General features: G+C 49.5%; 3 protein-coding genes and 1 pseudogene across 8 annotated transcripts; 3 read left to right on the top strand and 1 right to left on the bottom strand.

Annotated features, from left to right (window-relative positions):
* Window positions 1-1277: 1277 nt before the first annotated feature.
* Window positions 1278-48422, bottom strand: LOC105484998 (scaffold attachment factor B). Of its 4 annotated transcripts, none has more exons than XM_071087712.1 (21): window positions 48110-48422; window positions 45043-45127; window positions 29706-29770; window positions 29418-29624; window positions 25943-26005; window positions 23058-23085; window positions 21603-22113; window positions 21128-21177; window positions 20055-20149; window positions 17878-18027; window positions 17717-17799; window positions 17245-17384; window positions 16991-17079; window positions 13160-13266; window positions 8662-8952; window positions 5645-5782; window positions 5363-5405; window positions 2630-2748; window positions 2317-2420; window positions 1877-1943; window positions 1278-1600 (listed from the first exon to the last, which is right to left on the bottom strand). In XM_071087712.1, the coding sequence occupies exons 1-21, from the start codon at window positions 48296-48298 to the stop codon at window positions 1471-1473; spliced, it is 2754 nt and encodes a 917-aa protein (XP_070943813.1). In that variant the 5' UTR covers window positions 48299-48422; the 3' UTR covers window positions 1278-1470. The 4 variants fall into 4 exon arrangements, with proteins under 4 accessions (XP_070943813.1, XP_070943815.1, XP_070943814.1 ...); XM_071087714.1 differs by having other exon boundaries at window positions 2317-2414; XM_071087713.1 differs by having other exon boundaries at window positions 8662-8949.
* On the top strand, window positions 14115-14433 carry LOC112427221 (ATP synthase membrane subunit K, mitochondrial pseudogene; annotated as a pseudogene).
* Window positions 48423-48694: 272 nt separating the features above from the next.
* On the top strand, window positions 48695-87243 carry LOC105487121 (scaffold attachment factor B2). 2 transcript variants are annotated; one of them, XM_071087710.1, is made up of 21 exons: window positions 48695-48973; window positions 50101-50188; window positions 56294-56358; window positions 56445-56648; window positions 59243-59305; window positions 60219-60246; window positions 61154-61664; window positions 62094-62143; window positions 62681-62781; window positions 68453-68602; window positions 68696-68808; window positions 73282-73412; window positions 74645-74736; window positions 78641-78777; window positions 79971-80258; window positions 81255-81395; window positions 82475-82520; window positions 83845-83975; window positions 86264-86376; window positions 86477-86543; window positions 86840-87243. In XM_071087710.1, exons 1-21 carry the CDS (start codon window positions 48788-48790, stop codon window positions 86994-86996), a joined length of 2862 nt encoding a protein of 953 aa, XP_070943811.1. In that variant the 5' UTR covers window positions 48695-48787; the 3' UTR covers window positions 86997-87243. The 2 variants fall into 2 exon arrangements, with proteins under 2 accessions (XP_070943811.1, XP_070943812.1); XM_071087711.1 differs by lacking the exons at window positions 48695-48973; window positions 56294-56358.
* A 17376-nt stretch (window positions 87244-104619) lies between these two features.
* Window positions 104620-111413, top strand: LOC105485006 (TINCR ubiquitin domain containing). 2 transcript variants are annotated; one of them, XM_071086065.1, is made up of 3 exons: window positions 104620-104907; window positions 110397-110526; window positions 111234-111413. In XM_071086065.1, the coding sequence occupies exons 1-2, from the start codon at window positions 104648-104650 to the stop codon at window positions 110398-110400; spliced, it is 264 nt and encodes an 87-aa protein (XP_070942166.1). In that variant the 5' UTR covers window positions 104620-104647; the 3' UTR covers window positions 110401-110526; window positions 111234-111413. The 2 variants fall into 2 exon arrangements, with proteins under 2 accessions (XP_070942166.1, XP_070942165.1); XM_071086064.1 differs by having other exon boundaries at window positions 109668-110526.
* Window positions 111414-121896: the final 10483 nt, after the last annotated feature.

Below are 121896 nucleotides of genomic sequence, written 5' to 3'. Positions count from 1 at the left end.
CTTCCCGTTAAGGCAGGGAAGGGCGCCCCTTTATCATCTAAGCCACCACTGGTATTGGTCGGGCCACCTGTCCTTTACAGCTGAAGGGACCCTAGAGCGTCACCAGGGCTCCGCCGTCTTCCTGTCTGCTAGACGCTGCTTCCTCCTCACTTTCCACTAGTGAGGCTTACAAAATGTGGGAGGCACCCGCTTCACAGTTTGAGGTATGTCCCAAGTCTGGTCTGGCTTCCTGGATTAGGACAGGTGCTGGATCCCAGGTGCCGTGGCTCCAGCCTGCTATTGGTACGTGGAGGGTTGGCGTTGAGCTTGTCTCTTCCGGCCGACATGGAGGCCAGCCCTGGGCTGGTCAGAGCCCCCATCCTGGCACGAGGGGGCTGCGCCCACGCACAAGCACACCGCAGGCCTGAGATGCTGCTGAGGACCTTCAGCCTTCACTGCTTCCACCCTCGACTCTGCCGTGAAAATAGTTTGTCCTCTGAGTAAAAAGGTAATGCGGAAGCATCCACATGATGATGGTGACTGGGCTCTGGCAAGTCAGCGTGGAAAGTGGCAGCTGGAAATCTTCACAGGCTTGGTATGAGTGTGATCCGTGGGGGAAGCATCTGCCAGTGTCCATCAACAGGGTGTGAGACCCCCACACCCTGACAGGGATGTCACCCAGTACCCAAGAGCAGAGCAGCCCCGTCTGTGCTAACATTAAAGGAGCGGACAGCTCGCTGACCTGAGAAGCCAGGCAAAACCTGCACCGCACAGGCCCATTACGTGAAAATCGTCGTCTTACTGGAAAGCCTCTCCCACACCCAGATGCCTTCCTGGAGGTTTTCTATCACATGCGTTTCATACACATTTAGAAATAAACAGAGTTGGCCAGGCACGGTGGCTCATGCCTGTAATCCCACCACTTTGAGAGGTCGAGGCGGGCAGGTCACGAGGGTCAGGAGTTCAAGACCAGCCTGACCAATATGACAAAACCCCACTCTACTAAAAATACAAAAATTAGCCGGGCGTGGTGGCAGGTGCCTGTAGTCCCAGCTAGTCAGGAGGCCGAGGCAGGAGAATCACTTGAACCCGGGAGGCGGAGTTTGCAGTGAGCCGAGATTGTGCCGCTGCACTCCAGGCCTGGGTGGCAAAGCGAGACTCCATCTCAAAAAAAAGAAAGAAAAAAAAAGAAAAAAATAATAAAAGGAACAGTCAATGTATATCAATACAACTAAAAGGCACTCAAGTATAATTTTGTTTCATTTAAAGAGGCGGAAATAAAGAAATGACACTTTAAATAAAGGGTATGTGAACGGAAACACATTTATTACCAAAAAAAAAAAAAAAAACCCAAAACGAAAAACAAAATTCACATTGTATTGAGCTACAATATGGCAGCAGATTAAAAAAAAATATTTTTACACAGTTTAAGATAACTCCTAACAGAACATAGCCTTGTTGCCATGTGACAGGACACAGGATTCCAAGTACTCAGTAGCGGCGAGTGAAGCGGGCGTCGCTGGGCCTGCTCCCCCGGCTCTGGCCTCCGAACCCGCCTTGCATGCCACCGTGTGGGATGGGGTGGCCCCGGGAGGCCCCGCCTGGGGCAAAGCTGCCGCGCCTAGGAACAAATTCACATTGGTTTGACTGTGAAATCATCCTGCTCCCCTGGCCCATCCCAGCCTGCACAGCTTCCCTGGACATTGCCTGCAGGCAAGGCCCCTTCCTGATGCCTTCCCCTCCTGAGTGGTGGCAGGCTCCACAGTACCCCATGCCTGGCCTCATGTCACACTTGGGGGAGGGGGCGTTAGCTGGAAGGACTGGTTGTTAAGCGTCCTCCAAGGTAGGCCAATATGCAAAGCAGGAGAAAGGGGAGCCGCCCTGGCATGCGTCTTACCCTGACATCCCTCCTCGGTTCATCATGTGGCCAGGCCCCGAGTGACCGGACATGCTTCTCTCACCACCTGGAAGACAGACGTGCTTTCACACAGGGAACCTGCACACATAGCGTGGAACCCACGGCACATTTAGCCCACTGCACTCCCTTTGGTGAGGCCCCCAGGTACCCGAAACTAGCAAGTCCCAGAAGGACACCTCGGCACAGTAACCACAGACGTCCAGTGTCCTCCCAGCAGAGAGGACTCGGGAACGCCCACTGTCCAACTCCTGGGCCAGACCACCAGAGAGTAGGTGGTGTCTGAAGTGCTTTTCACTCCTCATTCCAGCACTGAGGGCAGAGCACCTCCTGTGCTCACCTGAGGAGTGAGAGAAGGCGTGGCCTCCATCTTTCCATCACTTCCCAGCACGCCCTGGTCCCAGCCCAGAGCTGCTCCTCACCTTGCCACCTCTTGTGATCCCTGTCCATCATGCCACCGTCAGCCGTGCCCTGCCATGCCCGGTCATCCTCTCTTCGGCCATGGTCCCCCCAGTCACGTCTGCCCCTTGAAAGAGAGACATCTCTGATTTGGATTGCCCCCATCTCTGGCTCTTGTGCTAATAAATGTGGTGGCTTCTGGAGGGTGAATCCCTGTGTTTTTCCCACCCTGTGCCCACATCCCAGAGACTTGGGGGCCCCTTGGTGGGACAGACCTATCCGGTCAGCTGACTCTGTGAGGCCAGGGACAGGTACTGTGGGGTGTGGGACACAAACCTGGGGGGAGGAGGCAGCCCCCGGCCCTCACTCATCCTCTTGTCGGAGCCATAGCCCCCCCAGCCATCGCGGGAGTCCCGGCCGTGGCGCTCTGGTCCTCCATGGCGTTCTGGGTAATGCTGGAAATCACAGGGCCAGGAGGAAAAAAATCTTCAGTGTCAGCCCCCAGACCCCAAGGCTTTTCAGGCAACACGCTAACGATGACAACAGTCACTCTGGACAGAAGTGCTGGCAGGCCATACTGGTTCACATGACATAGCTGCCTCCCTGAAATCTGCAGGCCAGAGGCCCCGTGCTCTAGGCTCATAGCCTGGTACACAAAAGGTACTAGTACCAAGGAATCTCCAAGGCAGGTACCCACAGCACCACCAGAGCCGGAAGGGCCACCAGGGGTCACACTAAAAATGATGCTTGCGAGAGAGATTCCCTGGGTCCCACAGCTCAAATGGTTAGTGCCCAGAGCCAACAGTACTAAGTGTCTTCTACTAAGGGAAGGTCAGGTTTATAAACCTTTAATGTGTGCATATTCTGGAAATAATTTTTACAAATTTCTTCCTTCCACAGTGAAGAAAGTATCAAACAGAGCCCCCTCATCCAACCAATTGCTAGGCAAGCAAGCATCCTTCCTCACAGTCAAGTTTCTCAGAAGTTTTTGCTGGGTGCCTGGTCTAGGACCTTACGTCTTGCTCTGCTCAGGACATAGGACACAGGACACTAAGAGATAAATGGCTGGTCATCCACTTGGCCAGTCCCACTATTCCCTCCTCTGTGTCACTGTTTTTGTAAACCACATGGCTAACACAGACCAGGAGTTCTTGACCCTGCTATTTCAGGGAAGACCAAGACAGGGCGAGTCACACTCTATGTCTACTTTTTTGCTGGCCAAGGTTAATATTTACACCCACAGCCTGTTTCTGTGGCTGGAAGCACTTTCCAGCCTGACTTTCACAAAAGCTAATGAGGGAGTTTTGGCTCCACAGTCCTGTTCTTTCTCTTTCCACAAATACGTATGTGGCCTCTGGGGCTTTTGCCCCATGACCATATTGTAGGTGAAAGGAAACTAGAAAAAAGTCCTGGTAAGGAAACCTCCTTGATGCAGCCTGGTCATCGTACATGTCCAAGTTCACCTCCCCATTCAATGGAGAGAGAGCTCTGCCAGGGTGAAGGCAAAGATGGCAGCATGCTCCACCATATGCAAGATGTCCCACATTACCACTGCCTGCTTCCCTGGTCGATTCTTCCCAGCGTGTGCTCTGACACCTCCCCTCAACAAAGTAAAAAAAGGGCCTCCTGAAATAAGCTCTCCTTAGTATTTGAAAATTGAACCAACATTTTTCTGTCCAACCAACCCAGGTTAACAGTTCAACAAGGCCCATAAGTTCTGTGCTAGTTTTCTCTGTAGGGAGAGATCATCATTGGCCTTTGGGGTAACTGTGATGACTCATTTATGACTGTGTGAGGAGAAAGGATCAAACTGCCTTCCACTATTAGGAGAGCGTATCTGACACCTGCATGAAAGTAGCTGGTGGCCAGGCATGCTAGCTTACATGTGTAATCCTAGCACTTTGGGAGACCGAGGCAGGAGGATCACTTGAGCTCAGGAGTTCAAAACTGGCCTGGGCAACACAGTGAGATCAGTCTCTATTTAAAAAAAAAAAAAAAAAAGTAGCTGGCAATGATAAACACGTTTGTACCGACATGCGCCCACCTCATGTAAACTCCCCACCACCCCAACCTCTGTAGGAGGAATATTACCCTCATTTCACTGCTGGGGAGACAGGCTAGGCAGGAAGGGGTGACACCAAGGTGTGACCCCAGTTCTGTCTGATTCTGGAGCCTGGACATGGAACCACTGGTGTATGCTCCTCCACCAGAGAAAATCCACAGGACTAGTTCTAGGTTTTGCTGCATATAATTTGCTTCCAGGAGCAGGGAAAAAGGAACCCCATGAGGCTGATGGAATTCCTAAGGATCCCAAGACAGAGCTGAGTACTTGGCTATGCTCAGCCACATTAAGGAACCAAGGGGGACAGAAATGGGAAGCTTATGCTGGAGTCCGAAAATGCTGGCAAGAGGAGAAAGGGCTCATGAATGGATTCCTCAGAGAGGAGGCATCTTCCACACAGCAACGTGCCGCCCCCCAGTTTATAGGGAAAGTCACTAGAGGTCCAAGGCTCTCCTGGAAAGTCTCAGTCTCAACGTAAGATGGAAAGAGAAAATGAAGCTTATTGTTCTAACGTGCTAGCCCCCCAAGGAGAACGTGCACAGATCAGAGACCTAGTTGTTTTCCAAGGCTAAGCGGGGCCCTGGGGTGATGAAGGATGTCCTTAGTTTCCAAAGAGGGCAGGCACTCGAGGACAGACACAGTAACCACAGCCTTCCCAGATGCACCTGTCTGAGTCAGCTGTGCGGCTCACTAGACACTTCCCAGCAGAGCCAGGTCACACCACAAGGTTCCCTGGCACTTCTGCACGTGTGTGGTCAGTGTGGGACACAGAACCCCGGGGTCAAGGCTAATAACAGCTTCAGAGTAACTGTTCGGACTGACAGCCAAGACTAACCCCAAATAATCCCAAATTTTCATCCCACACACCTAGACTTTTCTAGTGCTATATTTTTCTCTTTCCTCATTTTGTCTCTCACTCAAGGAAAAGGCAGGAAGAAGGCACGCTGAAGGGAAAAGAATCCATTCTACGGGAAATTCTGTGGCTACCACTGTAGCTTTGGACTTACCTGTCCTTCTCGTTCTCCCATCATTGACCTTGAACCTTCTCTCCTGAAAAGGTAATTTAAATCAAACCGTAAGGGGAGGAATAGGCTTCTTCACAAAGAAAGGACCATCAGGCCCCCAGTGAAAAGCATCACTTCCCCAACTGGAGGCAGGAGACCTGCGGGCCTGACTCAGCATACACCTGATGAATGGAGTGGGCTCAGAGAGCCCAGGAGTCCTTGTTCTCAGTCAGAGAATGAGCCAGGAAAAAGAAAACCTGCACGCCCAGCAGGGGCCCAACTGACCTGTCCACCGAGTGGTCGGGGTAGCGACCGCGGTCCCTGTGGTCAAAGTCGTGGAAGCGGTCCTGGCGGTTAAAGTCAGAATGGTAGCGCTCATCCAGGGCGGCCCGCTTGGCTTCTGGCCAATAGGCATCATCTCGCCTGTGAGGGGACAAGAGACAGAGATAGAGGGATCCTCTACCCCATACGTATCTATCACCTTTGTGGGAGCTGGCCCCTATCACTTCACAGAACCAGGATGACTTTCACCAAGACTGTTCTCTGCTATAGAAGGCAAGATCTGATTTGACCCCAGTGACTGCACAGCTGTTTTGTTTTGTCCCACACACCCACCTCCCCTGATCAAAGCGGCCTTGGTTTTCTAAAGGGGGAGCCATTAGTTAACTGCCATTTAGTTAAGCAGTCAGTCCTATGGGCTGCCTGCAGATGGCTTCTGGAGCCCTACACAGCCACCTCCGCTCAGGAAGCCACGTGAGCCTCCACCCTGAGGGGCTCTGTCAAGTGCACTTGCCATCTCTTGTGCCCCACCTCCTGTCCTGCCAGCAGCCCCGGCCATGTACTGCTGCAACACACAGATGACCATAAAAAACTCTCATCAGAAGGCTTTCGTACCAAGGCATAATAGATCCGAGAAGAGTTTACAAGGCCCTTTACAGAAGTTGCACTGTATATGATCTAGGCTCCTCTTCAACCCATGCAATAGAAAGAAACAACAAACAGCGATTTTTGCCAGGTTGCAGTGCATGTGTAAAGCCTGACACAACCACTGCTGGAATTATGCACCTGACTCCTGACAGCAGCTGTGCTCAGCATTTTGTGTTCCTATCTCCTCCTCAGTACGTTTGGGAAATTAAAATTAATCTTACTGCCGGGCATGGTGGCTCATGCCTGTAATCCCAGCACTTTGGGAGGCCAAGGCGGGTGGATCACCTGAGGTCAGGAGTTGGACAGCCTGGCCAATATGGTGAAACCCTGTCTCTACTAAAAATACAACAAAATTAGCCAGGTGTGGTGGCACATGCCTGTAATCCCAGCTACTTGGGAGGCTGAAGCAGGAGAATTGCTTGAACCCAGGAGGCGGAGGTTGCAGAGAGCCAAGATCGTGCCATTGCACTCCAGCCTGGGAAACGAGCAAAACTCTGTCTCAAAAGTTTTTTTTAAAAAATTCTTTATTTCCAGAATAAGCAAAAACAAATTACAATTGATTAAAAAAGCCAGGACAAGGCCAGGCACGGTGACTTATGCCTGTAATCCCAGCACTTTGGGAGTCTGAGGTAGGTGGATCACCTGAGGTCAGGAGTTCGAGACCAGCCTGACCAACATGGTGAAACCCCATCTCTACTAAAAAAACAAAAATTAGCCGGGTGTGGTGGTAGGTGCCTGTAATCCCAACTACTAGGGTGGCTGAGGCAGGAGAATCGCTTGAACCCAGGAGATGGAGGTTGCAGTGAGCTGAGATCGTGCCATTGCACTCCAGCCTGGGCGACACAGCAAGACTCTGTCGGAAAAAAAAAAGGCGGCCGGGCACGGTGGCTCAAGCCTGTAATCCCAGCACTTTGGGAGGCCGAGACGGGCGGATCATGAGGTCAGGAGATTGAGACCATCCTGGCTAACACGGTGAAACACCGTCTCTACTAAAAAATACAAAAAACTAGCCGGGCGCGGTGTCGGGTGCCTGTAGTCCCAGCTACTCGGGAGGCTGAGGCAGGAGAATGGTGTGAACCCGGGAGGCGGAGCTTGCAGTGAGCTGAGATCTGGCCACTGCACTCCAGCCTGGGCAACAGAGCGAGACTCTTTCTCAAAAAAAAAAAAATTAAAAAAAAAAAAAAATTAAATAAATAAAAAAGCCAGGGAAGAGTCTTAAAGGAGATGCAATTGGCAGCCCCTCCTCTGGGCACTTGTGACATGATGCTCCGCCTGCCCTAGCTTCCCTCCTCAGAAGGTTTGTGCCACCCTTGAACCCGATTAGTTAACCAGCACTACTTTATCCAGTCTCCTGTCTCTAATTTCTTTTTTTTTTTTGAGACGGAGTCTTGCTCTGTCACCCAGGCTGGAGTGCAGTGGCCGGATCTCAGCTCACTGCAGCCTCCGCCTCCCGGGTTCACGCCATTCTCCTGCCTCAGCCTCCCGAGTAGCTGGGACTACAGGCACCCGCCACCTCGCCTGGCTAGTTTTTTGTATTTTTTAGTAGAGACGGGGTTTCACCATGTTAGCCAGGATGGTCTCGATCTCCTGACCTTGTGATCCGCCCGCCTCGGCCTCCCAAAGTGCTGGGATTACAGGCTTGAGCCACCACGCCCGGCCTCTAATTTCTTTTTTCGAGACGGAGTCTCACCCTGTTGCCCAGGCTGGAGTGCAGTGGCGCGATCTTGGCTTACTGCAACCTATGCCTTCTGGGTACAAGCGACTTTCCTGACTCAATCTCCCAAATAGCTGGGATTACAGGCGCCTGTCACCACAACCAATTTTTTGTGTTTTAGTAGAGATGGGGTTCTGCCATGTTGGCCAGGCTGGTCTCGAACTCCTGAGCTCAGGCAATCCGCCCACCTTGGCCTCCCAAAATGTTAGGATTACAGGCTTAGTGAGTGTGCCCGGCCTATGCTTCCTTTGAATGAAAGATCTCAAGCTGGACGGGTGCAGTGGCTCATGTCTGTAATCTCAGCACTTTGGTAGGCTGAGGCGGGTGGATCACGAGGTCAGGAGATCGAGACCATCCTGGCTCACACAGTGAATCCCCGTCTCCACTGAAAATACAAAAAAATTAGCCAGGCATGGTGGCGGGCGCCTTTAGTCCCAGCTACTTGGGAGGCTGAGGCAGGAGACTGGCGTGAACACAGGTGGCGGAACTTGGAGTGAGTTGAGATTGAGCCACTGCACTCCAGCCTGGGCGACAAACAGAGACTCCCATCTCAAAAAAAAAAAAAAAAAAAAAAAAAAAAAAAAAGTCAAGTTAACTCAACTGTGAGGTCCCTAACACGATTCTGAACGCCACGTGTTAAGGGCAGTGCAGATCTGCTTACCGGTCCAGGTCGTAGGGCCGCCGCACCGCAGGCCGCCGCTCCTGCTCGTAGCGCAGTTCCTGCTGGCGCCGCAGCTCCTCGCGCTCACGGTGGATGCGCTCCTGCTCGCGCCTGCGCTCGTGCTCCACGTGCATGCGCTCGCGCTCCAGCCGCTCTCGCTCCATGCGCTCACGCTCCAGCCGCTGGCGCTGGAAGGCCAGCCTCTCTCGGGCAATCTCCAGCCGCTCACGCTCCTCGCGCTCCCACTGTGCCTGCATGCGTTGTTCGCGTTCACTGCGCTCACGTACCCTGCTGCACAACAGTAGAGCTGCAGAAGGGGACCTAGACACCCCCAGCCAGGTCCCAGGGCTGACTTTAGGATGCTGGGTTGTGCAGACTCCAGGGCTGTGCCTCCACTACGTGGTCTGCAGAACCATACACTCCAGCGGGGAGAAGGCTTCTCCGGCCCACGGGAGGAGTCCAGGAAAATCCCAGGAATGAGGCCCAGGCTGTGTGTGTGTGTGATCAGGTATAATGTGAACTGGGCCTCATTTATCCAACATTTCCTGGAGCTTGACAAGTGATTTCAGGAAACAGTCAGTCAAAAATAAGCAACAGGCCAGGTGTGGTGGCTCACGCCTTAATGCCAGCACTTTGGGAAGCTGAGGCAGGTGGATCATGAGATCAAGAGATTGAGACCACCTTGGCCAACATGGTGAAACTCCATCTCCACTAAAAATACAAAAATTAGCTGAGCGTGGTGGCATGCACCTGTAGTCCCAGCTACTAGAGAGGCTGAGGCAGGAAGATCACTTGAGCCCATGAGGCAGAGGTTGCAGTGAGCCACTGCACTCCAGTCTGGCAACAGAGCAAGACTCCTTCTCCAAAAAAAAAAAAAAAAAAAAAAAGCAACAGAGTATCAGAGTATATGCTTCATAGTGAGTGAGTGTGAACTGGAACCTTCACTCCCTAGACCACAGGATTAAATGAGTCCTTGTGAAGTGGGGCTGGCAGGCCCCACAGGTGTGAGGACATTACCAGTTGTACCTTTTGGCAGGGATACAGATGACATTTTAGTGTGTTCCTCCAGTCTTTGTATATAAAACACAAAAGACAGGAGCCAGAAAGTCTCTCTCTTTTTTTTTTTTTGGTAGAGACGGTTGCCCAGGCTGTTCTTGAACTCCTGAGCTCAAAACAATCCACCCGCCTCCACCTCCCAAAGTGCTGGGATTACAGGTGTGAGCCACTGTGCCCAGGCTCAGATTTTCTTCTTTTGATCCTTTACCTACACAGTTATTAGATATGCAGCCTGGGCAATATAGTGAGACCCCGTCTCCACAAAAAATAGTATTAGCCAGGCGTGGTAGCTACTTGGAGGCAGAGGTGGGAGGATCAATCACTTGAAACCAGGAGGCAGAGGCTGCAGTGAACTATGATTGTACCACTTAACTGCAGCCTGGGTGAAAGAGTGAGACCCTGTCTCAAAACAAAACAAAACAAAACAAAACAAAACAAAAGGGTGTGTGCAGGGAGCTACTAAAAAAAAAAAAAAAAGCACCTCGGTGCAGTATAGCAACTACTGACAGAGCATTTTCATTGTATCAGAAGTTATCTAGAAGTGATTTAAAAGGCCGGGCGCGGTGGCTCAAGCCTGTAATCCCAGCACTTTGGGAGGCCGAGGCGGGTGGATCACGAGGTCAGGAGATCGAGACCATCCTGGCTAACATGGTGAAACCCCGTCTCTACTAAAAATACAAAAAACTAGCCAGGCGTGGTGGCGGGCGCCTGTAGTCCCAGCTACTCGGAGGCTGAGGCAGGAGAATGGCGTGAACCTGGGAGGCGGAGCTTGCAGTGAGCCGAGACCGCGCCACTGCACTCCAGCCTGGGTGACACAGCGCGAGACTCCGTCTCAAAAAAAAAAAAAAAAAAGTGATTTAAAGTGTACAGGAGGATGTACATGGGTTATATGCAGAAATATCACACCGTTTTATATCAGAAACTTGATCCTCTGCAAATTTTGGTATCCGTAGGGGTCCTGAGGTCAATTATCTCTGGGACAACTGTGTTTCTGTCCCAGCAGAAATGTATAATCTTGCCTCATTGTGTTCTGGACCCAAATGACTGCAAGTTCCTCAGTTCACCCAACATGTCTTGGATCCTCCCACGCCTGCCTCTGTGGATCTCAGCACTTTCTGGAGGAGCCCCTAGTATGAAAGGGCTGCGGTTTACCGGAACTTTTCAGTTGTGTCCAAATGCTCACAACCTGACGGGACACCCAAGCCCAACACTTCCTTGTTTATAGGTTCCTCTAGGGCAGACACGGAGAGGGGTTAAGGGTCTGGAACACTCTAGCGTTTAGCATTGCAGGCTCCTGCGGGTGCCCCCTAGGCTGTCCGTGTTCATTACTCCCCCAGCAGAAATGCCATCTGCCAATGTCTGCATTCACAGGACTATGTGAGATTTTTTTTTTTTCTTTTTAAAGGAATTTTTCTTTTTAAAGGAATAAAAGGGTGATTACTTTATAGGCAGAGCAGTGCCCTCTCCCCCTCCTTTTAAACTAATGGTCCTTATTTTTTATTTGAGATGGAGTTTTGCTCTTGTTGCCCAGGCTGGAGTGCAATGGCGGGATCTTGGCTCACTGCAACCTCCACCTCCTGGGTTCATGCGATTCTCCTGTCTCAGCCTAAGTATATGAGATTACAGACATGCACTACCACGCCCAGCGAATTTTGTATTTTTAGTAGAGATGGCGTTTCACTATGTTGGTCAGGCTGGTCTTGAACTCCTGACCTCAGGTAATCTGCCAGTCTCGGCCTCCCAAAGGGCTGGGATTACCGGTGTGAGACACTGCGCCCAGGGGTCCTTACTTTTACTTACTTTTAAAACTAAAGTTGGCCGGGCATGGTGGCTCACGCCTGTAATCCCAGCACTTTGGGAGGCCGAGGTGGGCGGATCACAAGGTCAGGAGATCGAGACCATGGTGAAACCCCGTCTCTACTAAAAATAGAAAAAATTAGCCGGGCGCAGGGGCGGGCGCCTGTAGTCCCAGCTACTCGGGAGGCTGAGGCAGGAGAATGGCGTGAACCCGGGAGGCGGAGCTTGCAGTGAGCCGAGATTGCGCCACTGCACTCCAGCCTGGGCGACAGAGCGAGACTCCGTCTCAAAAAAAAAAAAAAAAAAAAAACAAAAACTAAAGTTAACGAAGTATTTCTTCATAGAAAAGATAAATTAGCTGTAATTCGCCAATAACATTTGTGTTTAGTTCTTTCTTATTTAAGAACAAGGCCCTGTCAGGCCTGGAGCAGTGGCTCACGCCTATAATCCCAGCACTTCGGGAGGCCGAGGCAGGCAGATCACTTGAGGTCAGGAGTTCGAAACCAACCTGGCCAACATGGCCAAACCCCACCTCTACTAAAAATACAAAAATTAGCCGAGGGTGGTGGCTTGTGCCTGTAGTCCCAGCTACTTGGGAGGCTGAGGCAGGAGAACTGCTTGAACAGGGAAGGTGGAGGCTGCGGTGAGCTGAGATCATGCCACTGCACTCCACCCTGGGTGACACAGATACTCCATCTCAAAAAAAGGGAAGCCCTCTCAGTGCCCTTGCTGGATCTACCTCACTGTCTTCCCGCTTTCACATCTTCTGGAGCAAATTTGGTATTTTTTGTTGACGTGCACTATTGATGCTGGAAGGCATTCCATCTCCCTGCCTTTACTACCTTCTACAATCTTTGGGAAGAGACTTATTTGAAAAGAGCCATAGGTAGGCTGGGCACAGTGGCTCACATCTATAATCCTGGCACTCTGGGAGGTCAAGGCGGGTGGATCACCTGAGGTCAGGAGTTTCAGACCAGCCTGGACAACATGGTGAAACCCTGTCTCTACTAAAAATACAAAAATTAGCCAGGCGTGCTGGCGCATGCCTGTAGTCCCAGCTACTCGGGAGGCTGAGGCAGGAGAATTGCTTGGAGGTGGAGGCTGCAGTGAGCTGAGGTCACGCCACTGTACTCCAGCCTGGGCAACACAGCAAGACTCTGTCTCCAAAAAAAAAAAAAAAAAAAGGGCCGGGCGCGGTGGCTCAAGCCTGTAATCCCAGCACTTTGGGAGGCCGAGACGGGCGGATCACGAGGTCAGGAGATCGAGACCATCCTGGCTAACATGGTGAAACCCCGTCTCTACTAAAAAATACAAAAAACTAGCCGGGCGACATGGCGGGTGCCTATAGTCCCAGCTACTAGGGAGGCTGAGGCCGGAGAATGGCGTGAACCCGGGAGGCGGAGCTTGCAGTGAGCTGAGATCCGGCCACTGCACTCCAGCCTGGGCGACAGAGCGAGACTCCGTCTCAAAAAAAACAAAAACAAACAAACAAAAAAAAACATAGCAAGTCTATGAACTGAAAGCTGAAGGAGCAAAAAGGTTGACAGCTCTATCCCACCCCAGGGAACTCTGCAAATGTCCTTCAGGACACAGTCATGACCACATTCTAGGAAAAACACCAAACCATTTCTGGATCCCGACTCACCTATGGGACTCTGAGTCTCTCGACTTCCGAGGCTCCTTGACCTTATCAAAGGACACGACGGACCGCTTCTCTCTGCTGGCTGATTTGCGATCCTGGCTTTTGGAAGCCTAGTTCACCAAAGAACATTAAAAAGGTTAAAGCAGAGGCCGGGCACAGTGGCTCATGCCTGTAATTCCAGCACTTTCAAAGTTCAAGGCAGGTGGATCATTTGAGATTGGGAATTTGAGACCAGCCTGGCTAACATGGTGAAATCTTGACTCTACTAAAAATATAAAAATTGCTGGGCACGGTGGCTCATGCCTATAATCCCAGCACTTTGGGAGGCTAAGATGGGCGGATCACGAGGTCCAGAGATTGAGACCATCCTGGCTAACATGGTGAAACCCCATCTCTAATAAATAAAAATACCAAAAAATTAGCCGGGAGTAGTGGTGGGCGCCTGTAGTCCTAGCTACTCGGAAGGCTGAGGCAGGAGAATGGTGTGAACCTGGCAGGCAGAGCTAGGAGTAAGCCAAGATCACGCCACTGCACTCCAGCCTGGGCAACTGAGCAAGACTCTGTTTCAAAAAATAAATAAATAAATACATAAAAATAAAATAAAAAATAAAAATTAGCTGGGCATGGTGGCGCATGCTTGTAATCTCAGCTACTTTGGAGGCTGAGGTGGAAGGATCCCTTGAACCTGGGAGGCGGAGGTTGCGGTGAACCAAGGATGCGCCACTACACTCCAGTCTGGGTGACAGAGCAAGACTTCGACTAAAAAAAAAGAAACTGCTGGCGCAGTGGCTCACATGAAGTCAGGAGTTTGAGACCAACCTGGTCAACGTGGTGAAATCCCGTCTCTACTAAAAATACAAAAATTAGCCAGGCATGGTGGCAGGTGTCTGTAGTCCCAGCTACTCAGGAGGATGAGACAGGAGAATCACTTAAAAACCCCCGGGAGGATCGCTGAAGGACACCAGCTGTGGAATTTGTGGCTTTGGCAGACTGAAATCATGGCAGGTCCAGAAAGTGATGCGCAATACCAGTTCACTGGTATTAAAATATATTTCAACTCTTACACTCTCACAGAGAATGAATTGTGTACTGGCCACATATGGAAGCTTTGCTTTGTCTTATATTTCAAGTTAAGGTCCAAAAAAACTCCAGCTGTGAAAGCAACATAAATGGATTTTAAACTGTCTATGGTTCTTACCCTCATCTATTAGGTTCCCATGCCTGGAGAAGCTAATGCCAACTCATCATGTGATAATTCAATTTGTACAATAAATTATGAACCTGGAAAAAACAACAACAACAAAAAAAACCCGGGGGGTGGAGGTTGCAGTGAGCCGAGATCGTGCCACCGTACTCCAGCCTGGGCCACAGAGCGAGACCGTCTTGAAAAATAAATAAATAAATAAATAATACATAAAAAATAAATAATAAAATAAAAAAATGAAAAAAGTTCAAGCCGGGCGTGGTGGCTCAAGCCTGTAATCCCAGCACTTTGGGAGGCCGAGAAGGGCAGATCACGAGGTCAGGAAATCGAGACCATCCTGGCTAACATGGTAAAACCGTTTCTACTAAAAAATACAAAAAAAACTAGCCGGGTGAGGTGGTGGGCACCTGTAGTCCCAGCTACTCGGGAGGCTGAGGCAGGAGAATGGCGTGAACCCGGGAGGCGGACCTTGCAGTGAGCGTGAGCTGAGATCCGGCCACTGCACTCCAGCCTGGGCGACAGAGCAAGACTCCGTCTCAAAAAAAAAAAAAAAAAAAAGAAAAAGTTCAAGTAGGTGTGACAGGGGAACAGGAAGAATCAGGTATATATATATCCATGCCTAACCATCAGATATGGAAGTCCTACGTGATTAATAACTTTCAGTGAAAAGCAGATAATGAGCTGTTTAATCCAAAGAAGCCCTACATTTTGCTTATCATAATTGAAAGACACAGAATTTCATCAACATTCAATGCTAAAATGTGATCTAACAGTACATTTAATATAGAAAAACTGGAAATGAGTATTCCCCCAAAAAACTTCATATAAGATCAAAAAACCGGCCGGGCGCGGTGGCTCAAGCCTGTAATCCCAGCACTTTGGGAGGCCGAGACGGGCGGATCACGAGGTCAGAAGATCGAGACCATCCTGCTAACACAGTGAAACCCTGTCTCTACTAAAAAATACAAAAAAAAAAAAACTAGCCGGGCGAGGTGGCGGGCGCCTGTAGTCCCAGCTACTCGGGAGGCTGTGGCAGGAGAATGGCGTAAACCCAGGAGGCGGAGCTTGCAGTGAGCTGAGATCGCGCCACTGCACTCCAGCCTGGGCGACAGAGCGAGACTCCGTCTCAAAAAAAAAAAACAAAAAAAAAAAAAAAAAAAAAAAGATCAAAAAACCACTTTTTTATGTCTTTTGCTTCAAAAATAAATCTTAATTTTGCTTTTTCCTTCATAATTAAACACATAATGAGTTCCCAAATGAAGCACTTCTGATACACTTGACAAGTACCTTATTTGTGCCGACTACATTTTTAAGAGACCTACTCATTTTATCCCCAGAACCCACACTTTCCTTTCTCCATTTTCCAAAGGTGTTTTATAGAACAAGGATAAAAGGCTATGACATATTACAATACTGGCACACAGAGACTGAAAGCTCCCAAGTAATCCGCTCCATTCACCAAACTGAACTGGTTCCTCCTCCATGCAGCTGAGGGTTGACCCGGCAGGTCCAAGGTCCCTCCCCTTCCTTAAGGAGGGGCTGCTGGCAAGACTTGTCCTTGGCTGGCAACTGGGAAGTTGGCTCTCAGTGTCCCCAGTTGACAGTTAACCAGTAAGGGTGCCTTGGTGTGCACAGACCATGCAAATAATAGGTGTTTTTTTTTTGAGATGAGGTCTCACTCTCTCCCAAGTTAGGATGCAGTGGAATGAACGCGGCCTTGACCTCCCAGGTTTAAGTGGCATTCTCCCACCTCAGCCTTCTGAGTAGCTGGGACCACAGATGCATACCATCAAGCCTGCCTAATTTTTAAATTTCTTGTGAAGATGGGGTCTCACTAGGTTGCCCAAACTGGTCTTCAACTCCTGGGCTTAAGTGATCCTCCCAGCTCAGCCTACCAAATTGCTGGGATTACAGGCATGAGCCACCATGCCCAACTCACACTGCAGCCCAGCAAGAAGACAAGAGTACAGGAAGGGGTCAAGGAGGCTGGAGACAGGCCAGGTCACCATGGCATGCCCCACACTGCTGGGTGTAGGAATGCATCATGGGGAGGTGATGACACTTTCGGGGTAGACAGGGAACATGGAATGCCACACAGGGAAAAGCCAACTGCTCCCATATGTGAATTTTAAAGTTAGTTTTAGAAAATAAATAACAGTTATTAGAGCAAAAGTAAGGATAAATAAGGATAAACGAAAACTTTCTGCATTTCTTAAAATAATTTGAGGCCGGGCGCAGTGGCTCATGCCTGTAATCCCAGCACTTTGGGAGGCCAAGGCGGATGGATCACCTGAGGTGAGGAGTTCGAGGCCAGCCTGGCCAACATGTCGAAACTTTGTTTCTACTAAAAAAAAAAAAAAAAAAAAAAAAAAAAAATGGCGTGCGCTTGTAATCCCAGCTACTCGGGAGGCTGAGGCAGGAGAATCACTTGAGCCCGGGAGGTGGAGGTTGGAGTGAGCCAAGATCGCACCACTGCACTCTAGTCTGGGCAACAGAGCAAGACTCTGTCTCAAAAAAAATAGTTTGAGATCTCTACATTTTTGAAACAGCAGATAAAAGCTTTTTTCAGATGAAGCTTAGTAAGTAAACTGAAAAGAACAAAATAGCTTAGTTAGAAAATTAATACTCACTCTCTCTTTGGACCCAGATGTTTTTACACTAATCACAGGCACCCCTTTGGATTTATCCATTACTACAGTCCGCTCGGTCCCTCGACTTCCTACGGAAAAGACAGGGAAAGTGTAAGTGGAAGACCATGAACACGCAGATGAGAAAAACCCTCCGCAACATGAATCCAGTTTGGGTTGCCAGCTAATGACAGCAGAATAACATACCCCACCAGGCACAGAAACAAGACAGAATCCTGGGCTCATCAGCTGCCCACCTGACTTTGTGGCTCGAGATCGCTCTGAGGGGCCAGGTTTCTGATCATCTTGGTCCTTACTCTTTTCTCCACTTCCGTCTTCACCCTTCTTAGCATCATCTTTTCTGTCACATTTATCGTCCCTCTTAAGGTTTGCAGATCTATAAAAAACAGACGTGTTAGCTGGGCGTGGTGGCTCATGTCTGTATTCCCAGCACTTTGTGGGGATGAGGCGGGAGGATCACATGAGACCAGGAGTTCCAGACCAGCCTGGCCAACATGGCAAAACCCCGTCTCTACTAAAACTGCAAAAATTAGATGGGCGTGGCTATAATCCCATCAAATCAGGAGGCTGAGGCATGAGAATCCGTTGAGCCAGGGAGGCGGAGGTTCAGTAAGCGGAGATCTTCCCACTGCACACCAGCCTGGGCGACAGAGCGAGATTCTGTGTAAAACACCCTGCCCCTTTAATGTAGCCAGGGAGGAGAGGTACCTGTCACTGTTGCTCGACTTCTCCTTTTTCCCGTCACTGTCTCTTTTGTCAGAGGTTTTCTTTCCCACAGGTTCATTTTTGGCCTGAAAATGACAACCAAGTGCAAGTATTACCTCGTTTCCTAATGTGGGCTATATCCTGGGAAGAAAACGGCCACTCACTTTCTCCACGGAGATCATCTTTCCGTGGAGCTCCGTCTTGTGCAGGTGGTTAATGCATTTTGTGGCCTCTTCTGCTGTAGACATCGTGACAAAACCGTAACAGCGAGCTCCAGGACTCCGGGCATTTGTCACAACCTTGGCGCCCACCACCTCAAAGGAAAGCAGGCAAATACGACTCAGACACGAGGCCCACTGAGCGGGGCATGGGGATATGAACAGCCCACAGGGAAGTCTGCTCATTGGGGGTCCAAGAAGTGTTAGACTGGGGACAACAATGCTACTAATGCTTCTGTTTCGCTGTTGTTCCTCCAAGGACCTCTGGCCAGTTCTAATCGCTCGTCTAGTTCCTCAAGGGGACCAGGAGGGCAGTGTAGGGGAACAGACGAAAGGGAAATGAAACAGGGTTCTGCCAGTGTTCCTTTAATATAGTCTAAAACTTGTGAAGAAATGTTCCAAATATACAGTCACGCGACATAGGTGGTAAATTATGAAGCGATGTAATGTGGGCAAAAGAAAAAAAAAAAACAAAAAAAAAAAACACTTCGGCACAGACTGATGCAAGGAAAGGTCTGTGTGTGAGCCATGCTCTGGAACTCAGATCCGCCCTACCACTGACTGTAACAAAACTCAGTGACGTGTTTCAGATCCTGTAGACGCATCCTTTCCAGTGTACTTGGTTCTCTCAACCACAGCAGGCGGCAGTTACGGTCGCCCTTTGACGGCAGAAGACATCATGGCTCATGAAAAGCCCTGCAGGAGCCAGTGGCCATGGCTGGTAATCACGCTCATCATGCCACATGGAATCCTAGTCCCAGAGGACATTCTCAGAGGGGCCTGGTCCTTGACTTAACCCACATCAGGCCTGCTGCGCTCAACACACTGTAGTCTCCAGGGCGACACCTCCCCACTGAGCATACCCACCCGCTGGGGCCGCCATGGAGTCAGGAAAGGGGGTCTAGCAGAGGAGACTTGCCGCAGGTGTTGCCAGCCACACACCTTGTATCACGAGGCCCAGGAAGCCCTTAGTTATGTCTGTAATAATGACATATTTAGTGTTGTTTTTTTTTTTGAGATGGAGTCTTGCTCTGTCCCAGGCTAGAGTGCAGTGGTGCAATCTTGGGTCACTGCAACCTCCACCTCCAGGGTTCAAGCTATTATCCTGCCTCAGCATCCTGAGTAGCTGGGATTACAGGCATGCGCCACCACGCCCGGCTAATTTTTGTATTTTTAGTAGAGATGGGTTTCAGCATACTGGCCAGGCTGGTCTCGAACTCTTGACCTTGTGATCCACCCACCCCGGCCTCCCAAAGTGCTGGAATTACAGGTGTGAGCCACTGCGCCCAGTCTGTTTTATCCTCTTTTAAGTTCTTCGAAGCCAGTATCAGGGAAAACACTTGCTTTTCTGTATTGCAATGTGTTGAACCCTCACTGTGTAACACAAAGGATTGGACTCCTTCCTTTGGCTGTCCCCGAAACTGACTCTGAGAGAGACAAGGAGCCCTGGATGTATGAGGCTGTTTGGGAGGCGGGTCTGGGAAGCATCAGGGAGGAGGGGAGTGAGAAAGCACAGGGAGGAGGGCCAGGCGGCTGCGCTGGGCACTGTGGGTAGGGGGCTGGTGCCATCAGCCCCACCTTCATGGGCTCAGGAAAGGCAGGTGCTATAGACAAGAGGCAGCTAGAATTGCCCCCAGTGGTGAACTGAGGCAGCAACTTTGAGAGCCCCCAGCTGCTGAGGTGAGGTTCAGTCAATGGACACAACACACCCATGCTCAGGACCCCCATCATCAGACTCCAGGGTCCCTGTTCTGAGTTCCAGCATCATGAACTCTGTTCTAAGAACACTGCTGCCTCCCAGACATGCTGACCAGCACCCCTGCCGGCCAACCCTGGCAGCCCACGTGAGTGCGACGTCCTGAAGACACAGAAATGGATCCACAAGTCATTACAGGGAAGGGGACAAGCTTGGAGAGAAGGGGGGAAATACAGCAGTGATCTGGGCTTTGGAAGCTTCCACATCACTTTCACCTCTATCCATGGAGGGGAGACCCTCCCCAACCATCAGCAAGTATAAGCTCCTGGTATCTCTCAAAGAACTCACTGAGGGGAGAGGACCTGCATGTAAAGGCCACCCAACGCTGGTTTCAAAGTATCTTCTCCAGAAAAGTTCTGGCACTTACCTTCCCATATTTGCTGAAAAGATTCTTCAAATCTGTAGCTCTGGTTGTAGAAGAGAGTCCACTAACCCAGAAATTCCTACCACAACTGCTGCGACCTGTTTCAAAAGAAAGTTATAGTAAAAACCCAAATACCCACAAGATCTTGAGTCTTAGAGACAACCTTTCCAAACCAGACATGGTTTCCACTTTTCCTGAGGCAGTGGCAGCACTAAAAGTCACATGGGGCCGTGGGCCTGACCACTGTCCTCACCAAGACCCTCTAGTGCAACACCAGGCCCAGCAGCACTGCCACAGGGCCCATCACAATACTGAGTGGGGCTGTCACAGGACCACCTGAAGTTTCCTAAGAAAGTTAGCAATTGCGGGCCGGGCGTGGTGGCTCACGCCTGTAATCCCAGCACTTTGAGAGGCCAAGGTGGCGGAATCACGAGGTCAAGAGTTCGAGACCAGCCTGGCCAACATGGTGAAACCCCGTGTCTACTAAAAATACAAAAAATTATCTGGGTGTGGTGGCAAGCGCCAATAATCCCAGCTACTTGGGAGGCTGAGGTGGGAGAATCTCTTGAACCCAGGAGTCGGAGGTTGCAGTGAGCCCAGATCACACCACTGCACTCCAGCCTGGGCAACAGAACCAGACTGTCTCAACAACAACAACAACAACAAAGTGAGCAATCGCTTAATTACAGAAAGTGCAGTGTGCAGTGGCCATGTAGCAAAACAGCCAAACTTGGTGTCAACAATGCACTGTTTCTCTTTCCACCTATAGCTTTGTATCTATCCCATGTTTTCACTCCTGTAGAACACTGATTAAGAAAAAATTTGGCAGGGTAAAATTATTTCTCAGTTAATGAATTTAACAAAAGGTTACAGGATGAATGTGCTCCCATCACAAGGATCTGCACCAAATCAGCCTAACTCTTAGGACCTGGTATGCTTCCTACAACCCAGGACCTATAGAGGTAACAGCAGAGGAGGAGAAAGACTGCACAAAAGTCTCAGGAACCACAATCAAATACCCGCCACTGCCCAGGCCATACATGCTCCAAGGGACTGGTGTCGCTGAGGTGACCTACCCTTTTCCTCTTTGGAAAGCCTTTTTGTATCCGAGTCATCTTCGGGAGAACTAGAGACAAAGGATAATGTCACTCCGCAAGGAAGCAGCATGGAGGAAACAAACTCAAAACCATAAAATTCGTGCTGAGGTTGCATACCTACCCGAAATTTAGCTCTGAAAAAATGATACCCCGACAAACTTGTATTGCAAATCTGACCTAACCATAAGATTTCAGACCCACAGGAGTTAATTAATTCTGCTGGGCTAAAGGTAATTAGGAAGAATTAAAGAACACAACCACGACAGGTTGAGAAAAGAAAAAAGATTATGTAATCAGTGTAAAATACACAAAGAGAAACAAAACATTCTTTAGAAGCAAAACTACAATTTCGTCAGTCTGGCTGGCCAATTGCAGAAAAAAACAGCTTATGTGTGTCATTAAATGACCAATGAAAAGGAGATAGCGTCTGGTCTAAAACTGAGAAAAAACAAACCTCATTTTCTGATCAGCGCCCTCACTGGTTGAGGACTCTTTAGGAGCCGGAGGGACTTCATTACAAGCTTCAAAATCAAACTTCCTCCCGTCTTCTTTGCTATCTCTGGCTTCTGGGCTTGCGGCTTCCGTGGGTGCTTCCGCGAGCTCCTCGCTAGAGGCCTCCGCGAGCTCGGAGGCCGCACTACTCTGCTCAACTGCCGGCTCTAGCCCTACAGGCTCACAGTCCGTCCTCTCGCCATCGCCTGGCTGCTCCGCGGGCTCCCTTTTCACTACCGCTAACAGGCTGTCTGCCTTGCTCGACTGAGCGTGTGCTGTTGACTCGCTGGCCAAATCTAAATCACCCTCTTCCGGATGGGCGCTGTCAAATAGGTCCTCTTCCTCCGCAAGCTTTCTGTCTGGCCCCACGCTACTTGTGTCCTGTGCAAATGGCTGCTCCAGCTCGGAACTTTCTTCTTTTACTGGCTCAGATTTACAAGTTTCCCCCAAAATGTCGAGTATTTTCTCATTTTCTACGGATTTAACAGGAATAGAATGGCACAAGGTTTAATTACCAGGGAAATAAAGCAATCACAAATGTGGAACTGGCACGGCTGCCACACTAACACGAAGAGAACTGCTAGCTACACAGAGATTGGAAAACCCGCGGGTACACAAAGTTATACTGGTTACACTACCTGCGCTGCGACCGCCTCTAGGTAAGCCTCTACGCTACACGGAAGAGAAAAGCATCACAGAGATTTAACCCCCAAAACCTTCTGGCTGATTCTTGACAGTCTTCATTCTGTCGTCGTTTAGATATGACTCTTCCAAATTTAGCTTCCAAAGTCCAAGTTGCTTAACTGAATGTATCACCATTCACTGAACAGCTCAATTTCCAAATTTCTTTGAATTTCTTTTAACAGAACAGTCCAACATGAAAACCAGAATCTCTTCCATCCGTGCTCTGAGATATTTGCAGTCCAGAAAGTGAACAGTGTTTGGAATTCTCATGAAGACACTCTTTCCTCTTCTGGAATCCAGTTATGTCTCAAATTTATGTTTTAAAATGTATCTCCCTACCACTGCCTGAGCTGCCTCAATTAAAAACCACAAAATTAAGCTACTGCCCAATATCACAAGATCTGTTTTGTGGGTGCAGAGGTATTAGCTCTCAAGAGAGGCATCCGGAACTCTTTCTATGTATGCTTCAATGCTGTTGACATTCAAAAAAGCATGAGATACTTTCATCTCACCAATACATTTTGTAAAATGAGAAGTGAGCCACTTTCACAGATCTGGTGATATGGCTGGGTTTCCAATCTCTATGATCCTGGTAGGTTTTGGATTGTAAACCTTTAGAACAATGTATACTATAGAAAGGCAACTTTTAAAAAATCAAAGAATTCAAATTAGAGAAGGTGGAAAACTAGAATGGTTCCAAACCCCCGCTGGTAAGTTTTTCATTTAACAGTACCTGGCTCCAGGGATGGCTCTTCAATTTCCTGCAAGAAAAAACATAAATAAGACTGTGCCAGATGAATGACACCTACAGTTTATTCAAATGAAAACCCAGAATAACTAAAGAGGGAATTTAAAAATACACGGAGGGAAACTCACAAATGCAAGAGGTGGAGAACCTGCTTGTTCTAGGAATGGCTCCACTTCACTCAGCCCACCCTCCGTTCATTCTCCAGGGGCCTGGCACTGGTCTCACTTTGTGGTGAGGCACTCATCACAAGTGTGCCTGACACTCTAGATTGAACTCTCAAATTCAAGGAGTAGTGTTTTCATTTTTCTACTGTTAGCATCTAGAGGAATGCATGGCACATTAACAGTCACTTTTTCACTCAATGAAGCTATGATAACTTTCTGATATTCAAAAGACTGAGAGAATATGGGCCTAGGTGGTATGACTCCTGCTCTTACTTGGCATGGTGGTGCCAGCGTGAACACCTCTGTAAATACCCTTCCTCCTTCATCTCCTCTTCCAATCAATGTCCCCACCAGGCCAGCTCCAGAAGTCATTCAGACTCTTCCCAGGAAGCCCTGCCCACTCAGGCTGGTGCTATCCTTGCCTATTGTGGCATCTGGCTGTACTACCCCCATTCCATCTCTCTGCATCTTGTGTCCACAGTAAGCACATGTCCCTCTGTGGCCTTCAGCCTTCAGCCAATGAATCCCTATGCCACCTCCCTCCCTGACAGGTCCAGTCCTCCCCTGCCCCATCCAGCCAAGTCATCCACATCCCTCAGTATCCAGCTCAGTGGCATCTCCTTTCAGGAAAGCTTTCCCTATTTCCCTCTAACCCAACTCCAGCTATGCCCACTAAGCAAAGGAGTTTTTCCCACATGATGTGATCCCCCAGCCTTTATGTTTCCTGTGCACACAAGGTACACTCCTCTGGAATTCCAGTTAACACTGATGAGCACTGATTAGGTTCCAGGCACAAATATAAGCACCTTACATACACACAGACTCGTCATTGGTCACAGGAGGTCGGTCCTAATGGTAGCACCCTTCTTTTTACAGAGTAATAGACTGTGACCAGACAGACTAACTTGCCCAAGGACACACAGCAGGTGGGAAGCAGAGACAGACTCTGAGCAAAGGCCATATGAGTGTGAGTCTGCACTGTTAACCATCAGGCCAGGCCCTACGAGCATGGGGAGCATCCTTCTCATTCATCTGCGTAATGCTGGTAGTTAATGCCACACCTGACACATCACAGGGGCTTCACATATACCCAATAAATAGGTGTGACTGAATTAGAACTTCCCCTGGGAACTGCCCTGCCATTCCAGGATGCTCTATGAAACTGTACACTTTCCTCATGGTTTCACGTATTTTTAATCAGTATTTTCCCCACGTACCCTACCCCATGCTGGGAATTCAGACCATACGACTGAAGCAAATGATCAATGTTGGCAGAATAATTCTTTCTCATTTTCTCTAAAGAGAAGCAAATACATTCCTATTTGTTTAGGAGAGCTGTAGGTTTCCCATTTTAACATAGGAGACTGTGACCAAGAAAGACCCACGGGAAAAAGTGACAAGATCTGGCTCCTCCTCTCCTTTCTGAGTCGGGAATGGCTGTGTCAATTCGCAGGTGGAGAGACAGCAGCTCTAAAAGCGAACTGGGTTTCACCACGTTTTCTTTTTTTTTTTTTTTTTGAGACGGAGTCTCGCTGTGTCTCCCAGGCTGGAGTGCAGTGGCGTGATCTCGGCTCACTGCAAGCTCCGCCTCCCGGGTTCACGCCATTCTCCCGCCTCAGCCTCCCAAGTAGCTGAGACTACAGGCGCCCGCCACCACGCCCGGCTAGTTTTTTTTTTGTATTTTTAGTAGAGACGGGGTTTCACCATGTTAGCCAGGATAGTCTCGATCTTCTGACCTCGTGATCCACCCGCCTCGGCCTCCCAAAGTGCTGGGATTACAGGCTTGAGCCACCGCGCCCGGCCTCACCACGTTTTCTTGAGATTTGTGCCCTCCTCAAGGCTGGAGCTCTGGCTTTCCAATATCTCCCTTGCCCTTGCTTGGCAGAAGCAAATGGAGATCTTTTCCAAAAGGTGATTTCTAATTACAATAGCATAGATGACATTTAAAAAGAAGAGGCGGGGGAAAAAAAGGCCAGGCAAAACCTAGCTCAATCTTCATTTCTCCACAAAAAGTTCTCCTAAGAATTAGACAGCTACCTAAGTGTGTTCTAACAACTTATATCTATGTAGGCTGGGGAAAAAAAGAAACTCAAGACCCACAAATATAAAAATCATACCTAGAAATTCTCAACTCATCTGTTCTCATCTAAGATTTAATATTTACATAGATGCTATTGAAACAGGTAGGATGATACAGTCATTAAAAGAAATCTGGGCAATTTCAGAAAAAAAAAAAAACTTCCCAAAGACCAAGACCAGAACCCCTGAGACCCCACCTTCCCCAGCAGGGCTGTGTCAACCCTGAATCCCCATCTGGGCCCTATTCATCTTTCCCAGGCAGCCATTCCCTCTTGCTGTCTCATCAGATTGTCTTTCTGCAGGGGATGCCACCCAGAGTAGATGAGACAGGCTGCCTTTCACCTCCAGCAATGAAATTAACAAGAATGCCACAAAACATGTCTTTTATCACTGCTGGTAAGCCACAGCGCTTGGAGGCCACTCGTCGAAGCCTAGAGTTAAGTCCCTGGCAATGTGTACATTATATTTGGAGGAAAGCAGAAAGCAAACACCCGCTAACAATCCTGACAAAGGAAACAACCTTTGTGGTGATGATTAGCTGGAATTGGCGTATGGTGTCTGAAATGGTTTCCAGAAATTGTGGTCTGACCTTTCATTCTAAAATTACTGAGACATATAACAGTTTACCTGTAATATAGTGAAGTCAGATGATGAAGTATCTAAATTGTTTATAGTTTCTTTGTCCTCTATCTGTAAAAATAAATGGAGAAAATACAGTTCATCACACCAGCAATAACGTAACATAATGGTACATCTGTACAATGAAAAGTGAACAGCTATGAAAATAATTTACAACAAAATTTTAAACCCAGGGCAGAAATCAAAACACCATTATAGTGTAATTGTAGCTAAACTGAAAGAAATGTTGTATGTAAATGTTCACCTGCACATAGACTATGAAATCTACTAATACTAATGGTATCTGTGTAGGTTTTAAAGATGCAAACCAAAGAAAAAAGTCTAAATCAAGCAGAAAAGAGATGAAAATGAGTGCATACTCTAAGTGGATCTGAGCACAGGGTGAGGGCTGTTCTTACAGGAGCAATGGCTAGAGTCCTGCTGAAGTGGAGCCTTCAGCCACCGCTGCTCCCCCAACCTGGATGCTGATGATGTGGGGCCTGCTGCCCCTGGGGTAGGTACCTCCCTCAGTGGAACAGTATCTCTCAGCATGAGGGTGGGGATAGGAGCTCGGGACTGGCAATGTCCTATGCCCTACTTGCAGGGGAAGAATAGCTTTTACTCTAAGAAGCAGGCTCTGCCCAGTAAGGCAAAGGATTCCCCAAACAAAGAAAGGGGGTTCAGGTAATTTGTGACTGAAACCAATTTTGGCCATCTGCTCTAAAGCCATGAAGTTTGAGATATACTTAGGGGGAGATTTTTTCAGATATTTTATAATCAGCATGTTATTTTTATCACTTTTACTTCACTAGGAAAGACATACACATGATCAAAAGACACAAAAGGTACAAAAGCCCATTCACTGAAAACCACTCTCCACTACTCCTTTCTTCCTGCCATGCAGTTGTCATCACATATGCTACACATGTGTTTAAGCGCCAAAGACCATCTCCCCTCTGACATCTGCACGAGGGCCAGCACATCATTCTGAACCTTCCCCAAGTGTCACTTCTCTTTTGGAGATCTTTGAGTTCACACAGATGTGCTTAGTTCATTTTGATGGTTACACAGCAGTAAGAACTCTATTTGTGGTGGTACATTTCATAATTAACTATATGGTGCTTTTTAGACGCTGGGCATTGCACTAGGCCAGGGAAACAGTTTGTTGGAGCTGCATCGTAAATTCTTCAGGAACTACAGAACAGATGAGTCAGGACTCTCTGACACTAAAGCACAAAAGCAGCCATAGACAACAGTATCAATAGGTGTGGCTGTGTTCTCAGAAAACTTCATTTACACGATGAGACCCTGTCTTGAAAAAAAGCAAAACAAAAACAAAACCCAAAACAAAAACAAAACAAAACAAAAAAACCCCAAGTGACAGCCAACTTGATGACTTCTGCTTTAAGTGTATGATAAACATCCATCCATTGAATCCGCTGAAAACCTCTTGCAAGAGAGGAGCAGAGGTTAAGGAGTTTGTCCAGGGACACACAGAAATTGATCCATCTCCAAAAATCTATCTCATCTGAACTTTTTTTTTTTTTTTTTTAAACAGTCTCACCCTGCCACCGGGCTGGAATACAGTGGCATAATCCTGGCTCACTTCAACCTCTGCCTCCCTGGTTCAAATGATTCTCCTGCCTCAGCCTCCTGAGTAGCTGGGATTACAGGCGTGAGCCACCGTGCCCAGCCAAGCCACTGCACCTGGCCTCAACTCTTAAAACTATACTGCTTCCAGGCATTTAGAATGTTTCCAGCTTTTGTTACAAAATGTATTATTTTCTACTTAGGAGGGAAAAAAACAGCCTTAAGATGCAGCCATTTAGGAAGGGTGAGTAACTCCTGCTGCTGTGCAAGTGTTTCTGCTACTCCTTTTTAGAAGCTGGTGAATGGGACTCACCAAAAATTGCACACCCTATTTGTATCAGAATAACTGTCAGCCACTTCTCAGACTCAAATCCTCCATTTAAATATGACAATCTGCTACCTCTAAGGATACTCGGAATCAGTTCCAAGAGGAAATGTAAAAGCATTCTGAGGAAATGCAGAAGTGGACTGACTGGCATACAACAAGGCTTCCGTCCCCCAAGACTGCTTGAGAAGTGCTCACTGTGGAAGACCTGAGGACCAGGACAAGAACAGGGCCCCCCACCAGTCAACACATAAAGGGCTCCATAGAGACACTCCACGGCTTCTCATATGCATCACCTTTTCTGTCTGACAAATATTAATCATCAGGTAAATGAAATTAGTATCAATAATGGCACCAAGACAATGTCATACGTGAGTTAAGTACGTGGCCTCTGGAATTAGCCTGATCTTAGTTCTTATTCTGTTACGAGCTGTGTGTCATCTGGAGATTTTTTAGTCCTTGCCTTCCTAATTTCCTCAACTGAAAATGGGGACAACAGTACCTCACGTTGCTATTAGAAGAATTAAAGGGCACAAGCTGGGCTTGGTGGCTCACGCCTATAATCTCAGCACTTTGGGAGTCTGAGGCAGGCGGATCACCTGAGGTCAAGAGTTCAAGACCAGCCTGGCCAACATGGTGAAAACAGTCTCTACTAAAAACACAAGAAAATTAGTCGGGCTTGGTGGTCGGCGCCTATAATCCCAGCTACTCACTCGGGAGGTGAATCACTTGAACCCAGGGAGCGGAAGTTGCAGTGAGCGGAGATCGCGCCACTGTACTCCACCCGGGCAACAAGAGCAAAACTCTGTCAAAAAAAAAAGAAAGAAAGAAAGAGAAAAAGAGAAAGAGAGAGAGAGAGAAAGAGAGAAAGAAAGAGCATAATGCCAATGCCTGGCAGGTAGTATTCAGGAAATATTACCCACTATAATCTTACTATCCATCTGATATGTTTTTAACAGGAAAAAAGCTTAGGTTTAAAAACAATATGAAGGTTAATATTAGAGGTTAACTCTTAAGATAGGTATCAATTGGTGGTGGTTGTTCTTTTTTTTTTTTTTTTAAAGCAAGAAATAGGCTTCTGTCAGACTCTGCCACCCAGGCTGGAGTTCAACTGCACAATCATAGCTTAGTACAGCCTTGAACCCCTGGGCTGCTCCTTCTGCCTCAGTTTTCTGAGTCACTGAATTACAGGAGTGCATCAAGGCACCCAGCTCAACAACTGCTTCTTAACAGGAAAACACCAACTTCTAACCTCTTTCTATTTCAGTGTTTTCAAGGTACCTAGGCCATTACACCACAGATCAAGTCCTGCAACAGGAAGGGTATGAATGGTTGTCCTCAAAATGTCTCACACTGTATGCCGCAAATGGATGGCAAGTGCATGTATGTTATAAGACAGTACTTTTCAACAAAACAAATTGGTTCCGAATCATCTGAACCAACTGACCCTTATTCTACTGAACTGGCATTACAGAACAACTTACTTCCCAATATGAAATGGATCATCTCTTTTTAATTGTGGAACTGATACATTCAGGGTACATTCTAGAGACACTGCCGGTTACCTACAGCATGTTCCTGAAGCTGCTCCGGAAGCTCTTTCATTTCCCCCTCGACTAGCTCTCTACTATCCGACAGGGACTCCTGGAGGTTATCAGCATCATCGTCTTCGACACAATCTGCAACGCTTCCATTATCAATCTCTGCTTCATCCAATACACTGATATCCATGATGTCGATGTCCTGCAAGTTCTCCAGACTGGTCTCAACATCCTCCTGTGACACAACCAGACCGAACCATCATGTGACTGCCACTGGTCCATCTACCACGCTACTCACTCGCAAGGCTGCACATACCTGTCCATCCCCAGAGTTTTCCTCCAGCCCGTTATCTTCCACACCCTCTTCTTCTGGTTTGCGCCCTGAAGACAGAATCATTTACAGCATGAGATCAAATGATACGCACTTTACAGAAGCAACAATGCCCTGAGCACTACACAAGCGGTCACTTTATAAACATCTGAGACACTCTGCTACTTAGGGATACTTCCTAATCCAGGAATGAGGCCATTCTGGACAAGACAGCCCTGCCCCACCCCCAAGCAGAAGAGGTTCTGTTCTTGTCTGAGCTGTGGAAGTGCAGAAAACAGGTTCCTAGTAAGGTTGAACAGGATCAGACCTGTCCTCAGCTCTGCCCTTCTTCCCATCTCAAGTGTCCCTGTTTGAGGGAAAAAGCATTTGTTGCAAGTGTGCTGCCTTTTAGTTAAGGAACATGTTTTCCCACAGAAACCGCGCATGCCCGAGTATGCACATCTTTAATACTTAAAAAGAAAAAAGAAAGGCCAGGTGCGGTGGCTCATGCCGCTAATCCCAGCACTTTGGGAGGCCATGGCGGGCAGATCACCTGAGGTCAGGAGTTCGAGACAAGTCTGGAAAACATGGTGAAACCTCACCTCTACTAAAAATACAAAAAATTAGCTGGGCGTGGTGGCAAGCGCCTGTAATCACAGCTACTTGGGAGGCGGAGGTTGCAGTGAGCCGAGACTGTGCCATCGCACTCCAGCCTGGGGAACAAGAGCGAAACTCCGTCTTAAAAAAAAGAGAGAAAAACAAAAAACCCACATACTATCAAGATACTCCAGAGGGGCTGGGAGCAGCGGCTCATGTCTGTAATTCCAGCACTTTGGGAGGCTGAGACAGGTGGATCCCTTGAGGTCAGGAGTTTGAGACCAGCCTGGCCAACATGACGAAACCCTATCTCAACTAAAAATACAAAAAACTAGCTGGTTGTGGTGGCAGATGCCAGTAATCATAGCTACTCGGGAGGCGGAGGCAGGAGAATCACTTGAACTCTGGAGGTTTAGGCTGCAGTGAGCCGAGATCGCGCCACTGCACTCTGGCCTGGGTGACAGAGCAAGACTCTGTCTCAAACCAAACAAAACAAAAAGAAAAAAAAAAAATTGCAGAGGAAGGTTTTTTAAACTTATACATTTCCATCAACAGTGAATTAAAAAGTGCCAATCTCGTGCGCCTGTAGTCCCAGCTACTCGGGAGGCTGAGGCAGGAGAACTGCTTGAACCCCGGAGGCGGAGGCTGCAGTAAGCCGAGATCACGCCATTGCACGCCAGCCTGGGCAACAGGGCGAGACTCTGTCTCAAAAGAAAAAAAAAAAAAAGAAATGCCAATCTTCCTTGAATCTGTTAAAAATTTGCTGTTTTTCTTCATCTTTGCCAATATGCTAGGTAAGAAAAGGAATACTGTTTTAACACAAATTTATCTCCTGACTACTCAAACTGCTTTGAGTCATTTGCTTTTTGTTGATTACCTGTACTTTTCTAAAAATTTCTGATTTACACCCCCCAACCCCACTATTTAAAAACTTCAGCTCTGGCCAGGCATGGTGACTCACGCCTGTAACCCCAGAACTTTGGGAGGCCGAGGTGGGCAGATCACGAGGTCAGGAGTTCAAGACCAGTCTGACCAACATGGTGAAACCCCGTCTTTACAAAAAAATACAAAAATTAGCCAGGCCTGGTGGTGCACGCCTGTAAACCCAGCCACTCGGGAGGCTGAGGTAATCCCTTGAACTGGGAGGTGGAGGTTGCAGTGAGCTGAGATCACACCAATGCACTCCAGCAGGAATAAGAGTGAGGCTCCCTCTTAAAAAAAACTTCGGCTCTATCCCCCATCATTTGAAGTTTATATATCATATGTACAAAACATATTTTCCCAGTTCTTTACCAGTCTTTCAATTTTGTTTACAGGTTTTGAGTACACTTCACTGTTTTTTGTTTTGTTTTTTTTTGGGGGGGGGGATGGAGTCTAGCTCTGTCATCCAGGCTGGAGTGCAGTGGTGTGATTTCAGCTCACTGCAACCTCTGCCTCCTGGGTTCAAGCAATTCTCCTGCCTCAGCCTTCTGAGTAGCTGGGACTACAGGCACCTGCCACCACACCCAGTTAATTTTTATATTTTTAGTAGAGAAGGGGTTTCGCCATGTTGGCCAGGCTGGTCTCAAACTCCTGACCTCAGGTGATCCACCCGCCTCAGTCTTCCAAAGTGCTGGGATTACCCTCGTGAGCCACTGCACCTGGCCCATTTCACTCTTATGTGGCCAAAGTTTTTAAAATGTAAATGGTTTGGCTGGGCGCGGTGGCTCACGCCTGTAATCCCAGCACTTTGGGAGGCTGAGGCGGGTGGATCACCAGGGCAGGAGATAGAGACCATCCTGGCTAACATGGTGAAACCCCGTCTCTACTAAAATTCAAAAAAAAAAAAAAAAAAAAAAAGCCGGACATGGTGGTGGGCACCTGTAGTCCTACTAGGGAGGCTGAGGCAGAAGAATGGCATGTACCCGGGAGGCGGAGCTTGCAGTGAGCCGAGATTGCACCACTGCACTCCAGCCTGGGCGACAGAGCAAGACTCCGTCTAAAATGGGGGGAAAAAAATAGTAAATGGTTTATACCTTCATGCTTGGATGTCCTCTTCCACACTGAAGGCTAAATAATATACCTGTATTTAGTTCTTTTGAGGTTTTAAACATTTATTCTCTCAGTTTCATGTTGAGTGAGACTATTCTCTCAATAGTTGTCCCATTTGGAAACTGATTTCCCAGCACCACTGACTAAATAGTACTTGACCCCGACACCAATTTGAAATGTTGGCTTCCTCAATATTATATTTGTATTTATGTCTGGGATTACTTGTTTCCATTCTCTTCCACTGATGTTATTCTTGTTCTAGTTTTAGATATGTGGCATTACCATGTTTTTCTAAACAGAAGATACTTGCCGGGCGTGGTGGCTCATGCCTATAATCCCACCACTCTGGGAGGCCGAGGTGGGTGGATCACCTGAGGTCAAGAGAAGAGTTTGAGATCATCCTGGCCAACATGGCAAAACCCCGTCTCTACTAAAAATACAAAAAATTAGCCGGGCGTGGTGGCAGACACCTCTAATCCCAGCTTGAGCTGAGGCGGAGAATCGCTTGAACCTGGGAAGTGGAGATTGCAATGAGGCGAGAACACACTATTGCACTCCAGCCTGGGCGACAGAGCAAGACAGACTGTCTTTAAAAAAAAAAAAAAAAGGAATAAAGAAAAAAGAAAAAGAAAAGACTAAGTAACTATAAGAAAAAGAAACTAAAGACGATTGGAAGGTATGGCTTAACTCCAGGTTTTTCTTCAAGAGTTTAGTAATTTTAGGCCGGGTGTGGTGGCTCACACCTATAATCTCAACACTTTCAGAGGTCGAGGTGGGCGCGTCACCTGAGGTTAGGAGTTTGAGACCAGCCTGGCCAACATGGTGAAACCCCATCTCTACTAAAAATACAAAAATTAGAAGGACATGGAGGCAGGTGCCTGTAATCCCAGCTACTCGGGGGGTTGAGGCAGGAGAATCACTTGAACCCAAGAGGTGGAGGTTGCAGTGAGATGAGATTGTACCACTGCATTCTGGTGTGGGTGACAGAGAGAGACTCCATCTCAAAATAAATACAATAAAAAGAGTTTAGTAATTTAAAAAAATGTGGAAAACATCAAGAGGCTGCATACTTTCTTAGGTTCCTATTTCTCCTGTTAGCCAACAATGCTAAAAACAGGGAAGTCATTTCCCGCAACTGTCCTTGTGCAACCTCCCAATTTTTCTTACTAATCAATGACTTATAACATTTGCAACAGTTCACAAGGGCAGGCATGCTGGCACCTTCATCCAAACAGCAGTATTAATATGGTCATTTGCTTTTTCATACAAATGATAAAATGAGTAGAGAACAGAAAAATGTAAACGATGATACTAGAAATAACAGAACTGAAGCAAAAATGTAAGTCCTTAGGCATGGCAAAAATGAAATTTCTGGTGTCAAGAATAGACGAGCTCAAATCAAACTCTTTGACTATCTTCCATGTGAAGAATAAAATCACATGGATGAAATCCATGAAATAGACTCTGGAAGACCACATCTCAAAGGCAAGGCATAACGTAGCATCGTTTCGTGTTTTAGAGCTACTGCCAGCATAGCTTCCTAGCATCCTTATGGAAGGCAGTGCTCAGCTTTTTGAAGAACGTAGGAGAAAAGTCGATCAGCCACACAGCCCTGGGAAAACTACTTCCTGCCAGGCTTCCTTCCCAACGTGAAGAATAGTCTCTTTTCACTTTATTTTCTTTCTTTCTTGTTTTTTTGAGACAGGGTCTGACTCCATCACCAAGGCTGGAGTGCAGTGGTGTGTCTTGGTTCACTGCAGCCGCTGCCTGGCTACTTGGGAGACTGAGACAGGAAAATCATTTGAACCCAGGAGGCGGAGGTTGCGGTGAGCTGAGATTGTGCCACTGCACTCCAGCCTGGGTGACAGAGTCAGACCCTGTCTCAAAGGGGGAAAAAAAAAAAAAAGTGGACAAGACAATAATTTGTTTATACTAGAAACTATTCTTGTAACTGGATAAATATGTAACATACTGGGGGGAGAAAAAAAGAAAAGTCAAAGACAAAAATCCCAACCCTAATTATTTGTATTGTAATTGAGGCTTAAAATATCTAATTCCATTCATATTTGTAGAATTACTTCATTTACAAAGATAGGGGACTATCAAACTAATAACAGAATTCAATACATGATGTTTTGGTCAGCTGGCTGGGAAATCCATCCCCATTTTATACCATTATTTATTTGGCAAAACATGCCTCAAGGTATAAAAAAGTTGGAACTCAACCCAGTGGTCTCTGTAAACATGTTGGGAAGAGATACCAGAGCACTACCACAGAATGATTATATTTGATAAAGTTGATACAATTCTGTGATACATACTTTGGTTTCTGTCCAATTCTATTCCAGATACTAGGAAAAATGTACGTTAACTCATCAGACACTTGCTGCCCTTCATAAGGTGTTTCTCTCTTCCTCAGGAGGGGTACTAGATTTTCATGAAACAGAATCAGGGTTTTCTACTTCTATGACCACTTTTCTCCCAAGCAGTATGTACAGGTACACTGCAGCCAAATCCTTCTTAGAAGACTCCCCCAAAGTAAAAAGTGACTGGAAACATCTAGAGAACACGCAATCTTCAAAATGTTTAATCTTCAATGTATAAAGCACATCCCTGACTGGAATGTTTATTAATCATCACTACTTGAGGAAAGACACTATCCTCCAGAGAAGAAAAACAACATGTCTAAAAAAGTGAATGCAAATAGGAAAAGTATAACTCTCTAGCAAAAACTAAAGAGCCATTGAGCCCCTCGAATCCTTCTACCTCAGCTCTTCACCCTAGTTTGTAGTCTCAGCTATAGGCATGACCGTTGTGGCCTCTATCACCTGCTTGTAGCTCCCTGCCTGGGATTCCGTCTCTTCCGTTCTGTTAAGCTTCTGCCTCAGAGACTGTCTTACCTCATCGCTGACTCTGCTGCCCTGGACTTCTGCTGAGATGCTCCCATAGTACCCAGGGCCACATGTGGGTGGTTCATTACTTTTTGATTTGATTACACAAACACACTTCCCTAATTATGCAAATATACCCATTAAACTTTACTGCAGTAACAGAAGATTCATCCTCCTAAGTACAGGAAGTATAAAGCTATTCATACCTTCCCCTTTCCCCACTTTCCTCGTAAGGGGTTACCAACATTCCCAGGTTGGTGGTGCTTCAGGACATCGTCTTGAGTCTACATACATTATAAAATACACATGGAAATAAGCTTGTGATGAGATGAAATCTTTTTTTTTTTTTTTTTTGAGACGGAGTCTCGCTCTGTCGCCCAGGCTGGAGTGCAGTGGCCGGATCTCAGCTCACTGCAAGCTCCGCCTCCCGGGTTCACGCCATTCTCCTGCCTCAGCCTCTCGAGTAGCTGGGACTACAGGCGCCCGCCACCGCGCCCGGCTAGTTTTTTTTTTTTTTGTATTTTTTAGTAGAGACGGGGTTTCACCGTGTTAGCTAGGATGGTCTCGATCTCCTGACCTCGTGATCCGCCCGTCTCGGCCTCCCAAAGTGCTGGGATTACAGGCTTGAGCCACCGCGCCCGGCCGAGATGAAATCTTATTGTTAGTGAGCAATGACAGCAAGTTACAGAAACTACTAACAGGCCATGGACATTTTTATGTACTGCATATTGATCCACCTCCATCTTTGACTCCATGCTATGGCAATTCCCCATGTTAGCTGCCTTCTCAAAAAGGCTGTAGCAGTTTATTGTCTCCAACACCTACACCTTCCCCAATACCCTTGCCAATGTGGGAGAACAGGAACTGTGTAAAAGAAAATTTTTTTGAGACAGAGTTTTCGCTCTTGTTGCCCAGGCTGGAGTGCAGTGGTGTAATCTCGGCTCACCGGAACCTCCGCCTCCCGGGTTCAAGCGATTCTCCTGCCTCAGCCTCCCAAGTAGCTGGGAGTACAGGCACGCGCCACCATGCCCGGCTAATTTTATATTTTTTTGTAGAGATAAGGTTTCTCCATGTTGGCCAGGTTGGTCTCACTTTACCTCAAGTGACCCGCCCACCTCAGCTTCCCAAAGTGCTGGGATTACAGGTGTGAGCCACCGCACCTGGCGGAACTGTGTACATTTTTACCAGTTTGATAGGCAAAAATCTTACGTCATTACAAAATTCGCTTTTCTCCAATTACCAGCAATGGAATCTTTTGGTCTCTAGGCCACGTCTGCTTTTTCATTTATCTGTGAATTGCTTGTGTATAGTCTCTGCTCCTTGTTGACCGAGTTGCCTGTTTTCCTTACTGATTTGTCAGAATATTCAATGCTTTCTGGATTATTAGTCTCTTCTTTATTCTGTGCTATAATATTTTTTTCCCAGACTGCTGCATACCTTATGGATATCTTTTCTTGACAGAGGCTTAAAACTTTTATGTAGCGAAATTTCTCTTTCTTTGTTGTTTCTCAGTTTTATTCTTACTTCAGGTCTTCCTTATTACTATATTATAAAAAGTACTAAACTAGCTGGAATTTCTTTTTTTCTTTTTTTTGAGACGGAGTCTTGCTCTGTTGCCCAGGCTGGAGTGCAGTGGCCGGATCTCAGCTCACTGCAAGCTCCGCCTCCCGGGTTCACGCCATTCTCCTGCCTCAGCCTCCCGAGTAGTTGGGACTACAGGCGCCCGCCACCGCGCCCGGCTAGTTTTTTGTATTTTTTAGCAGAGACGGGGTTTCACCGTGTTAGCCAGGATGGTCTCGATCTCCTGACCTCGTGATCCGCCTGTCTCGGCCTCCCAAAGTGCTGGGATTACAGGCTTGAGCCACCGCGCCCGGCCGCCAGGATGGTCTTGATCTCCTGACCTCGTGATCCGCCCGTCTCGGCCTCCCAAAGTGCTGGGATTACAGGCTTCAGCCACCGCGCCCGGCACTAGCTGGAATTTCTATCTTACACAAGAAAAGATAAGATTAGAGCTTTCCCCCACCACCAAATGAACAAACCCTCAAACTTTCTATTGTTCGCAATATCCTATCATCAGAATTGAGGAAATCCCTGTATTTTCCCCCCAGAATTTTAGTTTTTCTTGTGCATTTTCTTTTTAGACTATTATAGAACACATTATAAAATTTTCTTTTAGGTTACTCTGGAGAAAATGGACAATTTTCTGATAAAAAGTCATCACATCTAGGAAAATTTTCTCAAATTAGTCATTTCGCAGGACTTGAAAATTTTCTGTTAGTTGTATTTACTATTTAAGAATGTTATGTACATTTCAATGTCAATCTGGCAACATGCTTAATTCTTTGATTCACTGATGATATAACTGTCACCTCAAAAATCCTGGAGAATCAAGTGATTAATTGTAACCAGCTAGCAAGTTTGGCAAACTGTTCATGAGGGCTTTGTCACCTTTCTTAAGTTGTCTTTGGCTTGCTTCGGATTGATTTAATGGTACTTAATTTCATGAGGTACAGTCAGCCTGGTAGATCTCACAAACCAAGCACTGGCCCAGGAGCTGACATCCTAGCAGCAAAAGTACATCCAAGTTCCAAGACCCTGATTTCTAATAGCGCTCCTTAAAAGGGCCCAGGGCACTTGGAAGAAATGGCTGATCCTGGGGATAGGGCAGGAAAAGCATAAGATGAGACTCAAGTACCCTCCCATTCCAGAAGGTAAAAAACCGTTCAAAGAATGACATAGACATGTGGAAATGACAGGGAAGCCTGCCGGACAGGGCTTCCAACGGAATGTTTTGCACATTGTAGCAAATAAACATAAAGGCTTTCAACCTATGGAATAAATAAAGTTCACACAGATAAATGAGGGAGAAGGGCAAGCTATTCCTTGTGGCAGTAAACCAAGTAATAAAAAAACAATAACAAAATTAAAAAATCACCATTTGGCAACCACCAGAATAAATGAATGGAGACGAATTGGCGGTTGCTGAAACTAATGGAGGATGAGCAGGATATTTACACAGTCTCAAAGTATCTTCCCCACAAATATAACTATGAAAAGGAAGACAGTAACTTTCCAGTGGAGAAACCTGGCCAATAGCATTTAAAGTCAGTTAACATGGCCAGTAATGGCTCAAACAAACAGCATGTGCCTCTGGATAGCACACTCTGATGACAATATAGGCTGGGCGTGGTGGCTCATGTCTGTAATCCCAACTCTTTGGTAGGCCAAGGTGGGAGGACCGCTTGAGCACAGAAATTCAGGGTTGCAGTGACCTATGACTGCACAACTGCACTCCGGCCTGGGCAACAGGGCAAGATCCGGTTTCAAAACAAAACAAAACAAAAAACAGGAATACAACATGTCTGGTGTATTTCTGACAAGCGTATAACTTGATCCTTATTATGGCGGGGAGAACCCAAAACAATTCAAATAGAAAAACAAGCTACAAAATAAGTGTAAGTGTTCAAGATTAAAAGCTACAAAATAAGTGTAAGTGTTCAAGATTAAAGAAAACTAAGGAAACATGATGACTTGATGCAATGCATGACTGGACATTTTTTGTCTGAGTTACAGAGAACACTATATCAGAACAAACTACTGAATCTAAATGAGGACTAAGACGAGATGGCAGTATTATGGCAGTATTGTATCAATGCTAATTCCTTGATCTGGACATCTACAGTTAGGTAATATCCTTGGCTTTACCGCAGTATGTAGGGCAAAGGGGCATATGCGCCTTGCAACTTGCCAAGCGGCATAGTAAAAATATACATACAGGGAGAGAAAAGGATAAGGCAAATGTAGTCAGATGGCAACATTTGGGGACTCTGGGTAAAGGGTTTATGGGAATTCCTTGCATTATTCTTGCAACTTAATTAAGTGTGAAATTGCCAGAATGAACAAAAACGAAACAAAACAAGCCAGCAGCACAGGACTGGGTAACACTTAACCAAGCAAACAGGCCAACTTTGCATCTCCAGTTACAAAACATTCTCAAACACCATAAAACATCCTATTAATTTGTACTTTGTGATAATGTCACTACAAATAAATTCAGTTTCCTGGTAATTATTTTATTTTTTCGAGACAGGGTCTTGCCCTGTTACCAAGGTTGGAGAGCAATCACAGCCCAATCATGGTTCACTGCAACCTCAAATTCCTGGACTCAAGCGATCCTCCAACCTCAGTCTCATGAGTAGCTGGGACTACAGGTGCACGCCATCACACCTGACTAATTTTTCTAATTTTCTGTAGAGATGGGGTCTCACTATGTCACCCAGGTTGCTCTCCAACTCCTGGGCTCAAGTGATCCTTCCGCTTCGGCGTCCCAAACTGTTGGGCTTACAGACGAGAGCCATCTCGCACAGCCCCTAATAATTATTTCAAGAGTCTGCTAAACACATCAGTTGTGGAGGGGTACTGAGATTACTTGAGATACGCTTTCTGTAATTTTAAAGCATTTTGAATTCATACATTACAGCGGTCACTCTATTTTCAGTTAAAATCTTGATAAAACCTACCAATAGGTTTATCATAGTTGAAAGTAGTTGAAAATAATTAAGAAAACTTATAGACCTGCCTTATTAGATATCAAAATGTACTGTAAATTTCTAGAATAAAACTGATTACAAGAAGCAAAACAAAACAACAAATGAGACACAAAAGAGCTAGTATTGCTAGTATTTTACATGAAGTTCTAGAACGGATAAAACTAATAGTGAAAGTAATCACAACAGCGACTTTTATTTTTGCAGGGGAGGGGAGATGCACTGGGAGGGGCAGAAGTGATCTTTCTGATGACAAATGTTTCTTTTCTTTTTTCTTTGAGACAGAGTCTTGCACTGTTGCCCAGGCTGGAGTAAACTGGCATAATCTCAACTCACTGCAACATCGGCCTCCCAGGCTCAAGCGATTCTCCTGCCTCAGTCTCCCAGTAACTGGGATTACAGGCACCCGCCACCATGCCCAGCTAATTTTTGTATTTTTAGTAGAAACGGGATTTCACCATGTTGGCCAGGCTGGTCTTGAACTCCTGACCTCAGGTGATCTGCCCACCTCAGCCTCCCAAAGTGCTGGGATTACAGGTGTAAGCCACTGCACCCAGGCTAAATGTTTCATATTTTGATCCCTACTACCTCACACCACATGCAAAATACATTCTAAATGAATTAAACCTCCAAATGTAAAATGTAAAAATAAAACCATAAATCTTATTCTCTCTCTATATAACATAGTATAATATATATATATTTTAGACTGAGTTTCACTCGTTGCCCAGGCTGGAGTGCAACAGCGTGATCGCGACTCACTGCAACCTCTGCCTCCTGGGTTCAGGTGATTGTCCTGCCTCAGCCTCCCAAGTAGCTAGGATTACAGGTGCCGGCCACCACACCCAGACAATTTTTTTATTTTTAGTAGAGACAGGGTTTCACCATGTTGACCAGGCTGGTGCTGAACTCCTGACCTCAGGTGACCCACCCGCCTTGGCCTCCCAAAGTGCTGGGATTACAGGCATGAGCCACCGCACCTGGCCTTAGAGTCCTATTTTTTATAATTTAAAAGCAAAGAAGTCCTTTTAAAGCACAACATAAAATCTAGAAGCCTAGTGATCAAAATACCACAAGTCGAATCAAATGACAGATTAAAACAATAGGAACATTTTATATAGAGTCCTTTTAACTCAATAAGACAAACAACCCAGCACAGAAATCGGCAAAGGGCATGAAAAGGCCATTCAGACAACACAAATGTCCAATTATCAGAAGCAGAAGCAGTATAATCTGTGAAGAAATGCAAATGAAAGTCTCACCTGCAGAAAAATGCAGATAAATACAATGAAATACTTTTCTTCTATTTAACAGGCAAACAAGGTAAGTTTGATGTTGAGTTGAGTGAAATAGGCACTCTCACCCACTGTTGGGACAGTTTTTTGGTTTGTTTGTTTTTTTTTTTTTGAGACAGCCTCACTCTGTCGCCCAGGCTCTCGGCTCAATGCAACCTCAGCCTCCCAGGTTCAAGCTATCCTCTTGCCTTAGCCACCTGAGTAGCTGGGATTATAGGCGCCCACCACCACACCTGGCGAATTTCTGTATTTTTAGTAGAGACGGGGTTTCACCATGTTGGCCAGGCTGATCTTTTGATCCGCCCACCTCAGCCTTCCAAAGTGCTGGGATTACAGGCGTGAGCCACTGAGCTTGGCTGGGACAGCTATTTGTAAACTAGCTATGTGAAAATAAAAGGCCATATCCTTGGACTCTAGAATTTTCCTTTCACTGAGTTATCAAAAATTATATTACTTTGACCACACAAAGCTATTTATCTCTGGTTTGTGCAAACGCTGAACATTGGAAGTACCAAGTGCTAACTGGAAACAAAGATCTCCAAACGTCTAGTAATAAAAAGACTGATGGGCTAAATTGCCTTATATTTACTCATACAGAAGATTATTAGCCTGTTACAGCAGGCTATTATGAGATTTTGTACAGCAAGATCGGGGTTTTTTAATGAGAAAAATATATGCATACAGGTGTGTGTATATACCCTTATCTTTACTTTTTTCCTTTCTCACTCTGTGCCCAAGCTGGAGCGTAGAAGCACACTCACAACTCACTGCAGCCTTGACTTCTTGGGCTTAAGCAATCCTCCCACCTTGGCCTCCCTAGCAGCTAGGACTACAGGTGTGTGCCACCATGCCCGGCTCACTGACTTTTAATTTTTTGTTTTTCTAGACACAGGGTCTTGCTCTGTAACCCAGACCTAAGTTTACTTTTAAACATTATACATACACACAAAGTCTGTAGAAGTATGCTTAACTTTTAGTAGTGGGCTGTTCCCTGACTGTGAAGAAACTTCTGCTTTTTACTCCCATGCATGTATTTTAAAACCTGGCGGGCACAGTGGCTCACACCTGAAATCTAAACGCTTTAGGGGACTGAGGTGAAAGCACTGCTTGAGCCCAGGAGTTAAAGGCTGCAGTGAACCATGACTGCGCCACTACACTCCATCTGAGGGACAGAGTGAAAACCCATCTCAAAAACAAAACAAAAAGAGCAACAAAAGCCTGTAGTACAAGTACTTGCGTTTATCAGAAGAAAAAGGAAAACAAAAGAGATCCACAGGCTCTATTTTTTCCTATTACGATTTCTTTCCCCATTGGTTTTCTAGGACTCTTTCCCTTGGCAGAAGTTTACTTGAGTAAAGGCAGAAACATGAAATATATCATGAGCCACAGAAGTGACTTCGTTCTGCTGTTCTCCAGCGCTTACCCCAAACACTGTGGCTGACACTGGGGCCCGCCTCTCAGATATTTAAACTCAATACTTCACCACCAAGTATTAGTTATGATCCCATTTAGTTTTGGGCCCTAAGAACCAGGCCTTCAATTACAGGTCGGGCATCCCTATCTGAAACTCTGAAATCTTCTGAGCACTGACGTATCGCCACAAATAGCAAATTCCACACCTGATGTGCGGTGGGTTGCAGTCAAAACGTTAGCGAAAGCTTTGTTTCATGCACAAAATTATAAAAAATATGGTATAAAATTATCTTCTAGTATAGAAGAAACAAATTTTTTGTTTAGATTTGGGTCCCAATCCCAAGATTATCTCATTATGCATATGAAAATACTGCACAAAATCCAAAAAACGAGGCCGGGCGCCGTGGCTCAAGCCTGTAATCCCAGCACTTTGGGAGGCCGAGGCGGGTGGATCACGAGGTCAGGAGATCGAGACCATCCTGGCTAACACGGTGAAACCCCGTCTCTACTAAAAATACAAAAAACTAGCTGGGCGAGGTGGCGGGCGCCTGTAGTCCCAGCTACTCGGAGGCTGAGGCAGGAGAATGGCGTGAACCCGGGAGGCGGAGCTTGCAGTGAGCCGAGATCGCGCCACTGCACTCCAGCCTGGGCGACACAGCGAGACTCCGTCTCAAAAAAAAAAAAAAAAAAAAAAATCCAAAAAACGAAACCCTTCTGGTCACAAGCATTTCAGATAGGGAAAACTCTACATGAACCAAGAGAACATTCGGTCCACAAGCCCAACTTCAGCTGATTCTTTTTTTTGTGGGGATGAAGTCTTGCTGTCCCCCAGGCTGGAGTGCACTGGCATGATCTGGGCTCACTGCAACCTCCGCCTCCCGGGTTCAAGCAATTCTCCTGCCTCAGCCTCCCGAGTAGCTGGGGTAAATTACAGGTGCCCGCCACCATGCCCGGCTAATTTTTATATTTTTAGTAGAGACGAGGTTTCATCATGTTGGCCAGGCTGGTCTCGAACTCCTGATCTCAGGTGATCAGCCCGCCTCAGCCTCAGTGCTGGGATTACAGGCGTGAGCCATGGCGCCCTACCTTGGCTGATTCTTAAGCCATTAGTTGAGTGTTACCAAGTTAAACCATTGCAGGGGAAAGAAACATAAACAAGATACAGCCCTAGTCCTCAACAATCTGGTCTTGACAGAAGGCAAGATGACATAGATATTAAACCAAGGTATAAGGAACTATGCCACGGGAAGACAGAGGACCCAAGGAGACGAGCTGCTATTGGTGGGATGGATCAGTTGTCTTTTGAGGAACTAGGTCTCTAAGGCAGACAGATGGGGAAGGGTGGGCACAGCGACGACGTCACAGAGAACCAGGAGAGTAAATCATTTGTTTGGGGCCTGACACACAAACAAAGCACAGTGTGGGGGATGGGCGAGAGAGATGTGGGTAAGATGGTGAGAGTCATGTCATGTGAAATGTAACTTTTACTGTATAAGCAGTTTTTAAAAGAAATGTTAAAGTGACAGTTCTGTTTGAGCCACGTGATATTTAAAAGGAATGTTATTTTCTACAAGTCCAAGCAATAGGAGGCTTGGGCAGTCCTAAATACTTCGTGGACTCCAGGTTGGAGTTCAGTGGTGCCATAACAGCTCAGTGCAGCCTTGAACTCCTGGGTTCAAATGATCCTCCCGCCTCAGCCTCCCAAGTAGCTAGGAAAACAGGCGTGTCTTGATGCCTAGTTACTTTTTTTTGGCGGTGGATAGAGGCAGGCCAGGCTAGTCTCAAACTCCTAGATTGAAACTATTCTCCTGCCTTGGGTTCCCAAAGTGTTGGGATTACAGGTGTGAGCCACTGTGCCCAGCATTTTTTTTTTTTTTAAAGAGACTGGGTCTTGCTCTGTCACCCAGGCTGGAGTGCAGTGGTGCAATCATAGGTCACTGCAGGCTTGAGCTCCTGGGCTCAAGTGATTCCCCCTCCTGAAACTCCCAAGTACCTGGGACCACAGGTGCATGCCATCATGCCTGGTTAATTTCTTTTTGGTGGAGATGGGGGTCTCCCTGTGTTGCCCAAGTTGATCTCAACCTCCTGGGGGTCAGGTAATCCTCCCGGCTCAGCCTCCCAAGCAGCTGGGACCACAGATGCATGCCACCACACCTGGCCTTTTAAAAGTTTTTTTTTTGTAGAGTTGGGTTTTGCTATGTTGCCCAGGCTGGTCTTGAACTCCCAGGCTCATGTGATCCTCCTACCACAGCCCCGAGTCGCCTGGGATTACAGGCACACGCCACTGTGACTGACTCCTGAAAGACTCCTTACTTAAGAACTGCTGACAATCTACAGAGGAAAATGAATAAAGGGCAAATACTCCTTCCATCCTGTTGGAATTCCCAGACACCAAGGAAACAAAACACAGTAGAGAGATCTTTAAAGAAAATGCAAAGCTTCGCTGAAGGCTCCCAGTTCAGAGTGGTTCACAAGGCCAATGCACAGACAAGTACATGAGGCACATTAGCAATGAATTTGTTTTGAAGAAAGCACTTAACATGAAACTTGCTTATGAAATCCTCCATACCTTTGCTGGACCTCTTCGATGTTTTCTTGTTTCCGTCGGAGGTAATTTCAATTTCGTCAGGATTACCACCTTCATCTTCAATTGCCTAAAAAGAAGGGAAAAGTAAAGTTGATCCAAAAAGCCAGCACACACACTGCTTTCAGAGAGCCTTCAGGTGACAAGGAAACTGTATTTTTAAGATCAAAAAGCTGCTGCTGCCCTCACCGCCCAGGGCCTGTGGCCCATCCACTCATCTGTTATCTTGCTCTACACTGGAGACCGACTGACGCCACCAGTTCTTAGCTGGGTGGTCCCAGGAGGGTTTACTTAGGTGCTCAGTTTCTGCTTCTTCCTCCGGAACATGCGGCTAATAATAATATAGTACTTACCCTGGAAGACTGTTGTGAGGGTTCTATTAGCCATGAAAAGGAAGCACTCAACAAACAGTAGGCTTATCTGGTTCATCTTCTTCCTAAGCCCAGAAGAACTCAAAAAGGGAAAGGCACACTCTCCAATTTCTTCTGACTTTACTCACAAAATACTCTTTAACCCTCCAGGGACTCCCTCCACGCCGTGCCTGTACTCAGTACTGTGTGGATGGAATACTAACACTCACTGGTTGGGATCCTACTGTGTGTTACACACGAGACCAGTCACGACATGCATGACCTTATCTGATCCCCGTCATGTACATTCACGACTGACTCCAATACCTCATTCTCAACCACTACGTGATTGTGCCTCATCAGATATTAACAATTTCTTGGCACACCCAGCCTCCCACCCCAGGACTCTGTCATTCACTTCAACAATGCCCATTATCAGCACAGTGACTGGCATCAACTAAGCCATCAGTACAGAACACGTCAATCATGATGACATTGCTAGAAACTTAGCTTCAGGTTAAGTTTTACTGGTAACTTTTCCAGTCTTTACTCTCCTGTCCCATGAGCACAAGTTTTGTTCACATCATTTCATGTACTGTTTTATTTGCAGAGGTTTGGAACCCTCGAAGTTTCCCAGGTGGGTAAGTCTGAATTGAGATAGGGCCTGGGGATTCCACAACTCATCTTTACCAGCAGCAACAAAAATCTCTCCTCTCAGAAGCCAGAAAAGGGACTGAAGTTCTTTCCTGGGATTAACGAAAAGTACAATCACCAAGTCCCTCATCCTTTTCCCAGGGACAGGCAATTCTGAAACACCACTAGGAAAAAAGAAGAAATGTCCTAGGCAGGTGTTTCATTTCCCCCTTTTGCTCTTTTGCCCTTCCTGGAAAAATAAACCAAGAAAGGGACAACAACAGGATGACAGAAACGGGAAGAGAACGAGATCAGAACACTCCAGACTGGCTTGGGTGAGTAGCAGACAGGGATATGGGCTGGCAGTATTCGTGTTTTGGGACTACATCTTGAAGAAAATGAAAAGGAGAAGGAAGAAGGAACAAATCTGTGCTCTCAGAGATGACAGTGAGTGATGGGAAATCTGTCACCAGCTTGACAGGAAGGTTCAATGCCATCACAACAGCTTTTCAGGCCTATGGACCGTCCGGGGAGAAAAAAAGGATAAAGCCTCTTAATTTGGCTTAGCTGATGGGAGGCCGCCAATCTCCACTGTCTGCGTTTTCTCTGGGTAAATATGTAGATCAATGAACTTCCTGCCTTGTCTGAGCAAAGAGAGAATCCACAGTGAAAAGAAACCCAAGTTTGAGCTTTTAAAAGGCCCATGTGACTCTGGCCAAGACAACTATCCACTCGAGCCCAGGGTTTCTCATCAGGAAAAAAAAAAAAAATCTCTACTTCTCATCACCAATTAATAATAAAGCCCTGCGATCTCCGTAGTTCCGGAGCCAGGATGGTGGAATGTCGTCACCAGCCCCACTGCCTGCAGGGCCTGGGAGGGTGGGCGGCCAGGCGGAGCGACTACAGGGGAGAGAGGTCCCAGAGTAGCCAGGTGGAAGAAATGCAGAGAAAGAAACCGACAGGAATAAGGAAACCGCAGGCGGCTAACCTTTACTTGACTCTCTGCTTTTCCAAGGGATCCCTTTGAATCCCCCAAGGTAGGCGTTAGAGCCCCCGATCTGCAAATGAGGACTCGTGGTGGCACAGAGAGGAGAAGGGAATCGTGATGGCAACCACACACCGGAGTGTTTACATGCGCCAGGCAGCACGCCAAGCCTGCTCCACGCAACCTTATTTAATCCCCAAACCAAAGTCCTATTGCTTTTTTTCTTCTTACAGAGAGAGAGAAAAAAATAAATAAATAAAATAAAAAGGACTCAGAAGGGGTTCAAGGTCTTCTATGCCCAAGATCAGGCCACGGAGAGCTGGCAGGGTTCCCGAGTCCAGAGAGACTGATGGACCAGGGGAAGCCCAGGCTCTGCCCGCCTCCCGGGCAGTTCTGAGGCTGGTTTTAAAGTCCACCCCGGGTCTCCCCTCATTTCACATTTCGGGTCGCTATCGTCAATCCCACTTTTCCTTCCTGCCCTGTTACCTCACCGGGCGAGTACCGGCAAAACGGGAAAACGGGGTTGTGGTCGTTTTTTCTATTTTTCCCTTTGAGTCTGTCCCCCGGGTGTCTCCTTTGAAAATCTGCCCCGATTCAGGCTGGTCGGTCCCCCGTGGGTCACAAAATCTCTTCCCAGGGGAAACCACGCAGCAGGCCCAGGAATCCCACGGCCTGGGTTCAAATCCCGACGCCGCCCGTCCTCGGCCGTGTGACCTTGGCCGAGTCCCTTCCCCTCGCCTAGGAAGTGAACGTTTCAGGGTCTCCCCTCCAGGTACGGAGGCGGGGACGAGACGAGGGGAGAACCCTCCTCTCGGGGGACGATGTCACCCGTCACCGCTTCTCCTGCACGCGCGCCGTTTTTCTGGTTCTCCCGGCCCCAATGCGGCGTTACTATTTGAACCCAGGCACAGCCGGCCAAGGGACTCTCGCCGGGGCCTGGGAAGAGCCGGGGGACGCGAGAACACCAGGTCCGGGGAGGCCGCGAACGGGGCCGGCGGCGGACGCCAGGGCCCGCGAGCCACCGTCGCGGCCAAGAGGATCCCAGACCCACCCTGTGCCCCCCCCCTCGGGGCCCCAAATCCACCTTCTTCAGCCGCTCCATCAAAACGCTCTTGTTGCCGCTCGAGTCCACATTCCGTTTCCTCAGCTCCGCCCGCAGATCGATCACTCGCAGGTCGCTGAGGCGCCGCGTTCCGGTCTCTGACGAGGCGGAGCTCAGAGCCGCCGCGCCCGCCGCTCCAGAATCTCCTAGGCCTGACAGAGTCTCCGCCATTCCAGGGACCCTGGCTCCGCCGCCCACTTTCCACAGAACCGGGCCGGTTTTATCAGGCTCCTAGCACAAAATGGCGCCGCCTGCGAGGGAACCGCTCCAGTCGCCCCGGCGCGCCTCGCTTCTGCGCAGGCGCACCAAGCGCAAGCTGGACTATCCCGGTTGCAACTGCACATGCGCAGTGAGAACAACGCGGGGATGTGCGCAGTCGCGTTGCGTCTCTCCAGCCTCCCGCCGGGAACTGCCGGGACGCATGCGAGCTGCAGATTCGGCGCCTGCGCGTGGTGCCGGTGAACGCGCGGTTGGTCGACGCGCGAGCGTCCTTGCTGCTAAGTGCGCTCGTGAGGCGGTGCGCGTGCGCGTGCGCGGCCGCAAAGCGGGGCGGGAGGAAACGAGTGCGTTTTCCTCTTAGGCGGCGCCATTTTGTGTTCAGAGCCGCTCCAGCTGCCGGCGGTGTGCGGCTGAGTCGGTGGCGGAGACGGGAACGTGACGATGGCGGAGACTCTGCCCGGGTCGGGCGACTCGGGCCCTGGCACGGCTGCTCTCGGCCCGGGCGTTGCGGAGACTGGGACGAGGCGACTCAGCGAGCTGCGGGTGATCGATCTGCGGGCGGAGCTGAAGAAGCGGAACCTAGACACGGGCGGCAACAAGAGCGTCCTGATGGAGCGGCTCAAGAAGGTGAGGCGGCGCGGGGCTCGGGGGTGGCGCAGGAGGCTTGGGCACGCCCCCGCCAGTGCCTGTCACCGCGGCTCCCGGACCCGGGGCGCCCCGGGCCCGACTCGCGTCTTGGCCGACCCCGACTCGAGGTGTCGGGCACCCAGGGGGCCGGCTGTGTGACCTTGGCCCGTTACCGCCCCTCTCTGTGCCTTCCTTCCTATTCTCCTTCCACCTTTTCTCTTTAAGCGCGCTCAGCGTCCGGTCTTCTCGGCTACCAGGGTGGCCCCGGGACCCCTCCTGGGTCTCCCTTTCGAGCCTTGGCTCTGTGACCTTGGCCAGGTGCTTTTCTCTCTGTGCCTCAGTTTCCTTCTCCGGAGAATGGGTGTCTGGCGGACTCCTGAGCTTTTACAGGAAAGGGGGCGGTGCTTGTTCTTGCCCCAGGGCCTTAGCATTTACGAAGCTGTCCACCCGTGTCCCCCAGATCTCGTGGCCGGCCCCTTGTCATTTCGGGTGTGCCTGAGACATCACCTTCCTGAGCGCCCTCCCTAATGCGCCGCCCCACCTCCTTGCCAGCTCATTCTGCGTTTATGTCGTACCTCGCTGAATGCAGGGGCTAAATGCAAGATATTAAGTGGCTGGGGATTGTCTGTCTCCGCAACTGGAACAAACTCCTTCAGCATAGGGAGGGAGCTTGTGGGTGCCCAGTCCTGGACCCGGCAGGTGGCAGGCACTGAGGGACCTGTTGAATTTCCCCAGGGTGGCTGCTGTTCCTCCTCACCAGCGGTGGCCAGCCCTTCACCGAGGCCGGGCCAAGTGCAGCCTCTCTGTTCTGATTTGTCCCATCACATAACTTTAAAGTCGAAGGTTGGGCAGTGTCGAGTTGAGTTGCCGTTTTGGAACTGGTCCTTGACCCCAGTTCTGGAGCTCCTGCTCGCAGCCTCCCTCTCCTTTGTCATTTGGACCCAGAGAGACCCAAGCTGTGCGGGATTCCTCCTCCGCCTTTTGGGCTTGCGGCCCAGATAGCTGACCCGGAGTTGCTCTCTACAAGGACGCGTTTGCCTTTGTTTCATGGGAGGTTGTTACTTGTAAGGAACAGTGTGTGCCCTGCAGCTCTTAATCATGTTGTAAAACTCATCTGTCCCTAATAGGCCGTTAAAGAAGAGGGGCAAGATCCTGATGAAATTGGCATCGAGTTAGAAGCCAGCAGCAAGAAGTCAGCCAAGAGATGTGTTAAAGGTATTTACTTGTACATATGATGCTTGGGGCTTGAGTGTTTAGAGAATTTAGAGAAATGGTGTGTCGTGCTCTTCCCGCCCTCTAGGCTGGGAGAACTTCTCTGGTCCTCGGTGTCTCCCACTAAGAGTTAGCGTTGCTCATCACCACCTAACAAGTAGCTGTGTCAAGGGCACAGGGAGGAGGAAAGAGATGTACGGGTGCCAAGTGCAGTTAAAATACACGAAAAACGTTTCAGCTTCTGCCATTGGGATTAAAAGTCAACTAGAGAAAGACAAGCTCTTAAAGCTACTTCTACGGGTCTGAGGAACCAAATGTTCCTTCCTGGTTCAAAAAAGAGGTCTTAACGCAAGGAAAAGGACACCAATCCGAGACTGAATAAACTCAGCTTTGCTAGGGTCCAGAATAGATTGTTGGGGTATTTGCACTCAGCCTATTTTTTTACTATTACGGTTTTTGAATGTGAAGATTTAATTCACAGGACCGTTAAATTTATCAGGTTAAGGTGTGCAATTCAGTGCTTCCTAGTGCATACACAAGGCTCTGCGTCCACCACCACCGTATTCTTCTGGATTTTCACCGCCCCAAAAGGAAACCCGGTCCTCATTAGAAGTTAGTTGCCTTACTTTTCTCCCTCCAGCCCCTGGCAACTACTAATCCATGTTCTGTCGGCATAGATTTGCCTATTGTGGATATTTCATGTAAATGGAATTGTATAACATACGGCCATTTGTATCAGCTTTCACTTAAGGTAATGCTTAAAGTTCATCTGTGTTGCAACATGTATTGATACTTCATTCCTGTTGTTTATGGCTGATACCAGTTATTTTTGGAAGCATTGAATTCCATAAAAGTTTGAAGCTTTGAATATCCCAATTGGTATTGTCCTCATTGTTAGGTTTTATGGTGATAAGGATAATGTAATTTATCCTTATTATATTATTATATTATAATAATATTATAATAATATAATTTAGGTTTTCTGTGCAGGGGGCCTGTTTTCTTGGAAAAGTGCTAAATTCAGGCAGTGGAGGATCGGTGCTTAGAAAATAGAAATTGTGCATTTTTAACAATTTAGTTGTTTTTTTAACAGCTTTTTCTTAATGTGTTTCATAACACATTAACTGTTTAAAACGTGTGCGTGTGGTTTGAAAGGTTAAATCTTTTAGTTAGGTTGCATAAGAGCTTGAAGTTAAAGTTTACTTTTGAAACATGGATGTGTTTTTATTGTTCTTCTGACTGTCAGTATTTCAGCTAGAAGGCCTGACTGCCTGTGCAGATTCAGAATGTGAGAAACTGGTCTACAGCAGGAAATACAGTTTATCTCTTCTCTTTAGGTGTTAACTTATGCATGATCTGAATTTTTTTTTTTAATGGTTGGGAAAACTGCTTAACAATAAAGTTTAAAAGTTTTTTTATGTAGGTGCTCATTTTAAAACTGTAAAGTTCAAGACTTACTCAAACTATCCTTGGCTTTTAGCAGGAATTTAACAGGGAATTTTTTCTTTTTTTTTTTTTTGCGATGGAGTTTCGCTCTTGTTGCCCAGGCTGGAGTGCAGTGGTGCCGTCTGGGTTCACTGCAACCTCTGCCTTCCGGGTTCAAGCGATTCTCCTGCCTCAGGCTCCCGAGTAGCTGGGATTACAGGCACCCGCTGCCATGCCTGGCTAATTTTTTGTATTTTTTTTTTTTTTTTTTGAGACTGAGTCTGGCTCTGTCGCCCAGGCTGGAGTGCAGTGGCCGGATCTCAGCTCACTGCAAGCTCCGCCTCCCGGGTTTACGCCATTCTCCTGCCTCAGCCTCCGGAGTAGCTGGGACCACAGGCGCCCGCCACCTCGCCTGGCTAGTTTTTTGTATTTTTTAGTAGAGACGGGGTTTCACCATGTTAGCCAGGATGGTCTCGATCTCCTGACCTTGTGATCCGCCCGTCTTAGCCTCCCAAAGTGCTGGGATTACAGGCTTGAGCCACCAAATTTTTTGTATTTTTAGTAGAAACGTGGTTTCACCATGTTGGCCAGGCTGGTCTCAAACTCCTGACCTCAGGTGATCCACCCGCCTGGGCCTCCCAAAGTGCTTGGATTACAGGCATGAGCCACCATGCCTGGCCTAGCAGGGATCATTTCTAATGATCTTTGCATCATTAGAAAAACTAAACTTTAGCTGAGTGCTTTGAAGACCTGCCTGAATGCCTAGATTAAAGCTTAGGTCGATTCAAAACTACTTGGAGTTAGTGTTTTGACAGGAAAGCTTGGATGATAAATTTCGTCTGTTGCTTTAAAAATGATATATGTAGGCCGGGCGCGGTGGCTCAAGCCTGTAATCCCAGCACTTTGGGAGGCCGAGACGGGTGGATCACGAGGTCAGGAGATCGAGACCATCCTGGCTAATACGGTGAAACCCCGTCTCTACTAAAAATACAAAAAACTAGCCGGGCGAGGTGGCGGGCGCCTGTGGTCCCAGCTACTCGGGAGGCTGAGGCAGGAGAATGGCGGGAACCCAGGAGGCGGAGCTTGCAGTGAGCTGAGATCCGGCCACTGTACTCCAGCCTGGGCGACAGAGCCAGACTCCGTCTCAAAAAAAAAAAAAAAAAAAAAATGATATATGTAGCCTCAGCTCTAGTGAGGATTAGAAGGGCTTCTGATAGCTTCCCATTCCTTTTTCAGAGAAGTAACCAAGCCCAGAGAGAGCCCAGGTCTTCAGGTGGAGCTCATCCCCTGCGGGCCTCATCTTCCATCCTGAGCTGCTGATGTTCTCTAGAGGTGTCAGGGCACCTGGCTAATGGATAAAGCGCAAGTGCCTTAGGACTTTGTGGTTGCAGTTGGGGCCTGTTATTACATACAGCTGTTAGATCAGGAGACACTCAATTACTTTTCTTTTCGAGCACTATGCAGCAGCGTTCAGTTGAGTCCAAAGTTGGACTCATTCTGGGAACTCACCAGTAACTGCTTTGTTGCAAGAATTGAAGCAGCCAAACTTGTTGAGAGAAAGTGTCCTCATTATAAATCAGAGTAAGAGTTTTCACCAAAATTAGGAGTCCTAGGCAACATTGTAGGTGGGTTTGGAAAAAATAAAACTTGGATTAAAAATTTAAGTTTTAGATACCATGTGGGATTAAAGTTGGATTTTCTTACATCTGTGTCCCTGACAGCGGCAGCTTTTCGTTGGCCAATGCCAGGTGCTGGGGATTGGGGCGTCGCCTGTCTACGCCACATTAGCTTTTCGGTGATGCTCCTTGGTCAGCATTTCTCCTATTTCCGTCCTATGTGGGCACTGCAGGCTACTATTTAGGGCCTAGAAATTGGGTGCAATTACCAAACAGTTTTAGACAACGTATTTCAAAAGGAAATGCTGTGTTTAGATGTCATGGGAAGTGGGACAGCTGAGTTTCAGAGTGCCAGCTTTGGAGCCCAACCAAATTCTCGTGTGTCAAACGCAGATCATAAAACCTGCTAGCGTTGTTAGGCGTCTTAAGTGATAGACTGGAAAAAGCTCACGTTGCGAGACATGCAATTAAACTGCATTTCTTGAGTGATTATTGATAACAGTGGTGAGTGAGACTCTTAAGTTGTAGACCCTGCAGGTTTTTTATGTTTAATTTTCTTTTTTGAACAATTTTTGGAAGTAATACTTTTAGATAATTTGGAAAATGTAAAAAGTATGCATGTGAAAATAAAATTATCTCTAATCTTACCCCTGAGTATTTTAACTATTGTTGGTGATTATCTTAGCCTTATCCACCCGGATTTTATAAACATATCCTCGCATATACGCTCGCATGGATACAAATAGACACCGGCTTTTAAGAAACGTGTATCTTTTTTTCTGTTTGATTTTTCTTTATGGGTGTGTGTGTGAGAGAAACACAGTCTTACTCTATTGCCCAGAGTGGAGGGCAGTGGCATGATCGTGGCAGCCTCAAGCTCCCAGGCCCAGAGCACTCACCCACCTCACCGTCGCCAGTAGTTGGGGGTACAGGTGCATAACACCATGCCTGACTAATTTTTGTATTTTTGATGGAGATGAGGTCTCACTGTGTTGCCCGAACTTGTCTCTTAATTCCTGGGCTCAAGCGATTCACCTTCATTAGCCTCCCAACGTGCTGGGATTACAGGCGTGAACCACCGTGCCCACACTGTGGGCATTTTCTCTGTTTCATTAAATATTCTTTAATACGTTCTTTAAACATTGTGAGACATTGGATGGTGTCCCACAGGGTTTCTCAGTATTGGCACTATTGACAATTTGGGCCGAATAATTCTCTGTGGTTGGGGATTATCCTTTGTATTGTAGGGTCGTGACCAGTGTCACTAGCTGCTGATGCTAATGGCATTCTCCCAAGTCATGACAACCAACAGTGTCTCCAGACATTGCCAGCCATTCCCCCCGGTTGTGAACCACATCTGAATGAAAATGTGCTGTAATCTGTTTCCCTTTTGGGTGTTTAACAGGTACAATAGGACAGATATCTATGTTTCGAACTCCTTGTCAGATACCCTAAGACTCAAATTCCTGGAATAAAGGGTATGCACATTAGTAAGGTTTTTGATAAATATGGAACCTCAAGTTTATTCTCAAGGTTTCCTCTCTTGATCCCCTCCAGCCTCCTTTTGCAATACCTAGCAGAATTCTATCAAATACTTATTTTGTGGTCACAAAACCCAGGATGATTCTCAACTTTATGGCAGCCTTTGCCTTTTGCCTTGGGGGGAAAAAGTTTTTGAGCTGAAAAATGACAAAGACCTACTTGAAATGGGTAGAATATAGGGAGAGCCAGCAAATCACTAACTCAATATTTTATGTTGCAGTTCTTTGGTTACTAGATGGGTATTGTATTTTTTTGTCGTCGTTGGTTCAAAATGCCTGTTTTTTTTTTTTTTTTTTTTTTTTGAGACGGAGTCTCGCTCTGTCGCCCAGGCTGGAGTGCAGTGGCGCGATCTCGGCTCACTGCAAGCTCCGCCTCCCGGGTTCACGCCATTCTCCTGCCTCAGCCTCCCGAGTAGCTGGGACTACAGGCGCCCACAACTGCGCCCGGCTAATTTTTTGTATTTTTAGTAGAGACGGGGTTTCACCGTGGTCTTGATCTCCTGACCTTGTGATCCGCCCGCCTCGGCCTCCCAAAGTGCTGGGATTACAGGCGTGAGCCACCGCGCCCGGCCCCCAAAATGCCTGTTTTTATCCTTTGTTCATTTTTTTGTGATTTTTTTTCTTTTTTTTTTTTTTTTTTTTGAGACGGAGTCTCGCTCTGCCGCCCAGGCTGGAGTGCAGTGGCGGCATCTCAGCTCACTGCAAGCTCCGCCTCCCGGGTTCACGCCATTCTCCTGCCTCAGCCTCCCGAGTAGCTGGGACTACAGGCGTCCGCCACCTCGCCCGGCTAGTTTTTTGTATTTTTTTTTTTTTTAGTAGAGACGGGGTTTCACCGTGTTAACCAGGATGGTCTCGATCTCCTGACCTCGTGATCCACCCGTCTCGGCCTCCCAAAGTGCTGGGATTACAGGCTTGAGCCACCGCGCCCGGCCTGTGATTTTTTTTCTTAGGTTTGGAGTGTTTTTGAAATATTTGGAAACTTTTAGATATTTTGTGGTAAATCAGACTACTCTGATAATCTAACAGGAATTCTAATTTTCATCTCCCTATTGATGTATTACTTAGAACACCAATTGAGGCCGGGCGGCGTGGCTCATGCCTGTAATCCCAGCACTTTGGGAGACGATGGCGGGTGGATCACGAGGTCAGGAGTTCGAGACCAGCCTGGCCAATATGGTGAAACCCCGTCTCTACTAAAAATAGAAAAATTAGCTGGGTATGGTGGTACACGCCTATAGTCCCAACTGCTGGGGAGGCTGAAGCAGGAGAATTGCTTGAACCCGGGAGGCAGAGGTTGCAGTGAGCTGAGATCATGCCACTTGCACTCCAGCCTGGGCGACACAGTGAGACTCCATCTCAAAAAAAAAAGGGAAAACAAATTGAGACAAAATTATGTGTGACAAGAGAAGGGAGACTTAGTTTCTCTTACAAATGTGTTCTGTTCTAACATTGAAATCTATTCTGCGTAAACTAATTATGAGTTAGAACTTGAGTGTTATCTGATTGAACAATTATTCTGTAATTAGGACTGAAGATGGAGGAGGAAGGCACAGAAGATAACGGCCTGGAAGATGATTCCAGAGACGGGCAGGTAAGTGATGTCAGGGTAGAGACGACAAGCAGCAGCTCCCTGTCCTGGTCCAGGTGGTCGTTAACGACTCTTTTTCCTCTTTACAGGAGGACATGGAAGCAAGTCTGGAGAACCTTCAGAATATGGGCATGATGGACATGAGTGTGCTAGACGAAACTGAAGTGGAGAATAGCAGTGCTCCAGATTTTGGGGAAGATGGCGCGGACAGTCTTCTCGATTCCTTTTGTGATAGTAAAGAATACGTGGCTGCACAGCTGAGACAGCTCCCGGCTCAGCTCCCAGAGCATGCTGTAGGTAACTTGGAGACACAGCGGGTTGTGCCCGTAGCCCCGAGGCACCTGGCGCTTGCGTGCTGCTCATGTGAGGGAGAACACAGCTAAACCGCCGTGAACACATAGTTCAGTGTCTAAACCCTGCTGTTAAACCATGTCCATTTAAACGCTGTGTAGGTCAGGGATTAACTAATAGATAGCTTTTCTGTAGTACTGGGGAGTGTTTTTATAATTGGCTGGGAGACACTTTGAAAGCATGTGGTAAGTCATAAAATAGAAAGCTCTGACATAAAAGATTTTCGTTTTTTGAGATGGGGTCTCACTGTTACCCAGGCCGGTCTTGAACTCTTGGGCTCCAGTGATCCTCCCGACTAGCTGGGCTTATTGGCACAGGCCACAGTGCCCAGTAAGTTTTTTCCCTGTAAAAAATAGTTTTAAGAAACAAAAAAGACGGTTTATTTATTTAGAGACAGGGTCTTGCTCGCTTGTGCAGACTGGAGTGCAGTGTTGTGATCATAACTCACGGCAGCCTCAGCCTCCCAGGTTCAAGCACTCCTGCAGAGCTGAGACTACGCTGAACCACCATGCCCAGCTAATTAAAAAAAAATTTTTTTTTTTAGAGATCATTAGGTTACCCAGGTTGATCTTGAACCTGGGTAGGTTCAAGCTCAAGCAGTCCTTCCGCCTCAGCCTCCCAGAATGCTGGCATGACAGGTGTAATGCCGCACCCAGCTCAGAAATGGTTTCTAATCTCATCATGGAGATATTCCTCTTAATGTTGTGTTTTTTTGGGTTTTGCTTGTTTGTTTGTTTTTGAGAGGAGTCTCACTCTGTCACCCAGGCTGGAGTGCAGTGGCAAGATCACGGCTCACTGCAACCTCCGCCTCCCGGGTTCAAGCAATTCTCCTGTCTCAGCCTCCTGAGTAGCTGGGACCACAGGCACGCACCACCACGCCCAGCTAATTTTTTTGTATTTTCAGTAGAGATGGAGTTTTACCATGTTGGCCATGATGGTCTCCCATCTCCTGACCTTGTGATCTGCCTGCCCTGGCCTCCCTAAGTGCTGGGATTACACAGTTGAGCCACTGCGCCCAGCCACCAGGCTAATTTTTTATATTTTTTGGTAGAGACAGGATTTCATAATGTTGGCCGGGCTGGTCTCAAACTTCTGACCTCAAGTGATCCGCCTGCCTTGGCCTCCCAAAGTGCTGGGATTATAGGTGTGATTCACCACGCCTGGCCTGTTAATGTTTTAAGCAAGGTTAAGCAGTTACATTAAAAGATGTAAAGTATAATGAAGACAAGTACCAACCATGCTCCCCAAAGGGACTGACTGAGCATCCTTGTATGTAAAGGAGGACCTTTGCTTAGGGCTTTCCCAGCTTTTCACTTCTAGTGTTTTGGCATAGAGCTCTCTGGTGGGGCTATTCAAATACCACAAGCCATCACTGTCTTCAAGCTGATCTTCATTTTAATCTGACGTCATGTGCCCAGTAGGTGGTTTTACTTCCTTAAGGCATTGCAGCTTTTAGCTTGGGGGTGGAAATGCCTCCGTAGGACTGAACCTTAAACCTTACGGTCAAAAGTCATTGCCTCCAAATTTATCCTCCTTTGATCTAGGGCAGCACTGAGGAACTGATTAGCTGCCTTTCTCAGCCTGGTGCTGCTGTGTGTTTATTATTTTCAGAGTGTGTATTTCTCAGTTAATGGAGGCATCCAGGTCATGGGTTCAAATCTAGAAAAGGAAAAAAGAAAATATTTGGGAGTGATCTTTTTGTAGTTCACTTAAGAGCTTCAAATTTAGTAAAACTTGGTGATAAGTTTTTCTTTTGTTTGGCATGTAGTAAAGAGAGAAAATGACCAAGTTAAATGTTTGTTTTTAATAAAATAGGCTAGGAGGGCCAGGCGTGGTGGTTCACGCCTGTAATCCCAGCACTCTAGTAGGCTGAGGCGGGTGAATCACCTGAGGTCAGGAGTTCAAGATTAACCTGGACATGGTGAAACCCTGTCTCTACTAAAAAATACAGAAAATTAGCTGGGCGTGGTGGCACATGCCTGTAATCCCAGCTACTCGGAAGGCTGAGGCAGGAGAATCACTTGAACCCGAGAGGCGGAGGTTGCAGTGAGCCAATCGCGCCATTGCTCCAGCCTGGGCAACAAGAGAGAAACTCCGTCTCAAACGAATGAATGAATAAAGTAGGCTAGGAGAAAGTGCCCGGTGAGTGTTACCTTAAGAGTATTGCTGCCAGGTGAAATTGGAGGAGCACAGTTTATCATTTTTGAGTTCTGCTTTAGAAATCCTGTGGTTGGAGGGTTATGTGTTAATCACCAGTACTTAGAAACTGCCTGGGAAATTGATTCGTTCATTCACCCAGTACAGACAGGGCAGCATACCCCCCTGCAGGCCACTGCCAGAGATGCTGGTGGAGCAGAGGCGTGGAGTGTGTGTTCTGGCGGAGAGGCAAGCGCTGAACTGAATGACCCAACAGTAGACTTTTAGATGGCAAAAGGTGCTGTGAGGGAAACAGACACACAGGGTGCCTAAGCGAGGTGTTGGCCTTGGTTTTCACAGCTCCAGCTTCCACAAAGTCATCTTCCATTTTGTTTTTCAGGTGGATGGGGAAGGATTCAAGAACACTTCGGAAACTTCATCGTTGAACTTCAAAGTAACTCCGGTAAGTTACCATCTGGTTCTGCATCACTGGGAATGTTAAACAAGTGGTTGATGTTCCACAGTGAAAGAGCAGTGCGTATGTATAAGGAAATGATACTGTGCTGGATACTGGGGTTAAGAGGTTAGCAGAACAGAAGTAGTTTCAGGGCTGGCCATCTAGCAGGGGCAGTGGGATCAAACCAAGTATGTAACCAGAAGGGAGAAAGAAGTGTGATGAGGGAGCAGGTGTGGTGGTTGGACTTCAGAAGTGCCTGGAACTCTTCCCAGAGGAAGTTCTGTCTGAATTGAGGTCTGACGGATAGGTTGAAGAGGGAAAGAAGAATTTGGAGCAGAAAGTGTGGGGGGTGGCTATGATGCAGAAGAGAGAGGGGAGCACACAGGGTTGAGGAGAAGCCAGAGGGTGTTGCAGAGCAGCTGGGCCCACCTCGCTGAGTCTGGGCTACCAGAAGGATTGGACCTATTGTCCTAAGTGAGCCAGATGTTGGAAGAGGTTTTCAGCAGAGTAGAGAGATCATTTTGTTTTAACAGGTTTCAGTTACAAATAAGTTTATGTTGGGAAAAGTATTTTTTTCCTAAATCCACTGTGACCTCTCCTCTGACAAAGGGGGTCTTTGCCAGCTGCAGCAGCCACTAGGTCAGCTTGGTCGTGGGGTGAGTGGCACGTCTGTGCGGGGCCCAGACTCGGGAGAATCAGACAGACTGTTATCACTAGGGACCTGCTGTTACCAGAGGAACTGGCAAAATGAACTGGTTTTCATCAAGTTATTGTAGCATGGAATACATTTTTTGGAGAGGAGAAAGTTTTGTGGAAACAGGCATTTATTCACAGATGATTGAAAGCTGTATTTGTTGGTGAAATGTATCTGCCCCGTGTTTAAAGTGACTTGTGGATTTGCTTTTTCTTTTTTAAATAGGACATTGAAGAATCTCTTTTGGAGCCAGGTACTGATAAGAGAAACACGACAGTTATGGTTTGAAAGTTTTCACGCTATTATTTTAAAGCTGTCTATATTTTAAGTTGTGTTATGATCTTGTAAATTGCTCTAATGGTGGACAATCCAGATCATACAAGGATCAGAGATTGGAAACCCATTCGTATCACCAGATCTGTGGAAGAGCCATTCTGGCTTCTTGAGGTCAAATACATTTGGTGCAATGTAGTGATTATTTTCATCTCTAACCACGTAGAGTGGCATTTAATTCCCCCTGTCCCCATGATTCCTCCATGTGTTTCTACACATGAAACAGATCTTGTGATATTTTGCTGCAGTCGTTTTGATTAACTCAGTTAAGGCAGGAAAAAGCTGTTGTCAGGGCACTTACCACCTGAGAAGTGACTGGATTCCAGAAGAGGAAACAGAGTTTCTTCGTGAAAATTTTCAACATATTATTCCCCTTCCGGACTGCGTTTATCTCCCACCGTCAGAAGAGATTCTGATTTTCATATTGGATTGTTCTGTTAAAAGAAATTCAAAGAAATTTGGAAATTGAGCTGTCGTTGAATGGTGATTGCATTCGGTTCAGCACCTTGGACATTGGAAAATCAGTCAGAAGACCCAGACTTGAACAAAAACTCGAAGAAGACTGTTGAGAAGCAGCCGCGTGGTTGTAGGTTTTTAAATCTGTGGGGGCCTTTTCTCTTCCGTGTAGCGTAGAGGCTTACCTAGAGGCGGTCGCAGCGCAGGTAGTGTAACCAGTATAACTTTGTGTACCCGCGGGTTTTCCAATCTCTGTGTAGCTAGCAGTTCTCTTCGTGTTAGTGTGGCAGCCGTGCCAGTTCCACATTTGTGATTGCTTTATTTCCCTGGTAATTAAACCTTGTGCCATTCTATTCCTGTTAAATCCGTAGAAAATGAGAAAATACTCGACATTTTGGGGGAAACTTGTAAATCTGAGCCAGTAAAAGAAGAAAGTTCCGAGCTGGAGCAGCCATTTGCACAGGACACAAGTAGCGTGGGGCCAGACAGAAAGCTTGCGGAGGAAGAGGACCTATTTGACAGCGCCCATCCGGAAGAGGGTGATTTAGATTTGGCCAGCGAGTCAACAGCACACGCTCAGTCGAGCAAGGCAGACAGCCTGTTAGCGGTAGTGAAAAGGGAGCCCGCGGAGCAGCCAGGCGATGGCGAGAGGACGGACTGTGAGCCTGTAGGGCTAGAGCCGGCAGTTGAGCAGAGTAGTGCGGCCTCCGAGCTCGCGGAGGCCTCTAGCGAGGAGCTCGCGGAAGCACCCACGGAAGCCGCAAGCCCAGAAGCCAGAGATAGCAAAGAAGACGGGAGGAAGTTTGATTTTGAAGCTTGTAATGAAGTCCCTCCGGCTCCTAAAGAGTCCTCAACCAGTGAGGGCGCTGATCAGAAAATGAGGTTTGTTTTTTCTCAGTTTTAGACCAGACGCTATCTCCTTTTCATTGGTCATTTAATGACACACATAAGCTGTTTTTTTCTGCAATTGGCCAGCCAGACTGACGAAATTGTAGTTTTGCTTCTAAAGAATGTTTTGTTTCTCTGTGTGTTTTTAATGGGTGATTCAATTCCTTTTCTTTTTCTCAACCTATCATGGTTGTGTTCTTAAATTGTTAATCGTTATCTTCAGCTAAATCGAATTGACTTTTACAAATCTGACATTGTATTTTTGGGGTCAGATTTTCCAATATAAGCTTGCAGAGGTGTCTGTTAAAATTTTATTTCAGACTAATTTTCTGGTAGGTATTCAGTTTTAGCACATAATCATATTTTTAGTTTTGTTCTCTTTCGTTTTTTTCCTGTATGAGTAACATTAACTTTTGTCTCTAGCTCTTTTAAGGAAGAAAAAGATATAAAGCCAATCATTAAAGATGAAAAAGGTATGATTTAACTTATGTGGTAGGGAGCCATGTTTGGATCCCTTATTTTGGGAGGAGGGGCGTGCAGATATCCACACTTTGGATCCAGTAATTTGTTTTATTATGGATTACTGGAATCAACCACCTAATGGTTTCTTGAGAGACTAGTTTTAGAAGTTCGCAAGCATCTGCATTTTATATTTCTGTTGTGGTTGTCATTTATGGGATAGTGAAAAGCACAAGAAAGGAATAATTCTGCTCATTGAAGACTGTTTCATGGACTTTAGAGACTGCTGTCTTGGATGAGATCTGATCATCAAAAGACATTTCAGTGCATAACTGACATGGGCATGATTATTCCTTGAGTAAGAAAACTCAGTTTTTGCTGTCCAGATTTTCTGCCTTCTGTGTGTTGGCATGTGTGTGTGCATTAAATTCTTGAGTCAACAGTTGGGATTGGGCATCGTTAGGGCTTTTAAAGAGGGCTGCGCTCTTAAGAATGGTTGTGCTTCCTGTTAGGCCTTGGGTTGATGCCTAAGAATCTCCCTCTCGTGCCAGGTCGAGTTGGCAGCAGTTCTGGTCGGAACCTGTGGGTCAGCGGGCTGTCCTCCACAACACGAGCTACGGATCTCAAGAACCTTTTCAGCAAGTATGGGAAGGTATGCCTTCCCTTGCCTCATACCATCCACTGTGATTATCAGAGTTAAAAAAGAAACTCTGCCGGGTGCAGTGGTTCACATCTATAATCCCAGCAGTTTGGGAGGCTGAGGCAGGAGGATTGCTTGAGTCCAGGAGTTCAAGACCAACCAGGGAACATAGCAAGACCTTGTGTTTACTAAAAAACGACAACAATGGCTGGGCGTGGTGGCTCAAGCCTGTAATCCCAGGACTTTGGGAGGCCGAGACGGGCAGATCACAAGGTCAGGAGATCGAGACCATCTTGGCTAACATGGTGAAACCCCGTCTCTACTAAAAAATACAAAAAAACTAGCCGGGTGAGGCGGCAGGCGCCTGTAGTCCCAGCTGCTCAGGGAGTCCCAGCTACTTCAGGGAGGCTGAGGCAGGAGAATGGCGTAAATCCAGGAGGCGGAGCTTGCAGTGAGCTGAGATCCGGCCACTGCACCCCAGCCTGCGCGACAGAATGAGACTCCGTCTGAAAAAAAAAAAAAAGGACAACAACAAAGCTCGCCCAGTCTTGTGCAGTGCACCTTATTTCCTGACTCACAGTAACTAGGGTGCCGAGCAGGGCACGTGGTTGGTCATATCACAGCAGTGCTCAGAACAGCAGTATAAACAGCTTCCATCTCAATGTTCTTGGGGTTCTTTCTAACTGGTCTCAAAGAGACTTATGGCCTTTTGTCCTAAGCAAAACTTAAAGCTGACATGATCAGTTTTTTTCCCTTAAGAATAAATTGGGAGGCTGAGACGGGCAGATCACCTAAGGTCAGGACATCAAGACCATCCTGGCCAACATGGCTAACCCTTGTCTCTACTAAAAATACAAAAAATTAGCCAGCCGTGGTGGTGTGTGCCTGTAGTCCCAGCTACTTGGGAAGCTGAGGCAGGAGAATCACTTGAACCCAGGAGGCAGAGGTTGCAGTGAGCCAAGATTGTGCCACTGCACTCCTACCTGGGTAACAGAGTGAAACTGTCTCAAAAAAAAAAAAAAAAAAAAGAATGACATGAATAATTGACTTTCATATAATTTAGCATTGTAAGTATATAGTCTGACATGATCGTGGTTCAAAAATCACTAAGATGCTGCTTATGGGGGCAGGAGAAAAATAGTACAATTCAGCAGCTTTCCAAAGGAAGTTGAGGAGGACAATTTAAAATGATTCCACTGTTTGGAATGAATTAATGTAAGAGTCTTCTTTTTTTTTTTGAGACCGCGTCTCGCTCTGTTGCCCAGGCTAAAGTGCGGTGGTGTGATCTTGGCTCACTGCGACCACCGCCTCCCAGGTTCAAGTGATTCTCGTGCCTCAGCTTCCTGAGTAGCTGGGATTACAGGCACCCACCACCATGCCTGGCTAATTTTTGTATTTTCAGTAGAGATGAGGTTTCACCATGTTGACCAGGCTGGTCTCCAACTCCTGACCTATGTGATCTGCCTGCTCGGCCTCCCAAAGTGCTGGGATTACAGACGTGAGCCACCGCACTTAACCAAGAGTCTTCTGATAAGCAGTTGGCACTCCCCTGGTCTCCTGGGTGCCTCCGGGGAGTGGCTTCCAAAGGAGAAGACTCACCATTTAGTGTCTGGACGGTGCCCTGATTCCAGGCAGAGCGGGGCCTGTCCGACACAGCCTTCTGGCTACAGAAGCTGTTCCTTTGTCTAGGTCTGTGTCACCCGATCAGGTGTTGGTTAATGTTTCATTGCTTAAGAAGCAGACAGGACCCAGAGAAAGCATTTAGTTCAGTTTTTCTCTTAACAGTCTGTTCAACAAGGGCTTAGGAAATTCTTATAACCATGAATAACCCGTTTCTTCAGTTACTTTTTTGACTTCACTCAGACACTGATGATTAAGCAGAAGTAAACATACATGGTCACTGTCATCACAGATTTTTTAGTCTGATGGGAAAAAGACAGTTTAAGAAATAAACACATATGTGTTGTGATGAGCCTATTAAGGAAGGTTAGAGTACGCTATCAGTATGTTGGGGAGACCATGTTTAGATTCGGGAGACAGCTTCAGCAGACCTCGCTGAAGAAGTGACATTCAGCCGAGGCGTGAGTGATAGAGTTGGCCTTGCCTGTGGGTCTCAGCTCTGGACAAAAACAGGAGGACGTAGGAAGGCCAGAGGGGCAGGACACCACTCGGCTACTTGACTGAAGCATGCAGAGGCTGCTGTGACAAGCTCCAGGGCGGATGGCACTGCCCAGGGCTGGGGACGTACAAGCTTAGTATGGTGCCTCCTCTCATTTGGGTTTTGTCTGTCAGAAGAAATGTCCTTGTAAGGATGATTAATTTGATGGTAAGGTAGAATGATGTCATCATTGGCTTCAGCTGTGATATGGGAAGTGGCGTCTGTGTTTCTGTGAGGAGAGTCTTTTGTCCCTTTGGCCATGACACTTCAGGCAGAGTCTCGACTCCTCCATTTGTGTGGTCTAAACCACAGGACGTCAGAGTCTGATGGGAACCTCGAGCGTGTGGGTTCCACCTTGTCATTTCATAGTTGGGGCCATGAGGTCCAGAGACGGGGAATGCCTTACTCAGGTTGACCCACTGAGTCAGAGATGGGTCAGAGAGCAGGACTCCTGTGTTTTGGGGAAACGTTCACTCTGTGCGCCAGTGCTGGTGGGGCTGGCGTTGAATCTGCTATCTTGCTGTCTGTTTTCTGTTCATGATGTTTGTTCATTTATCTCTTTTTCCCATTTATCTGCCGCCTTGTGGGTTGAGTCCTTTGATGACTGATGGCTTATTTACTCTCTTTGTCATTGTGGTTTACTGGCTGCTTGTAGGATTACAGTACACATCTTCCCTTACAGTCTGTCTGCAAGTGGTGCTCTGTTGGGTTCAGTGTAGTGCAAGAACTATCCGCGGGAATATACTTGCATTTCCCCTCCTGTCGATCTTCGTGATGTTATTGTCATACAGTTTACTTCTCTTGAAGAAGTCACCCAATATTTTGTTGGCTTTGACTTGCTGTGGTTTGGCTTTTTTGCTTTGAACAGTTTTTTTTTGTTTGTTTGTTTGAGACAGAGTCTCGCTCTGTTGCCCAGGCTGGAGTGCAGTGGCGCGATCTTGGCTCACTGCAACCTCTGCCTCCCGGGTTCACGCCATTCTCCTGCCTCAACCTCCCAAGTAGCTGGGACTACAGGTGCCCGCCACCATGCCCGGCTAATTTTTTGTATTTTTAGTAGAGACGGGGTTTCACTGTGTTAGCCAGGATGGTCTCGATCTCCTGACCTCATGATCCGCCTGCCTCGGCCTCCCAGAGTGCTAGGATTACAGGCGTGAGCCACCACGCCCAGCCGAACAGTTATCTTTTAAAGAGACCCAGAAATGACTGGAAAAAATCATGTTCACCTCGCCAGGTGCTCTTCCTTGCTTTTTGTTGTACATCCCGTCGGAGATCATCTTCTTCCCTCCTGAAGGAACTGAAAGTTTCTTGTAGTGTGGGGTTGCTGGTGATGTGTTCTTGTTTCTTTTGCATGTCAGAAAAAGTCTTTACTTTGTCTTCATTTTGAAATAAATTTTCACTGGGTATAGAATTCTAGGTTAACTTGGCCGGGCGCGGTGGCTCAAGCCTGTAATCCCAGCACTTTGGGAGGCCAAGACAGGTGGATCACAAGGTCAGGAGATCGAGACCATCCTGGCTAACACGGTGAAACCCTGTCTCTACTAAAAAATACAAAAAAAAAAAAAAACTAGCCGGGCGAGGTGGCGGGGGCCTGTAGTCCTAGCTACTCGGGAGGCTGAGGCGGGAGAATGGCGTGAACCCGGGAGGCGGAGCTTGCAGTGAGCTGAGATCCGGCCACTGCACTCCAGCCTGGGTGACAGAGCGAGACTCCGTCTCAGGAAAAAAAAAAAAAAAAAAGAATTCTAGGTTAACTTAATCCTTGTTCCTTTAGTTTCCAATTTGTCTCTTTTCCTCTGGCTGCTTTTAAGTTTCTCCTGTTTTTTGTTTTGTTTTGTTTTCCCATACAGACAGGATCTCACCGTGTCGCTCAGGTTGGAGTACAGTGGTGCTCACTGCAGCCTCAACCTCCCAGGCTCAAGCAATCTTCTCACCTCAGCCTCCTGAGTAGCTGAGACCACAGGCATCACACCACTACACCCAGCTAATTTTTAAAATTTTTGGTAGAGATGTAGTTTCTCCGTGTTGCCCAGGCTGGTTTTGAACACCTGGCCTCAAGTGATCCACCCGCCTTGGCCTCAGAAAGTGCTGGGATTACAGGCATGAGCCACTGTGCCCAGCCTGTCCCGGTAATTTTTTATGGGATGTTGTGAATTGTATTTTGTTGGGTGCTAGTTATACTTGTATCTCTACAAATACCCTTGAGCTTTTTTCTGGTGCACAGCTGAGGTACTTGACACACTTTGGTCCTTGTGGGGCTTTTATGCTAAGTCAGGGTCAAAGTAGCCTTCAGTTTGGGCTGATTTGGTCTCACTACTGGGCAATGCCCTCTGAGTAGTGGGTCTGATGCCCGTGAATTACCAGCCTTTCCACCCTGGCTATTGGGAAGAGCAAACCATTTGTGGCCCTGAGTGCCCCCAGTGATTGTTCCCTCTGCTCCTTATGAGTGGTGCTGTCCCAGCCTCTGGTTTCCTTTTCACACACATGCACTGGGCGGGAGGAGCCCTCTGTGGGTCTCTTCAGCTTGCTCTGTGTGGCTGTGTCCTCTCTGATCCTCAGTTCTGTGGTTTCTCTCTGCCTTGGTCTCAGAATCTCAGTGCTATTTTACCCATCCCCCATTGCCTGGGAACTTCAGGCAGTGAGCAGGGGCAGTCAGGAAGCTCTCAGGGATCGCTGTCTCGGGCAGCCTGATGTCCAGGATCTGAAAACCGTCATGGCCTACGTTTCATCATGTTTGTCAGTTGTTTCAGGCAGGAAGACAATGCTTAGTTCTCCCATCTCGGCCAGAAGTGGAAGTCCTTTCCCCATGGGAACATTCCCGACAGTCCGGGTCTGAGTCAAGCTGTTCTCAGGCCCAGCTGGAGTGGATGGGTGCGTTGCTTAGTAGCCCCACAGCTGTTCGTGGGCACAGTGGACATAGAGAAAACGATGTGGATGGGTAGGACTTCTGGTTATTAGTTGTGAGTAATGAAGTTTAATGGTTTTATAATCTTGCATGTTTGTGTGTTTTCATTGTGATGACTGATCTTGTATTAAAAGCAATTGTATTTAGTGGCTGGGTACGGTGGCTCACGCCTGTAATCCCAGCACTTTGGGAGGCCGACTGGGGTAGATCACTTGAGGTCAGAAGTTGGAGACCAGCCTGGCCAACATGGGGAAACTTCCATCTCTACTAAAAACACAAAAATTAGCTGGGCGTGGTAGCCAGTGCCTGTAATCCCAGCTACTTGGGAGGCTGAGGCAGGAGAATTGCTTGAACCCAGGAGACAGAGCTTGCAGTGAGTCGAGATCAGGACACTACACTCCAGCCTGGGTGACAGAGTGAGACTGTGTCTCAAAAAAAAAAAAAAAAAAGCAATTGTATTTGGATAGGTCAGGATTAATTGGAACCAATTCAGTAACTAATAGTGGAAAAGTACTAATATGGGGAGAGGTGACAAATAGTGAAAATGATTCTGATTGTCAGGTAATAACTTTAGCAAGTTGTGTGGTCATTTGTATGAGACAGTAAGAGTGCCCTTTTTCATGAAGGTTGTTGGGGCCAAAGTGGTAACGAACGCCCGCAGCCCGGGGGCTCGATGCTATGGATTCGTCACCATGTCGACATCCGACGAGGCAACCAAGTGCATCAGCCATCTCCACAGGACTGAGCTGCATGGACGAATGATTTCCGTAGAGAAGGTGAGGCAGTTCTCGTCTATGGTAACTCACAAATGGAGTTTGCAAGTGAGAAGGCCTGGGCCACACATCATTTCTGTCTGTATTATATTTTAGGCCAAAAACGAGCCTGCTGGGAAAAAGCTTTCCGACAGAAAAGAGTGCGAAGTGAAGAAGGAAAAATTATCGAGTGTCGACAGACATCATTCTGTGGAGATCAAAATTGAAAAGTAAAGTGAATTTTCAAACCTCCTCTTGGAATCCCTGGGAGGAGGGCAAGGGCAGCCACCGTGGGCCTTGAAAAACACACTCTGTCCCCACCTCTACCCACGCAGCCTTTCCAGCTTCCTGCTGGAGTCTCAGCTGATTTTTGTGTTCTGCTGCCACTTCAATATTCAGCCTTATTTATTTATTTTTTGGAGACAGGGACTCACTCTGTCACCTAGGATGGAGTGCAGTGGCACTGCAGCCTCCACCTTCCAGGCTTAAGTGAGTCTCTTACTCCAGCCTCCCAAGTAACCGGGACTACTGCAGGCATACACCACCCAGCCAGGCTACTTTTAGCATTTTTTGTAGAGACGTGGTTTCGCCATGTTACCAAGGCTGGTCTCAAATTCTTTTTTTTTTTTTTTTGAGGCGGAGTCTCGCTCTGTCGCCCAGGCTGGAGTGCAGTGGCGCGATCTCGGCTCACTGCAAGCTCCGCCTCCCGGGTTCCCGCCATTCTCCTGCCTCAGCCTCCCGAGTAGCTGGGACTACAGGCGCCACCACCACGCCCGGCTAATTTTTTTGTATCTTTAGTGGAGACGGGGTTTCATTGTGTTAGCCAGGATGGTCTCGATCTCCTGACCTCGTGATCCGCCCGCCTCGGCCTCCCAAAGTGCTGGGATTACAGGCTTGAGCCACCGCGCCCGGCCTGGTCTCAAATTCTTGAGCTCACGTGATCTGCCCGCCTTGGCCTCTCAAAGTGCTGAGATTACAGGTGTGAGCCACCACGTACTGCCAATCTTCAGCTTTCTGTTTAAAGCTATTTAACGAAGTAGCCCGTGTCTTTAAAAAGTGGATGCAGATGATCCTCAGCATGTATTTGTGTCCTGACAAGTGATTAGCCTTTTGAAAAATCAGTATACACAAAATGAAAGAAGACTATTTTGTATGTCCTTTTCCATATTCTGGTCCCTTGTACAGCCTCTCAGACCTCGGAATCATTTCCTCATCCATGTTGATTTTCATGTAGTTCTCACTTATTAATCACAGCAACTGTCATAAACCCAGTTTTTCAAAGATAAAGCATCATCCAAAGGAATGTAGCCTGGTCTAGTGTTGCAGTGAATGACTTTGAGCAAGTTGGTGCTGTGTCTGACAGATGGCAAGTATTGCTGTGTTTACTTCAAAATTAAAAATATCCCAAGGCACCCTGTGAGTTCACGGTGGCACCCTGGGGTATCTTGGCCTAGTGGTTGGGAACCATGGGTCTGAGGTTCTATTTTTATAAAGGGGTGATTTATATCGAATCAAAATGGAGGTAGGGACAGATCTTTCAAGGCAGGTGTGGCTTATTTATATTTTTAACACAATTGTAGGCTTTTGAGAAGGTAGATTTTGGTGGTGTATCTGATCAGGGCAATGTCTCAGAAGGCTGAGTGTCTGCCTTAAGTTTACATTGTCAGTACAGTTTAGAGAGTAAACATGTCTGTGGATATAGTTGAACTGGGTTTTTGAAGATGTGATTACCAATTTACATCATGGCCAAATTGGAATTATTATATTTAATTGGAATTATTATTTTTAAAAAGCATTTTACTTTTTGAGATGGGTCACCCAGGTTGGAGTGCAGTGACGCAATCATGGCTCACTACAGCCTTGACCTCCCAAGCCCAAGTGATCCTCCCACCTCAGCCACTCTAGTAGCTGGGGCTACAGGCATGGCTACCACTCCCTGGTAATTTTAAAATTTTTGATAGAGACAGGGTCTTGCTCTTTTGCTCAGGTTGATTTCCACCCTGGCCTCAAGCAATTCTCCCACCTTGGTCCTGCAAAAGACTAGGATTATAGGCGTGAGCTGCTGCACCTGGCCCCAAGTTGAAATAAGTAGGCCCCTGAGTAATGGGTGTCAGATGAACCTTCATGAACTTGGAGGGGGGCGGGGGGTTGGTGAGCACCCTAATTTAATCAGCAACTTCAAAAAGACACATCCCATCAGCATTGCTGAGAAAAAAAAAGTCTGTATTGGTGGAAGATGGGGAACTGTTGTTGCAGGTTTGCGGTATTCTTGGTATCTTGTGTTTCATTCATTGCTTTTCTGCATTTGTGGGAAAGGTGGTAATAATTAGCTAACAGTATGGCATGGTCCTGTGGCCAGCATTGGGAATGCAGCAGTTTTCTCGGTCCTTGCAGTAGCCCTGGGAGGCACGTGCTCTATGTAGGAGAGGATACAGGCCTAGATAGGGGAACATGTCCTGCCTGAGTTTTCTGGGAAACGGCAAGGCTGGGATTCAACCTATGAAGGTCGCTCGGAGCCCCATGGCTCTTAACTGGGTGATTAACTTAAGACCTTTAAGACCGAACTTCCTGCAGGTTGTTTGCCTAGGAGGTTGAGCATTTTAAAATTTGTTTTGACCTTATTTTTTTCCTTCAAATTGACACCTTCATTAGCCTTTCCTTCCGTTTGAAGGATTTCTAGATTGGTGGTCGGTCTTGTGAAATAGAGAAGCTTTCCAAAGAAGGGAAGAAGAGGGGCTCGCCTTTGCCATCTTGGATGAGTGCTGGTTTTTATACAGTTGTTATCCAGAAAGCACATGTAAGTGTCAGGTGTAATCCCAGCACCCAGGGATGATTCTTTTTGTTGGATATCCTTCCAGTCTTTTTTCCAGCACATGTATTTATCTACTAGAAGGAAAGCAGATGAATAAACACAGAATCTTGTGCTGCAGGTGAAAGCAGCCAACCCCCCACCCCCGCCCTGTCCCGTCCTGCCCCGTTGCAAGTTCATGAAGGCTCATCTGACACCCATTACTCAGGGGCCTACTTATTTCAACTTGGGGCCAGGTGCAGCAGCTCACGCCTATAATCCTAGTCTTTTGCAGGACCAAGGTGGGAGAATTGCTTGAGGCCAGGGTGGAAACCAACCTGAGCAAAAGAGCAAGACCCTGTCTCTATCAAAAATTTAAAAATTACTTGGAAGTGGTAGCCCACACCTGTATCCAGCCACCTCCTTTTTATTCCCCCTGAGTTCTGTCTCAGGATCTAAAGACCCTTCTTTTTGTTTTTTTGTTTTTTTTTCCTTTTTCTGTTTTTTGAAATGGAGTCTCTCTCTGTTGACAGGCTGGAGTGCAGTGGTGCAATCGCGGCTCACTGCAACCTTCGCCTCCTGGGTTCTAGCAGTTCTCCTGCCTCGGCCTCCCGAGTAGCTGGGATTACAGGCATGCGCCACCACACCTGGCTAAATGTTTTTGTGTTTTTAGTAGAGATGGGGTTTCACCATGTTGGCCAGGCTGGTCTCAAACTCCTGACCTTGTGATCCATCTGCCTCGGTCTCCCCAAGTGCTGGGATTACAGGCATGAGCCACCATGACCAGCCTAAAGACCCTTCTTTAAAGCATACCATGAGGTAACAAAAGTAAGCTGTAGAGCAGTATATGAAGTATGACCTCGTTCATGTCACGCCTAAGACACTCTATAAAACGTTACTGTAGATCACCGCAGTCAGGCAGACCCAGTGATTGACAGTAAGGCCGCCCTCGTGGTCGTCATAGGGATGAGGGAGAGGAGATAAGATGATTTACAATAGTCAGTTTTTCTCAAAATGAGTATTTTTTTTTTAAAAAAAGACAACATGATGTGGAGGTTGAGAAGGGCAAGGGAGATGGGGCAATCAGAGGCTTCCCTGGCATGGCTGGAGCTCTGCCAGGAACCCTGCCTGGGTCAGTTGGGGAGAGGCCAACAGGTGCTTGCTGGAGGGCCCTGCAGAGGCCTGACTTTCCTGCCTGGACCCTGGCACATTGTTGGTGTTGAGTCAGTGTGCAGTTTAATTGTCTGAGACGAATGGCATTAGGGAACGCAGCAGCTGAGTTTGAGTGGTGAAGATGATTTATTTCACTGCTTAGAAGAAAGTTGCTTTTGGTTGAAATGGCACTTAACACCTTCCCATATTCACTGGCACATAACACATCATTTAACTCCCTAAAAGTATGCAGTAGTTACTAACCGAGGGGTGTTGGCCTCACGGGTAAATGGCCTGCCACTCTGTGCAGTGGGGGCTTGGCATCCTGCCACTGGGCCTCTGTCCTATTGAGGCTATATTGGGAAGAAATGCTTTTCCCTATAAAGCTTATAAACAATGTTCCACACATACATGATGAAACATTAAACTTTTTAGAAGTGTTCTCATGTAGTTGGCATGTTTCTCGTCTCCACCTGCACGCCACTCTTGCATGCCAGCCTGTCTGGCATTTTGGAAATGCATCCCCAGGAATTTCATTGTGCATATCCCTCAGTTGAGCAAGTAATAGAAGTGGGAATACGGCCTGTATCTAAAGAGGAGTATTGTTGTTGTTATGGTTTTCAAATAATTTTTTCCCACCTGATTGCCGCCGGGGTGATTTTGTTTTGCGTGGACATCTGAGTATGTGTGAGTGAGGCTCTGGGTGAGCCGTTCCTGTTACAGAGTCTTGTGAACTCAATTTGATAACCATGTTTTTAAATAGAACTGTAATTAAGAAGGAGGAGAAGATTGAGAAGAAGGAGGAAAAAAAGCCTGAAGACATTAAAAAGGAAGAAAAAGACCAGGATGAGCTGAAACCCGGACCTACAAGTCGGTCTAGAGTCACCAAATCAGGTGATGAGAGTCTTTTAAGTGCTAGGGGAAGGGTAAGGCCCAAGGCCTGGCACGGGTGGTGAGTAGATGGGGTTCCGAGGGAAGATGAGGACAGCAAGCTCTGGTGACATGGCTGTTTCGCTGTTCATATGTCACCGTTGAAGAAACAAGAGTCTGTTGATGAAATGGCTTAAAGGAGTTTCCATACAACATCAGGAATCCAGAAGTGCTTGGGACTCAGGGCTTGACGTGTATTGCTGAACTCAGCTGCCTGAGTTCTGGCTTTCTCAGGGCCTTTGGCTTGAGAGTGAGTTGTCCAAGTTTCTTGTAACTAACCTGATGCTATTTTGCAGGTGTGCAGTCAAGTTTTTCCCACATTATGTTAAAGCTGGAGGTAGTAAAAATACAGAGAAAACTGAAACCTCCAAGCATCTGTTGAAGTGGTTGTATTTGGACGATGCCACTTCTGTTGTCATTTTGTAAAAGTTCATTGTGCTTTACACCTTTGAATCTCTATAAGACTCAGAATGTTTTGTGGCAAAAAAAATAAGCCAACTCCACCTCCCCCATCAAGGAAGAAAAAAAACAGAAACAAAACCCAGCCATCTGGAGCATTGAAATTTGGTACAGCACATTACAAGCTGGATCTTCAGCTCTCGGGCTAATTTACCCCGAGTCTCATGAGGAACGTGTTTTTAAAATGTTCCTCAAGTATTATAAATCTCCCCAAATAAGTCATTGTTCCAGTGCTTAGAGCCTGGTGGTTCTGTTGTCAGGAGAGAGAATTGGTTGGGAAGCCTTTATTGTTGGAAATGAATGGAGGGAAGCCCACCCGTCTGGCAAGGCACTCCCTCAGAGCTGCAGTGTGATTCTGAGCATGGACTGGATACTGCAGAGCTTCACAGAACGTCAGGGAGGAGTGACAGCATAGACCAGCTCCAGAGCTGTGTGGGTTTAGTGTGGAGGGTCACAGAGGGCTCTGCGGGACGGCTGTGTCTGTGTGCGTGCTGCAGGTTTAAGCTGTAGGTTGGGAACAGGTCCCTCCAGTTGTACAAAGACCCGTGAGGGTGCCCCCGTTGTGCTGCGCCCGCGTTAATTGTGTCGCTCACAATAGATGAGAAATAGAGGCTCCCAAGGCTGGTGTCAGTCACTTGACTCATGCCTTGTGTGTCCAGAGTCCATCAGAGCGCTGTTTACTACGGGAAGTTGGGGCGTCCACAGGTTTTCATAGTTTGCTGTGTTTTGTCCTGAAGGAAGCAGAGGAATGGAGCGGACGGTTGTGATGGATAAATCGAAAGGAGAGCCTGTCATTAGCGTGAAAACCACCAGCAGGTCCAAAGAGAGAGTGAGTATTGCCTCCGCCATCTCAGGGCCAGCTGTTTCTCACGATGGCTCCACGACCCGTTTGATTCGCATTATGAAAACAATGCTGTTTCGCCTTTAAAATCTTAAAGAGTTCTTTGAAGTTTGTAGGAGGCATGATAATTGTGTAGATTGTAGATACACACACGTGAATCCTGGCGCTTTCTGCAGAGCAGTGCTCCTCCGTGTTTGCTTCCCTCCATGTGCTGGCCCCGTACTGGCTCCTGACTGGGATGTGCCGCCTTCCAACAGCATCGGTTCACACAGCAGCTCCACCATAGGCTAGGATGGGCCAGACCCAGGCTTTTCAAGCTGGAAGGCAGGTCCTTCTCTTTGGTTGACTTAATAGCAGGTTACTTTCTTTCATTGATTTTCTAGTTTCTATTAAATTAACCAAAAAGGTAGAGACCAGCCTAGGACAGAGTGTTGGTCATGTTACCAGATCAAGAGCTGCCTCTCGAGTTGTGCTCACAACTAGACGAAATAGCATCTCATTTGCGTTTTTCACTCTGGAAAACAATAAAAACCTCTGCTTCCCAGCTGCAGGTTCTAGCTAAGATGTTCGTGAGGTGACTGTGCTTTTTTTTTTTTTTTGAGACGGAGTCTCGCTGTGTCACCCAGGCTGGAGTGCAGTGGCGTGATCGCGGCTCACTGCAAGCTCCGCCTCCCGGGTTTACGCCATTCTCCTGCCTCAGCCTCCGAGTAGCTGGAACTACAGGCGCCCGCCACCACGCCCGGCTAGTTTTTTGTATTTTTAGTAGAGACGGGGTTTCACCATGTTAGCCAGGATGGTCTCGATCTCCTGACTTCGTGATCCACCCGCCTCGGCCTCCCAAAGTGCTGGGATTACAGGCTTGAGCCACCGCGCCCGGCCTGACTTTGCTTTTTTAATGAACGCAGAGTTCACCGTATTCAGCCAGGACCACTTTGTGTGGTTAAGACTTAAGTTTTTTGTTTTTTTTTTTTGAGACGGAGTCTTGCTGTGTCGCTCAGGCTGGAGTGCAGTGACGTGATCTCGCTCATTGCAGCCACTGCCTTCTGGGTTCAAGCGACTCTCCTGCCTCAGCCTCTTGAGTAGCTAAGATTACAGGCGCGCACCACCACACCAGGCTAATTTTTGTACTTTTGGTAGAGACGGGATTTTGCCACATTGACCAGGCTGGTCTCCAACTCCTGACCTCAAGTGATCCACCAGCCTCAGCCTTCCAAAGTGCTGGGATTACATGGGTGAGCCACCGCGCCCAACCAAGACTTAGTTTTTAAAATGAACATTTGGATTTTATAAAGTATCAATTCCTAATGTCATTTTTCACATGAAAATCATAAGATACAGAGAAATCTAGAGTAGAACATTGAAAAAGACCCATAATCCTACCCGCATGTCACTGTGATGTTGAAAAATAAATAGTGACCACATGTGCGTGATTAAAACATCTGGTCAGCTCGGGGAGATGCAGCATGGGCATACTAAAGCCTCTGTATGTCTGGCTGGGCTCCTCGGCTTCCTCTGCACACAAGTTCCCTGTGCGTGCCGTGGGACCACAGACAGAGGATGTGCTGGAGCTTGCATTTTCTGTGTAATATGCCATGGAGGTCTCTACATACAGACATGTAGGTTTGGCCTTTTTCCTTTTTGCTTTTTTTTCTTTTTGCTTTTACATTTTTTTTTTAATTTTATGGATAATATTTACCTATTAAAAAATAAAGGGTGGGGTGTCTCACTTTGTTGCTTAGCCTGGCTTCAAGTGATTCTCTCGCCTTGACCTTCCAAACTTGCTGGATTACAGGTGTGAGCCACTAGCCCCAGCTTCTTTTAACTTTTAAATTTTGAAATGAAGTGCTGTTCAGAAAGGTTGTGAAGGGGACTCTTGCGTGTGTTGCACCTGCCAGGTCACTAGTAAGTGGCTAAGCTGGCCTGAGAACCCAGGAGTGCTGGCACTGTTGCCTGCTGTGCTGCCCACTGTGCGGTGGTACGTGGGCACCTGTCCCCTTTTTTTTTTTTTTTTGAGACGGAGTCTCGCTCTGTGCCCAGCCCAGGCTGGAGTGCAGTGGCGCGATCTCGGCACACTGCAAGCTCCGCCTCCCGGGTTCACGCCATTCTCCTGCCTCAGCCTCCCGAGTAGCTGGGACTACAGGCGCCCACAACCGCGCCCGGCTAATTTTTTATATTTTTAGTAGAGACGGCGTTTCACCGTGGTCTCGATCTCCTGACCTTGTGATCCGCCCGCCTCAGCCTCCCAAAGTGCTGGGATTACAGGCGTGAGCCACCGCGCCCGGCCACCTGTCCCCTTCTTACTCCACTGCAGTGTGTGTAAGACATCTGCTCGTCTCATAGGCAAAGCGTGCCATCAAAGTGCTGGGTGATGTCTCCCTGTGTGTGTATGCCCCTTCCTCCCCAGCCTGCATTTTATTAATAATTGGTGTAATGTCTCCGCCTTGACCTTTACCTGTCTTTCTGTTGGCTTGGTTTGTCTTTCATTGCTTGCTCTTTCTCTCCTATGGGAACTAATTAGGAAAATAAGCTGAGTAGCTTTTTAACAATGTCATTTCCCAAGCCCCTGCCCCAGAGATTCTGTGTGGATCAGCAGGAGGCCTCAGGTTCTGTGTTGTTTAAAAGCTTCCTGGGAGGGTCTGGTGTGTAGCTAGTTTGGGTGAGGCCTTGGAGAACCTTGAAATGGGAGTCAGTCGTTACAGCTCTGAGCTTTATGCCACAGATAGAAAATTATGAATGTAGGCTGGGTGCGGGTGGCTGACGCCTATAATCCTGGCACTTTGGGAGGATGAGGCAGGCGGATCACTTGAACTCAGGAGTTTGAGACCAGCCTGGACAACAGGACAAAACCCCGTCTCTACAAAAATAGAAAAATTAGGCATGGTGGTGTGCACCTGTGGTCTCAGCTACTCAGGAGGCTGAGGTGGGAGGATCACTTGAGCCTGCAGTGAGCCGTTGCACTCCAGCCTGGGCAACAGAACCAGACTGGGTCTCAAAAAAACCAAAAACCTACACAAAATAAATTACAGACATTGGCTATTAGTGTTCTGTACCTTATTAGGAGCACCGTTTTGCATTAAAGCATTTTGGCATATTCTATTTATTTATTTATTTATTTATTTATTCATTTGAGACGGAGTCCTGCTGTTTCCCAGGCTGGAGTACAGTGGTGCGATCTCAGCTCACTGCCACCTCCGCCTCCCAGGTTCAAGTGATTCTTTTGCCTCGGCCTCCTGAGTAGCTGGGATTACAGGCATGCGCCACCACGCCCGGCTGACTTTTGTTTTTTTACTTGAGATGGGGTTTCACCATGTTGGTCAGGCTGGTCTTGAACTCCTGATGTCGTGATCTGCCCACCTCGGCCTCCTGAAGTGCTGGGATTACAGGCGTGAGCCACTGTGCCTGGCCTGGCATATTCTATTTAGAGCTGTCTGCCTGAGTCCTGAGCCAGCAGTTGAGATGTGAAACATGCAGTCTGCCCTCCAGCTGTCCAAACAGCTGGCCTGACTGCTGTCCCCCTCTGAACTAATGGCCACAGTGGCCCTGTGCGGATGTGCCCCGTGGCTCTCAGAGGCCTAGGTTTGCTTTGGATTATATGAGTCCTTGGCTGTGCTATGCTAGAAAAACTGTGCCTGTAGGTTTTTTGAGGCATGGGTCAACCTCTTCTCTTCCATGAATGCCCCTTGACATTTGAAAGCAGGATTCTGGATTAGGCAGTAAAACGCAAACTTGGAGGGAAGCAGCCTATGCCTGGGCCTCTGGTCTGGAGACTACAGCCTTCCATCTACACCATGTGGGACCAAAGAATCTTAGTCTCATCCACACGTGCATAATCTCCATTGTGTGTTTGCTGCAGTCATTCTCCTGACATTAATAAACCAGTTTTGGTAAACAGAGCTCCAAGAGTCAGGATCGCAAGTCAGAAAGCAAGGAAAAGAGAGACATCTTGTCGTTCGATAAAATCAAAGAACAAAGGGAGAGAGAGCGCCAGAGGCAGCGGGAACGGGAGATCCGAGAAACGGAGAGGCGGCGGTGAGTGGAGCTGGGCGGGGTGGTGGGCTGGTGGTTTCCTCTGGGGGTGGCTGTCCTTCTCCCAGCTGTACCTGGAGTGAGGACTCTGTGTGCCCGAGAGCCAGTGCCTGGGCCGGCGGGTGTTGTGCTTCGCCTGGGTCCTTGAGGCGCAGGGGCCAGCACCTGTTCACACATGAGCCGCCAGACGTGCCAGGTGGCATGAAAGTCATCAAAGGGCCAGGTGCAGTGGCTCACACCTGTATCCGAGCACTTTGGGATGCCAGGGCCAGAGGATCACTTGAAGCCAGGAGTTCGAGACCATCCTAGGCAATGTAGCGAGACCCCCACCTCTACAAAATATTTAAAAATTAGCTGGGCATGGTAGCGTGCACTTGTAGTCCCAGCTACTCAGGAGGTTGAGGTGGGGGGATCGCCTGAGCCCAGAAGCTCAAAGCTGCAGTGAGCCGTGATCACAACACTGCACTCCAGACTGGGTGACAGAGTGAGACCCTGTCTTGAAATAAAGTCAGGGAAGCCCTTTACAGTATATGGGGTTTGTCTATGTTGCCAGGCTGATCTTGAACTCCTGGGCTCAAGCAATCCTCCTGCGTCAGTCAACCTCCCTAAGTGCTGGATTACAGGCTGAGCCTTCTGCTGGCTCAAAGTCTGTTTTTGCCCCTCCTCTGGTGTTGGACCTTGGCCGGTGCGCAAAACCCAGCCGTGTGTGGCTTTGATGGGATGGGATGGTCCCTGGGTGCTGAAGTCTCGGTCTTCCCTATTGAAACCTCTCACACAAGGTCAGAAACTGCAAGCCGAGTCCAGTTGTCATTTTGCCACGGCTCCATTCTGGGCTGTGGTCTTGAAGGTTTGTCCCTCTCTGCCTTGACATTCGGCGTTTTCATGTCGGGATACCCGGCGTTCTTTTGTCACTTTTCCTCAAATATTGCTCAGTAAAGCAAAAGCTGTGCTCATAGCATTTGGAAAATGATCTTGAGCGAACCTAGAAATGTTGCCAGCTGTGCTGCCTTTGCTTTTCTTGAGGTGACTTTCTTAAGTAAGGTAACCCCCTGCACGCGCAGCTTTAGGGAAGCCCGGTGAGCTTTTGGATCCAATTTTTTTTTCTGCTTCCAATTCACACCCAGTTTTGGGCACCGGGCTTTTTCTCCGTGGAGGCTCACACAGGGGGTTCAGGGCAGCCTCGCCTGTCCCCGCAGGGAGCGCGAGCAGCGGGAGCGGGAGCAGCGCCTGGAGGCCTTCCATGAGCGGAAGGAGAAGGCCCGGCTGCAGCGGGAACGCCTGCAGCTCGAGTGCCAGCGCCAGCGGCTGGAGCGGGAGCGCATGGAGCGGGAGCGGCTAGAGCGGGAACGCATGCGCGTGGAGCGTGAGCGCAGGAAGGAGCAGGAGCGCATCCACCGCGAGCGCGAGGAGCTGCGGCGCCAGCAGGAGCAGCTGCGCTACGAGCAGGAGCGGCGGCCGGGGCGGAGGCCCTACGACCTGGATCGGTGAGTCCTGCCCAGAGCGCGGGCAGGACGGAGGCCAGCGTGGCAGCGGTGTTCACCCTTCCAACAGAACAGCGGCTTCCCTTCCGTCCCAGGAGGGGGAGAATGAAATTTGATATGGAGCATGCGCCCTGGGGACTCCCTGTAGCTCTCACTGGCTGCTGCAGGTTTATTAGTTCACTGTCACCACTCGAGGCTGTGTAGCGTCTCCCCCAACTTGAGTTATTCTGGGAAACTTGATGGCTGCCACTTGCTGAAGGGTTTGTGATGCTTTTCCTCTCCACTTCCCCGTGGAGCATAACTGTTCTCTGTCTTGTGAGACAACCAAATGCCCATTAGGCCCAAGTTGGCCACCGCTGTCTCTGCCAATCTCGTGTCCTTGTAGACAGGCAGAGCAGGCGCTGTGGAAAAGGAAATTGCCTTTGGTTTAGAAAGTAGGTTTATTGGTCTCTAGCTACCTGGAACAGCTTAATTGACAGTCACCTGTCACCCCACTCTCCATGAGCCTAGTTTTCTGGTAAAAATCAAGAAGAAGATAATTGGATGCCATCCGGAGCTGTGTGTAGTTTACTATCACCTCATCTAATTCTCTTTGCTTTTGCAAGAAACTCAGAGGGAGATTCAGGCTCCCGTGGAAGGCAGGGAAAGTAAAAGTGTGGCAACTCGAATGCTATTCCAGAAGAATCAAATATTTCATTTCACTTGCATTTGTGCTCATGAGTGGGGATCAGGGTATTAACAGTCTCATGAGACAATGAGCTCACAGCAGTGCTCCTTTCGGGACTGTTGGATGAGAATACAAGTGTACCTCTCGGCTGTTAATGGGGGTTTTAATTTATCAAATCAAAGCAATGATGATCGAGTGTTTAGAGATTAGCCCTGCAGGGCATTTTAAACGATACTGGGTCTGGGGAGAGAGCTCCCCTCCCCACCTCCACCTCCTTCCTTTTTCTCCTCCTTTCATAAATGGAATTTGCATTCTTTTAAAATAAAAACCAGACGAGATGATGCCTATTGGCCAGAAGGAAAGCGTGTGGCGATGGAAGACAGATACCGCGCGGACTTTCCCCGGCCGGACCACCGCTTCCACGATTTCGATCATCGAGACCGGGGCCAGTACCAGGACCACGCCATCGACAGGTCAGTGGTCCCGTCTCCTCCTTTAGCCACAGTCATTGTGGGCACTGGCGCATCCAGCTGACCTCATTCTCAGCCCAGTGCAGGGGTTCCTGTGTGCTCTGAAGCCTCGTTTACTTCTGAGATGCACAATGGGTGACTCTGACCTTGCCCAGAACTTGAGCGAGTTGCTGGAATTGGCGGCCGTTTACAGAATCCCCAGCTTGCCTCATGGGAAGGCATCTCAGAGCTTGTTCCAGCGTGGCCAGGAGGGACCTGGGTGGAGGCCCCCCGACACTGAGCTTTCTTGTGAGGCAGCGATGTTTGTCAGCACAACCTTGTTCTGGGTTTCACAGCTTCCTGGGAGGTCTCTCCATAGCTGCTTCCCCCTCTCCGTTGGCGCCGCTAAGGAGAGGCGTGACCTGAGGCATGCTGGAGCTTTGGGGCTTTCGTGCCTGGACAACCAGCAGAGCTTCCTGTGCCCGAGAGCTACCAGAGATGGAGGACATGCAAAATTTCTCATGAGGCCTGTTTTGCATTTCGAGGGTCTGGGTGGGCTTTTTAGCCTTTTGAAATGAGGAGTACATCTAGTTTATTAAGAAGACAGCACTTGGTTTTCCAGTTTAAAAGTCCTGTCTTTGGGCTCCCCTCAGCTGCACATCTCTGACCCATTTCCCCGTTCATTGGCTCCTTTAGAAGGAGTGTCAGAGTGGGCAGAATGGGAAAGGGAGGCTGAGAGGCCACATTCTTCATTCTGCTGGATTTTGGGGTGGAGTTGGTGTGAATTTCGGCAAGTCCCACACGTTGGGTCAGACCAAAGATTAGGGATCATTGGAGGCCTCTGTCCCTGTTCCCCTGACTGAGAGCTCTCCGAGGAATCTTAGTTCAGTGAGATCTGTATTCCCTTCTCTTTAGGATCCGACTTTGTTCCTGCCCCCAGAGAAAAGCCTTTCGATTTGAGCTAGCTTTTTGCTTTTTTCCAGGCCAGTTACACTTTTTATGTGATGGGATGGAATAAGTATCCCAGTCGTGAAACTTACCTGACCTACAGAAATGTGTAGTAGTGCCTGGCGCTGTTTGAACAGGATCTTTTCCTTTTGCAGGAGGGAGGGTTCGAGGCCAATGATGGGAGACCACCGGGATGGGCAGGTGAGTAGAGCCCCGATGCCAAGCCCTAGGGCCACTGTGCTGCTGTGCGGGCATAACTCACCATTTCTCATCAGGCGGCCGCTTTATCCCAGAGAGGTGGCAATTTAGCATGTGTGGCGGGTATGGATGTGTGGGTTCTGGCCAGCGACTAGACGCGCAAATGTTTAACGGGACGTGGTGGCTCATGCCTGTAATCCCAGCACTGTGGGAGGCTGAGGTGGGTGGATCACCTGAGATCAGGAGTTCGAGACCAGCCTGGCCAACATGGTGAAACCCCTGTGTCTACTAAAAATAAAAAAAATTAGCCGGGCATGGTGGCAAGTGTCTGTAATCCCTGCTGCTCAGGAGCCTGAGGCTGGAGAATTGCTTGAACCCAGGAGGCGGAGCTTGCAGTGAGCTGAGATCGCACCATTGCACTCCAGCCTGGGCAACAAGAGCAAGACTGTCTAAAAAAAAAAAAATTGTGCAAATATTTGATTGTTTTTTAATGTGCAAGTTTCTGTCATTTTCAAATATGTCGGGCTTGTTCTTCATTTTATCCAGTAGAAACCTCAAGTGTCTCTTCATTGTCCACTTGCTCAGGGAGCCTTTGGGTCTTGGTGCCTGTAGCGTGCCCCTAAGAACCCAAATGGTGATTGTCATTTAGCCCACATGTGCCAGGGTCGGGGGCATGGGGAGCCTGGGATTCTCCATGTTTCAAGTCCATGCTGGGTGGGCACTGGGGGCTGAAGACCACAAGAGTGGTCCCTAAATCTCTGTGGTGCCATGCGGGTGCCCCGTGCGTTGTGGCAGGGTGTGAGTTCTGAGAAGGCAGCAGCCTGGTGGAGAGGTGGGAGTTGGGTGGCAGAGTAATGGCCTATGGCGACAGGCAGCACCTGCCTGCTTCGTGACTGCTGGCTCCTCTGTGCAGAGTTGGTTGGCCAGGGAGGCTGGAAGTGTGGCCCCGCCAGAGCACAGGGGTGCTGACCCGCCCGAAGGCACTCCTGTGATCAGAAAGGAGGCAGTGCCCAGCTCCTCAGGGAAGACAGGGCTCAGTGACATCTTAGTGGACCTTGAGCAGAGCTGTTGCGGGCAGTAACACCAGGGCTCCCCACACTCCTGGGGCAGCTCACAGCAGTGATGCAGCTGTAGGGGTGCGAGGAGGGGAGCCAGGGAGCAGAGGGTCAGTGAAGCAGGGCCCACCAGGGCTGAGGCCTCGCCCTGCCGTCTTCTCTTGGCTCCGGCCCACCTGCCGCCCTGGGGTTTTCGGTAGACAGTCCTCCTGGAAGGTGGGCCTATGTGGGTGACGTGGTCAGTGTCACCTTGTCCCTCTCCTGCCTTCCAGCACTATGGAGATGACCGCCATGGCCACGGAGGACCCCCAGAGCGCCACGGCCGGGACTCCCGTGATGGCTGGGGGGGCTACGGCTCCGACAAGAGGCTGAGTGAAGGCCGGGGTCTGCCCCCTCCCCCCAGGTTAGTGAGTGAGCCCCAGTCGGGTGGGGAGCATCTGTCCTAGCCTGGGAAGAGGTTGGTGCCTGGCCAGGCATGTCCCCAAGGTTTGATTTCAGCTAGGGCAGCTTTAGGATGGACTACCACGGGTCCTGCCATTTGAAACTCCTGACTCAGAAAGTCCAGGTTCTCAAGAAGAAAGCGCAGAACAGGCTCTCAGGGATGGAGCTGTCCAGGTCGCCCAGAATGGCCCATCCCCATTCCCGAGCTGGGGAGCGCCTGCAGTTGTCAATGTCTCGATCACAGGGGCTGCGTTCCCACTGGGAGAGAGCGCAGAAGCTGTCAGTCCTGCCCCGTCCGTGGTAGAGCGGCCTTGCCCTTGCCGCCACGTTGCCTCTTTACATGTGTCTTCCTCGGGTTTTCTCTCTGACCCCTAGTTGGTCTGGGGTGGGGCTTCTCAACCCTGCCCTGCCTATTAGAATCGCTTATGGGGACCGTCCCCCCAGGACTCAGGGCTGAGGACACTAGGCCAGGTCCTCCATAGGTGTTCAAAGCCACCTTCACCAGCACTGCAGCTGTGGGGGCTGTCCTGAGTCTCGTCAGCATTACTGGGGTACAGGGCTTGTCTGGGAGGACTCTGGGTGCCTCTCTGGTTTCTTTGGCCAGCTGCAGTCACCCCTGCCTGTTTGCCCTGTTGCTGCCTGGACTGGCCGTGAGGAGGCTGGTGGCAGGACCACTTTGCAGTTGCCGCCCTGCTTTCCTCTGTGAGATGAGTGTCCTGTCTGTCTCCAGCCCCGGCCCAGGGCTGCCTTGGCCCCTGCCCACTGCCGCAGTGTGGGTTTTGGTCCCCTGTGCTCCCCTGTCCATCCCTCCCTCTACGCTGAGAGGCTCTTCCACCTCTGCCAGGGACTTTGACTCGGAGCCGTGCCAAGTGTCCCACCTGAAGCTTCTCCTGCATCTCTGGGCAGCACAGACAGTGGCAGTGCTCTGATCAGTTGGTGTAAAGTGTTCTGGGTGACCTCATTAGCATTCCTGTCCTGTCACTTAGTGGGTTTTGTGGTAAATAACTTGGGAATGTAAATGGGAAACTCAGAACCAAAGACATAGTGAGCAGTGGCTGGGCACGCTCGGGTCACCAAGGGCAGGTGCCACACGCGTGCTTTCCACTCCCTCCAGGGCGGTATTGCGCTTGCCTGGCAGGTGTGTGTTGGGGGCTCCGATGACCCCTCTTGGGCCTGTGGGCTCACTTGGCCTGACTGTCACTGCAGCCGGCAACCCACAGCAGGCAGACACTCATGCAGATTGGGTCTGGCTGCTTTCCTGCACGGCCACTTAGGACTCAGGACATGGGACTCAGATTTTCATCTCCCAGAGTTTCTGTGTGAAACTTTTAAAAAAATAGCTTTCTTGAAGTATAATTCACAGGACACGTACTTCCCGTTTCACGTGTGCAGTCATTGGAGGTTTGCATGTGCGTGGATCTGTGCAGCCATCCCCAAGGCCGATTCCGAAGCATTTTCATCATGTCAGAAGAAACCCTGCTCCTCTTAGCAGCCGCACCCGCTTCTCCCCTGCCCTCGATAGCCACGGGCTCCTTTCTGGCTCTGGATTTGCTGTCTTGAGTCATTTCTTGGCCTGCGCGGTGTGCCTGCTGGGCCTGGCTTCTCCCTAAGTCTCATGTATTGAGGGCTCATCTCCACATGCTGCCTGGGCCAGTGCTTCCGTCCTAGTTAAGGCTGAACACTCCATGGTCCGGACACACCACATAGCGTTATCTGCTAATCAGTTCATGGGCGCTGGGGTCCGTCTCCCTTTGGCTGGTAGGAATCCTGCTGCCAGGAACATTCATGCACAGATGTCTTTGGTCACGTTTTCATTTCTGTCAGGTGGGACTGGGTTTGCTGGGTCGTGGTAATTCTGCCCTTAACTTTTTGAAGAACCACCAAACTGTTCTCCACAGTGGCCACACCATTTTACATTTCCACCAGCAGTGGATGAGGGTTCTTCCCTTTCCTCGCACCCTCCACGGTGCGTGTTACTGTGTGATTCTAGCATCCCAGCCCGGGGGAGGTAGTGTCTCGCTATGCCTTGGATTGGCATTTCCAGGTGGCGTTGAGCCCCTTCTCACGTGCTTACTGGCACGTCAGTTTTTGGGGAAATGTCACTTCCCATGATTTGCCCACTCGTCTGCATCCCTTGCTGTATGGCATGATCCGCCACGCGGCTGAGGTCAGGGTGGATGCGCCTGCTCCCAGCGCGATCCTGGAGGCTCATCAGACGGCTGCATGTCTGCTTTTTTTTTTTTGGCAAAGGGGTGGCCGTGACTGGGGAGAGCACAACCAGCGGCTGGAGGAGCACCAGGCGCGTGCCTGGCAGGGTACCATGGACGCAGGCGCGGCCAGCCGGGAGCACGCCAGGTGGCAAGGTATGGGGCTGGCTCCGGGGACGAGGGTGGCTGTGGCCCCCACACGTGTCCAGGGGCTTCCCCAGGGATGGAGTGTTTGCAGACCCTTCTTCTCTTCTAGGTGGCGAGAGGGGCCTGTCTGGGCCCTCGGGGCCGGGGCACATGGCAAGCCGCGGTGGAGTGGCGGGGTAAGGCGTGTTCGAGGAGGACAGTGGTTTGCTCCTGCTCCTCACTTCCTCTCCCGTTTTTGCATGTTTGATCAGCTGGCTGGGTTGGATGTTTTGAAAACAAAGCAAAAAGCAGCTCTTTGCAATTTATTCAAATAACGCTCTTCAGTTACCTGGAATACAATGTGTGGTGATGATTTTTCTCACGTGGAAAAAAAACCCAAGCGCTCTAAAGGCTGCGGGACCGTTACTGAACCCATGTTACGATGAAAACGCTGAGCACTTCAAGGGGAAAAAATGTCTGACTTTGTTCCTAGGCGAGGCGGCTTTGCACAAGGTGGACATTCCCAGGGCCACGTGGTGCCAGGTGGCGGACTGGAAGGTGGCGGAGTGGCCAGCCAGGACCGGGGCAGCAGAGTCCCGCACCCACACCCCCATCCCCCCCCGTATCCCCACTTCACCCGCCGCTACTAAGTCCCACTCACTGCGAGTTTTCAGGTGGGCAGATGCACTGTTGAATCTGGTAGCCAGGGTTCCCTTGAACTTGGGGGATCTTTTTAAAAGCAAAGCAAATCCTGCCACCGTGTTGTAGCTCAATACAATGTGAACTCACTTTTTTTTTTTTAAATAAATGTGTTCTTGTTCTGCCGTTTTTAAATCAAGGTTTCTGTTAACGAGGCATTCCATTTTCCATTAATAAAGTTTACCATTCGCAGTCTTGCGTGCGTGTGCACGTGCGTGAGTCCTCGTGGCCACAGAGCTCGGGATGGGACCGACCCTGGGCACAGTGGTGTGACCGCATGTTGACTGTTGGCTCTACCAGGCGCTGCCAAAGTCTTTTGCCTGCATCATCCTACTGCATTCTCATAACCGCCCCAGGAAGTGGGGCGTCCAGGTCCCCATCATTGGATGATGAAACTGAGGATGGGGAGTCAGCCCGTGGGAACTAGGAATTCTTCAGGGGGTGCTGTGCACCGTGGGGCCCTCAGACCAATCCTTTTACACTGAGCCTGTCTCTGCGTGGGTAGTGGTGAAGGCGTGCCAGGCCCTGGGGAGCCCTCCCCCTGCCACCTCAGTATGGGGCTGTGTCCCATGCTGGTGTGTGGTGGGCTCTTTCGGGAAGGCTGCGTGTGTGGTGGGCCTGCCCTCCGCCGGCTGCCGAGTGTGTCCACTCAGTGCCTGCTGCCAGCAGCTGGACAGGAGTGGGACGGTGCTGACTCGGCAATGGGCCCAGGTGTAGAGCTAGTCCCTTCGTTCTTCTGGAAATGTCTATTTGTCTGCAAAAGTGCATTTGAGTGTGACGCTTATTTGCTTCCTTAAAGACTGTGCCGGACGAGGCACCTCACTCGCCAGGGTAGCCCGCAGGCTGCCAGCCCATGCGCGCAGCCCTCCGTGCCAGGTCCCTGCAGGGGCCGACCACTGTGAGCGCAGCTGTCCTCTTCAGAATGGGTACACGAGTGGAGCTGATGCTGGCCAAGGGCGGGGACTGCAGGCGTCTTGGGGCAGAGGATGGTGCATGGGGTCTGCCTGGTGCCCTCTTGGCAGGAGGGGCAACCCAGCCCGGTGTGGTGAGAGTTAACTGGGAGGGCCACCTACTGGGGACCTCTTTCCCTCCCCTTTGTATCTAGGACAGCCACCCACAGGCCCCTCCTCCAACTGCCAGTTCTGCTGGAGTTCCCCATTCCCCCGCTGGGAAGTTAAGTTTTAAAAAAGCCATCTGAAAATCCAGCCCAGCTTGCTGCAGACACCGGAGCATGAAAGGCAGGTTGGCCCTGGCTCTCGGCGTCTTGTCTAGGCCTGAGCCTCCGTGAACGCATTCGGGAGCCTCCCCAGCGGCGGCTTCTGGAGTCGTTTTCCAGTGACAGGTGGACTGGGTGCAACGGCACCTCCTTGTTGCACACGGGGGCCTTCGTGGCTTGCCTGTCTACCCCACAAGCCAGAGTCTAGAAATCGGGGTTGAGAGCTTCCTTGTTGGGCAATAAAAGGTAGGCTCAGCCTGCATTGAGGAGGCAGCCTGGGATTGGGAGCAGGCCCTGTTTTGAGATCTCGTCACGGAGCACCTTCCTGGAGATGGGTGTGGCCTCGTGAACTACAAAGCAGCAGCTCAACAACTGCCAGGCCGCCCCATGGGAGTTGGAAAGGGAGCCAATCCCACTGGACATCCTGCAGGGGCAGAAGAGCCCTGCCCTTTCCTGTGAGCCAGGCCTGGAACCAGCTCTGTTCCACGCAGAAACAAAACACTTGAGTTACCGGGACTGCTGTCACAAAGCACCATAAACTGGCTAAGGAAGCTCATTGGCTCTCAGTTATTGAGGCCGGGAGTCTGAGATCTGGGTGTGGGCAGGGCTGCGTCCTTCCCAGGCTATGTGGCAGAATCCTTCCTGAGCCTCCTAGCTTCTGACAGCTGCCGAGTGCCTCCGGCCGTTCCTTGGCTTGTAAACACATTGCCCAGTCTCGGCCTCCGTCTTCATGGGGCCTTCTTCCTGTGAGCGTGTTTGCGTCCTGGCTTCTGGTTTCCCCTTTCTTTCTTTCTTTTTTTTCTTTGGAGACACAGTCTCACTCTGTCACCCAGGCTGGAGTGCAGTGGCGAGGATCTGGGCTTACTGCAACCTCTGCTTCCCAGGTTCAAACGATTCTCGTGCCTCAGTCTCCCGAGTAGCTGAGATTACAGGTGCCCGCCACCACGGCCAGCTAATTTTTGTATGTTTAGTAGAGACGGGGTTTCACCCTGTTGGCTAGGCTGGTCTCAAACTCCTGACCTCAAGTGATCCACCCGTCTCGGCCTCCCAAACTGCTGGGATTATAGGTGCGAGCTACTGCACCTGGCCTGTTTCTTTAATAATTGAGTGTAGGTACGTTAACTCTTATTTCAAGAGAGAAAAGGTGGGTGGAACAAAATATGTGTTATGAAAAGGAGATGCTCTGATGGATATATCCTCCCTTTGGGCAGTTGTGTGTGAATCGCGCTGCTGCGAGCATTTATGGATGTGTATGTATTTGAACACCTGTTTTCCATTCTCCTGTGCATGTACCTAGGACTGGGATTGCTGGGTCCTGTGCTGACATGTAACTCCTGTGTTTTACTTCTGGAAGTATAGCCAGGCTTCTCCACGGTGGTAGTACCATTATACATTCCTACCAGCACTGCACCAAGATTCCAATTCCCTTTATTGCCAGACAGGGCCTCACTGTGTGTCCCAGGCTGGAGGGCCGTGGTGCGATCATAGCTCACTGCAGCCCTGAACTCTGGAACTCAAGCCATCCTCCCACCTTGGCCTCCCAAGTTGCCGGGTCTACAGGCATGAGTCACCGTGCCTGGCCTTGTATACCATTTGGTGGTGAATTTTGTTATATTTCCCATTATTTAAAAGACATTTTTAAAGGGGAGGGGGAGCGGTGGGGCATCACAGGAATGAGAGCCACTGGGGCAGAAACAGGGAGCTTCTTGAGAGCGAGTTTAGGAGCCAACTGCCTGGCACCCAGCCTTCTCACTACCTGCCTGCCCACGGGCAGGTCATAATTACTCTCTGCTTTGGCTGCTTTAACTGGAAGAAGGGAGTAATCATTGTAGTTGCCATATGGGATATTTACAAAGATTAGTTAATCCACCTAAAAAGCCTGGCATACAGTAAATGCTTAATACATGTTGGCAGGCCCTGGGGAGCCCTATAGGAATAAAGCCTCGGGTACTCACGTTTCACAGGGGCCCTGGCAAAATGCAATGCCAGAGGTCTGGAGGGGGTCCCGGTGAGGAAATGACCAGCTCCAGCCATACAGAAAGAAAACGGCAGGATCAGAATGAAGACCTTATGGCCTGGCGCGGTGGCTCACGCCTGTAATCCCAGCGCTTTTGGAGGCTGAGACAGGTGGGTCACCTGTAGTCAGGAGGTCGAGACCAGCCTGGCCAACATGGGGAAACCCATGTCTCTACTAAAAACGCAAATATTAGCCAGACGTGGTGGCAGGCGCCTGTAATCCCAGCTACTCGGGAGGCCGAGGCAGGAGAATTTCTTGAACCCTGGCGGGCAGAGGTTGCAGTGAGCTGAGATCGCATCACTTCACTCTAGCCTGGGTGAAAGAGCGAAACTCCATCTCAAAAAAAAAAAAAAGAAAAAAAAATAGAATTAAGATCTTATGAAATGTCTCCACAGCTACAAAAATGTGTCAACTTCACCAATTGCTAAATTTTGTATTCATAAAGATTTCATTACATTTCAAAACAGCTCCTAGGTTAGATTTTCTCATTCCCAAGGAACTCCCAAGCCTCTACGATGATTGCCAATCTCAAATTGCATGCATGACTCCTAGTCGCATAATTTCAAAGGCAAAGTCAGAACAGGGCCTTTTGATTCCGAAAGAAAAAAATAAAAAACCAACAGCCATGAAGTCGACGTTTAGTGGGGATGCCATGCCTTTCAAAAAACAGGTTTGCCGGATTGAGGGGCGGGGGCTTCCTTGAGTCCCAGTGACCCACGGGAGAGGTGAGGCTGTGCCTCCCTGGTCATACGATGGTGACAAATCAGTGTTCGCATTCTGCTGTCACTGCTGGGTGGGTTCCAACCTCAGCCCTTCAGCCACATCTTTGGCCAGCTGGGTGGACTAGGGGAGCTTCTCTCTCTCTCCCTCTTTTTTTTTTTTTTTTGAGATGGAGGCTGAAAAGGTCCCTTTGTCTTGGAGACCAGTGCGTTCACAGGTCCCAGGGGTTAGGACATGGGCATCCTTGTCCGTCACCCTGGGGTACAACAGAATCCACTTTGGGAAGCACCGGATGTGCTTACCAGTCAAGCAGGTTAGACATCTCTAGTCCCCAGGGCCAGCCACTGATTTACACAAAGGACACACACGGGCGTCACACAACATCACCAACCCAGACATACCCCGGTGCAGCTTCTCGGGAAACCGGAGTCAATCCCTGGGAAAGTCGAGCGTGGAAGAAGGTTCTGAGTCCAAGGGAGGCTGAGACCCGCCCAGAGGCAGCGAGCCATGGATCTGAGGCTCCAGCCCAGGGTCCCTGCTCCTCAGCCTCCCTGGATGGCCGGGCGCCCCATGCCGAGGTCACACGGTGGTGAAGAGATAGGTGCTTGGGGCAAAAGTGAGCAAGCTGCACATGTGACTGTCCATAATTTTGCACATGCACTTGACCTTTAGAGTTGACCCCAAGGATAACTCTACATGTCCTGCAGTGCTTCCAGAGACAATACTGGGCCAGAAACTGACCCCAAATTACTCTTTGGAGTGCCGAGAGCCACTTCTCCACACTCCTCAAATCCTCATGAGATGCAGCCGCTCTGTGTTTGCCTCCATCTTCAAATATTGACACAACAGCTGCCGGGTTCAGTGGCGCATAAGGCACTGAGGACCTGAGACACTGCCCTCCTGGGAGAGCTTCCTGGGCGGTCTGTGAGCCAGGGCCCGGTGGCTCACGCCTATAATCCACAGCACTTTGGGAGGCTGAGGCGGGAGGATCACTGGAGCTCAGGAGTTTGAAAGCAGTGTGGGTAACGTAGCAAGACCCCATCTGTACAAAAAAATAAAATTAGCTGGGCTGCTGGTGTACGCCTGTCGTCCCAGCTACCCACGAGGCTGAGGTGGGAGGATCAGTTGGGCTCAGGAGGCAGAGGCTGTAGTGAGCTGTAATCACGCCACTGCACTCCAGCCTGGGCGACAGGCTGTCTCAAGAAAGAACACTGTGGTACTGGCTGTGACTGAAGAGACCAGCCACACATGGCCAGCCCCTTCACATTCCATCCCCTGCAAGAGGTCTGCTCTGACCACTGGATCAGCAGTGCCCATCACCCTCTGCTTTGTCCTTGTCACACCTGCCTGTGCTCGTGGCTCTGACCACTCACTACAGCATTGTTTATTGTTGGCACTCTCTACCACATAGGCATCACTGGGGCAGGCATCTACATCTGCCCAGTGCACAGCCTTTTAAAACGGAGGTTTTGGCCAGGCATGGTGGCTCACGCCTGTAATCCCAGCACTTTGGGAGGAGGAGGCTGGTGGATCACCTGAGCTCAGGAGTTTGAGACCAGCCTGGCCAACATGGTGAAACCCCGTCTGTACTAAAAATACAAAAATTAGCCGGGCATAATCCCAGTTACTGAGGAGACTGAGACAGGAGAATCGCTTGAACCTGGGAGACGGAGGTTGCAGCGAGTTGGTTGCACCACTACACTCCAGCCTGGGAGATAGAGTGAGACTCCACCTCAAAAAAAAAAAAAAAAAAAAAAAAAAAAAAAAAAAAAAAAGGTGCTTTATGCAATATCTGGCATACAGTAGGTGCCTAGCAAGTGGTTGCAGTTCTTTGAATTTTTTTAGCAATAGACAGGTCTAAACCAGGGCTTCCCAACTCCTTGCCTGACAGAAATCCCTTCCCTCTGCCCTCTAAGAAGTTAAGTGTGACCCACAGACTTAGGGAAGGGGAATCTTTTGGGCTCAATTTCCGTCACAGCTGTAATCTATAATGTTGCATTACAGTTTTTAAAACAAGAGGCCCCGCTTTGGCCTCTCAAATGCTGCACGCTGTGGAGTTAAGTGCTGGAAACCACTGATGGTGTCTCTTGGCTTCTTCCAGTCTTGCAATCATAGCCGCCTCGTGCCAACCAGCTGTGAAACTGCTGGGGTGCCCCGTGTACCCAGCCACAGAAAACGCACATCAGACCTCGCAGGGAGCTCGTAAAAGGCACTGAAGCTTCCCCTGCGTGGATGCTGCTGGCCACAGCAGACCAAATATTTACAGATTCAGCTGAAATGAAACCCAGCAGGGTAGATCTCACAAGTGGTCCGGGAAAGGTCCCCTCGCTCCATTGCTGGGGAAACAGTGCCCAGAGCGGGAAGGAAACCCACTTGGCCAAGGCCCCCTGCCAAGCAAGTTAAGATGAAATCCAGGCTGAAGAGCTGGGCTCTGAGTCCTTTGTTTTCTTGCTCATTTAACTTAGCAAACACTTCTTGGGTACATACTGCGAGCAGGGCTCCATGACAGGATTGCAGCCATGACTGAGACAAGCCTGCAGGTTCCTGCTGTCTCGGGGTGGAATGAGACTGGCTTCCTGGAGGAGGGGACCGGGCAGGCCTAAGCCATGAGTGAAGGAGCCCCAGAAGTGTTTTCCAGAAGAAGGAACAGGATTTGCAGAAGCCCCCAGGAAGGAAAGGCATGCCTCCCACCCTTTTTTTGTTTTTTTTTGGAGCGATGGGGTCTTGCTGTGTTGCCCAGGCTGGAGTACAACGGCGCGATCATAGCTCACTGCAACCTTGAGCTACTGGAAGTAATCCTCATGCCCCAGCCTCCTGAGTAGCTGGGCCTCCAGGCATGAGCCACTGCACCTGGCCTAGCACCTTTGAGTAATGGAGCAGGCAGGAACATGGGGACCTGGGGCCGCAGTGGCTGATCAGGGATGGGATCACCAGCCTGTAGGGTTTTCAGCCCTTGAGAAGAAGAGAACCAGCCCTCCTGGAAGGGTTCGAGGGTAACACTCAAATGTCTCTCTTCAGGCCCTTCCTTGCTTGAGGTGCAAATCCTCACTGTCCGCGTGCTCCCAGTCTCCCCATGCCATGAGCACCTTCACCTCCAGGAAGCTAGCACCAGCCAGCCCTGGGGAAGCAGGGGTGAGCCACCCTGGACTCGGGGCCCTGGCTCTGTTAGGACAAAGACACAGTATGGCGGCCAGAAGCCACCTCCAGTTTGGGGATCCTTGCTCCAAAGACCAGAACATAGGAGCAAGCAGGCTGGCAGAACTGGTGGGCACAGCTGGGCACAGTGCCTCACGCCTGTAATCCCAGCACTTTGGGAGGCCGAGGCGGGCGGATCACTTGAGACCAACCTGGTCAACATGGTGAAACCCCGTCTCTACTAAAAATACAAAAATTAGCCGGGTGTGGTGGCGCATGCCTGTAATCCGAGCTACTTGGAAGGTTGAGGCAGGAGAATCACTTGAATCCGGGAGGTGGAGGTTGCAGTGAGCTGAGATTGCCCCACTGCACTACAGCCTGGGTGACAGAACAAAACTCTGTATAAAAAATAAATCTTTGGGAGATCGAGGCGGGCGGATCATGAGGTCAGGAGATCGAGATCATACTGGCTAATACGGCGAAACCCCTTCTCTACTAAAAATACAAAAAATTAGCGGGGTGAGGTGGCGCATGCCTGTAATCCCAGTTACTTGGGAGGCCGAGGCAGGAGAATCTCTTGAACCTGGGAGGTTGCAGTGAGCCAAGATTGCGCCACTGCACTCCAGCCTGGGCGACCGAGTGAGACTCGGTTGGGTATCACACCCCCACCTACTCAGCCCCTGGCCGAGTCATAGCAGGTGGACACTCATGGGGACCAAGATGCCGTCGAGGGACGGGGCCCAAGAGATGCGGCTATAAGTGGGGGGTGCTGGGTCACTGGAGATGCCTGACTTGCTTATTGAAGAAGCCTCAGGCTCTGGAGGTGGGGGAAGCCATGGGCGGGGAGAGAAGGGGGAAAAAGGATGGAGAGAGACACCGGGACACAGAAAAAGAGAGATGCAGGGAGAAGAGAGACAGAGGCTGAGACACAGAATGAAACACACACACACACAGGGACGCATTAGACACAAAAGGAGAAACAGATGGACCCAGGACCTGTGGAGTTGTGGATCTGCCCTTGGGGCAGCCGGGCCCTCCACTCCATATGTCCACTAGGTGGCGCCCAAGAGCCACGCTCTGCAGCGCAGCCGACCCGGCTGGGCCCCTCCTACTGCGGGAGCCCCGATCTCTCTGCCCGCCTTGTGTTTCCCCCACTGGGCCCAACACCACCTTCGTGGGCGGCCCTGGGGGCGCAGGTGGAGGCTGGAATGAGGGCTTCCTCGAGGATCGAGGGTCTCCAGAGCCTCCCAACCCGGCCCCCGGTAGGCGAAGGCCCTGTTAGTGTGTGTGTCTGTGCTTCTCTTAGAGTGAGTTTGTATTGGCCTCAGGAGTGGACGTGCCTGCTTCTGTCTTGGGGTGTGGATCTGGTGAATCTCCGTGTGTGGGGCTTAGGGCTGTGTGTCTCTCTGTGTGCATCTGCGTTTGTCACGGGGCGTGTGTCCCCGTGTGTAGCTGTGTTTGCTCTGGGGGACATGTGTCTCTGTGCGTGTGACTGCGTGTCTCATTTTTCTCTTGCTACATATCACGGCTGTATTTGCCTTGGGTGCGTCTGTGGCTCTGTATGACTGACTTCTCCTCGTGCTGTGTACATTTTGGTGTATCTGGGCTGGCCAGTGACTTGTGTGCCTCATTATCTCCATGCCCCTTGAAAAGCTACTTCTCCCGCCCCTGCTCACCTTTCCTGGCGGCTCTGTATTGTTTTGGTTCTTGAATTCACCAAAGAATTCAAGAATCGAAACATTTATGAAGTGCTTCCTGGGGCCCCCTGGAGAGACAGGAGCGACTGTTCATGGAGCTGTGTGTCTATGGGTCTGACCATAGATTTAGATCCTGCTCAAACTAAGCATCTACTATGTACCAGGCCTTGGATCGGGTACTGTTTTCATGCTATGCGTTCAGTTTCCTCATCTGTAAAATGGGCCTGATATTCGACCGGGCGCAGTGGCTCACACCTTTAATCCCAGCACTTTGGGAGGCTGAGGCGGGCAGATCACGAGGTCAGGAGATCCAGACCATCCTGGCTAACACGGTGAAACCCCGTCTCTACTACAAATACAAAAAAATTAGCCGGGCGTGGTGGCGGGCGCCTGTAGTCCCAGCTACTCGGGAGACTGAGGCAGGAGAATGGCGTGAACCCAGGAGGCGGAGCTTGCGGTGAGCCGAGATCGTACCACTGCAATCCAACCTGGGTGACAAAGTGAGACTCCGTCTCAAAAAAAAAAAAAAAAACCAACTACAAAACAAAAAGAAATTGTAAAAAACAAATGGGTCTGATAAGGTTTGTAAAACCTAGAACACTGCCTGACGCATTCTTTTTTTTTTTTTTTTTTTTTTTGCGAGGGAGTCTCGCTCTCTCTCCCAGGCTGGACTGCAGTGGCCGGATCTCAGCTCACTGCAAGCTCCGCCTCCCGGGTTCACGCCATTCTCCTGCCTCAGCCTCCCGAGTAGCTGGGATTACAGGCGCCCCCCACCTCGCCTGGCTAGTTTTTTGTATTTTTTAGTAGAGACGGGGTTTCACCGTGTTAGCCAGGATGGTCTCGATCTCCTGACCTCGTGATCCGCCCATCTCAGCCTCCCAAAGTGCTGGGATTACAGGCTTGAGCCACCGCGCCCGGTCTGCCTGGCGCATTCTAAAGACTCAGTGTGAGATATTATCTCAGGCTGGGTTGTGGTGGCTCATGCCTGGAATCCCAGCACTTTGGGAGGCCAAGGTGGGCAGATTTATTTTCAGTCCAGGAGTTCGAGACCAGTCTGGGCAACATGGCAAAACGCTGTCTCTACAAAACAACACAAAACCAAACCAAAACAAAAATAATTAGCCACGCGGGATGGTGTGCACCTGTAGTCCCAGCTACTTGGGAGGCTGGGGTGGGAGGATCATTTGATCCCAGAAGGCAGAGGTTGCAGTGAGCTGAGATCATGCCACTGCACTCCAGCCTGGGTGACACAGAGCCAGACCTTCCCTCAAGGAAAAAAAAAAAAAAAAAAGGAAAGAAAAATCATCTAATTTAATTCTAATAACTATAGGCACAACTATTAACCTATGGGTCAGTGGGGAACCCCTGAGAATTCTTCACTCACTGCTAAGAACTTGAGGGTTGTCAAAAAGGCCTAAATAGATTGGATGCTCGGACGTCTGTCTGCATAAAAACTTTCCTTTTAGCTTAGCTCAGTGGTTCTCAAACTTCAGAAAACTGAGTAGATGGGATCATGCTGGGTATAAAAATCAGGGACATGAGTTGTTTCAGACATCAGGAACTCAGCAGTGAACAGAACAGACAAAATAGCCGTTGGGGAGTTTCTGTTCTGATGGGGAAAGATAATAAATGAGGTTGTCACTCCACGAATGTGAGTCATTATGGTTATTTTCCATCAAAGGCTTTCAATATACTTGGCCGTTTCACCTTCCAGAAAGATGGTACTAACGTATCCCAGCAATGTATGCAAGTTCTCACTGCCCTGTACCTTCACAAAAACTATTATTGGATCTTTTTGTCAAATATTAGAGTGGCAAAATACTTTTTCAAGAGTCTTTTACAATTTCCCACCTATGTCTTTTGTGTGTCCAAAGTGCATCCATGTTCTTTGCGTGTGTTGCTTTATTTTTATTGATTTCTAACCACTCTTTATATATGAGGAATGCTACTTTGTTTAAATATGTTGGTGGTAAATAGCCTTTGTTTCTAATAGAATGAGGCTAGAAAAACACAGCTTGCCAACAGGGACCACCATAAACCTTCATTTGCCCAACAAACATCCTGGCAGTGTATCAATCCTTCCTTCTTTCCTTCCTTCTTTCCTTCCTTCCTTCCTTCCTTCCTTCCTTCCTTCCTTCCTTCCTTCCTTCCTTCCTTCCTTCCTTCCTTCCTTCCTTCCTTCCTTCTTTCCTTCCCTCCTTCCCTCCCTGACTCCCTCCCTCCTTCCTTCCTTTGCTCCTTCCCTCCCTTTCCTCCCTCCCTCCCTCACTCTCTCCCTTCCTCCCTTCCTTCCTTTAGATGGGGTTCCGCTCTTGCCCAGGCTGGAGTGCAGTGGCACAACCTTGGCTCACTGCAACCTCCACCTCCTGGGTTCAAGTGATTCTCCTGCCTTAGCCTCTGGAGTAGCTGAGATTACAGGCACCCGCCACCACAACGGGGATTGCAGGTGTGTGCCTGTAGTCCCAGCTACTCAGGAGGCTGAGGTAGGAAGATTGCTGGAGCCTGGGAGGCTGAGGCTGCAGTGAGCTGTGATCATGCCACTGTACTCCAGCCTGGGTGACAGAGCAAGACCCTGTCTCATAAAATAAAATAAGATAAAATAAAACAATAACATAGGCCAGAATGCCTGTTCATCAGAGGCTGGGCAGCAGGGAGAAGTGTGGGTGGGGGGCCTGCATATTCCACCAATCCTGTAGACGAATAGGGAAGGAGGGTGGGTGCCGGGCCCACTTGCCCCCATCTGTAACATATCCACTGCCCTTAGCATTGCCACATTCTGGAATTATAGATACTTTGACTCTTGTAATGTACAAGAGGTTTTCGTTTTTTGTGTGAGAGAGTCTTGCTCTGTTGCCCCGCCCAGGCTGGAGTGCAGTGGTGCAATCATAGCTCACTGCAGCCTCCAACTCCTGGTCTCAGGTGATCCACTTGCCTCAGTCTCCAGAATAGCTGGGACTACAGGGGCGCACACCACCACGCTCAGCTAATTTTAAAATTCTGGTCGGGCATGGTGGCTCATGCCTGTAATCCCAGCACTTTGGGAGACTGAGGCAGGCGGATCACTTGAGGTCAGGAGTTCGAGACCAGCCTGGCTAACATGGTGAAACCTCGTGTCTACTAAAAATATAAAAATAGCCTGGCGTGTTGGCGCATGCCTGTAATCTCAGCTACTCAGGACGCAGGAGAATCGCTTGAACCTGGGAGGTGGAGGTTGCAGTGAGCTGAGTTCGTGCCACACACTCCAGCCTAGGTGAAAAAGTGAGATTCCGTCTCAAAAAAAAAAAAATTTTTTTTTTGGTAGAGTCAGAGCCTCGCTATGTGGCTTAGGCTAGTCTTGAAATCCTGGCCTCAAGCAATCCTCCTGCCTGGGCCTTCCAAAGTGCTGAGATTACAGGTAAGAGCCACCGTGCCCCACCTCTGGCCCATTTTTAAAAGCCTATTCCTCTTGCTTCCTGCTGAACTTTCTTAAAACTTACTACTGCATCTTTTTCTCCCCTAAGACAGCCGGAGGGGATGTCTGGTGGTTACTGCTCAGAGCCCCCACCCACCCACTAGAGAGCTCTGAGGAGGACGAAACACCAGCTGTTCTAAGATCCGAGGAATCTATGTGTTCAGTGATCCCACGATTCTGAGCCTCCCAGACTCCAGAGCTCAGGGATTCTCTGAGCTTGTCAGTGTCTGCCTGGGTCTTCCATAATTGCCCACCACAGATAATACGGTGTCTCGAGGCAGAAACCATGATCCCTCTAATCCACAGACCCAGGCAGAGGGCCGGTCGCCTGCAGCCACCAAGCTTTTCCTAACAGCTTAATGAGAAAGTCAGAATTAACTGGAAGTGGCACCTAGCACTCCGAGGGCTCAGTGTGGCCTCCCCATGTTGAAGCCAAGTGTCCCCGGGCCTCCCTTTGACCTTCTTGGACACCAGCAATTATGATGGGCGAGGCCTGGAATTCAGTCTGAACAGGGAGGTGGCCGGGGGCCATGGTGACCTAGTTCTTCAGGTTGAGCCAGCCCTCCCACCTTCCCCAGAGAGTGACCAGCCCAGCCTGGGTTCTCATTCTGCCACTACTCCTCTCCGGGCCTCAGTTTCCCTCCTTTGTTCAAGGAGGTCAGGGATCGTGCCAGCCTCCTACTTTGCTGTGTTACGTGTAAATTTCTTGGCACATGTATTATGTTCTCATCTCTCTTTGTGCACACGGATACCTTCCCAGAAAGGACACTGCTGGCTTATACCTTTTTCAAACAGCTATTGTCAGAGAGCTTACACCATTTCACACTCTGAACCCCAACAGCATGAGGCTGCACTTTTCCCCAAACCCTGAAAACACAGCGAATGCTCAGACTTTTTCATCTTTACCAGCCGGAGAGATGAAAAGAAGAAAAAGGTATTTCATGGTAGTTTTATTTTATATTTAGGTTACCATGAGCCAGAATGAACTCCCTTGCCTATGCCCAGAAGACGTTTGTATCTCCTTTTCAGAAAACCGTTCTTGTGCGGTGGCTTAGGATGTAATCCCAGCACTTTGGGAGGCTGAGGCGGGAGGATTGCTTGAATCCCGGGAGTTCAAGACCAGCCTGGGCGGCCGGGCGCGGTGGCTCAAGCCTGTAATCCCACCACTTTGGGAGGCCGAGACGGGCGGATCACGAGGTCAGGAGATCGAGACCATCCTGGCTAACACGGTGAAACCCCGTCTCTACTAAAAAATATGAAAAAAAAACTAGCCGGGCGCGGTGGCGGGCGCCTGTGGTCCCAGCTACTTGGGAGGCTGAGGCAGGAGAATGGCGTAAACCTGGGAGGCGGAGCTTGCAGTGAGCTGAGATCCGGCCACTGCACTCCAGCCTGGGAGACAGAGCGAGACTCCGTCTCAAAAAAAAAAAAAAAAAAAAAAAGACCAGCCTGGGCAACATGGCGAAACCCTGTCTCTACTAAAAATACAGAACATTAGCCGGGAGGGGTGGTACACAGTTACAGTGAGCCAAGATTGCGCCACTGCATTCCAGTGTGGGAAACAGCAAGACCCTAGCTCGAAAACAAAACAAAACAAAACAAAAAAACCATTCATGTCTCACCTTTTTTTTGACTGACTTGTTAATCCGTATCAATTTCTAGATGCTTTTTACATATTAAGGATATCAGGCTCTTGTCTATCATGTTTTGGAAGCTGTTCTCCCTTAATGTTGCCTGTTGATCTTCTAGTATTTTTTATTTGTTTGTTTTTTCTTTTTTCTTTTCGAGCCACTGCGCCCAGCCTTTCTCTTTCTTTTCTTTTCTCTCTCTTTCTTTTCTCTTCTTTTTCTCGCTCTGTCCCTCTTTCTTTCTTTTTTTTTTTTTGAGACGGAATCTTGCTCTGTCGCCCAGGCTGGAGTGCAGTGGCGCGATCTCGGCTCACTGCAAGCTCCGCCTCCTGGTTCACACCATTCTCCTGCCTCAGCCTCCTGAGTAGCTGGGACTACAGGCGCCCGCCACCTCGCCCAGCTAGTTTTTTGTATTTTTTTAGTAGAGACGGGGTTTCACCGTGTTAGCCAGGATGGTCTGGATCTCCTGACCTCGTGATCCACCTGCCTTGGCCTCCCAAAGTGCTGGGATTACAGGCATGAGCCACCGCGCCCAGCTGTTTTGTTTTTCTAAAGACAGGCTCTCACTCTGTCGCCCAGGCTGGAGTGCAGTGGCGTAATCTTGGCTCACTGCAACATCCACCTCCTGGGTTGAAGTCATTCTCTTGCCTCAGCCTCTCAAGTAGCTGGAATTACAGGCACCCACCACCACACCTGGCTAACTTTTGTATTTTTAGTAGAGACAGGGTTTCACCATGTTGTCCAGGGGGACCTTGATCTCCTGACCTCAGGTGATCCACCCACCTTGGCCTCCCAAAGTGCTGAGATTATGGGAGTGAGCCACTGTGCCCAGTTTTCAATTGACTTGTTAATCCTTATTGATTTCCAAATGCTCTTTACATATTAAGGAAATCAGTCTTTGGTCTGTCATGTTTCAGAAAACTTTCCTCCTTGATGTTGACTGTTGATCTTCTAGTATTTTTTTTAATGTGCATATGTGTGTAGGAATTTTATATTTGTAGTCAGTTACTAATCTTTTAATTAAAGGTTTCTGGGTTTAATATCCTTTAACACAGTAAGATTATTTTTATTTTTATATTTTTTTGAGACGGAGTCTCACTCTGTCACCCAGGTTGGAGTGCAATGGCGTGGTCTCAGCTCACTGCAACCTTCGCCTCCTGGGTTCAAGTGATTCTCCCACCTCAGCCTCCTGAGTCCTGGGATTATAGGCAGGTACCACCACACCTGGCTAATTTTAGTATTTTTAGTAGAGACCGGGTTTCACCATATTGGCCAGGCTGGTCTCGAACTCCTGACCTTGTGATCTGCCCACCTCGGCCTCCCAAAGTGCTGGGATTACAGGTGTGAGCCACCGCGCCCAGCCCAGATTATTTTTATTTTTAACTTCTATGTTTTCTCCTAATAGTTGTATATTTTCTTTCACTGGGGGCAAGGGTTGAAGGGGCCATCTAGAATTTAATTTGGTTTGAGTTTTCTTTAAAATTTCCATCTGAAGGAAAAAAAAAAAAAAAAGGCTGGACATGGTGGCTCACGCCTGTAATCCCAGCACTTTGGGAGGCCGAGGCAGGCAGATCACTTCAGGTCAGGAGTTCGAGACCAGCCTGGCCAACATGGTGAAACCCTGTCTCTACTAAAAATACAAAAATTAGCTGGGCATGGTAGCGCACGCCTGTAATTGCAGCTACTCAGGAGGCTGAGGCAGGAGAATCGCTTGAACCCAGGAGGCGGAGGCTGCAGTGACCCGAGATATTGCCACTGCACTCCAGCCTGAGTGACAGAGTGAGACTCCATCTTAAAAATAAAAAAATAATAATAATAATTAGAAACTTCCATCTGAACTCTTATGGTTGTATAAGAGTGATGTTTGTGGGCCAGGCGTGGTGGCTCACGCCTGTAATCCCAGCACTTTGGGAGGCCGAGGTGGGTGGATCACCTGAGGTTGGGAGTTCAAGACCAGCCTGACCAACGTGGAGAAACCCCGTCTCTACTAAAAATAGAAAAAATTAGCCAGGCTTGGTGGCACACACCTGTAATCCCAGCTACTGAGAAAGGCTGAGGCAGGAGAATCGCTTGAACCTGGGAGGTGGAGGTTGCGGTGAGCCGAGATCGTGCCATTTTACTCCACCCTGGGCAACAAGAGCGAAACTCCATCTCAAAAAAAAAAAAAAAAAAAAGTGATGTTTGTGTGATGAATGGATTACAACAAAACTGCTCATGCTAGGTGGCCTGGGTTCGAATCCCAGCTCTGCCACTTTTCTCTCTGTTTCCTCTGGGAAATCTCTTTTCTATGCCTCAGTTTTCTGACTTGTAAAATGGGAAGTCATAGTGTCATGGGAAAAATAAGAGATGCTTCCCCTACCCCAATAAAGTACCTAGAAGACTGTCACTCAGCAGGTGCTCTTTTATTTTCCTTTTTCTTTACTTTCTTTCTTGTTTTTTGAGACGGAGTTTCCCTCTTGTTGCCCAGGCTGGAGTGCAATGGCCTATCTCGGCTCACCACAATGTCCGCCTCCTGGGTTCGAGCGATTCTCCTGCCTCAGCCTCCTGAGTAGCCGGGATTACAGGCACCCACCACCATGTCTGGCTAATTTTTTTGTATTTTTTGTAGAGATGGGGTTTCTCTGTGTTAGTCAGGCAGATCTCAAACTCCCAACCTCAGGTGATCCGCCCACCTTGGCCTCCCAAAGTGTTGGGATTACAGGCGTCAGCCACTGCGCCTGGCCTCTTCTTTCTTTCATTCTTTCTTTCCTCTTCTTTTTTTCTCTCTCTCCCTCTTTCTTTCTTTCTTTCTTTTTTTTTTTTTTTGAGGTGGAGTCTTGCTCTGTCACCCAGGCTGGAGTGCAGTGGTGCGATCTCGGCTCTCTGCAATCTTTGCCTGTCAGGTTCAAGCGATTCTTCTGCCTCAGTCTCCTGAGTAGCTGAGATTACAGGCACGTGCTGCCACGCCTGGCTAATTTTTGTACTTGTAGTGGAGACGGGGGTTTCACCTTATTGGCCAGGTTGGTCTCGAACTCCTGACCTCAGGTGATCCGCCTGCCTCAGTCTCCCAAAGTGCTGGGATTCCAGGCATGAGCCACCGCACCCGGCCTAAAAGTAAATTTATTATTTTTTTAAATGTAGGCTGAGCATGGTGGCCGAGGGTTATAATCCCACCGCTTTGGGAGGCCAAGGCGGAGAATCGCTTGTCGTCAGGAGTTCAAAACCAGCCTGGGCAACATCGCCAGGCCCCGTCTCTACAAAAAGTACAAAAATGAGCTGGTCGTGGTGGCAGGGCCTGTAGTCCCAGCTACTCAAGAGGCTGAGGCGGGAGGATCGCTTGAGCCCGGGAGGTCGAGGCTGCAAGGAACCATGATTGTGCCACTATGCTCCAGCCTGGGCGACCAAGTGAGATTCTGTCCTTAAAAAGATCAAATAAACTGGCCTCCCAGCCTCCCTCCCTGGCGCCTCCACCATGTAACCCCCTGGACATCCGCGCGTCTCCTTGGCTGGGATGACCTCGCTGATGGCTCTGTCGTGGGTGGCCACCTCGGATCCCCGGGCGCACTCTGGGGCCAGCAATGGGGAGCGGACCCGCCTGAGGGGACCGTGGCACCCGCCCCGCCCCGCCGGGCCTGCCCACTGCGTGCCGGGCGTGTCCGGGCGGGCGGAGCGCGGGCGCGGCGGGGGCGGGCGGCCAGGCCGGTCGGGCGGGTGCGCGGGGCGCGCGGGGCCCGGGGCCAGAGCTGGAGCCGGACGGGCGCCATGGAGGGGCTGCGGCGGGGGCTGTCGCGCTGGAAGCGCTACCACATCAAGGTGCACCTGGCGGACGAGGCGCTGCTGCTGCCGCTGACCGTGCGGCCGCGGGACACACTCAGCGACCTGCGCGCCCAGCTGGTGGGCCAGGGCGTGAGCTCCTGGAAGCGCGCCTTCTACTACAACGCGCGGCGGCTGGACGACCACCAGACGGTGCGCGACGCGCGCCTGCAGGACGGCTCGGTGCTGCTGCTCGTCAGCGACCCCAGGTGGCGGCGGGGCTCGGGGTGGTGGGAGGGCGGCGGCCGGGGACCCCCGAAGAGCGGCGGGGGAGGCAGGCGCCCAGGGCGGCCTCCCAGGCCGGCACTGCTTTCCCACCTCGCGCTGCCCGCCTGGCCTCTCTCCTGACCTGGCCTTGCCGGCGTCGGTCTTTTGCTTCCCGGCTGTCTGTGTCTGTGTCTGTCTCTCTGCCTGTTTCTGTCTCTGCTGTTTTTCTCCCTCTCTCTCTCGTCTCTGTCACTCTCATTTTTGTCACTCTCTCGTCTCTGTCTCTCATCTCTGTCTCGTTTCTCTTTTGTCTCTCTCTCTCATCTCTCTCCCTCTTCTTTCTGTCTCTTGTCTCTGACTCTCTTGTGTCTCTGTGCCTGTCCTCTTTGTCTCTTTCATCTCTTTTGTCTCTGTCTCTTTCACCTTTGTCTCTCTCATCTCTTTTGTCGCTCTCCCTCTCATCTCCATCTCTTATCTGTATCTCCCTCTTTTGTTTCTGTCTCTTGTCTCTGTCTCATTTATATCTGTGTCTCTCATCTTTGTCTCCTCATCTCTTTCTCTTTTGTCTCTGTCTCTGTGTCTCTGCTCATTTTGGTCTCTGTTTTTTTCTCTCTGTGTGTTTCTCTCCATCTCTGCCTCTGTTTATTTCTTTCCCTGATGATTTGGTTGCCTGTGATCATCTCTGTCTCTGTCTCTCTTCTCTCTGTCTCTCTGTGTCTCTGCCCACTTCTATCTCTGCTGTATTTCTCCTTGTTTCTCCCTCATCTCTGTCTCCCTCCCTCATTTCTGTCTCCCTCTCTTGTCTCTGTCTCTCTCCCCATTTTGGTCTCTGCTTTTTTCCTCTCTGGGCGTGTCTCTGTCTCTCTTCCCCTTTGTCTCTTTGTGTCTCTGCCCGTTTCTGTCTCTGCTTTTTTCTCCTTATGTCTCTGTGTCTGTCTCTTTTGTCTCTCAGTCCATTTTTGTCTCTGTTTTTCTCTGTGTCTGTATGTGTGTCTCCCTCTCCTTGTCTCTCTGTCTCTTTGTCCATTTGTCTCTGTCTCTGCTGTTTTTCTCTCTCTGTCTCTCTCTGTCTCTTTCTGTGTCCCTGTCCATTTCTGTCTGTGTGTGTGCGCGCATCTCTCTCTGTGTCTCTGTCTCTTTTGTCTCTGTCTCTGTGTCTCTGTGTCTCTGTGTCTCTGTCTCTTGTCTCTGTCTCTCTGTGTCTCTGCCCATTTTGGTCTCTGCTTTCTTCTCTCTGTGTGCCTCTCCGTGTCTTTCTCTCTTTCTCTGTCTCTCCATTTCTGTCTCTGCTGTTTTTCTCTCTGTGTGTCTTTTTTGTCTCTGTTTCTCTGCACGTCTCTGTCCATTTCTGTCTCTTTCTTCCCACGGTGTATGTCTCTCTGTGTGTCTCTGTCTCTGTCATTTTTGTCTCTGCTCTTTTTTTCTCTGTGTGTCTCAACATGTGTGTCTATCTCCTTCTCTTTGTCTTTCTCTCTGGGTGTCTCTGCGCATTTGTCTCTGCCGTTTTTCTCTCTGTCTCCCTGAGGCTCTGTCTCTCTCTTCCTTCTCTGGTCTCTCCCTACCCCCTTATCTCTCCCATAGCCCCACCCTAATGCCCGCTACCCACACTCACCCTTGGATATCTGGGTCCCCAAAGAGGTCCTCTGGCCAAGATGGCCCTCAAGCGGGGCGTCTTCTGGCCCAAGGAGGGGTCTCCAGAGAAGGGCACTGGGGCCACAGGAACAGCTCACTGCTGGCCTGGGGCAGCTCTGGGAAACGGGTCGGGGTGGCCGTGAGGTGGTGAAGGTGGCCTGGGACCACCACCTTGGAAGTGTTGAACAGGAGAGGGACGGGGGCCATATGAACTACCCTGGATTTTATGGGGGTCATACTCACCCGCCCTCTAGAGGCTTGAGTCACCAAGCCTGTGTTGATGTTTTGAGGGCAGGAGCCTCAGATGCCACCCTGTTGCGGGAGCCTGGGGCTGCAGTGGGGGCGGGAGAGGTCCCCTTCCCAGGCCCTCTTGAGGGAAGATCTTAGTGGGGAAGGGGAGGCTGAGAGGATGATGAGGGATGGCGGTTCAGAGCTTGGGGCTGGGAGAGGGTGTTCTCGGCAGTGTACCTTCTATGAGGTCTGGGGACTGAACGACCCTCAGACGTCTAGACTGTAATCATGCAGTACAGGGTCAGCATTTATTGTGCGCCTACTGTGTGCCAGACTCCATGCTGGGCACTGAAATTCAGCAGTGACCCAGAGAGACCAGATCTTGCCTTCACAGAGCCTGCAGTCCCATGGGACAAGAGCCAAATAATAGCATGGGAGAATGTCGGCTCGCAGTCGGCGCTGTGGGGGATGCGAGGAAGGTGGAGAGGGGTCAGTGACTGGGGGACGCCTCTCTGGAAAGGTGACATTTCAGGATATGATGCGGAGGAGGTGGTTAAACAGAGAGTCAGGAAAGGGTGTTCCAGGCAGTGGGAACAGCCTGTGCAAAGGCCCTGAGGCAGGACCGCACCTGGCATGTTGGAGGAACAGTGAGGAGGCCCGTATGGCTGGAGCAAAGGGGAGAGAGGGAGGAAGGGAGGGCGGAGAGAGGCCGGAGCAGTTCATGCAGGGCCTCGCAGACTGCAGGGAGGACTTGGGCCTTGACCCTGAGGGAGGTGGGAGCCATAGAGGGCTGTGGGCAGAGGAGGCATGGGACCTAACTCAGTGCTCACAGGTAACCCCTGGCTGCAGCAGGGAGGACGGACTGTGGTGGGGGGAGGGCTGGAGACAGGAGACCAGGGTGGAGATCCCAGTGAGCCATGCTGGAGGCAGAGGATGGAAGCCTTCAGAGGAGACAGTTTTGGCTGGGTGCAATGGCTCACACCTGCAATCCCAGTACTTTAGGAGGCTGAGGCGGGTGGATCACCTGAGGTCAGGAGTTCAAGACCAGCCTGGCCAACATGGCGAAACCCTGTCTCTACTAAAAATACAAAAATTAGCCAGGCATGGTGGTACGCGCCTGTAATCCCAGCTACTTGGGAGGCTGAAGCAGGAGAATTGCTTGAACCCGGAGGCGGAGGTTGCAGTGAGCTGAGATCGCGCCACTGCACTCCAGCCTGGGCAACAGAGTGAGACCCTGTCTCAAAACAAAACAAAAAAAGAGACAGTTTCAACCTCCTCTGGGCTCCCACCCCACCCTAATGCCCTGCCCTTTGCCCCATCCCTGACCACACACACAGCTGGGGTTGATGGCGGAGTCCAGCTTTGTCTTCCCCAACAGACGGGGGCCCCTATCTGCCTTTGCTGTTCCCTGGCTGTGTGTCCTGAGGCAGCTAACCCACCCTCTCTGGGCATTGAATGGGTTCTGAGCTCCCCAGATCCCCAGACCACTCCCAGACCTATAGCGGCAGAGCAGGGGCTACTAGTGGGTGGTGCAGCACCAGCTGGGGAGGTCTCAGCTCCCCCATCTGAGAAATGAGAAAAACACTTTGGACCTGTCAGCCCAGACAGTACCCTAGGGTGAGAGAAGCTGTGTGGGCTGCTCGGGACAAAGCTGCCAGGGCCTCTCTCACTTCCGGGTAGATAGGGCCCCCTCTTCTCCCTCCCCCAGCCTCTCTTGCCACCTCCTGTTTCTACACTCTGTGAAATGCAGTAGTGACAACATTTTCTGCCTCGAGGCAGCAGCGTTGCAGGGAGACAGGTCGTCATGGGAGCCAGCAGGCACTCAGTCATGGTCACGCTTTGAGAGCCTGTGAGATGCTAGGGGCTTTTCATGTGGCCTTACGGCTGCCCCTGGCGTGGATGCTAGTATTTATTTATTTACTTATTATTATTTTTGAGACAGCGTCTTGCTCTCTCGTCCAGGCCGGAGTGCAGTGGTGCGATCTCGGCTCACTGCAACCTCTGCCTCCCGGGTTCAAGCGATTCTCCTGCCTCAGCCTCCTGAGTATCTAGGATTACAGGCACCTGCCATCATGCCTGGCTAATTTTTGTATTTTTAGTAGAGACTGGGTTTCGCCATGTTGGCCAGGCTGGTCTAAAACTCCTGACCTCAGGTGATCTGCCCACCTCAGCCTCCCAAAGTGCTGGGATTACAGGTGTGAGCCACTGTGCCTGGCCGGGTGCTGTTATCATTGGCGGTTTACAGGTGGAGAAACTGAGGCAGAGCAAGATTAAGCTGGGAAGGGGCAGAGCCAGGGTTTAAACCCAGCTTTAAAGCCACGGCCTTCATCACTAAACCTTCCCCCTGCTCCATTAGTGGGAACAGTTGTTATTATTCTGATTTCATTGGCATCAGCCTGTTCCTCTCTTCCTCCCAAGGCCCTCTATCCATCCTTCAGCTGGTTCCATCAGCTCCGCCTTCAAAGTCTAACCAGAATCCGCCCACTTCTCAACCCCTGGCCCAGCCCAGTCACCCCCACCCAGGTCCACAGCCCCTGCCCTTGTCCCCTACAAGTCTGTCCTCCCTGTAGCAGGTGCTAGAGGGCGCCTGTGAGCCCCTGAGTCAGGGCCCGTCCCTCCTCTACCGGCAGCCCTCCATGGCTCCCACCTCCCTCATGGTCAAAGCCTAAGTCCTTCCTGAGGCTTGCAAGACCCTGGATGACCTGCCGTATTCCCTCCCTGCTTTCTCCTCCTCCCTCTCTCCCCCTTGCTCACTCTGCTCCAGCCACATGGGCCTCCTCGCTGCCTCAGAGCCTCTGGACAGGCTGTTCCTTCAGCCTGGAATGCTGTTCTCTCAGGTCCCCAACTCCCTCTCTCCCTGCAGCCCTCCCTGACCATCCTGTTTAAAATTGCATTCCAGCGAGACGCAGTGGCTCACACCCGTAATCCCAGCACTTTGGGAGGCTGAGGCAAGCAGATCACTTGAGTCCAGGAGTTCAAGACCAGCCTGGCCAACCTGGTGAAGCCCCGTCTCTACTAAAAATACAAAAATTAGCCAGGCATGGTGGCACATGCCTGTAATCCCGGCTACTGGGGAGGCTGAGGCAGGAGAATCGTTTGAATCCGGGAGGTGGAGGTTGCAGTGAGCCGAGATCGTGCCATTACACTCCAGCCTGGGCAACAGAGTGAAACTCCGTCTCAAAATAAATAAATAAATAATAAAATTGTATTTCACTCCGTCCCTGCTTCATATATTTTCCCATCACTTGTCAGCGTCTGACTTCTCCACTCTTTACTTTTTTTTTTTCACCTGTAAAAAAACAAGTAGACTGTAAACTCTATGAAGGCACTGCCATCCATCTTGTTCACTGCTGGATTCCCAGTTCAGTGCCTGACACATAGTAGGTGCTCAATAAATATTAGTGGGATGTATTTGTCTCTGGAGGCAAGGAGTGGGCTGCTCAGAATATTTTTCTGGAGCTCTAGTGGTGCCTGAATGCAGGGGAGGGAATCTCCAGGTTGGAGGTGAGCCCTGGCAGGGGCAGGAAGAAGCGCCAGCCAGACACTGGGCAGAACAGGGAAGCCTCGAATGCCAAGGCAAAGGCTGTGTTTTTCCTGCAATCTGTGTCTTTCTGTCTCCCTCTTTCAGGTAGTCTGGGTTGGAGGAGGCAGAGCCATGACCGAGGGGACCCGGGTACTGGCTGAAGGAATAGGCTGGGGTAGAGGGCACTTTTGGAAAACACTTCTCCCGCCTCCCGGGAGCCTAGATCTCACTCCAGGTAAGTCATTGTAGTAGCTGAGACAGAGAAAAGACCTTAGAGATTGTGGAGACCATAGATAGGGAAACTGAGGCCCAGGAAGGAGAAGAGACAGATGTTATTGACCATCACTCACCTCCTATGCTTCTGGTCCCTAGGAGAGGGACATGACCTCGGTGGCTCACTTCTCTTTGGATTAACATGTGGACCAGAGCCGTATGGCCCCTGACTTGCTGGGTGACCTTGGGAAAATTGCTTCTCCTCTCTGGGCTCTGTTACCTGTCTCCTTACAGTGAAGGATTGAGCTTTGGTTTGGTTTTACTGCACTCTTTGCCTGCAATTCCTGCTACTGCCATCAGGTGGCAGAAAACAGCCACGTTCCAAGAGAATCGCTTGAATCCAGGAGTCGGAGGTTGCTGTGAGCTGAAATCAGGCCATTGCTCTCCAGCCTGGTGACAGAGCAGGACTCTGTCTCAAAAAAAAAAAAAAAAAAAAGAGAGAGAGAGAAAAGGAAAGAAAACAGCCAAATTCACCAGTCACCAGGGGCCATCCCTGTCCTCTTAAAGGACACCAGGGACATCCACAGGAGGAGGGGATGACTACAGGTATCACTGTCCATGTCAGGGATGTTAGGTCAAAGGGAAGGACAACTGGCTAGAGAACTGGTGTTTCACCCTTCCCTGGGCCTGTATTGAAACGGGTGTATCCTTCCCCTCCTGTTGTTCCAGGGTCTGGGCTCCCAGGTGGATGGTGAAACCCTGGCCTGACCAGATGATGCACACTGCTTCAGACGCTCCTGCTGGAGCCCCAATCCCTGACATGGACCTAGGACATTTTTGCTCCTGCCCAGCCTATCAGGAGAGAGCCTTGAGCCTTTCAGCTCTGCTGTGTGACTTTGAGGCTGTTGCTCCCCTGTTGGGGCCCCGGGTGCCCTGTCTTCAGTGGGAAGCACTGTGCCACCTTGGAAAGCTCCCATGGGCATCCAGAGAGCATCGCAAGAAGAGAAGCACAGAGGGGACAGGAGAGGCACTCGGAGGCCCTTCCCCTCTTGCCCAGGACATTCTCCCAGCCACACCTTTGCCCAAGCCATGCCCCCTGCCTGGAGCACTTTTCAACCTCTTTTCTGCAGCTCCAATACACGTGGGATTGCAGTCTCCTCCAGGAAGTCTTCTCTGATTCTCTCCTTCCCAGCCAGAGAGCACTTAGCCCTCTTTGGGGCCCCCACAGGCCCTTTGTGCAGTGAACAGCCCTGGCTGGGGGTGCAGCCAGTCCTACCCGAACTCTCCAATGACTGAGCAGGAAGATGGGGACATCCCAGCTCCTGCTCAGGCCTCCAACTGCGCCCCATGTCCACCCCCAGATACCTCTCCAGGAGATACCTGCGCGGTTTCCCCCTTCGCCTTAAATCCAGATGCCTGGTTGTCTGCACAGGGTCTTGGGGCGGCAGGGGAAGGGGGTCTGAAGAACTCTGGCCAAAAGGATGAGGATCTGGAGGTGGGGAACTAAGCCCAGGCATGGGAGGTCATCTCGGGGCATCGCAGGGAGTGCATTGTGGGAATTCCGGATGGAGACCCTCAGGGCAGTGTGCCGGACCTCCGTTGCACCTCTGACCTGGAGCCACGTCACCTCATGTTGTGCAGCCCCGGGGAGGGTCTTTGGGGAGGGGATGCAGGGGCTGCACGTGTCCTCGAGGGCCGTGTTCACTCTCCAGGCACCACGGGCGGAGACGCCCGAGCCTGGGAAGAAATAATGTTTTAATTAAGAGTCCTGTCGGCCGCAGGACTCAAAGCACGGACAGGTGGATAGTAAATCGCCACCATGGGGACAGCCGCGCCCAGATTGTGCGTTTGCTTAGCTGGGGACAGCGCTTGGCCCCGGGGCTCCTGCTCGCCTCCCCTCAGAGCATCTGCTGAACTTCGGGCATCTACCCTCCAACTCCCGCTTGTCCGAGAGGAGGGAGAGAAGGAGGGGAAGAGAGAGGAGCCCCATTTCCCTCCGGCAGGCAGACGGGCTGGAGCTGCTTTGCAGAATGACTTGGGTCTTGCTGGCCCCTGGGTGTGCCTGGAGGGGGGTCTTCCTAGCCCCCTCCACTTCTCCCTTGGTGCCTAACCCAGGACTCTATCCACAGAGACCTACTGTGTGTCCCCTGGAGCTCCTCCTGGAGCAGAGCCTTCTGCTCTCTTTTCTGCAGAGGGTAAACCGAGGCCCAAGGAGGTTGTTAGGGACACAGCGCAGAGGGAGGCAGCCCAGATCCCTGCTCTTGTGTGGTTTGGGACTCTGCTAACAGCTGGGCCACATGCGTATATCTCGAGCCTGGATCCCTTCTGTCACTCATTTCCCTGTGCATATTCAGGGACCTGCCTCTATCAGGTTTTGGCAAGAAAATGGGGCATTTAATAATCTCCCCAGTTCCATTCCTTGGTCCCTACTCCGTGTCAGGACCTGCGCACGTCTTTTTGGAGCCCTGTCTCGATTGACAGCCGGCCGGAGGCGGTGGCTCACGCCTGTAATCCCAGCACTCTGGGAGGCCGAGGCGGGCGGATCACGAGGTCAGGGGATCGAGACCATCCTGGCTAACACGGTGAAACCCGGTATCTACTAAAAATACACAAAATTAGCCGGGCATGGTGGCAGGCGCCTGTAGTCCCAGCTACTCAGGAGGCTGAGGCAGGAGAATGGCGTGAACCCGGGAGGTGGAGGTTGCAGTGAGCCAAGATCGCGCCACTGCACTCCAGCCTGGGTGACAGAGAGAGACTCCGTCTCAAAAAAAAAAAAAAAAAGGTTGACAGCCTCGCTGCTCGGAGGCCAGGATGACAGCCCATTTTACAGATGGCTTTCGGCTTGCCCAAGGTCACCACCCTCTGGACTGGTGTCCCAGTAGCCTCTGAACTGAGAGGTCCCCAGCCCATGCCGGGAGCTGATGGAGGAAAAGGGGGGGAAGGGTTTCCCACTTCTTGACTGGGGGTGGAGGTGGGAGAAAGCATTTTCAGGGCGTTTTTGACATTTAACAAATAGTATGCAAATCTCATGCAAATTGCATGCAAATCATCACCCATTTCTTAAGCCTCGACAGCGCTGGCGTGTCTGAAATAATAATGTTGGACCTGTCCCTTGGTGATGACCTGGGTGGGGAGGTGCACAACCTTTTCCTTCCTCCCTCTTCCCGTCGCTTCCCATCCCATCTGTTCTCCTTTCTCCCTTCCTTCGCCCCCTTCCTTCCCTGTCTCTCCCTATCTTCCATTTTTCTCTTCTTCCTTCACATAATTTGTCCAAGGCCTCCCTGGCCTGACATAAACATAAAGCTGCAAAAATGGCTTCCTGCAGCCCATTTTCCTGGTTGGGAAACTGAGGCATGGGCCTAAGTTCCCACAGCCACACCGAGGAAAGCAGCCCCCACTGAATGTCACCATGCACCAAAGTGCACGGTCCTCCTGACACAAGAAGGGGAGATGACAGTGGCTGGAGTCGTCAGAGCTGCTTTGAGGGAGCTCCAGGCCTGACAGGCTTACAGGACCAAGGGGAACTATTGTGGAATGTCTTGGCCTTGAATGACAGGCTGCTGATTTTGGATCTGGAGAAAGCTCACACTGACTCTTCTGCTCCCCCAGTCTGTCTTTCTCCTGCTACTCCATCCACATATCCCTGAGTTTGGGCCACAGTGCCTCCATTTGGTTTGCATGTCCCATCTTCTTTGTTTGGCAAGCTCCTATTCATCCTTCAAAGCCCTAGCTTCAATACCTGCTTCTTCATGCAGCCATTTCTCATCCTTCAAGAAGAGCCTACTTCCCTCAAGGCCCCTGCTGCTTCCAGTCTCACCTTCTGACTCACTCGGGATCCACCGAACTGGGAGGTCTGCGTCTCCTCCCAGCAGTCAGAGTCATCACTACCTTTGGGGCCGCAGGATCACCCAGCTTGGAACTAGATACAGAAATGCTGTTTTTGAGAGTGCGCTGAATAAAAGATTAAATGTTTGAAAGCAAGATTGAGTGTAAGCTTCCTAACTTGGCCTTGGAGCTCTCTTGGGCTTCATTCTACCCCATCTACGGGTTTAGGCTGCTCTTCTTTTACCCTCCTCTCACTCCACTCCAGGCCTTTGCACGTGCTGTTACTCCAGGTGACACTGTTACTCCAGGTGACCCCAGGCCAGCCCCCTCCCATCTCTGAGCCGTGAAACTCGGAATCCCGCCCGCTCCCTGCCAGGGCCTCTCAGACTCGGCTCCACCCTGAGCAAGTCTAGGCTATGAGGACTTTCGGGTGAGACTTGGCAGCTGCCATCTCGCTAGGGCCTGTGGCGTCCCAGGGAGGAGCCACCTCCCACCTTGGCCGCCCACCTAGTTTGTGCTCCAAGAAGGTCCAAGGGAATTCTCCTAGAGGGCAAGTGAGTCCAGGCGGTTCCCAGAGGAGACATCAGCGGTTTAGCCAGAAACTGCCAGGACCTGGAATTGCCACTTCCGTCCTGCCCTGCCTCTCTCTGTTCTCTTTCTGTGAGACTCCAGGCTGGACTCTGGCATTTTCTTAACTCTGAGCATTCATTCAATGAGTGATATCAAGACAGATGCTGCTCCAGCTGCCACAGACAGTGGGGCAGGTTGTTCACTGCACAAGAGGATCCAGCTGCAGAGGTGGGAGGGCCCCAGGAAGGGGCCCTTCTTTGTAATTCATCCAACAGCTCCCATACAAGTCAGTGCTGGTTCTGACCTTGTCATCTTTCTTTCTCTCTCTCTCCTCTCTCTTCATCTGTCTCTGTGTTTCAGTCTCTTATTTTATTTTTGTTGAGACAGGGTCTTGTTCTGTTGTCCAAGCTGGAGTGCAGTGGCACAATCACAGATCACTGCAGCCTCAACCTCCCCAGCTCAAGCGATCCTGCCACCTCAGGCTCTTGGGTAGCTGCGATTATAGGCACACGCCACCATACCCAGCTAATTTTTAAATTTTTATAGAGATGGGGTTTTGCCATGTCGCCCAGGCTGTTCTCGAACTCCTGGGCTCAAGCAATCTACCTGCCTTGGCCTCCCAAAGTGCTGGGATTGCAGGCATGAGCCACTGCGCCCAGCCTGTTTTTCATCTGCTCTCTGTCGCTCTATTTCTCTCTGTGGTTCTGTTTGTATCTCATTATCTCTGCCTCTCTTCAATGTCTGTCTCTCCCAGTTTCTCAGTTGGTCTGCATCTCAGTCTCTGTCTCTCTCCATGTCTCTATTTTTTTTCTCAAATCTCCTATTGAAAAGGACCCCTCTTTCCCTGGGCCAGGCTCAGTGGCTCACAACTCTAATCCCAACACTTTGAGAGACTGAGGCAGGAGGATTGCTTGAGCCTCGGAGTTCGAGACCAGCCTGGGAAACATGGCGAGACCCAGTCTTTACAAAAGCATTTTAAAATTAGCTGTGTGTGGTCGCATGCCCCTGTGGTCCCAAATACTTGGGAGGCTGAAGCAGGAGGATCACTTGAGCCCAGGAGTTTGAGACCACAGTGAGCTATAATCATACCGCTGAACTCCAGACTGGGTGACAGAGCAAGACCCTGTCTCTAAAACAAAAAGAAAAAAAAAAAATAGCCCAGGCACAGTGGCTCACACCTGTAATCCCAGCACTTTGGGAGGCTGAGGCGGGCGGATCACGAGGTCAGGAGATCGAGACCATCCTGGCTAACACAGTGAAACCCCATCTCTACTAAAAATACAAAAAATTAGCTGGGCGTGGTGGCGGGTACCTATAGTCCCAGCTACTCAAGAGGCTGAGGCAGGAGAATGGCGTGAACCCGGGAGGCGGAGCTTGCAGTGAGCCGAGATCGCCCCACTGCACTCCAGCATGAGTGACAGGGCAAGACTCTGTCTCAAAAAAAGAAAAAAAGAGCCCCCTTTCCTTCTGATGTCCTAAGTACGACCTCTGGGGTGTCTTCAGAAGCTTGTGGGATCATGCGTTCCACAATCACTGATTAAGCACCTCCAGTTTACAGGGCTCTGAGGACAGCATGGTGACTAGGACACCCAGTCAAGCTCCCCACAGAGCTCACAGCCCAACAAAAGAGACAGAAGCTGCAGGGCAGGCACGCGGCCCCTGAGACTCCCCAGGAACCCCTCCCACACACGACCTTCCCCTGAGTGACCTTGGGTGTTCTTTGTCCCTCACTGGACCTCAGTTTCCCTGCCTGCCCAAGGAGGGAAGTGTTTGGGATGGCCAGGCCAGGAGCTGCTTGCATGGCATTGGGTGTTTGCTGGCAGACAAATCCCGACTCATCCCGATGCCCAAATAGATTTGAAAGAACCATCAGAAAGGAAAACAGTCATAAGAAAAAAAAAAAAAAAACCAAGGCCGGGCACAGTGGCTCACGCCTGTAATCCCAGCACTTTGGGGGGCGAAGGCGGGCAGATCACAAGGTCAAGAGATCGAGACTATCCTGGCCAACATGGTGAAACCCTGTTTTTACTAAAAATACAAAAATTAGCCGGGCGTGGTGGCGGGCACCTGTAGTCCCAGCTACTTGGGAGGCTGAGGCAGGAGAATGGCGTAAACTCGAGAGGTGGAGGTTGCAGTGAGCCGAGATCGCGCCACTGCACTTCAACCTGGCAACAGAGTGAGACTCCGTCTCAATAACAAACAAACAAACAAACGAACAAAAAAAGCCACACAGAGCCGACCACCTGACCTTGCAGGGTGCTGCACCTGGGGCGGAAGCAGCCTCGATACCACCCCTTGGAGCATCACAGAAACTTACCCATCTCTTTCTTTGGTGGCCCCTGGCTCTCCACTGAAGGCTGCTGGCCTCGCTATGAGGGCTCCAGGCCTGGCCCTGAGGTCTCCTGACTTGGCACTGACCTCACACTTGTGCTTTGAGCTTCAGACCTACTAAACCCCTTGCTGGGCCTCAGCCACAAGGTTTTTTTCAGGGGCTATTTCTTTTCTTTTCCTTTCTTTTTTTTTTTTTTTGAGACAGAGTCTAGCTCTGTTGCCCAGGCTGGAGTATAGTGGTGCCATCTTAGCTCACTGCAACCTCCACCTTCTGGGTTCAAGCGATCTTCCTGCCTCAGCCTCCTGAGTAGCTGGGACTACAGGCATGCATCACCATGCCCGGCTAATTTTTGTATTTTTAGTAGAGACGGGATTTCACCATGTTGGCCGGGCTGGTCTCGAACTCCTGACCCCAGGTGATCTGCCCGCCTCGGCCTCCCAAAGTGCTGGAATTATAAGTGTGAGCCACTGCGCCCGGCCTGCATGAGCTATTTCTGTATATGAAATACCCTCTCCCAACCTTTCACCTTTCTCACCCTGTGACTTGCAGGTGCAGTGTCACTTCCTTGGGGAGGCCCCCAAAACAAGTCATGTTCCTGTTGTTTTGTATTCTCACAACATCTTGTTCTTTTTCTTTGTAGCATTAATTATTAATATTATTATTCATTCAATGTATGTTTTCCCCACTAGCCTGTGGGCACCATGAAGACGGGGAAGAGGTCTGGTTTGGTCACTGCTGCAGTACACAGCGTTTAATAACCCAGCACCGGGGAGCAGTGGGGAGCTGGGAACACCCTTGCTCCCTTCCCAGGCTCAATGAGGCCCCCCCCTCAGCTTAGTTCCTGCCACCACTGTGCCTCGGTCCAGGTGACCGAGGGGCATGGAGGCTTGGGATTGGGATTCCAGGCACTCTGGCTCCTGCCGCCGTGATAAATGGGCAGAATTCAGAATTAATTATTGACTGTTCTGCTGAGCCGGCCCGATCTGGGCAGATAAAGAGCGTGGGCGCCACTGCATCTGCTCAGCGCTTCTCAGGAGTTTATTAGAAGTTGTGAGGCAGTTGGCTGATGGGAGATGTCTGGAACACATTGGAGCCAGAGCTGCCGGGTGCAAGGCTGTGGCTCTGCTGGGCCACTCTGGGCAACACACTCTCCCTCTCTGAGCCTTGGTTTCCTCATTTGGAAAAAGGGAAGTAAAAAAAAAAGAAAAAAAAAAGGCCGGGCAAGGTGGCTCAAGCCTGTAATCCCAGCACTTCGGTAGGCCGAGATGGGCGGATCACGAGGTCAGGAGATCGAGACCATCCTGGCTAACACGGTGAAACCCCTTCTCTACTAAAAAATAAAAAAAAAACTAGCCGGGCGAGGTGGTGGGCGCCTGTAGTCCCAGCTACTCGGGAGGCTGAGGCAGGAGAATGGCGTAAACCTGGGAGGCAGAGCTTGCAGTGAGCTGAGATCACACCACTGCACTCCAGCCTGGGCGACAGAGCGAGACTCTGTCTCAAAAAAAAAAAAAAAAAAATCCTATCCCACCACTTTGGGAGGCCAAGGTGGGCAGATCACCTAAAGTCAGGAGTTCGAGACCAGCCTGGCCAACATGGCAAAACCCTGTCTCTACTGAAAATACAAAAATTAGCTGGGTGTGGTGGCGGATGCCTGTGATCCCAGTTACTTGGGAGGCTGAGGCACCTGAATCCCTTGAACGCAGGAGGCGGAGGTTGCCGTGAGCCAAGATCGCACCACTGACCTCTCTGAGCCTTGGTTTTCTCATTTGGAAAAAGGGAAGTAAAAAAAAAGAAAAATCCTTGTATGTTGAGATAAGTTTTTTGGAGAATCACCAAGAGCAAAGAAAGCAAAGTACACAGTAGGTATCTAATAAATGCTGTAGACAGTGGCTCACGCCTTCAATCCCAGTAATTTGGGAGGCCGAGGCAGGCGGCTCACTGGAGCTCAGGAGTTCGAGACCAGCCCGGGCTAACATAGTGAAACCCTGTCTTTATAAAAAATACACAAATTAGCCTGGTATGGTGTTGCATGCCTGTGTTCCCAGCGACTGGGGAGGCGGGGGTGGGACGATCTCTTGGGTCCAGGAGGTGGAGGTTGCAGTGAGCCGAGATTGCACCACTACACTCCAGCCTGGGTTACAGAGCCAGACCCTGTCTCAAAAAAAAAAAAAAAAAAAAAAAAAAAAAAAAAACAACAACAACAACAACGAAAAAAAAACCTGCAGAATCTGTGAGTTGACTCGAGGCCGCATTCTGTCCCCACCTAGCAGGATAAAACGGTGTGAGGATCAGCGGCAGACTCCCTATCTCCAGGCAGATTTCTCTCCCTTAGAAGCTGAAAGATGCCAGATGGCAAACGTGTCTCAGCTGTAAGAACTTTTCTAAGACAACAACCACAAAGGACTGATCGTTGGCTTGAACTACTTCCTTTTCCTTCAGCTTCCGGATTGCTTGATCCTGCCACAAGGGCACAACACTCTCCGGTGGTCGGTGCAAAGGCTGCAGCATCTTGGAAATGCGAGTGCCATCAACGTGGGCAATTAAAGATTTCCTGGCCGGGTGTGGTGGCTCAAGCCTGTAATCCCAGCACTTTGGGAGGCCGAGACGGGCGGATCACGAGGTCAGGAGATTGAGACCACCCTGGCTAACACAGTGAAACCCCGTCTCTACTAAAAAAATACAAAAAAAAAAAAAACTAGCCGGGCGAGGTGGCGGGCGCCTGTAGTCCCAGCTACTCCGGAGGCTGAGGCAGGAGAATGGCGTAAACCCGGGAGGCGGAGCTTGCAGTGAGCTGAGATCCGGCCACTGCGCTCCAGCCTGGGCGACAGAGCGAGACTCTGTTTCAAAAACAAAAAAGATTTCCTGGTAGCCACAAGAAAAAACAGTCAAAAGAAGGCTGGGCACGGTGGCTCAGGCCTGTAATCCCAGCACTTTGGGAGGCCATGGCGGGTGGATCTCCTGAGCTCGTGAGTTTGAGACCAGCCTGACCAACATGGTGAAATCCCGTCTCTACTAAAAATACAAAATTAGCCGGTGTGGTGGTGCATGCCTGTCATCCCAGCTACTTGGGAGGCTGAGGCAGGAGAATCGCTTGAACCCAGGGGGTGGAGGTTGTGGCGAGCCGAGGTCACACCTTTGCACTCCAGCTTGGGCAACAATGAAGGAAACTCTGTCTCAAAAATTAAAAAAAAAAAAAAAAAAAAAAAAAAAAAAAAAGAAAGAAAGAAAAGTAAAAACAGGTGAAAGCAGTTTTAGTAATATGATTTAACTCAATACAGCCAAAATATCATTTAAGCATGCAATCTATAGAAAAAATTGTGAATGAGCTATTTTTTCTGGTGTGTGTGTGTGTTTTGAGACAGAGTTTCACTCTTGTCCCCCAGGCTGGAGTGCAATCTCCAGCAATGGTGTGATCTCGGCTCATTGAAACCTCCATCTCCCAGGTTCAAGTGATTCTCCTGCCTCAGCCTCCCAAGTAGCTGGGATGACAGGCACGTGCCACCACACCTGGCTAATTTTTGTATTTTTAGTAGAGACGGGGTTTCATCATGTTGGTCAGGCTGGTTTAGAACTCCTGACCTCCAGTGATCCACCGCCTTAGCCTCCTAAAGTACAGGAATTACAGGCGTGAACCACCACGCCCAGTCCAATAGTCACATATTAAGTACTCGATCGCTACATGTGGCCAGTGGCTCCCATGCTGGACAACGTGGGGTTAGGTACATGACTGTCACTTTCCCAGACCAATGCAGTCACCTCCCTTCACAATCTGCTGCAACTGTAGCCCCCAGAGGTTGTCTGTGAGCACCTGGGTCAGGCAATGTCTCTCCTCTGTCTAGAGCCCTCCATGGCTCCCATTGCCTTCGGGATAAAGCCAGAACTTCTCACCAGTGCCTGATTGATCCTTGGCTGGCCCCACTACCCCCGTCCTTTCCACGCGGCCAGCCACATCCACCCACCTGCTTGCCTATTCCCCCACATCCATATTTGTTGCCCAGGCTGGAGTGCAATGGTGCGATCTCAGCTCACTGAAACCTCTGCCTCCTGGGTTGGGAGGATCACTTGGGTCCAGGAGGTGGAGGTTGCAGTGAGCTGAGATTGCACCATTGCCCTCCAGCCTGGGTTACAGAGCCAGACCCTGTCTCAAAAAAAAAACAAACAACTTTGCAGCCAGCTCAATATCCTCCCCTCCAAGGTTGCTCAGCACCAGCCCTGACTCTACAGAGATTGGGTGTCTGTGTCCACCTCCATCCCACAGTCCCAGCATGGGGATCCTTGGGGGCAGGGTCCCAGGCTGAGTCCTCTCTGGAGCCTGTAGGGTGAGGCACCGGGGCAGGGTTCAGAAGGATTTATGACAATGCAACCTTGAAGGAGCTGCCTCTGCTCATTCATTCCTTCACTAATTCACAGATGCATTCACTTCTGACCTGAGCACCTGGGAGCCAGGTCAGGTGTTGGAGGAAGCTGGGAAACTGGAAGAGAGGGGGTGGAGCTGAGCCTGGGTGACCATGTCACTGTGTTTTTTGTTTTTTGTTTTTTTTGAGACGGAGTCTTGCTCTGCGCCCCAGGTTGGAGTGCAGTGGCGCAATCTCGGCTCACTGCAAGCTCCGCCCCCCGGGTTCACGCCTTTCTCCTGCCTCAGCCTCCTGAGTAGCTGGGACTACA

This window comes from Macaca nemestrina, chromosome 20 (assembly GCF_043159975.1).
Source record: "Macaca nemestrina isolate mMacNem1 chromosome 20, mMacNem.hap1, whole genome shotgun sequence".
Taxonomy (NCBI): domain Eukaryota; kingdom Metazoa; phylum Chordata; class Mammalia; order Primates; family Cercopithecidae; genus Macaca; species Macaca nemestrina.
This window is presented reverse-complemented; position numbering and strand designations above follow the sequence as displayed.

What these genes read in the sequence shown, in the direction of transcription:
- LOC105484998 (XM_071087712.1), bottom strand. Translation starts at nt 48,298, where the DNA reads ATGGCGGAGACTCTGTCAGGCCTAGGAGATTCTGGAGCGGCGGGCGCG. An exon ending in ATCGAAGAGGTCCAGCAAAG is followed by an intron (nt 29,771 to 45,042) that starts GTATGGAGGATT and finishes TTCTGTCTTCAG; the next exon opens with GGCGCAAACCAGAAGAAGAG. An exon ending in CCCGACCACTCGGTGGACAG is followed by an intron (nt 5,406 to 5,644) that starts GTCAGTTGGGCC and finishes TTACCTTTTCAG; the next exon opens with GAGAGAAGGTTCAAGGTCAA.
- LOC105487121 (XM_071087710.1), top strand. Translation starts at nt 48,788, where the DNA reads ATGGCGGAGACTCTGCCCGGGTCGGGCGACTCGGGCCCTGGCACGGCT. An exon ending in ATGATTCCAGAGACGGGCAG is followed by an intron (nt 56,359 to 56,444) that starts GTAAGTGATGTC and finishes TCCTCTTTACAG; the next exon opens with GAGGACATGGAAGCAAGTCT. An exon ending in TGAACTTCAAAGTAACTCCG is followed by an intron (nt 59,306 to 60,218) that starts GTAAGTTACCAT and finishes TTTTTTAAATAG; the next exon opens with GACATTGAAGAATCTCTTTT.
- LOC105485006 (XM_071086064.1), top strand. Translation starts at nt 104,648, where the DNA reads ATGGAGGGGCTGCGGCGGGGGCTGTCGCGCTGGAAGCGCTACCACATC. An exon ending in CTGCTCGTCAGCGACCCCAG is followed by an intron (nt 104,908 to 109,667) that starts GTGGCGGCGGGG and finishes ATTGCATTCCAG; the next exon opens with CGAGACGCAGTGGCTCACAC.